Source organism: Phyllopteryx taeniolatus, chromosome 5, assembly GCF_024500385.1.
Source record: "Phyllopteryx taeniolatus isolate TA_2022b chromosome 5, UOR_Ptae_1.2, whole genome shotgun sequence".
Lineage (NCBI taxonomy): Eukaryota > Metazoa > Chordata > Actinopteri > Syngnathiformes > Syngnathidae > Phyllopteryx > Phyllopteryx taeniolatus.
The window spans coordinates 30,486,245-30,625,783 of NC_084506.1; the positions used below are offsets into that span (position 1 = coordinate 30,486,245).

General features: G+C 41.5%; 11 protein-coding genes and 2 long non-coding RNA genes across 30 annotated transcripts; 9 read left to right on the plus strand and 4 right to left on the minus strand.

The window, feature by feature from the left end:
• The first annotated feature begins 2,955 nt into the window (after positions 1-2,955).
• Positions 2,956-10,519, plus strand: parp6b (poly (ADP-ribose) polymerase family, member 6b). 2 transcript variants are annotated; one of them, XM_061774848.1, is made up of 23 exons: positions 2,956-3,148; positions 3,249-3,323; positions 3,790-3,858; positions 3,969-4,063; positions 4,152-4,212; positions 4,291-4,381; positions 4,481-4,544; positions 4,616-4,765; positions 4,829-4,970; positions 5,374-5,505; positions 6,484-6,579; positions 6,645-6,737; positions 6,821-6,946; positions 7,020-7,085; positions 7,172-7,239; positions 8,549-8,597; positions 8,733-8,845; positions 8,931-9,003; positions 9,333-9,402; positions 9,489-9,568; positions 9,649-9,706; positions 9,793-9,877; positions 9,953-10,519. In XM_061774848.1, the coding sequence occupies exons 2-23, from the start codon at positions 3,321-3,323 to the stop codon at positions 10,047-10,049; spliced, it is 1,881 nt and encodes a 626-aa protein (XP_061630832.1). In that variant the 5' UTR covers positions 2,956-3,148; positions 3,249-3,320; the 3' UTR covers positions 10,050-10,519. The 2 variants fall into 2 exon arrangements, with proteins under 2 accessions (XP_061630832.1, XP_061630833.1); XM_061774849.1 differs by lacking the exons at positions 8,549-8,597; positions 8,733-8,845.
• Positions 10,520-11,431: 912 nt separating this feature from the next.
• Positions 11,432-13,386, plus strand: rpp25a (ribonuclease P and MRP subunit p25, a). Its single transcript, XM_061773133.1, has one exon. The coding sequence runs from the start codon at positions 11,739-11,741 to the stop codon at positions 12,360-12,362; it is 624 nt and encodes a 207-aa protein (XP_061629117.1). The 5' UTR covers positions 11,432-11,738; the 3' UTR covers positions 12,363-13,386.
• A 138-nt stretch (positions 13,387-13,524) lies between these two features.
• Positions 13,525-22,834, minus strand: LOC133478585 (uncharacterized). 3 transcript variants are annotated; one of them, XR_009788714.1, is made up of 3 exons: positions 22,696-22,834; positions 15,061-15,396; positions 13,525-14,722 (listed from the first exon to the last, which is right to left on the minus strand). It is a non-coding gene; the product is annotated as an uncharacterized LOC133478585 (long non-coding RNA). The 3 variants fall into 3 exon arrangements; XR_009788712.1 differs by lacking the exon at positions 22,696-22,834 and adding an exon at positions 16,312-16,564 and having other exon boundaries at positions 13,526-14,722; XR_009788713.1 differs by lacking the exon at positions 22,696-22,834 and adding an exon at positions 16,312-16,564 and having other exon boundaries at positions 13,530-14,086.
• Positions 15,999-19,945, plus strand: LOC133478584 (cytochrome c oxidase subunit 5A, mitochondrial). Its single transcript, XM_061774798.1, has 5 exons — positions 15,999-16,156; positions 18,037-18,153; positions 19,234-19,355; positions 19,434-19,547; positions 19,621-19,945. The coding sequence occupies exons 1-4, from the start codon at positions 16,084-16,086 to the stop codon at positions 19,545-19,547; spliced, it is 426 nt and encodes a 141-aa protein (XP_061630782.1). The 5' UTR covers positions 15,999-16,083; the 3' UTR covers positions 19,621-19,945.
• Positions 22,786-36,691, plus strand: LOC133478583 (AT-rich interactive domain-containing protein 3B-like). The gene is made up of 9 exons (XM_061774796.1): positions 22,786-22,962; positions 24,324-24,926; positions 28,809-28,880; positions 28,960-29,032; positions 30,451-30,634; positions 32,208-32,458; positions 32,548-32,847; positions 32,928-33,017; positions 35,548-36,691. The coding sequence occupies exons 1-9, from the start codon at positions 22,936-22,938 to the stop codon at positions 35,682-35,684; spliced, it is 1,737 nt and encodes a 578-aa protein (XP_061630780.1). The 5' UTR covers positions 22,786-22,935; the 3' UTR covers positions 35,685-36,691.
• A 2,254-nt stretch (positions 36,692-38,945) lies between these two features.
• syt18b (synaptotagmin XVIIIb) lies at positions 38,946-44,203 on the plus strand. Of its 3 annotated transcripts, none has more exons than XM_061774888.1 (5): positions 38,946-39,650; positions 39,738-40,598; positions 42,066-42,206; positions 42,932-43,092; positions 43,194-44,203. In XM_061774888.1, exons 1-5 carry the CDS (start codon positions 39,506-39,508, stop codon positions 43,374-43,376), a joined length of 1,491 nt encoding a protein of 496 aa, XP_061630872.1. In that variant the 5' UTR covers positions 38,946-39,505; the 3' UTR covers positions 43,377-44,203. The 3 variants fall into 3 exon arrangements, with proteins under 3 accessions (XP_061630872.1, XP_061630873.1, XP_061630871.1); XM_061774889.1 differs by having other exon boundaries at positions 42,066-42,224; positions 43,163-43,380; XM_061774887.1 differs by having other exon boundaries at positions 38,947-39,650; positions 42,066-42,224.
• Positions 42,811-46,110, minus strand: LOC133478622 (uncharacterized). Of its 2 annotated transcripts, none has more exons than XR_009788724.1 (3): positions 45,996-46,110; positions 45,787-45,908; positions 42,811-43,332 (listed from the first exon to the last, which is right to left on the minus strand). It is a non-coding gene; the product is annotated as an uncharacterized LOC133478622 (long non-coding RNA). The 2 variants fall into 2 exon arrangements; XR_009788725.1 differs by having other exon boundaries at positions 45,775-45,908.
• A 559-nt stretch (positions 46,111-46,669) lies between these two features.
• Positions 46,670-58,636, plus strand: edc3 (enhancer of mRNA decapping 3 homolog (S. cerevisiae)). 4 transcript variants are annotated; one of them, XM_061774806.1, is made up of 7 exons: positions 46,670-46,725; positions 47,109-47,274; positions 50,065-50,282; positions 50,370-50,714; positions 50,802-50,955; positions 51,664-51,881; positions 52,500-54,032. In XM_061774806.1, the coding sequence occupies exons 2-7, from the start codon at positions 47,111-47,113 to the stop codon at positions 52,832-52,834; spliced, it is 1,434 nt and encodes a 477-aa protein (XP_061630790.1). In that variant the 5' UTR covers positions 46,670-46,725; positions 47,109-47,110; the 3' UTR covers positions 52,835-54,032. The 4 variants fall into 4 exon arrangements, with proteins under 4 accessions (XP_061630790.1, XP_061630792.1, XP_061630788.1 ...); XM_061774808.1 differs by lacking the exon at positions 52,500-54,032 and adding an exon at positions 54,057-58,636 and having other exon boundaries at positions 46,687-46,818; XM_061774804.1 differs by having other exon boundaries at positions 46,687-46,818.
• Positions 58,434-65,895, plus strand: LOC133478589 (tyrosine-protein kinase CSK-like). 4 transcript variants are annotated; one of them, XM_061774809.1, is made up of 14 exons: positions 58,434-58,725; positions 59,157-59,202; positions 59,538-59,615; positions 59,983-60,096; positions 60,193-60,308; positions 60,492-60,714; positions 61,689-61,782; positions 61,871-61,936; positions 62,070-62,169; positions 62,819-62,909; positions 62,982-63,055; positions 63,816-64,011; positions 64,134-64,220; positions 64,942-65,895. In XM_061774809.1, the coding sequence occupies exons 3-14, from the start codon at positions 59,607-59,609 to the stop codon at positions 65,125-65,127; spliced, it is 1,356 nt and encodes a 451-aa protein (XP_061630793.1). In that variant the 5' UTR covers positions 58,434-58,725; positions 59,157-59,202; positions 59,538-59,606; the 3' UTR covers positions 65,128-65,895. The 4 variants fall into 4 exon arrangements, with proteins under 4 accessions (XP_061630793.1, XP_061630794.1, XP_061630795.1 ...); XM_061774810.1 differs by lacking the exon at positions 59,157-59,202; XM_061774811.1 differs by lacking the exon at positions 59,983-60,096 and having other exon boundaries at positions 58,436-58,725.
• Positions 65,896-66,818: 923 nt separating this feature from the next.
• On the plus strand, positions 66,819-76,697 carry adal (adenosine deaminase-like). 2 transcript variants are annotated; one of them, XM_061774814.1, is made up of 12 exons: positions 66,819-67,096; positions 68,420-68,719; positions 70,446-70,507; positions 71,369-71,499; positions 71,568-71,628; positions 71,720-71,807; positions 71,887-71,968; positions 72,040-72,166; positions 72,989-73,069; positions 73,930-74,068; positions 75,430-75,530; positions 76,285-76,697. In XM_061774814.1, exons 3-12 carry the CDS (start codon positions 70,502-70,504, stop codon positions 76,474-76,476), a joined length of 1,008 nt encoding a protein of 335 aa, XP_061630798.1. In that variant the 5' UTR covers positions 66,819-67,096; positions 68,420-68,719; positions 70,446-70,501; the 3' UTR covers positions 76,477-76,697. The 2 variants fall into 2 exon arrangements, with proteins under 2 accessions (XP_061630798.1, XP_061630797.1); XM_061774813.1 differs by lacking the exons at positions 66,819-67,096; positions 68,420-68,719; positions 70,446-70,507 and adding an exon at positions 71,051-71,227 and having other exon boundaries at positions 76,285-76,694.
• nat10 (N-acetyltransferase 10) lies at positions 76,695-92,212 on the minus strand. 4 transcript variants are annotated; one of them, XM_061774800.1, is made up of 29 exons: positions 92,065-92,212; positions 91,455-91,592; positions 91,284-91,375; positions 91,033-91,204; positions 90,815-90,937; positions 90,265-90,326; positions 90,083-90,197; positions 89,895-90,002; positions 89,489-89,622; positions 89,266-89,359; positions 89,088-89,186; positions 88,875-89,011; positions 86,846-86,970; positions 86,611-86,761; positions 86,356-86,452; positions 86,163-86,279; positions 85,122-85,223; positions 84,951-85,025; positions 83,918-84,034; positions 83,367-83,500; positions 83,235-83,283; positions 82,445-82,535; positions 82,264-82,371; positions 82,024-82,196; positions 80,302-80,421; positions 79,957-80,055; positions 78,557-78,630; positions 78,400-78,480; positions 76,695-76,909 (listed from the first exon to the last, which is right to left on the minus strand). In XM_061774800.1, the coding sequence occupies exons 2-29, from the start codon at positions 91,566-91,568 to the stop codon at positions 76,765-76,767; spliced, it is 3,108 nt and encodes a 1,035-aa protein (XP_061630784.1). In that variant the 5' UTR covers positions 91,569-91,592; positions 92,065-92,212; the 3' UTR covers positions 76,695-76,764. The 4 variants fall into 4 exon arrangements, with proteins under 4 accessions (XP_061630784.1, XP_061630786.1, XP_061630785.1 ...); XM_061774802.1 differs by having other exon boundaries at positions 91,455-91,589; positions 92,109-92,186; XM_061774801.1 differs by having other exon boundaries at positions 91,455-91,589; positions 92,065-92,186.
• A 764-nt stretch (positions 92,213-92,976) lies between these two features.
• On the minus strand, positions 92,977-110,267 carry caprin1b (cell cycle associated protein 1b). 2 transcript variants are annotated; one of them, XM_061774815.1, is made up of 18 exons: positions 110,080-110,267; positions 109,224-109,409; positions 108,275-108,337; positions 108,113-108,199; positions 107,779-108,017; positions 106,259-106,341; positions 102,350-102,541; positions 102,201-102,268; positions 102,040-102,123; positions 100,791-100,967; positions 100,314-100,422; positions 100,172-100,233; positions 99,994-100,083; positions 99,353-99,499; positions 94,753-94,906; positions 94,490-94,666; positions 94,093-94,199; positions 92,977-93,994 (listed from the first exon to the last, which is right to left on the minus strand). In XM_061774815.1, the coding sequence occupies exons 2-18, from the start codon at positions 109,407-109,409 to the stop codon at positions 93,908-93,910; spliced, it is 2,112 nt and encodes a 703-aa protein (XP_061630799.1). In that variant the 5' UTR covers positions 110,080-110,267; the 3' UTR covers positions 92,977-93,907. The 2 variants fall into 2 exon arrangements, with proteins under 2 accessions (XP_061630799.1, XP_061630800.1); XM_061774816.1 differs by having other exon boundaries at positions 102,201-102,253; positions 110,080-110,266.
• A 4,443-nt stretch (positions 110,268-114,710) lies between these two features.
• Positions 114,711-120,631, plus strand: lmo2 (LIM domain only 2 (rhombotin-like 1)). Its single transcript, XM_061774817.1, has 3 exons — positions 114,711-115,756; positions 117,410-117,625; positions 119,818-120,631. Exons 1-3 carry the CDS (start codon positions 115,716-115,718, stop codon positions 120,041-120,043), a joined length of 483 nt encoding a protein of 160 aa, XP_061630801.1. The 5' UTR covers positions 114,711-115,715; the 3' UTR covers positions 120,044-120,631.
• The last annotated feature ends 18,908 nt before the right edge of the window (positions 120,632-139,539 follow it).

The window sequence follows — 139,539 nt, forward strand, 5'->3', positions numbered from 1 at the left end:
TTTATTATATTTTATCTTGAATATGTATAAATATGGATAATGTATCAAATTTCCGATAATGTGATTGCATTTCTTTTAAGATGACCAACATACTCTAGGGAAAAGGTGTGTTTGCAGTCAAGGAGCAAATGGCAGTCTAGAAATCAGAATCAGAAGCAGCTTTATCGGCCAAGTATGTTACAAGACACACAAGGAACTTCGTATGACAACAAACCGCCATCTCAAATCTCCCTTTCATAGCCAAGATTGTTGAGAAAGTAATTTTTTCATCAACTCAGCAATTTCTTCAACTTAAATGGACTTTTTGAGAAATTTCAATCCGGTTTTCGAATTTGTTCTTATCAAAGTGCTAAATGATATAAGGTTGAATACTGACTCGGGAACGGTGTCAATTCTGGTCTTGCTGGATCTCAGTGCGGCTTTTGATACGGTAGATCATAATATACTGCTGAACAGGTTGGAAACGTGACTCGACTAAATGGTTAAAGTCCTTAAATGGTTCTGGTCCTACCTGGAGCAAAGGAGTTATTTTCCAAAGCAAACATGGTGAAGCAGCATTTAGCTATTATGCTGCACGCAAATGGAATAAATTGCCAACAAAAGTGACGTCAGCCTCAAGTGTGAATGTTTTTAAATCCAGGTTAAAAACTCTTTTTTCTCATGCTTTTTGGAGCATTTCCGCTTTTAAATGATATTTCTTGCACTGCATACTGTTTTAATTGTACTTTTATGTTATTTCATTTTATTTTCTCATTGTTTTAAATGTTTATAAGCTGTTCTTTCTTTCTTTGTTTTTAAATGCTTTTAATGATGTAAAGCACATTGATTTATCTTGTGTATGAAATGTACATAAATAAAAATTTTTTTTGGCTTTGCTTTGCTTTAGAGCAGTTTAAAGTGACTAATAGTGCAATGATCTGGTCCAGTGACGATTGTGCAAATGGTGCAGAGAGTTCTCAAGCACCATACGTGGCCAGTAATAGTCAACAACAGCATGCAAAGTGAGTGACCGAATAATGTAGGAGTGTCTGAACAGCGATGTGCAAAATTGGCAGCATGTTACAATGCAATTGTAAGTCAACTGATGAAGAGGGTGATGTCAAGATGGAAGAAGCTGTTGAAATTAGTTTGCATTGTTCCATAGCGCCTACCTGCGGGAAGGAGCTGGAGATTAGGTTGTAGAGGGTCCAAGAGGATTTTGCTTGCTCTTGTCTTAGTTCTGGCAGCGTGCAAGTCCTCAAGAGTGGGTAGTTGGGTACCGATACTTTTTTCGTCAGTCTTGACTGTCCATTGCAGTCTGAATTTGTCCTTCTTTGCGGCAGCACCAAAGCAGACTGCGGTAGATGAACACAGAAGCGATTCAATGACTGCCGTGTAGAACTGCCTCAACAGCTACTGTGGCAGGGCGTGCTTCCTCAGAAGCCGCAGGAAGTACATCCTCTGCTGGACCTTTTTGAGGATGGAGTTGATGTGGGTCTCCCACTATAATTCCCAGGAACTTGAAGGTCTCGACGGTTGACACAGGGGCAGTTGGACAGCGTGAGGGGGAGCTGTGGCGACCGATGGTTCCTGAAGTCCACCATCATCTCTACTGTCTTGAGCGTGTTCAGCTCCAGGTTGCGTCGGCCGCACCACAGCTCCAGCCGCTCCGCGTCCTGTCGATACGCATACTTGTCACCATCTTTGAGGTGCAGTCGTTCGTGTAGAAAGAGAAGCGCAGCGGAGAGAGGACACAACCTTGGGGCGCCCCAGTGTTGGTGTCCCCCGGCCTCACCTGCTGTGTCGTGCCTGCCAGGAAACGTTAAATCCAATGGCAAATGGCAGGTGAGACGCTGAGTTGGAGAAACTTGGAGGAGAGGAGTTCAGGGATGTTAGTGTTGAACAGAGAGCTGAAGTCCACGAACAGGATCCTCGCGTAGGTCCCCGTGCCGTCGAGGCGTCCTAGGATGAAGTGCAGCCCCATGTTGACTGCGTCATCCGCAGACCTGTTTGCTCGGTAGGCAAACTCGTGTCATTGCTCCCCACGGGATGCTGCCTTGGGCCGATGCCCATATCACAAACCTCCCCCGTATGCAGTGTATGGTATACACAGTCATAGGCCGAATGAAGTGGGATTTTCACAATATTACTATACAATTAAGCAGAGCTGTAACATTATGACAACTTGTGTGTAATATAATAAAATAGAATAAAACAGCTGTAGCAAATGTCTTGTTATTACAATGAAAATAATGTTAGTTGGACAATATGTTTATTATTGCGGTTGCAGTTTGCAGTGGCGTACTATATCATGACGACTGCTCCTAATCGTTTTGATTCCCTCAAGTATCTAATTGTGGTAAATCAAACATTTGACGTAGGGATGAATAGAAATCATATTTTTTTTAGAATTTCATTCGTTTTTTGTTTCGTTTGCATACCAAACTGCAAAACGATCACGTTGAACAGGTTTTACAGTATGTGAAAGCTAAATCCAAGCCCTTCTCTCAACAACAGCGTCCTCTTGTGGCTGATCAGTGAAAGTGGACCAAATATTCTCCCGGCAACAAAGCACGCAACAAAGTTGAATTTTTTACTGTTGACTATTGCAATTCAATAAAACTTGTGAACTCCTCAATATGTCCTTTGTTTCTTGTACATGAATATTGTAGTTGCACAGGGGGTTGTAGTCATTCATTGAGCTTTTAACATGATTAGCTAACAAATTGTATCATGAGAACACAGTAATTGAAAGGAAATATAGAAAATGTATTTAACTTCCCACTTTATTTCACTAGATATTATTCTACAGCTATTTCGTTTATATCAATAAACTACTCAGAGGGATTAATGAGCAGAAAAAAGAGAGAGAGAAAAAAAAGCACACCACTACCAGACACTCTTTTAAGTGGATTACGGCACACTGAGAAAAGCACATATGTATGAAGGAAGGCCTTACAAGTGTGTAATCTGACCAGAATGTGGAGCAGCAGGCGGCTGCAGTCACGGGTTCACTGCTGATTAAGGTCAGACTGGAGACGCACACATTCAGACATTGGGGGGGGGGATGCTTCAAATCTGCCAATTTGTCGTAAAAGCCATCATGGTATACGATCAGTGGTTCTTCATGTCAAAGATGTGGACACTGCAGATTTCTCTGTGAAAGGAGGTAAGTGCTGACACCATGAAGAGGACATTGTAAACTATATTTGAGTCAATATTACATATGGACATCTGTGTGCAAAATGCATGTAACTGTGTCATTTCAGTGTTCTTCGCTTTAGCCGCAGAAGAGAAAAGACACAGTTCGCTGTTGGTGAAGAAGTGCATAGCTGCCGCACATGGTGAGTCCACATAACCTATTCGTACTACCACCATGGTACACGACACGATCTATACTCAGATACAATACAAGCGCTCGAGCCAAGTTCTGAGGTTGGTTGTGTTCAAACCCATGCTCTGAGCCTTGTCTGTGGACTTTGCATGTTCTCCCCGTGCTGGCTGGATTTTATTTTTGGTCACGATGGTGGTACTTGGAAAGCGCCGTATGTTTTTAGGTGGCACGTGGTGTCAAAATCTGACAACGACTGTGGTAATTAAAGGCTCTTGTCCTTAGGTGTGAATGTGAGTGTGAATGGTGGTTTGTTTATATGTGCCCTGCAATTGGCTGGTGACCAGTCCACTGTGTTATGTTGCGTCTCTCGCCCAAAGTCCACTGAGAAAGGCTGCAGCACGCCCGTGACCCAAGTCAGGAAAGGTGGTATAGAAAACGGGTGGCAGGATGAATTGTTTTCCTATTTAACTGTTCAGGAAGCTGAGTGGCAGCAGGGGAGTGGAAGTGAGGAAGACTTGGACTCAGAGGAAGAGGAGACAACAGATGTAAACATCACTTTTACTATCCTCACGACGCGAGTATACGTAGTAATAGGTAACGGGTCTCATGTTGATGGGTGGAAAAGATGTGAATGCTTGCACTTGCTTCCCAACAGGAAAGCTGTACCATCGAGCCGAGCTGCCATCCTCGACTGGATGGCGACATTGAGATAGTCAGGAGACTGTATTCACATAGTTCGGTCGCTATCGGGTAAACGTTTCAACAATTATCAGTCAAGGGGAAGAGCAGGAATCTTTCCCGTGTGTTTTTATTGCTGCCTACGTTCTACCTGTTTCAGGGAATATCAATCAATCGATAAAGTGGATGTCGATCTGAACATTGACGGCAACATTTTGGATGTAAGTTAAAAAGAAAATGTACACTTCATCCGGCTATGCCGTGAACCATATGCTGTATATTATGTTTGCCGTCTGCAGGAGGAAGTGGCCAAAGCCTGGAGGGTTAACCCATCAGAGCCCATCGTTTTCCGCCTGCACTTGTCTTTGTCTCAGTATCTCAATGGACCTGGTGAGACTGCACTTCTGCCAATACCGTCTATTGAACATCAGCATTCTACAGTATATGATGATGATGATGATGATGATGATCCATGATTTCTCACCCCAGAACCAACAGTTGAAGTCTTTCAGTCATCTAATAGACATTTCAGTCTTGGAAGACAACTGGAAAGGTAAGACGCTGAGCATCGTTTTATGTTGAAATTTCACTTGAAGGACTAACCTTTTAAATATTGTTCCGCAGTGTTTTAGCGGTCTTCATCTCACAGGAGTGGAACCATCTGACTAATGAGAACGTGATAGTGAGACAGAAGAGAAGGCACAGCTGGTTCAGGCCTGGTGGAACCATGAAGAAATTCCGCGCAAGACTCAGCATCTGGCTGCCACTGTCAAAGTATGTAGTACACAGTATGTGATGTTTCTGTTACCATCTTTTCTGATCACATCTGCCGCTTAGATCTAACACACTCCAAGACCGCAGCCTGAGGGGAAGGATTGTTTTGCCAGCCAGGAAACGGAATCATTTTGCCAATCACGCGACGTCCTACAAAATCAAGAATCCATCAGGGGAACTCTTCACTTACAGGCCTCGCGGAAAGGTCAGCTTTACCTCATGAAGATATTCAAGCGAGATCTGTTGCTAAAAAGATCATCAATGACATCATTTGTATGACGTTGGCCTGATACACCACCCAAATGGATTTGAAATCAAACAAGCAGATGGCTGAAGTGTAGACACCCCAAAAAATGTGACATTTACACACGGCATAAGCATGTGATGTTGTATACAGTCAGTAACCAGCTCTTTCACATACTGATGAAAAAGCGTCATAAGCGACTTCACTATCATGCGCAACAATATTTTGACAATACTGGAAGAGGAACCAGGAATTGAACATACAACCAGTCACTGAAAAAGACCAAGCTACTATCACCTGACTAAAGCCACCCCATGGTCCGATGACTTTATTCTCCAGATTATTTGTGTGTCTTCTTTCCCAGAGTGTCGTCGTGTCAGGAGTGAAGTCGTCCGCTCAGCTCAGCACCAAGCAGCTAATAGAGCTGCTGTTCTTCTCTCAGGCCATAGGGCACTGTAAGACCGCCCCGACTCTGCAACATGGCTTCTTGGTGCAGGTAAAGCAAATAAAACCACGTGGAGAAGGCGTTGGTTTTGTCGTATTTCACAAGAAATGTCATGTTTGAATCCAGTTAGTTAGACAATTTCCACCTTCTGATTGTCATAATGAATCAGAATCAGAATCATCTTTACTTGCCAAGTATGTACAATACAATAGTACAATATTCTTCTCTTGGCTTTTTTTGGTGCGCAAGTGAAGTAAAACGATCAAAAACAGCCTCCACTATGACGCAGTGCAGTTTTAACCAACTGCAAACTACAACCACAATTAAAGCACCTCACACCCTGCGATTGGCTGGCAACCAGTTCAGGGTGTACCCCGCCTCCTGCCCGATGATAGCTGGGATAGGGTCCAGCGCGCCCGCGACCCTCGTGAGGAGAAGCGGCTCAGAAAATGGATGGATGGATAAAACATATGGCAATACTAGCATTAACTAGAATGTAAAGAATAAAAGAGTTTGGGCATCATTCATTAATTGTGCTAGCCCTTCTTGTGCATGCCTTGGTGATAATTCAGACATATACATGGCGACTGTCCTCAGTCAGTCAGTCAGTCAGTAATGTTAGATTGTCTGTCTAGATGTGTAGCTCCAGCGTTTGTGTTCAAATTCAGAGTTGGATTCAACAGCTTGAAGAGTTTTTTTGAAAAATTGTCTGCCAAACTGCCGCTTATTGGGAAGCGAGTTGAGTTGAGCTCACTGCCACCAGACAGCGCTCGTAACCCAAATTTTTACCTGCAAGTCAAAGCAAAACACTTGGCTCGTATCTCGAAAAACAAGTAAATCGGGTCACTCTTATCGCAAGGCACCAGTGTATTGGAATTTAGGTCGTAAATGTAGGTCAGTGCTTCTAATAGTGTTCAGGCCAGCCGAGACAGCCTTAACCTGACCTTCCACAGCTGTTAAACGATCACCTCTCTGACAGTGTCAATCACGCATTGGATCAAATCAGATTGCGCTTTGATGTGTGCACAGGTTATGAGGTACGCAGAGCAGAGAATCCCCACCTTGAATGAATACTGCGTAGTTTGTGACGAGCGCCACGTTTTCCAGAATGGCCCCCTGTTGAAGGTAAACATTTGCGAACAAAAACACTAAAACTAAATAATAAGGAGTTCACTTTTGTGCATTGCTAGCCTGCCGTTTGCAGCAGGGAACTATGTGTCTTTTCTTTTCACACCATGGGGGCGATGTCAGGAGCCACAGAGGCGGTGGCCACCGGTGCAGAGGTCAGTAACACACCGCTTGATTGTTTTCGCATAAAGGTGGTGTCGATCCCGTTTAAACGATAAGTGGAATTTCTGGTCTGCAGGTGGTCGACTTGCTGGTGGCGATGTGCAGGGCGGCTGTGCAGTCGTCGCGCAAAAGCATCATATTTGAACCGTATCCGTCTGTTGTCGATCCAAAGAATCCCAAAATGCTGGCCTTTAGCCCCAAGGTATAATCAGAACTCCGCTGATATTATTCACGGCCTGTTATGAAGATTCAGTGAATTTTTTTTCTCACTACAGAGAAAGAGCTACGAGAGGCTGGAAAAAGCCCTGGACAGTGTCCTGCTGATTAGGAGGATGACGCAGGTGAATCCTGCACTCCTTTCATTCATTTCACAAGTGCTTTTGCTTTGCCTTGACTTTCTTAGCAAAGTTCTTCTATGTGAATGCAGGGTTCATATTCTGAAATCAAAAAGCAGATGGACTCAATAGACCCTCTTGCCATTCCTTTACTGCAATGGTAAGCCAAAAACCATATTAAACATCCTATTGTGTCTGTCTACCCACTGGTTCAGAGTTAAATGAACACTTTTGAAAGAGTTAACATTATTAACGCTATGAAAGTGTTAACGCTCAGCAGCACTGGTAGTGTAAAAATACTGATTGATATTATATATATATGTGTGTGTGTGTGTGTGTGTAGGTAAGTATATACAGTATGTATAATAGAAATAATAAATATTATTTTCATTAATGATTTTGAATGAAATCTTTTTTGAAAGAAGTAGCCGCAATTAATTAATCATGATGCACAAGCTTTTTAATTCTAGGCATTCTATTTAATTAGGTTATTACTGTTAACTTATTGATTAATAGCATTACAGTCATTTCCTTGACCGTTCGGAGTTGTGAGAGCGTGGTCACGGAACGAATGAACTCGTATCTCAAGGCACCGCTCTATATTCAAAGGGATAGATTTTATGACCCATTTCAAGCACAAACCCACGTTTTCCTGTTTTGCCTTCCTCTTTCTATTTCTTTGTGCCATGTCCAAAGATGCTTTCCAATTGGCGTATTTTTTTTTAACTGCATTTATTGAAAATGCACGCTGTGCACTGTTTAACTGTGTTCGAGAATAATCTAACATACTGTACAAGAAAAAATGCCTTTTCATTGCTAGTGGCATTTCATTATTCACCCTAAAAAAAAAAAGAAAAAGTCAAGCATTGAACTGACTTAAACACAAGTTTAAGTTAGTTTTTACACATCGCGTAAAAACTTTACATCGTTTGAGCGAGAATTGGTGTTGTTATTGGAGTTTCCCAAAACGTTACTGTATTAAGCCAAAGCACATATTTTACATTGGAAAAAAAATCCCACGCCGCACTATTAAACAGAAATGTCACAAAAAGATTATGTTCCTTCTGCCAGCAAATGGAAGTGCATTGAATACTTCTGTCCATCCCTATATGTCGCTGGCATAGATTTGTATTAAATCAAAATTTCCTGACCTATTCATTGAAATTGGACTATTTCGCTTGGCACAACCGATGACCTCTCGAGAAACACTAGGTAGTCTACGTATTGGACTAAGAAAGGGTTTTTTGGGAACACCTATTTTATTTTTGATTTAATACTACTATGATGCAACTTGGTGCTACACCGCAATAATGAACATATTTTTCAATAGTTTCAATCTAACCCAAGCATGATTGTCTTTACTAATGTAATCGTGCTGTGCGAGTGTACCTAATGCTGTGGCTGGGTCATGTATGAAACACGGCCAATCAGAGTGAGTCTCAGCTGTTTGTTCATATGTTTGACATCAGGATTTTAGCGAGCAACAGATCTCACATTGTCAAGCTTCCAGCCAACAGGGTAGGACTGCAGTCCTTGATTGACAGTAGCACTACGTAGTGTAGCGGTCACGTTAGCGAGTATACTAGCCGATACGTTGTTAAACTTTGTCGCGCTTACGGTATGTATCTCTTTTCTTTCCTCGCTGCACGATAGCAACTGTCCTTTATGCACACACCACACCAGTTCCTGCTCATCAGCAGCCCTCCGACCAAAGAGGCTCGTTTTCAAGCTGCACGCAAACTCTATGGCAGCACCTTTGCTTTCCAGTGAGAACATGGGTTTCATCCTTGCACGTATACGGAACATACTTGCTGATTCACCTACTCATAATACATTCTTCTTCTTTCCCAGTGGTTCCCACGTTGAAAACTGGCATTCCATTTTAAGAAACGGCCTCGTGAATGCATCCAATACAAAATTCCAAGTAAGGGGATGACAATTCTGAAGATGAAGAAATATCATGAACTTAGGGGTCACCACCAGCGAGCGCACCATAGATGGGACATTGTGATTTCCTAGCAAAGTTGTGGAAAATGTAAACACTTGCAGAGTTTTATAGAAATAAAGTGTTGCATATTGATACTTATCTGTTTCCTACCTTTTTAGATCATTGTGGATCATTATTGTGAAAACTGGTAGCTCTTAGCATTAATCAGTCCCCAAAAAGGAGTGCTCAGTTTCAAAAGGGTGGTGACCCCCAAGTCGAAGAACCTTTCACGGGTGTTGACACTCACACTCGTGTCTTTTTAAAAGATTCATGGAGCTGCATATGGCAAAGGGATCTATTTAAGCCCAATCTCAAGCATATCATTTGGATATTCTGGTATGAATCCACATTTATTTCATAAAAAATTGAAGTTATTCTTTAGAATTCCGCAAGGTATCCTTTTTTTTCTTTTCTTTTTGAAGACATGGGAAAGGGACAACACCAGATGCCCACCAAAGAAGAACTCCTGAAGAACTATAATCGCGTAAACATAATCCAACAGGTAAATCACTTTTTAGGCAAAATTTTAACTGCATACATGTCGATCCTGTTGTTTCACGTTTTATCTTCTCATTGTTGTAGGATCTCCCTGGCAGGTTTCTGCAAAGCAGGAACCTAAACTGTGTTGCACTTTGTGAGGGTATGTCTGACCAAAGCATGATTGTAACGTTAAATAGTATAATGGTTGCTCATTCAAATATGTTTGCTTTTTGGGTCTTTTCGCAGTCATAACGTCAAAGGAGCTCAAAAAACATGGCAACATCTGGGTGTGTCCCATATCTGACCACGTGTGCACACGTTTCCTCTTTGTGTAAGCTCAACCTGACACGAGTTCTCGTTCAGATTGCCTGTCAACGTAACAATACACTGCCTTTGTGTGTCTCAGGTATGAAAACGGTTGCGTGGGAGACGTCCACATCAACACTCAGGAAGAAGAGATCCTGAGCCAAATTTTAGAGGTCATTGCAACCAAGCCCAGCTGAAAAAAAAACAAAAAAGGGTAACAGATGAGAACATTTACTGGTAGTCTGAATTTCTCTCCAGATTGATTATGATGATTGAATGTGCTTCCTAAATCGGCTGATTTCATCTTGTGTTTGACATTAACATATAGTGGTACCTCGACTTAAGTGCGTCCCAATTTATGGGATATTCGAGTTACGAGCTGTTGCTTGGTGGTGCTTTGTGTTGTGAGCCAAGATTTGAGTTAAGAGTGAGCTTCAGATACACCGCCGCTTGAGTGAAGTGAAATAAAAATGGAGCAAGTAAGGTACTGTAATGCCATGTGGGCAAGGAAAGCCACGGTTTCTGATGGAAACAGTCAAACACGCAATACAAAATGAGAACACTCGCAAAGGGCTGCTAGAAGACCACTACTCACGCCCAGACACTCACGTCCAGACAACCGACTATAGGCCACGCCCCTTTTTTCTGGTGTAATCTAAGACCAATATCACATGTTGTGAAAATATACTTAAATATATCTTATATTAAATTAAAAAAAGAAAAAAGGTACAAAGGTGTGTTTTTCTGAGTAAGATGTATGCCGAAGTGTTGTTATTTGTTTATCCGTATGCAAAGAGACAATCGCAACTTCAAAGGAATGACAAAAATCTACATAAACTACTAGAGGACATAATAATAAGGTACAAAAAAAAAATATATATATATATATATATATATATATATATATTATCAATTATTCGAGATGATCCTTCCTTTTATTGGACCAAATGACAAGACTGTGCTCATTGTTCATATCGGCAAATAACAGGAGACGCATCCCATCCCGTGAGGCAGAAAGGCAACATTATAACACGATTGTGCTTCCATATGAGCCCCACAGCTGCTTCCCCAATGTTCCCCCGCCAGCATTGTTGGCATCTGCGGACAAACCTGTTTTGGTTGGTTTTACACACACACACACACACACAAAATTGTCACTGCTCCAAGGTTTAAATGTTCTCATTGATTTACAAGAGGCCCAAAGTGTTTTTCTGGGTCAGCCCAGCAGGCGACTGAGTGACTAAAAGGAGGACAAATGTCTGTGTTGGCCCAAAGGAAGACATTTCTTGAATACCATATGGCTCCCTGTAAATTGTGCAAGGCATAAGTAAAAGCATCGAGGATGTAACGCACTCTAATATAGTAAAACAGGAACCTTAAAATGTTTGCAAAGGGAAAGTCATTTGAGTTAAAACAATTTGCAAGTGTGTGTGTAATTGCATCTCATTCAATCATGTGTATCCAGCCGCTTAATTTGAGCAACCGCACTGAGGCTTCAGGGTCTCGCAAAAGTTTGCCTGTAAATCCAACAAAGGACATTAATGACTGAATTCAACCAGACAAAATGTTGCGTGTGCCTTTAAGAGCCCTCCGTGCCACTCGACTGTCGGAGCCTCGTGTGTGTTTTATGGGCATCAGCTGTCATCGGTGCTGAATAGAACGAGGACATCTTTTCCGTCACATCAGAGGGATTAGATGAAGAGACATTCTTTTTTTTCTTCTCCTTTGCGATCATCTCAGAACGAAGGAATGCGGAATGGGGAGAAGATGCAAGTTAGGATGACAAAACTGATCACTTGTGAGGAACTCTCCGGGAAAACACCAATTATTCAAAGCTGGAAGCTCAGAGACAGAATTTGTTACTATTCCGGACACTTTTTTAAACAATGACAGAACCCACTGCTCAGATGGTGCGTTCAAATACTTCACCCAACCCAGCCATTCAATCTTTATCGCCTACACTTGATCAGAACAACTTCAGAAGAGTTAGGCGCACGGAAGACAGCGCTCCCTATCCTATTCCTGGACTCGCCACAAAATTTCTCCACATGCGAGTGAGAGAAGGAAGCAAGATTCGCAATTTGCTGCGGTTCGCAACAGCTCGGATGCAAGGCGAGGGCCAAGACAGCTACCAAGGGTCTCCGAGACAGGTGGTCTTCACTGGCTCGGACAGAGGGGTCACCAAGACGATCACCTGTGTGGAGATCCTCAAACGGAAAGTGGAAGGGCTCCACCAGGTGTCCAAGCTCTACTACACGACCGTGGATGAGGTGTGGGAAGGATCACAACACGGAGGGCCAGCTATAACCATGCAGAGGACAGTCCCTGCCATCTGTATCCTGCTCTCCAAAGACCCTCTCAATCCCCAGGAGCCCGGATACCAGCCTCCCCAATCAGCCAGCGCTCCCACAGAGGGTACGGGGATATGCAAAGGCGCGCTCAGATCTCCTCATTGCCCCACGTCAGCCAAGAGACTCTGCCTGGAAGACCTGAGCAAATATGCGCCATGATCTCCAAAGCTGTGCCTCCAAACAGATTTCTGTCCAGTGCAGTTCCCACTATGGTGGCGTGAAGGGATTTTTTTTTGTGCTCAATATCAAGAAAGTAACTTGGGCAATGGGTATGTTGAGAGGTTAATTTGTGAAACTACTCTATGTGGAGATTCATTTGTTCAATTTACCAAATATAATCCTTCACCTTTTCGTATGTCCAATAATGCGTGTGCAATGACTGTGTACGAACAGACGTTTGGGGACCCAGGGCAAACCTTGCAATGACGCCCTCCACATCTGTGCACTGAAAATTTTGAATATTAATGTTTATCATAAACTAAAAAGTGTGAATTCAAGAACATTTTCCTATTTCCTGAGCTTGATAAAGCTATTATCTGACAAGTGAATCATCTCAACACGTTTGCTGCATTGGATAAGAACAATATTCAACATTGAGGAAATGTCCACATGGAAACGGCACCAATCTGTTTCTTTTTCATTTTGAAAAAGTATCGTGTAAACACAGAAGCATTTTAAGAAGTGTGCCCACACAAAAACACTGATACACTGTATAATTGTATAATAATGTATATGTAAGGCTTCTTTTTTCTCACATGCCAACAAGCTTGTTTTGCTACTCTCTTCCTGAATCAAGTCTGCATATGTGCAGTAAGAAGATGGAATAGTCCATTGCATGCGATGGGAGGGGAGCACACATTATGATCATGATTGGTTAAGCATTTTGATGTGCTTTTAAGTGTGAGAATTAAGACTAAAACAATAAAAGACGCTTTGAATCAAAGTTAACTTGATTGATAGGTTTTTATGAGCTGTTTGGGGGCCCCGAGATTTGCAATTGCCTAAAGGTTGAGTCGCCCCTGTGTGCTAACAAGAACTTTTTTCTACAACACGCACCGACATCATGACTCTGGTGTCAATGTTGTAACACTTGTGGCAGTATGGCATACGGTACGTTACGTCCTCCCCCCCAGTATCCCCTTCTTGGAATTTGTCCAAGTGATTTAAAGGAAAACGAGTTTACTGTCATCATAGGTAATTTCTTTTTTTTTCCTAATAAATCTTTCCATTCATTGCTTGTTCAGTTGTTTGTACAGATACAAGTGGAATGTTGAATTTTGGTGCTCACCACTCCTGCATTTAAGATGCAAATGTTGGCTCTCCGTTACTGCTCAAAGGGGTTTTCCCATTCAATGTTAACATCTAGACCTGGACTTTTATGCAGTAGATAAATTAATGCGATAGTAGGCAACACATCCATGGACATAGTAAACAGCTTTGCTCACATTCATTTTCAGTTTTATTCCATGTATCTGGGTTCTAATCTGGTGGAAGACTATTACAGTGAAATCCTCCCAGATCAAAAAAGATCAGTTCAGGGACTATTTAACAGATTGTTGAAAAAGTTATATTTTGAGGCCATTGTGTGTGGAATGCAAACAAGGACTCTAAAAGGAATTATGTAACTGAAAGACCCCCAAAACAGAGCAGAAAATAAACAAATCTTCTAAATTTGACACATAACAGCAAAGAGTCTTGTTAACAAGGCAGCCAATGAATGAATGGATGAAAATATCGCAAAGAATGTGAAATCAAGCTTCAAAATGGTCAAGGATTGAGACATTCTTTCAGCTTCCAGATGCTGCGGACGTGTCGTTGAGAGCTCCGACACTCCAACGTCCCCGCTGTCAGCAAAGACGTGCGTTGACGTCCGGCTCCGCTGCCTGTATACAAAGTGCATACAGAACATTTTCTGCCAGGGGGTAAGGAACAGCATTTAGAAATAAATTGATTTTTTTACAAAACACTGAGCGTTTTCAAAGCCTCTTTGTTAGGAGAGTCCTTCAGAAGTTTCATCATAAAGACTGTATCATTGTAAAAAATGGCTAAAGGAAGGTAATTGCTGACTATATTTACATTTGTGAAGATACATTTTTGATTAAAAGGTTGAAGATGAAGAATGCATCTTCATTTTCTCGTTTTCTGAAAAAGTAAAAAAAAAAAAAAGACATTTTCCCATTTTAGACTCAAGTTCTTGTGTAGATTTCAGATGACGAAGTTGCGGAAGTCCTTCCAGATGATGTCGCCACTGCCTCCCAACACAACGTGCCACACGCGAGACACGTCGCCAAACACAAAAACACGTTACATTCCAGGGAAGATGTTTTTTTTCGAGTTGTGGATATAGTTTCATGGCCAACTGCCCACTATACTGGTTGAACTGGGTTTATGAACGAGGAAGTTCCAATTCTGCCAAATGGCCTCTGCATGCGTGGAATAAGGGGGCTTGCCACATCTTCATCTGATCCTCGTGACACCACGAGGACACTTTTTAGCCTCACCCACAAAATTCTGGAAAACTTAGAAGGTGAAAAAGAGTTTTAAGCCATATCTCAACAGAGGTTTTCAGAACTTCAAATATATTGAATGTATTTAGAAACAAAACACGGATTTACGTTTTGGGTTTCTTTAAAGGTAGAGTATGCAGTTTTCAAACTGCTAGCAAGATTTGAATGTAGCCTCACTTCAATTCCCACTTTCAACCCCTCGTGTCTCTGCTACTGTATGTAAATCCCTAACTGCATTGACATAAATGACTGGCGAATCACAATTTAATCTTTATTCCTTGCACTATTTTGAAATAAAGACCGGAAAAAGTGGTTGCCAAAACATTTCCTTTTAGTTTAAAATGGCTTACTTTAACGAGGATCCCTCGCTGCATCGTGGCCGTGGTCTGTTTTAAGCCGGTGCTGTAAAATGTGTAAATTCGTACTGGCTGGCAACGTCTGCTTCTACTAAGCCAGCTAATTAGCTTAGTTGCTAGTTAGCGGTAGCTGGCTACCTCTCATCCATCATCTGCCACGATGTGTTGAATATCTTGCATTAACTTTGCCCAATTCATCTGCCGCGGTCGCAGTTTGCCACGAACATCCGTACAGCTCCACCTCATCAATCTCCTCGTTCCACGGAGATTGTCGTCTCAGGGGAGATGTTTCCGTCATCCATCGGATTGGCTCCAGTCGCTACTGTACAACTGCCCATGTGCAGTCAGTCAAAATGGCGACGGAGGAAAACAAAGGAAGTTATGCAGGACTAAAATACTGTACATACATTGTTTCGTTTTCACTCGAATGTGAAAATTAGGATTCAGGATTCGCTTTTTTTCTTCAAACGAACTCGTGAGTGTAAATATATATACATACACACACACACACACACACATTTTGGAAATAGTGTGTGTGTACTGTGTTCCATAGCATTGCATAGGGACGTTATGTCAGCTATGTACCAATATGGCACCCTCTGCTGTCCCTGTCCAGAGTTGCTTCTTCGGGTCACACCTTCTTTCTCTGATTGGTTGTTTTTCCTCGAATGCAGTGGATTCTTAAAAATAATTCCGGAAGTTCAAGATGTTTTTTTTTTTTTTTCACAGATCATTTCATAGATGTACTCTGGTCTGATTGCCAGTTTTAACAAATGTGACAAAAAGTGATTTTTGGGAAACTTGCAAGCTCCCCTTTGGAGTTATTTCAGAGATTTTACACACATATATCTGGACTTGTTTCTATTGGAGTAGAGTATCCGTGTGAGTACTTCGCGCTTGTATTTCTTTGCACATGCGCACCATGAGTGGGTGACGTCACAGCGTCGGGAAGCAGCGTTGACTGAGCTTCCTGCTATCACAAGTGACCGGTCGGTTGCAGCTCGGCTGTCCTGCATCATGTTCAGAGCCGCCGTCCGCCTGTCTTTCTCCGGTGTTCGGAGTTTGACCCGTACGAAACCGGCTTGCAAAGGTACTTATCAACATCAGTCGTCTGGCGCGGTTGCTTTAGGAGCTGAAGAAGTTGTTGTTACTGATAGCGGACACATCACGGTAGCCTCGCGGCTCCTGTGCTAACTAACATTAGCGACTGTTACAGTCGGTTACAGACACTCTAATTACACCTACCTGTGTTTCGCGTGAAGATGGCAGACTCAAAGTAATAAGAGCCATGTCAAATGTGACTTTGGGGCGTTTTGGCCTGTTAACGCCCCGCTGGTGAGCTTGGCTCAGTGTGTGTCCTTGCCGTGACCCAGTTGAAAGGCTCGTATATGTGTGTGTGGGGCCTAGTGGTAATGCCGCTAATGCTAATACCTCAAGTCACCTTCCCCCCCAACTTGAACAACACTTAAGTGTTTTTATGACGCTTACGTGTGCATTCCTCGCACATATTTAATTATTGCGCGATGAAGTAAAACTAAAAAAAATATAAAAAAAAAAAAAAAAAAAAAACTGGCTATTTTAAATGGTCTGCACCTTAACTATACATTTCCATTTATGTAATTGGCATGCTTTATAAGGAGCTCATCATTGATCCTGTTGTATTTTTTTAGACTAGACAGCATTTTTCCTATGTCCACTTTACTGGTTGTCTGTACCCTTGACTGTGGACAGTGTGCCCTTCAGTATAAACCCATTGCCACTGCAAGTTTAGTGCAGGGGTGTCAAACTAATTTCGGGGTACATTTTGGTACGGTTTCCCCGCAAAGGGCCGTTATGACTATACCATATAAATGTTTCATTGCCTGATCGTAGTATTATATATCCATCCATCCAGTTTCTGTACCACTTATCCTCACTAGGGTTGCGGGTGTGCTGGAGCCAATCCCAGCTATCTTTGCGTGAAAGGCGGGGTACACCCTGAACTGGTCGCCAGCCAATCGCAGGGCACATATAAACAAACAACACTTCACATTCACACCTATGGGCAATTTAGTCTTCTATCAACCTACCAGTACTAGAGGTAGTATTTTTTATATACTACACATATATATATATATATATATATTTATTTATTTTTATATTCAACAAAATGATGGCTAACTAGTTTTCAAATCAGAAATCAAGGATAATAGTTTACTCAAATACTGTTCAAGTTACTCTAAAAAAAATTTACTGTAAAAGGGGGTTTGGTAATAAAGAAAACAATGCTTGCAATATCTCTGTGTTATTTATGAAATGAAATTTTGGTACATATTTTAGCAAGAATCATGGACGTTGACGCAAATTATTTGCGTATATGATCGCCAGCACTTGCTGAGATTGTGAGATTTTTGCACTCACATTTGCGCCGTAACAACCACGCGGAACATTTTCATCTTTGTCAAAACTTTGAATGAACACTAACGTAAACGTAGATAACGTTAATTCAAACTCACCCGATAAGAATCTGTACCCTGAGACGTCATTGCCCTATATCAAATAAGAGGTCCGTCGGCGTTCTTTTCGTCGTTCGTCAGTCACTTTGAATTTTTGCAATCAGATTTGTGCTGACACAAACATGAATTTGCGTCTTCATTCAAACAACAACAACAAACAGAGCTTCCAAAATTAGCAGTAACAATTACTAGTACTTAAAATGCACAAGCGGATGCATAAGTAGCCATGTGACTCCTTTGAAATTGGTACCTGATTGGCCGACTGTCGCATCCCAAAACGCTGAGTATTGTATAGTTCATACAAACAAGAAGACGCTGCTCATGGATTACGTGCACGTTTGGCTGATGCTGTTGTGCGGGCCGATGTCATGTTGACTTCAAATTGGTTCCGCGGGCCAGATGAAATTGCTGCCCGGGCCGGAAGCTTGACATGTCTGCTTTAGTGTGTTAAATGGAGGTTTTGTGTCATTGTCAGGTCTGTTGGCCTCAAGGTGCTATTCACATGGGAAACAGGAGACAGATGAGGAGTTTGATGCGCGCTGGGTCACCTATTTCAACAAGCAAGACATCGATGCGTGGGAGCTGAGAAAAGGTAAACTAATCGGCAGATATGACATCATATCAGCCTAGGTACATTCACATTAAAGCAGCTTTGAGTATTGTTTTTGCCACAAGGTTTATGTGCACGGGTGGTTAGCACATCTGCCTCACAGTTCTGAGGTTGCGGGTTTGAATTCAGGCTCCGGCCTTCTTTTATGTACAGGTATGTGCTAAAAAAAATTGAATATCGAGGGAAAGTCCATTTATTTCAATAATTTGTTTCAAAAAGTGAAACTTGTATGTTATATTAGTTCACCACACACAGTGAACTATTTCAAGCTTTGTTTCAACTTTGATGACTATGGCAGAAAGACAAAAAAAAAATTAACATCCAGTATTTCACAAAATTAAAATATCATGACAAAGTTCAACATTGTAGGCTCCCTGTGTCCCAATCTTGTCAGCTAATTAACACAGTTTTTCCTCAGCCTTTAAATGGTATCAGTCCAGTCTGCCCAAGTAGGCTACAGAATCATGGGGAAGACTGCTGGCTTGACAGTTGTGCAGAAAACCATCATTGACACCCTCCATAAGGAAAAAAGGTCTCAAAAAGAAGACTGGATGCTCACAGAGCGCTGTATCAAAGTAGGTTAACAGATTGTTAAGAGGAAGGGGAAAATGTGGCCGGAAAAGGTGCACAAGTGACAGGGATGAACGTAGTCTTGAGGATTGTCAACCAACGGAGATTCAAAAATCTGGGGGAGCTTCATAAGGAGTGGACTGAGGCTGGTGTCAGTCCATCAAGAACCACCACATACAGATGTCTGCATGCCATGGGCTACAGCTGTCATGCAGTGGCAAGCCACTCCTGAACCAAAAACAACATCAGAAGCGTCTGTGCTGGGCTAAGGAGAAAAGGTACTGGACGGTTGTCCAGTGGTCCCAAGACCTCTTTTCAGAAGAAAGTTAATTTTGCATTTCATTTGGAAATAAAGGTCCCAGAGTGTGGAGGAAATGTTTAATGTACAAACACCATCCAGTCTACGAGTGGAAACGTCCTGCTAACCAACTAGTCCACCGTGCTGCCAGGAAATATGATATTTATTTAAGTGTGTGTCATTGTGTATTTAAGGGATGAACACATTGATCGGTTACGATCTGGTACCTGAGCCAAAGATTCTCGAGGCGGCACTGCGAGCTTGTCGGAGGTTAAACGACTTGGCCAGTGCAATCCGAATTCTGGAAGCTGTCAAGGTGACAGGATACACTGCAGTGACTTTCTTGTGTTTTGTTTATTGATTATTAAGTGGGTCCTGGCGGTTTCTTCCTCAGGATAAAGCTGGCCCACACAAAGAGATCTACCCATACCTTCTTCAAGAACTCAGGCCAACATTAGACGAGCTTGGAATCTCTACACCGGAAGAGCTCGGCATCGACAAAGTCTAAGTGAGTTATCCGCTCTTCCCTCACTCTTTCATTTGATGTCAGTCAACAGCAATGCGGTTTGTGTTTCTTCTAGATCAAGTGGTGGTGGATGTCCTCAGAACGCAGAATCTGTGTACCTCCATGTTTGCCTCATCTGTCTGATATTTAATTTTTCCTTTATTGAGTTCTTTTGCTTGTAAAATATTGACGAACCTAATAAAGGAAGATGTATCTGTAACGTGTGTTACAAGTACTTCAGAATACTGTTTTTAAAAGAAAAAGAAGTTCTTCTGGACACAATAGACTCATTACAAGTTGATTTATGAGAGGCTACACTTGTTTGGATGTGCTTTCGTGAGGTTCGTTTGTTGCCACCAGAGGCCAGCATTTTCACTTTATTAAAAAGCCATTCTATTGCATTTGTAAGTGTTTTCATTTCAGGGACATTGTTCAATGCTGATCAAATAAACATGTTCAAATGGCATATCGGTTTCACATTATAATTGGTCAAACACGTGAATGAAAGCATCTAAACACTAATGCCACCAATTGATGTGATGAATTGTTGGTAGTTAATGGTGAGTTATGTGAATATTTAATATTGTTAAAGAAATAAAATTGAATGAATATTCCCTGTCAACAGCCAGCGTTCATTTTGTTGTTGTAAGATTGAAGTCTAACCCGGTCATAACATCCACAACATAAGTTTTTAACACCAACCGCATCTGGTATACCTGCATTAATCTTACCCAACCAGGGGATATATCTGCAGTTTTGTGTTTAAGCCCACCTTGCTCCACGATCTCTTCTCATTGGCTGGCTTTGTAGATGCACCACTGACCACAGTAGCTGTTAATTATCAGAATTTTTGTATTTGTTTTTATTGATGGAATTGAGCTATTCGACAGTTGATTATAAAAAGTCTACAGTTGTTTCAAAATGCTTATTTTTTTTTTGTTATAAAAAAATTAGACCAAGGTAAATTATATCAAAACTTTTGTCTACTATTCATTTAAATGAGAAAAAGGACTTTTAGAGAGTGGTAGTAAAAATAAGGTTGCATATGTGTGCACACCCTCGTAACTGAATGTGGCTGTGTTCAGAATTGACCGATCACATTCAAACGTTAAATGGGTGTCAGCATGCACCTGCCACAATTTAAAGTGCCTCTAATTAACCCAAAATAAATTTCAGCTATTATAGTAGGCTTTTCATGACATTTTGTAAGTCCCAAAAACATACATGCTAGGTTAATTGACTTTTAATTGCCCGTAGGTGTGATGTGAGAGTGAATGGTTGTTTGTTTATGTGTGCCCTGCGATTGGCTGGCGACCGGTTCAGGGTGTACCCCGCCTCTCGCCCCGAGTCAGCTGGGATAGGCTCCAGCAAGCCCGCGACCCGCGTGAGGATAAGCGTACCGGAAGATGAATGAATGAATGAATGAATCTTACAGCACAAGGCATGGGCCGCAGAGAGCTTCCACAGCATCAGAGGGATCTCGTTGTTCAAAGGTGTCAGTCAGGAGAAGGGTCCAAAAGAATTTCCAAGGCATTAATGATATCATGGAACACAGTCATAATCAGTAAGTATTGTTACTTGAGAATAATATGACTCACGTAAAAGTAAAAAGCAGTCATTCAAATATTTACGTAAGAGTAAGAAAGTACTCATTGAAAAAAAAAAACTACTCAAGTAAAGAGTAACTTGTGAGTAAATTAAGATATATTATTATTATTATTTTTTTTAAATCAGAGCATGAACATCAAATAAAATAAAAATAATATATGGGAGTCGACACACACCTGCCACCATTTCGATTTTTAACGGCCCAAAAACCGACAACACATGCATTGGGCCCTACAGAAACATGATTTGCTTTATTCTCTTAAATGACTTCATGAAGAAGCTGCTTTGCTGACGAGACTTTAGCGATTGTATGTGCGTGTGCGACACCGTAGGATAGGGCTAATGTTGCCAAAACAACAATAGAAACATCCGCAACTTACCGCAAGGTGTTTTCTCTAGTTAGAAGTGGGCTGAAATATCCAAGTTTGGCCAGTCACCATTTAAGAGCTGCATGACAAAGCTGTTGTATTTTTGACGTCTGTAAAGTAAACGCACACGTTTCCCCCAAAATGAGTCGTTTTGATTGGCTCACGAAGGTGCGCGGTCATGTGACTGCTTTGTGTCGTTTGATTGGTGAATTGGAGTCAAATGACATTCGTGTTCACGTTTGATTGGTGCAACGGGCGACCGATGCGGAAGTCGAAGATGGAGTCTAAAAATAGAAGCACGCACGCAAGAATTGATAAATAAAAGTAGCGAACGGCATGTAGATCATTGTAAAGGACTAGTAAAAGTATTGATCCTTCTTCACATAAATACTCAAGTAATCTGATCTGATTGGTTAAACAAAATCCAATTGGGGGCCAGTACTACATGTGCTATATGCCTTGGGCAACGCACAGGGCCTGAAATTTGATTGGACAAAAAAAATGAAAATAAAATTAAATAACACAAAAAAACTGAAAATGTGGCTAGTTAACACCTATAGCTGCCAACACTAAAAGACAAGTATGTTATGTTGTCTTTTTGTTATGATCAAAAAAATTATGGTTTTATTCTCTCTTAATAGTATAGTTTGATTATGTATCCTGTATTATATTGTCTTGTAGATGTATTTTACTTCTTTTTTACATCATGGCCAGGGGACTACAGATGAAAACTAGCCTTCTGGCTAATTCTGGCTTTTTTAACCATGTGTACTTCATGTGTTTTATGAAATTGCATTGTCCCCTTTCAAAAATAAACTGAACTGAACATGCACAGCCAGGAGGAAAACTACGATATGAAAAGAATATACCATTGTGAATAAATTAATACAATTTCATGGAACATATATTAAAATTTAGGTCGTGAATAGGTTAGAGTAGAGAAAGCCTTTTTTGGCCCTGATGCTTCAGTCATAGTTGCAGACAATATTCTTGTAAAAGTACAAAATACCCCATGGCAGATTTTGTTTTAAGCCTTAACACCTTTATTTGCTGTCGGCCAGTCTGCAAGGAAATCTACTTTTAGGAGCAGTGGGCGGACCTCACTCATTCAGTCATTCATTCATTCATTCATTTACGCAAGTTGTAAAACAAAAACAACAAAAAAAAAAACCCACCTCACGGTCCACGGTGTTTGTAGTTCCCATGCGCAGTGACCACGCAGCTTGTTCGTGACCCCACCTCTTGCTCCACCTCCTGCTCCACCTCCACCTCTTCTGCAGCACACTGCTTGTTCTCTCCTAAAAGAAGAAGATCCCCAGCAGCAAGCGGGTCACTTTGGTCCCGAGCCACCGTTCTCGTGCGATGCGATTCGTTCGCGCGGGGTCCAGTCAGAAGAAGGAACAAGTCTATCGGAGATGATGGATTACTCCAAGGGGCAAATGGTGAGTGTCGACGACCGCTCGGTTCGAGGCTCCCCCACCAGTGTTTGCCTACCCCGACGAAGCGCCGCAGGCCACATATCTGCTCGCTTACCTCACTTCGAGTTAGTCGCATGTAATCACGTCACCGGCAGCGTCACACGGCGCTTGGTTGAACGTTGAATCTTTTACACGCTGCCTTTGATTCGATGGCTTTATTTAACCGAACATTGGGAAAGACATTGCCTACCACTTGAGCGCCAAAAAAAAAAAAAAAAAATGTCGTTTCGAAAGTTTCCTGTCTCATCTATCTGATATTGTTTGAGCCTCTAATAAACCCCTGGTGAAAACGACGTTAAAAATAATGTCTAATTCCATTGCTGGATAAATCTGTGTGTGTTGGAGCTTTATTATTATTATTATTTTATTTTTTTTGACCGAACTATACAAACATTTACTATCTCACAATCCTCTTTCTGGAAACGGTTCACCTTAAAATGAGTGAAACCGTATTAAATGAATGAGCATAAAAATGAGCCACTAGAGCTTGTGTTAGAACACCCTACATGATTTGTACTTAAACAAAAAAAAAAATAATAACAAAAAAATCTTTGATCGTCGGGGGAAAAAAATCACTGTTAAATGGCATTTTGGCTAGCTCATTTCAGAAAATGGTGCAAAACAAGATTCCTCACTTTCAAATATGTTATTTCTTTCCAATCTGTTGTTGCTTCACCATTTTTCAAAATGTTGGTTAAAGTGACAAAATATTAAACAAAGCAATATTTCTTTTGTTTCAACAAGAGTGTGAAAAGTAGGACTGCAACTAATGCTCATTTTAAAACTGTCTCTAGTTTTGTCAATGATCAATTGGATAAAAATACTTTGTTTAACACCCCTTTTATTAAAAAAAAAAAAAAAAAAAAGTATTATTTCAAAATGAACAAACATAAATTGATTTTGGTCCGTAACATGTCAGAAAATAGGCAAAAATGTTGATCGTTGTTTTCCAAAGTAAAAGCAGCTGTTTGCAAATCAGTCTGTTGGACTACACAGATCTTGGAATTTGACTGTTGAGAGCATTTGAACGATTTTATGTTCAACAATGTATGTAAACAATTTGTTGATTTATAAAAATAGTTGTCGATTCATTTAATAATCGATTAGTTGTTGATTAATTGTTGCAGCTCTAGTGAAAAGTAAATGAGAAATTAATATTGGTAATAGGTCTGATAACTGCTAATTTACACATTTTTACATATCAGCTACAGTATCTATCTATTAGACAAGAGTTCCCTTTTAATTTGCTCTATAATGAGGGAAAACCTATTTATATTTAATGGCAATCATGTCAAATTGAAGCTGTGCTGTTGTGTATGTCTCAGTCTAGTTTATCTGAGGAGGGCAGCTCCACAAGGAGCCCCCAGTCCAGCCCTGCCGGCCTGAAGCTGGAAGCGTTGATGGAGCACCTCCAGCGACAGCAAGAAGCCAAACAGGACATGAACCTCCAGGAGAAACACCTTCTACAAGCTCAGCTCCTCTTTTCTCAACATGCTGCTGCTGCTGCTGCTGCGGCTGCAGCGGCGGCTGCGAGGGCCCAGCCGGGTTCCAGGCCCGACCTGTTCGCCAAAGCGGATGGATTCAGTCAGCACCTTTTGAACAGAGTTAATGCCGGGGAAGAGGAGGAGGAGGAGGAGGATGGTGAGGATGATGATGATGATGATGATGATGACTCTGAGGAGGAGGAGGAGGAGGAGGACGCGGAGGAGAGCGGGCCTCATCAGCAGGCCAAAAAGCCTCAACTGCAGCTGGTTCCGGGCCTCCCATCCAACCCTTACCCCGGGCTACAATCGGCAGCCAGCAAGTCGTCTCCTCCTCCTCCTGTAGCCATAAAACAGGAGAAGGAGGTGCCGTCTCCCGTCGGCCCGCCTTCCTTCACGTCGGCCAACGGCTTTGCCGACTGGGCCTACGATGAGCCTCTAAAACAAGTAAGCGTCCTCCGCGTTTAGGTGAACATCTGTAAGCCCCATTCCGCGAGCCCTTTGCTTTTCGTCGCTGAAAGAAGGAACGCGACTTTGGCAAAATGCCCAGATTGTAATAGTTCTCAATTGCAATTCACAGCAGAGAGCTTCTACTTCACTTATATCATGCATGCTTGATAAAACGCCACCAGCCTGGCTAATTCCTCTTGGCTGTGGTCCAAGCCAGCCGGCTCAGTGGAGCCTGACTAACATGTAACTCCGAAGCGATGTGTCTATTCACTGATAAGGGCTCAACACTGCTTTGGTAACCGGTTGATGCCGTTTTGTAATTGTTCCTTCCCATTTCTCCCTTGCTTTGACTTTTGAGTGTAGACTTTATGAGCACTGTATGGCGGCAGGTGACTCACTTTCCAACAACCAGCAATTCGGCAGAGACAATTATTCCAAAAAGAGGCTAAAAGTCAGCAATTGTCGTTTTTTGAGGGAAGCCTGGAACAGATTTATGGCGTTTCCATTCATTTCGATGGGGAAAATATGATTTGCGATATGAGTGTTTTGCGTTACAATGTTGGTCAAGGTACCTCTGTATAATGAAATAATGATGAACTTATCTCAGTTTATTCATAAATGTACTTACTCCGTGTGCAATGTGGGCCTGTTTAGTTAAACGCAAGGATGTTGTGTGAATGGCAACGGGTGGATACACACGAGGTTAATTTGACCTCCTGCCATCCCGTGGAAGAACATTGAATCGTTCTCCCTGTCACGCTACATCACTCGCATAGATAAATGGGGAAAAAAAGATACATTATTTGTTGTAAATAAATATTAGCCTACTTAACTGCGCAACCGCTAGTGTGCCACGGCGTAGTAGTTGGGAATCACTGCCGTAGATTCCTGTTCTGTATGTCTTCCAATGTGTGTCGTTTTCTTGTTAACAGAAGCCAATCTAACGAGTCCTCTTCTCCCTTGCACAGGCCCCCACGTCAATACAATATATTGTGATGAATGGAGCCTGCAGCCTGAGGTGCTGCAGGGCTGATGCCTCACAGCATGCAAGTGTCAAGTTTACTTACAGCAGTTTCACTGGAGCAGAAGTGTTCACTCGGGGATTTGGTGCACTCTTCATTTCTCAAGCATATTTCTGTTTAATTTGATTTCCACTGGCAACCCTGCCTTTTATTGTTTTGAGTTAAAAAAAAAAAAAAAAATCTTTATTCAGGGCCACATCCTTAAACAACTCGTTGCTAAGATAGCTGCAGCTCAGGGGCTAGCCCTGCATAATTTAGTTGTCTCCTAGCAACACTAAATGGCACTGTAATTCACATGCAAGTAATCAATACATAATGGCCGCTGCAATGAGAACATAAGTCCTTTCTTCAGCACGGCACTCGGGCTGTGTTGAAACCACCACTCTCTGTTTAAAGTAAGGCATAATGGCGTGCTTTTTTTTCTTCTTCCCAAAATGCATTGTGAGATTGTGCAATGTTTTTGGGGACGTTGAATTCTCCCCTTTGCTCGAAGAGCCAGGACCCATTCGAAGTCATGTCAAACTGTGATTTTTTCACAAGCTCTTTCTCTATATGTGAGGTGTGGGCTGTCGCCTGCAAGTGAAAATGCTCCGATGTCGATTTCGCTTTTGGATCTGGTCCCTTGGTCATCGCACCTTGTTACACCGGATTTCCATGAAGCTTTGATTCTTTCTAGAAATGCTGCGTCCATTGGTTAAAACGAGTCCCCGGAAGCAAACGTGACATACAGTAATAATGGTTGCCCATTTTCCCTTCATTTTAGTCTTATTAGCCCTTTCAGTCATTATTTAAAGAAGCATCTTTGGCCATACAGTAGAAGATGACCCACGCGAGACGGCCAATGTGCACCCTTTGTGTGTGGTCTCACTTCAGTGGCGCTTTGCGAGGGGGGCTAAAGAGCCCCCATTTGCTCAGCAAGGGGCTAGATAAATGATCTTGACTTGTATGGGGGATTAAAGGCAGAATAATTTGATTTGGATTACAATCTTAGCCCCCGCTGTTCCACTGAAGAGCTATATTTTCACTTTTGGGCTGTTGAGTGATTTTAGAATGAAGCCCTTTGAAATCAGTTAAAAACATGGGCGGTGGTGGTAGGTGAAGCCGTAAATACTACAATATCAAGAATGCATTTTAAGGAGCGAATCGAGTCCCCCCAAAAATGTTTTAATGGAACAAAAGAAACCTTTTGCTGACCTACATACGGAGTACTATCAGCATTCCCAGGGTTGGATGTGTGAAAGCTCTGTGAGCAATTAACTGCCAGCTCTTTTGTTAATAGAGCCGCAGTAGGTCTCACTTGCTCATCAATAAGGGGGGGAAGGGTTTTATTTCCATTTGATGGTGAAAGGACTGGGATGTTTATCTACCTTCGCGTCAATAGGGTTTCTGCGTGGGGGAGTAGAAGGCCCTTTATTAGAAATTCTAAGCCAAGCTATTACATGTGTCAAAAGCTACCCCAGGGTGAGGTTGTGTGAGAGCAGGCTGCAGACAATCATTTAGTTGAAGCTACCTAGGAAGGCATTTAGTAAATAATGCCTCATAGACTTTTTTTTTTTGGGGGGGGGGGGGGGGGCGTTTGCTTGGGGGCGCTTTGAAGTCCCGGTAATAAAACACGAAACTGTTGTTCGCTTCATTACTCGACCGTTTAAGACAAAAATGCCGACTTTTGAAAAACGATTGTCAGTGTGGCGGTCCATCTCAATTGCAAGTCTTCATTCACAAGACTGCTACTCCCAGGAGACAAACCGTTGTTGGAAACTAGTGGCCTAGCACGCGTACTACGGCGGTTTTAGTGGGTCCGTGTAAGCGAGGATTGTCTGAACAATATGCTTATCCAAAGATGTCAGTTTTTTTTCTCGGGCCGTTGTCGTGTAAATGTACCCTTAGTTGAAGCAACTGTGGAAGAATTTACTAAATAATTCCCCGTAGAGTCTAAAAAGGCTAATGTGTGAGCGGTGTTTCTACTGTAAACAAAAGGAGAGTTGTAGTTGATGTTGTTTTGGTTCGCATGTATTTTATAGCTGAGAGGGCGAAATGTTGTTATGGGACCACTCCTTCAACCATGGTTTTGGTTGTGAAGCAAAAACAACGGAGATGTTACTATCACAATCAGAGCAGTAACCAAAACATTCCATTATTTTGATTAAGCACAAGTGTGATAAATGGACAAGGCGATCCTGTCCGGTACAAGCACACGTCGTGTTGTCTAAAACACACCCTTGTTTTAGTACAAAACACCAAATTGAACTGAATCGTGAGCCGCATATGATGACAAGCCGACCAGTAACAGTTGTGGTGTCAACAATGACGTCAAACGGTGACTTTTCGACATAAGAGTGCACTATTATACACACGGCACACATTGTCTTCGCTTATCGCTCTCATATTCCTATCATCTTGAGGCTGTGCGCGTGTGTCTGCGGTACAATAACATCTCAGCAGGCTTCTCCACGCAGTTGTACACGCACACATTTTAACCTTTAACTGTCACATTTAGGAGGAGCCCATGGAGCAATAACATGTCACATTGAACTACCGCATGACAATGGAGCCTTCCCCCTCATCGCCCTCTCACTGGCCACAGCTCTGAGCAAACTCTCCCCCTTTAAGTGATGTATTATGTATAAACAGTAGAGCAATACAGGCGCCCTTTCTGTTGGGGCAGTAAGGGGGGTAAGTAAGGGTGGGTGATAATCGGTGAAATGTATAAGCGGAACCATGCTGTTTTGACACATTTCTGCAAATGATACTGTATGCTGGGGAGGAAGCATCAGCACCCCACACTCGTATACATACCTAACCTCGCTCTTTTCATAGACGTGGTCCAAACTGTCCCCCTCTCTTCTCGTACACGTAGAGAGCGCCCATCTGGGCCGAGGAGAATGAAGGAGGAAGAGGAAGAGCAGAACCATCCAGGGACTTTGCAAAGGTTAAGTCGATTCAACGGTGGCCTTCGTTCTCATTTTGGCAAGAAATGATGCTCATGACCCTTTTCTTCTGCGTTGTAGCTTTACGAACTAGACGGCGACCCCCAGCGCAAGGAATTTCTCGACGATCTTTTCGTCTTCATGCAAAAGCGAGGTTGGATTCTCAGTTCTTGTTTTGTTTGTTTGTTTGTTTTTATTTTATAGCGCACATTTTTGACTACACAGTGGTTTTCGTGTTTGGTGCCCTGGTAACTTTTAAACTGCTTAGAATTCTGCTAGAAATGAAACTATAACTTTTATAGCAAAATGTCCTCTTTTAGTAGTTGGCAACACTGAGGGCTATTATTTGTTGACTTGAATTAATGTGTAACTAAATCCTTAACTCCACTTCGCAGTGAAAATGTAACAATATAGGGCAAAAGGTGTAGTTTAATATTAAGTCATAAGAAATGTCTCAATGCTAACTAAAATGTCAACATCCAGTCTAGCTTTATGTGTATATTTTATGTGACTGTACACCAGCTTGAAGTTGTTTTCAAGGCTTCAATTAGTTGTTTAAAACAAGTAAAGGCATATTTTCCAACATAAATCACATCATCTTGGATTATTGTATTGTGGAATGCATTTATTTCACGGGTTATCCTAATACTAAAAATAAAAGCTTAATATTAAAGATGTTCGATACCACTTTTTTCCACTCTTGGGTACTTTCTGATACCAAGTACCGATACCACTAGTACGTTTTATACTTACAATTTCAATTAACACAATGACAGATAATAGGGAAGAAATACCTTCTTTCTTTCTTTTCTTTTTTTCCCCTGACGTACACGATGATTCACCAATGTGTTAAACCACCACAGCATAGTGCCAACTAGTGACATGGAGGACTTAATGTCAGATTTTTGAATATTTTTTTTGTAGCCTTCACGAGTACACGATACCTCGAACGTCGGCTGGCATCGGCCCGATTTCTACTCCTGTATCGGTACTCACTCATCCCTACGTAATATACTGTATTACTGTACAGTATATTTGTCCTGCAGTTCAAGCCTATCGTGTTTCACTGATTTCGTAGAACCAAGTCATAGTCGGCCCGCTGAAGAGGTCACACTCAGGCCGACCGTGCATGCGTTCATGCTTAGCCCAAACTAATCTTATTTCTACCACTTGTATTTAGCCCTCTTCATTAAATGGCTTTACTACAGAGGCTCAGGCTCTGCGGAGTTAGCTGTCAACCTTGTGATTGGCAGCCACTGCTGCTCTCCCACCCCCACCCCCACCCCCATGCTGTAATCAAATCAATTCTGAAACAAAGCTGTTGCTGTGGAAATACCCCCTCCCCCACCCATCTGAAATAAGCCTCATTAGAAGAGCGCGTCCACGTAGATTGCACAAGCTGAGCCTTTTTTTACCTGACATTAATCTCAGACCTTAAGGTGAGCAAGTCGGAGGGCATCCATGTTGACCTTCTTCTCTTTTAATAGCCGGTCTCTCCTATTTGTGCAAATCACTCATGGCTGCAATTAGAAGAAATTGGTGTCAATGGATTTGTTGTTTTGATTCCTGCAGGGACGCCTGTGAATCGTATCCCCATTATGGCCAAACAGGTGCTCGACCTGTACAAACTGTATAAGCTTGTGACAGACAAGGGAGGCCTGGTGGAAGTCATCAACAAGAAGATTTGGAGGGAGATCACCAGAGGTCTCAACCTCCCCACGTCCATAACCAGTGCAGCTTTCACTCTCCGCACGCAGTACGTGTCTAAACTATCACAGCGGACAATATCTAGGTTTATTATTACCCTAAGAGTCTCAGAACCATTCCGATGGTACACTTGCTTGCGATAAGGCACACAGTGTCCCTTCCATGTCTTATCGGCCCCAGTTTATCTAATGACAACGCAAATCATTTATTATTCTCAGAATGGGGACATTTATATGTTACAGCAGCAAAGAGCACTAGAAACTCAATACAAGCGCTCAGGTCTGTTGAACAAACAAAACAAATGCAATTTTTTGCACTAACAACACAAGCTAACATTTATTAACTAGCATGAAACAAAAATTCTGAAGGAAAGAATGTAATTCTCGTGGTTCGCCTTGTATGTTGGCAAAATCACATCACGAATTGCCATCATTTTAAAGTTATTTAAAACGTCTCCGAAGTGCAATATGTGCTCACTAAAACTGCCCAAGTAAATTCAGTAGTTTTCTGCAGTGCATTACATATGCAGTTGCAGGTCTTAGTGGGGCACTGGTCCAGATTTCTTACTGCTTTTACTCAGCGGTGGGGACTAAAGCGCTACATTTACTCCACTATATTTACTAACGTAACTATTCAATTATGGGATAAATTGCACTTATTTTTTTTAAGAGGCGGTACCTTTCCTTCATTCCGCTTGCTACTTTTATTTTTGGTATTAATCTACTGTATTATTGCTTGTGCGATCTATATGATTGGGTTTGCCAGAGAGACTTCTGCCTTGGGCGCTGTCACATGACTCTACTTCATCACTCCAGTGGAACTGCTAGTCACGTTTTATTCCATTTGACTAATCAAACAGAGCCAGGCGGCCGCATGACCACACACAAAGTTTCTGTGGCTTTACTTAGAACGCAAGTCTTCAAAGTGACTAGTTTTCATAAAACCTGATTTTATAAAAAAAAAAAAAAAAAAAAAAAAAAAAAAAGAGAGAGAGAGAGAAAAGAACTGCTAGTGCTGTTTCATGGGTGTAAACAAAGTTAATTTATGACCATTTCTTGTGGAAGTGTTTGTCTTAATTTATGTACTTTTATGAAGATTACATTTATTAGTGTTTCAGTTAAAGGGAGATATTTGGGCAATATCAGAATTTTGGTATTTGATTGAAAAAGAAGCAGATGTTCCTCACCATTTACTGAATACTTATTATTTGGAGGACTACTTTTTACTTTTAGCTGAGACATTCTAAAGTAACAATAGTCTTACTTGAGTACAATTTGTGGCTACTCTACTAACCTCTGTTTTTACTGCTATTGATTTGAATCGCCACATGCAGCCATCCGTTTTCTGTGTCGCGTCCTCATTCGGGTCTTGGGTGAAGTGCAGCCTATCCCCTCTGATTTTGGGCAAGAGGTGGGGTACACCCTGGACTGGTCGCCAGTCAATCACAGGTTACAAAAAGAAAAACACAATCATGCAATTTTGTCTTCGACCCGGTATATGCGGTATAAGCCCTACAGCAAGAAATAAAAATCAAAAAGGCTGCTTAGCGTTTTGTTTAAAAAAAAAAAAAAAAAAAGAAGAAGAAAAAAGGAACCTGCTGACTTTAAATGTGAATTCTTTAGGTATATGAAGTACCTGTACCCTTTTGAGTGCGAAAAGAAGGGTCTGAGTTCTCCAGGGGAGCTGCAGGCAGCCATAGACAGTAACCGCAGAGAAGGTCGGCGTCCCAGCTACACCAACAGCCTGTACCGCTACTCGCCCTCTCCAAACTCCGCTCCACACAATCTCCTCTCCTCACCAACGATGCAGACCCCCACCTCTGGATACAACACTTCCAGTCAGTCAATCAGCCCAAATGTAAAGAAAAATCCAGGTATGATATGTCATCTTTTTTTTTGGTTTTTGTTTTGCTCAATTCATTATCACGGTTGTTTTGAATGGGCATTCTTCACAATGCTTTAGAGGAGGCCTCAAGTCTGGTGATACCCAGCCGGCTGCCCATGGCACTGGCACTGGGGCAGCAGCAGCAACAACAACAACAGCATTATCAGCAGCAGCAATTGGCCCAAGCTGCCACTCTGGAGCATCTCCGAGAGAGGCTGGAGCGCGGAGCAGGGGGCGCTGTTGCCGACGGCCCGGAGAAAAAAATGATGCGTCTGGCGGAGGAGCAGCAGCGCCTCGTGCAACAGGCGCTCCAACAAAACCTCCTGGCAATGGCATCGCACTTCAACCCTCTGAACCTCAAGCTCAACAATGGTCACGGTGAGTGCTCCTCGTCATTATCATAAATGGAGCACGTAGGAGGCGGCGATTTAATGGAAATGTTTGTTGTTTTCCCACAGAGAGCAAACAGGATTTGTCCCTGAGTATCTCGACTAATGGCGCTGCCAGTATTAGTGTGTCTGTGGAGGTCAATGGCACCATGTACTCGGGTAAGTTGTTACAGCCATGCCTTGGCACTGATGGAGTTGAACTCTTGGTCATTCTGTACAGCAAGGGTCATTGCCATCACTTTACTGCTAATTTCAACCAATCTTTTACAGTGGTGCCTTGACCTATGAGTTTAAATGGTTTTGTGACCCCTCTCGTAAATCAAAAGATCTCAAATCATATTTCTCCCAGTGAAATTAATGGAAATGCCAATAATCCATTCCAGCACCACAGAAATGGCTAATATTTATTAAGAAAAGTAGCACTCTATAGTATTGTACTACTAAAAAAAACACACAGTAATATCTTGATTAAATAGAATGTAAAGAATTAAACAGTTTGTGCATAATGATTAATAATGTCTTCAATGCCCATTGACATTGTGCTCCTTCTGATATGGCTTTTCCACCAGGCGCTAGTACACTGCAGACATACATAATACACGAAGAAGAGTTTCACAACTCCGTAAGCTCCAACAACAGTAGTAGTTTTTTCGCACAGGATAAAAATAATACCGTTGGTGTCGGAAGGAATCCTCGGGTTTCCAAAACCATCACTTTTGAGGAAAACCCAAAAATAAAATGTTTGAAGAGAGCAAGCCATTTTCAACACTGAAGATGGGGTGATAATTTGTAAAAGAAAAAAAAAAACTACTAGGGCACTGACCAATAGTCTCTATTTGCAAGAAAGAAAAAAAAAAAAAAAAGAGTAAATTTCTACACAGGAGGTTTCTACTTGACATTGGCGATATGCTTGTATCTGATCGGTATATTATCTGTGTGTTGTTGCTTAAAGGCTTATACTGCAACATCGAAGCTGGTTTTGTTAGACCATCTGCTCTGTTTCTGTACGATGGCTGGGAAGTGCAAAACAATATAACAAATTGTGAGATACTTTTACATTTCAGAAAACAAATGAACATAACACAAAACAAATGTACATTACAGAAAACACGGCTCCATTCATTTCACCGTACATTCTGGTCACAAACTTTGCTTTTTCATCCACAGGCACTTTACACATTACGAATATAGTTTAGTATTGATGTGAAACAACATTTGATGCTAATACATACTATTTATACAGTATGGCTTGAGCTGAGGCGACGCGGAGGCACGGCTCAGAATCAGAATCATCTTTATTTGCCAAGTATGTCCAAAAAACACACAAGGAATTTGTCTCCGGTAGTTGGAGCCGCTCTAGTACGACAACAGACAGTCAATTGACAGAGAACACTTTTGAGTCATAAAGACATTGACAAAAACAGTCACTGAGCAATAAAGGGTTGCTAGTTATCTGGTAATGCCGGTACAAATTATTATTATTATTTTTTTTTACAATTGTGCAAAAAGATGCAGAGTCCTCTAGCACTTGGAGTAGTTCGAATGACTAGTATAGCAATAGTCCGGTGCAACAACAGCATTATCAAAGGGCGCCGAGGCTTCAAGCGAGTAGTGCGATAATCTGGGACAGTGTCGATTGTGCAAATGTTGCAGATACTCCTCAGTCAGTGTGCAAATGGAGCAGATGCTACACTTGTAATTTGCGTCGGCTTTTGTTAATCTCTTTGTTTCATCTCCTGTTAATTTGTTTTCTTAAATGTAATTTTGTTAGTGCATTTGTTTTCTGAGATGTAAATTAATTTCAACTTTTGTTCATTTGTTTTCTGAACTGTAAATTTATTTTGACTGAATTTGTTTTCTGAAATCCAAATTAATTTCAACTTTTGTTCATTTGTTTTCTGAACTGTAAATTTATTTTGACTGAATTTGTTTTCTGAAATGCAAAAGTGTTTCACAATTTGTTCTATTGTTTTGCACTTCCCCACCACGGTCGTTTTGCCGCGTGTTAGCATTACGCTAGCAGGCTTTAATTAGATATGTGGTTTAGTTAAATAGACATGTAATTCTTTTTGTTTTCTGTTTAAACTTCAACTGGTAGTGTCAATTAACAGCTTGAAACAAGCACTTGGCCTCTTTTTTTAAATTTTTTTATTTTTTAAAAGAATTGTTTGATATATGCTGCTCATTGTGAAGTTTGCTGGCACCATTTATTTATCGCTCGCAACTCAAGACAAAAAAAACCATACTGTAAGTAAGGTCACTCTTAAGTCGAGGTACCGCTGAATAAAGCTTTTAGAAAGAGGTACAACATTTAGTTTTAAACATCGACATCATGAAACAAACATGTCTGAAGAGGGAGAGATACAGTGGGCGTAATGATCGTTATTTGATCCCCTGCTGAATTTGTAACTTAGCTCAAGGACAAAGAAATTAATACATTTTGTAGTTTATACTCTGATTTGTTCCAAACGCGTGAGGTCAAGTTTTGATGCCAAGTAGCTGGACAAGTTCCAGGACACAAACGCAATGACATAGCCATAATGTCATCCCATTGCTGGATGATCGCAGCACTTGCCTCCTGTGCTGCTCGCAGCCACTAGGAGGCATGTCGGCATGGATATCTCAGGATTGCCATAATATTCTGGACTCTTACCAACCAGTATTAATTTGCAGTTGTCTTTGTCAACAGGAACACTGTTTGCTCAGAAGTCCGGCGCTCCAGTGGTATCGCAGGCTGTAACTCCAGCAGGAACGAGCGGTTTCAGTGCCTTCTCCTCTCACAGCCCCTCATCTTCATCCTCCAACTCATCAAAGGGACCAAATTAAAGCTCACATTTTTTTTTTTTTTTTTTTGTTTTTTTTAAGCTCCATTCTTACCAACACCATACATTATAGTAGCTCTCTTGTCAGGGAAGAACTGTTTGAAATATTAGGTCTAATTTCTTGTTTGTTCAGTCCGTCAGCACTGGATGCTTTTCATGTAACGTTTGCTGTTAGTTTGCGTTAATATTGTCAAACGTGGTGGCCTCAGACAGCTTCTAATTGTAACTTGTTAATCTTAGTTCCTGGTGTAAGCTTGTTTTGAATCGTAGTGATGTTGACATGTTTAAGTGTCTTTAGTGCTGAGAGAGAGAGCGAATCATTGCTGTTTTTGCGACATCTTACAGTAGAGCTAGTTTATAATCCTGTTCTGTTGCCAAAGTGAATGAAGACCAAAAAAAGCCTTAGCTCAGTGTCCTAGTTCTGTTTTGTGAGCCTTCGATATGATTTAACCCTACCGACGGCTGGTTACTGCGAGTAGAGTTTTCATGGCAGTCTTCAGGGAGATTTGTACACACACTTTCAAGGTACCGCGGGACCTTTTTATTTAGAGGGATTTTTTTAGGCACATTTACTGGTTGGAGTTTTTATTTGTATTTTCTTTTCTTTATTTAATTACTGTAGTTCTGCCTTGAACATATCTGCTGGGAGTGGTTCGTGTAGAACAGATGCCATACTTACCTCATTTGAAAATTTCTGAAACTCGGGAATGTCCACTGGACCCATAACTGTGCTGTGATGTATTTTTTGTATGGGCGACGAATGTATCATTACTGACCTCGCGTTGGACTGAACCATTGCTACCTCAATGCTTGAGAGAAATATGCAATTGTTAAAGCAGCAAGAGCTGATGTAGCCATCTGCTGACATGTACTGTAAGTGGACAATCAAGTAAAATTGCAAACAAAATGTTACTGAGAACTTGAAGTGTAAACACCAAGGCCTTGTTTTGCTCTTTGACAACATATTTGTTGGACGTACGGTCATGTGGAATAAAATAATCGTGTGCTGTCCGGTGGTTCCCTTTACCCTGCCTAACAAGACAAATTGAGAGGTAGACATTTTACTTTGAGCATTTTTCCCTCTCTTCCACTCAAAGTCCCAAAAGGCCCAATTATCAGATGTCTCTAAAGTATTCTACCATTAGCAGTTATCCTGTGGCAATTAAATCTATACATTTTAAAGGCTGCCTAACCCAGCAGTGAGAAGGTAGCTGGGGTCAAAGTACAAATTATGTAAACCCTTTCAGTGCTCAGACAATTTGTAACCAATCACTCACAAACTTCAGTGTAATATCGTCCCATTTCACAATAACAGTCCAACGGGATGCATTTTAAAGGATAACCCGGCCGAGGTAACTGAGTTCAAGGTTTAAATCAATACACATTTTATTTCTCTTTTCCAAAACAAGATCCTTCCTCACGATAACCAATCTAGTAAGGTAGTGCGGGAAGTTGGCTTCAAAGGTTGTACTGGTGCATGTTTAAAACGGTTAATAATAATTTTTAAAAAATACTTCTAGTCCTTACAGCTAATACAACAGCAGTAATTTCGAGATACACTATTTCTTGTTGAAACTATTATTTCTAATACTTTTTAAATCATTTCTGTGTTTATTCTCCAAGCAGGTACATTTGAAACAGTTTTTTAAATTGGTGACAGGAGCTGGCCTGCTGTGTATTTTTTTTTTTTCTTCAATCCGTGTCATCCAATAAAAAATTAAATACAGTGGCGCTTTTGAGATAAGAGTGAATGGACTTTCAAGTTTTTTTGAGATACGAGCCATTGGCAGGCTGATATTTATTTTAGGTTTTTTTTTTTTTTTTCCGCTTTGACTTGCGAGCAAAAACTTTAGATACAAGCACTGTATGGTATCTCAACACAGTTCTCAACAAGTAGCAGTTTTTTCAGATCGTGAACGAGTCTTCACCAAAGAAGCTTCAAACTGTTTATTGTCCTTCCAGTTGAAGTTTACTGTCAAGCTAAACATCAAACAAAGAGAATTACGTGTATTTAAAACCGCTATGTAATTTTGCCTGATAGAAAGTCCGCTTAGCTTAATGCTTAACACCGCAGACTGGCTACCAAATAGAGCTTGACATTGACTTTTTTTTGCTCACCAGCCACCGTGGCTAATCGAGTTACTAGCCAATCAGCATTTTCACGAGCCAAAATGTTGTTGTTGGATTAATACGAGTTATGCGCAACCAATTTCCGCATTCAGTAAAACAGGCCGTAGCACTTCCTTACAGATCAGGTGAACTATAAATTAAACGTATACCCTATCCACTCTCTTGTCTTACACAAGATATCTGAAAGAGCTACCAAACGTGACCATATCCAATGTTTAGGCTTTGTTCGTGTTTACACATATCATACAAACCCCAATTCCAATGAAGTTGAAATTAATGCATTTTAATCCCATTTTGGCTGGCCAGGAATACCAAGTGCTGGGGTTTGACAGTAGGCCAATCACCTGCTCCTGTAAAAAAAAATACAGATTACAGAAACTGCAATTGCGGCCTAATGTGACTCATGGCATTGAGAGCTCTAATCCCATTTTGTGTTCCAAACAATGCGGAACCAAGAGTATGTCAGTGCATGTTTTCCTGGTACACCGATTACACTGACGCACACATCAGAGCACGACTACCAAAATGGAGGAATTGGATGACACAGCAATGCCAGGACTGATGGGAGGCAAATTTCATTTAAAAACAAACAATCAAAAAAAAAAAAAAAAAAGATTTAAGTCTTGATAGGCGTGGTATTGTGCAAAATCGGGTTTTGTCATGTCCTGCAGTCCCCTTTTTGGACCTTGGGGGGCGCTTTGCGCCACCAAGCCCTCCCCCCCACTCTCTCTCTCGCTATATATAAAATCAGATTGCACATGAAATAAATAAGTACACCTTTTCAACTCTTTCTGTACTTACACTTTAATAATGTAATTGTTCATTATAAACATCTTAGCTTTCAATTATAAATTACATTTTCAATGCAAAATAATGACACATCAGACCACAGCATAATATTTCCTTGTTCATTTTTTAAACAATTATTATTATTATTCATTTGGGGAGGCTGGACCGGATTAATGGAATTTCCATTAATTTCATTTTTTGGGGAAAGCTAAAGATTGATAGTGTATTTTGAATTATGAGCGTGGTCATAAAATGAATTCAACTCATATCTAAAGGCACTGTTGTAATAAAAGGCAGATAACAGAGAAACCATGAAGTGCAGCTAAAACGTTATGGACGGCAGGGACGAGGTCGCGGGGATGGATTGCGGGATTTATTGTCGGGATAGGTTATTACGCGGTGATGCTGCTGGATCGACAGCTGGTACAGTCTTGACGAGGGAGGAAGCATACAGAGACCATGAGAGGCATTATGAGATGGAGATCGCCGCCCATAGACCCCACCCTCTGGATAGCAATAATACTGGCATACCCACTCTAGCCGAGGGACTCACTGTTCTACTTTTGTCGGAAGCAACTACAAAAATCTTGGTTTTAAATATGCTTTTATTCCCAAGGAAGAACCTGCAATCTCCATGAGAAAATCCTATATACAGTATTTAGTATTGGGATAGCCTACTTTGTTTTGCTTCGATTATCTACATTTTTGCAGAAAGCTGTCATGTTGGCTCAAGCAATCAAGATACTTTGACAGGAGGTGTTGGAAGCTGAAACTGAGGACGTTTCGGTGCCTTCCCCAAACTATGACTTTCTGGTCAAGTCAAGAAAACACAAGGAATCAATTTATGAATGCAAATTATTTGCTTCGGTGGGACTGCAAGTTCGGCGCTGCGCGCCCTCTGGCAGGATGGCTTATCCCGACGAGGAGTATGCAGGCCAGCCTATGTGGCAGTCCGTGGTGCTCTTTTGCTGCAAGGGTATGATCGAGGTCATCGTGGTCATCCTCTTTTTCTGGCTGCTTGTGCAGGTGCTCTTCGCCAAACAACTGGAAGGTAAAGCCAAGAACTTTTCATCAGAATCTGCAGGCATTTGTCCTAAAACATTTTTCGTAATTCCAAGTATTTTCTCTTTGTCTGCAGTTCACCTTCAAGTTCTCCTTCTGGTTGGACTGATCACTTTCTGTCTGTGCTTGCTGCTGGGATGTGTTCTGTGCTGGTGGCGGAGTCGTATTTGTTGTGATGAAGAGATAGAAAATGTGACCTCAACTGAGCCTGTGACCGTAGAGCATTGCCTGGGCTCCTCGGGAGCGCCCTCGTCGTCATCCAGGCTTCAATACGACGAGCTGGACGGAGATACGCTAGACTACCCGTCCACGTTCACCAGCCCGGCCCCTTTTGAGAGGGATTTTACCTCCTGGTCCTTCTCTAATGAAGCCCGCTCTGCATCTGAGCGGAAGGAGCAGCCGAAGACTTTTTTTTCACTGCGCCGCCTCAGCAATCCACCTCTTTATAAACCCATAGATACCAGCCATGCTTCGCTGCCTACTTTTCCCAAACTGCTATCCAAGGCTCTGCAGAGACGCTGCACTGTGACTGGCAATAGTAAATCATACCAGGAGCACAGTAGGCTCAGCAGACACTCTCCGAGCACGGCCGAGGAACCGATCCCGTTGGTTTCAATGGCTTACGGCTCCAGTGCCAGCTGCAAATCATCAATAGCAGCGACGCCCCACCTCAATTTTACATTGCTCTTTTCCCCAGAGAGACGAACCCTGACAATCACAGTCCTCAGGCTCACAGGGTCATCTCACAGGCTGGATGATGTGTCGACGCAGGCCTGCCTTCCGCCTCTCCACCCCTGTTTAGTACAAGCGACCATCCAGGGCGGCCTCGGCCGGGTCGTGGTTTTAAATGTGAGCTCTGCAGAGGCGCTGCAAAGGTGCACCCTAAGAATAGCTGTGTACACACAGGATGAACACGGACTGACAGGCACCGCGCTGGGTGAGCTGCAGGCTGAATGTGGCGGAAGAGACTGGAATACAAGCCGTGAGATTTATTTTACAAAAGAGCTCCATTCAAACAAATGGATGCCCAAAAAGGTTGTGGTCCAAAGAAGAATCGTTTTGGTTCTCATTCGGCAAAAACCCTGCTGTGCAAAAGTCTTATATTCACATTATTGTTTGTTGTTTTTAGCAGTTTTAGCATGTATTACTAGAATGTCACACACATTTGTCAAGCATCAACTTCTCGGTTGGTTCGAGGGTGTGGGGAGCTGGAGCCTATGTGGTTCCAGGACTGGTGGTACTAAAGATGTATTTCAAATCCAAACTACAAACTCAGAGTTTTTACCTTTAATGTGGGTCAGACGATCAACCAGTACATTGACAAAGAGAACCTGCGTCATTTTCTTTGTTCATTGCGCGAGAAGAGTTGTGACATGACCTGAGCATCTCACAGTTCTTAGCCAGGAGGAACATCTCGTAGAACGACGAGGGCACACTATAGTGGAACAACTACAGCGGTGTCTTAAGATATGAGTATGAATCCCTTGACTTCCAAGTTTCTGTTATTTATTTTTTTTTTTTTGCTACGAGACGTCGCTTAGTGGATTTTTTTGTCTTGAGACGAGAACATTTTGAAGTACGAGTGTGCTTCACACCCATACCACTAGCTAGCGCCAGCCAATGTGACAACATCCGGCCACCATCAATTGACATTGGTTTCCTTGCAGTGGCAGGACAATATCAGTTGGTGGCGGTAATGCACCATTGAGCTGCTTTGCCAAAGGCCAATCGACCCCGCAGAAGAACAACAAAAGACAATACGTTAGGTACAGTCGTGTTCTGTGTTCGCCTTTTCCATGTTAGCAGGTTATGCGGAGGGAAAATGTTATTGCTGTGTGTTTTATACAGTACAATAGTGTTGAGTGCAATTTTTACGATGAAAAGAAAAACCATTCAGAAAAAAAAATAATTTCGGGGAGGGAGTTTGAAGCATTCATTGTGTTCCATTTATTTCAATGGGGAAATATCATTGGAGATACAGGTGTTTAGATATGCGTACCAGCCTGGTCACCAAACAAATTAAAATCCTATCTCAAGGCACCACTGGACATGTTACTATAGTGAGGCAAAAATGTGCACTAGTTCAGTGGTTCTTAAAGTGTGATACGAGTACCACGAGTGATATGCGGGCTCCCTATAAGTAGTATGCGAAAGAATCAATTGAAATAACTGTTCAAACAATGCAGAATGTTACAGCGTCATACAGTCGTGGAAAGAAAAATCACTAGGTAGACATTGTCAGTGGTTGTTCTACTATTGCGCTGAACGTCTCACTAGTAAGGACAAAGCACCTACTAGTACGTGGACTATTCCGTGGCCTAGCTGGGTATCAAATGAACACAAACACATGAAACAAGAGCAAGTACATTTTCTTCTCTTTCTGAACTTGTGCCCTTTACTGCAGAATGTGTGAGCCACCAGGATGTACAGATGTCTAAGGGGCTTAGCTGTCCTCCAAAGATCTTCATTCTGCTGCGCTATAACCCTCCCACACATCGGATCAAGGTGGCCGTCCTGAGGGCCGACAACCTGGAGATGCTCGTCCGTACGTCGACTGCACCAGGTCGAACCAGAGTTAAATCGGGCCACTTGAATTTGCAACCTCGTGTCCCCCTGACACCATGCGTTCAGATATTATGTAAACTGCAGGGACAGATAACCTTGCAGGGGGGGAGGTCAAATATTTCCCCTGTTATTTTCCCCTGTTGCTTTTAATGTTAAGGGGATTATGGGATGTTTTACAGGACCGGAATGAAGCGGGAGATCATCCCTTTTTAAATGACATTGGGGTCTAATCCTTTACTAGTCACAATCCTCATAGGAAAGTGTTTCCATCTTCAGTGTACCTCTAATCTTTATTTGCATGAGCATGTCTGGGCTTTATGCTCATGGCAGTGGGCAGCCATTATAATCTCAATTTCATGAGCAGGATACCACGTAATTCTGACCAGAGGAGGTCAGTCTGGTAGCTATACGTAGGCCTAATGGATATTTACACAACAAAACAGAACGCATTGTGTGACTCTACTTTGTATGACGTGTTACAGTGTATTAACTGGGATGATAAACATGGGGCGAACGTTCATGAGCATCCAAAATCATTTGGAAGCTCGTCGCGTCACATGCAAAAACAATGAGTGAGCAGCTGATATCCGCAACTGCATATACTGGATACAGTATATCAAAGTCTGTTGCATGACCACCAACAGTGAGAGCATCTGTTATTGTGTTATTATTCCCACATCATTGACTATCAGTGTTTGTGTACAGACTGCCAAGTGGTGATCAAGCTGCATCACGACGGGCTTGTGATCAGCAGCAGAGGAACAAAAGGAGCCTCGTTTGCTGTGTGGAACTCCTACTTCCTGTTTGACCTCCCTCCAGGAAACATCAGTCATTTACCACTCACGGTGGAGTTTATAATCATGCAGGTACGATTGCTTTTTAACAGTTTAAATAGAGTTAGTCTTATTAGTCTTTTATCATCCTTTGCATTTGAAGGAGCTCAACCTCCTCCTTTCCCACATGGCAGAGTCACGCGCGATCACAATGCAAAGTCCTCGGTCGAGTCCTCATCGGTGCTGAGGCCGCAGATGTGGGACGTGCTCACTGGAGGGACACGTGCAGTCTGCAAGGGGAGCGGTCGCGCTGGCACACAGTTCAACCAGAACCTTCGGAGAAACATACCCGACTGAGCAATATGTACTGTATATGATCACCATCCAATATATCAAATTCTGATATGTCACTTTTGCCGTGAAGTGACGGCAACTTTAAAATGACTAGCCTTATTTTGATGTGCCAAAATGTGTGTTTGTGCATTTCAAAACACAGCAAATGCAATAAGAACAAACTGCCTTTGCTAATGTTATGGCAAAATTGAGAAATTGCATGTCCAAAGTAATCAGGCAACTATCGAAACTTAATTAAATCAAACAATAACTTCAAACAGAAACTGACTTTTTTTGTGTCACGTATTGAAAAGCGCCAACTATAACAGTTATGGCATGATCCAGGTACTCCGGTTTCCTCCCGCATCCCAAAAACATTCGTGGTAGCTTGACTGAAGACTCTAAATTGCCCATAGGTGTGTGAATGTGAATGGTTCCGTTCCGCTTATTCTCACTAAGGTCGCGGGCGTGCTGGAGCCCATCCCAGCTATCTTCGTGCGAGAGATGGGGTACACCCTGAACTGGTCGCCAGCCAGTCACAGTTTTTATATCCACTGTATACTTAACACGATGCTGACAATTTTATCGAAAGTCTACTGTAGTGTATTTTACCTTTTGGTAGTTCAATCTTTTGTCATGATTATTTTTAAAGACAGGCCCCTCATATTGGTTGTGTGAGATTAGCACAACAAGCACATTAGCATTAGGTGCTCTGCATACATAGAATCATAAATAGTCAACCACAATGAAATTGAATCTTGCTCGTCTCCCAGCTCCATTTGCATTTAACTGTACATCTACAGTACCAACAGCATGAGAAAGTGTGTCAAAGTGTTCACCTGCTACTGTACATGTCAGGATGTGAAGTATAAACCGGAATAAATGAAGTTCCTGAAAATCCCCAAATGTTCACCGCCCTGCTCCAGGCACGTATACGTTCACTTGTCACTTGCTGAGTTGGGCTGCAAACGTGTGGGACATTTCTGGAATCTTTACAAGGGGAATATTTTTAATGACATTTTATTTAATGTTGGCCAGTAAGGTGGACTATTGGTTAGCACTAGTGAACAATACACTGTTGGGAATTCATCCAGCCATCCATTTTCCTTACCGCTTATCCTCACGAGGGTCGCGGGCTGCTGGAGCCTATCCCAGCTAGAGTTTGTAAATTTGAACTGACATCATGCAGCTTTCCATCTGCTATATACTGTAGGGAAAAGGTGTGTTTGCAGTCAAGGAGCAAATGGCAGTCTAGAAATCAGAATCAGAAGCAGCTTTATCGGCCAAGTATGTTACAAGACACACAAGGAATTTCGTATGACAACAAACCGCCACTAAGTCAAAATCTACATTTAGGACATCCATCCATCCATTTTCCATTTGCTTCGGGCGGGAGGCGGGGTACACCCTGAACTGGTCGCCAGCCAATCGCAGGGCACATATAAACAAACAACCATTCGCACTCACATTCAAACCGACGGACAATTTAGAGTCTTCAATCAACCTACCGCACATTTTTTTTTGGGAGTGCCCGGAGAGGCACGGGGAGAACATGCAAACTCCACACAGGCGGGGCCGGGATTTGAACCCCGATCCCCAGAACTGTGAGGCAGATGTGCTAACCGGTCGCCCACCGTGGCAGCTGTTGGAAATTAATCTATATAATTCCATGGAACAAATAGAACCTTCAATCTAGGTTGTAAATCATTGTCAGTGCTTCTGATATTGTTTAGGCCAGCAGAGAAGGCCTTGCTGGCTCTGCCTGACGACTGCTACTACGGCCACATCAGATGTGTTCCTGCAGTTTTCCTCATCAGCTTCCAATCGGATTAGTTATACAGCAGAGAGGTTCATTTTTGAGATTATAGAACGTGTGTTAATGCAGACGCCCTTGCAAATGTACTGTGAGCCTTGTTAATTAATGCAGGAGCTGGGATTACTGCAAATACAGTATGTATAGAGCATAATGGATGATCGGTGGCTGTTCCTCATGGTATCATCTGTGTGCTGCGATTATACCATTAATGATATTAATTTGAATCTGTTACAGATGCTCATACAGAATTGATGAAATATCCTCACTTGCAGTCAGTTAAGGTGAATAATCAAGCGTAATTTGAGGCCAGGGATTTACAATATGTTAATATTTTAGTCATTCAGTCGGGATTGTGGACTGTAATGTGGGCAACTAGAGTGTGTTCATGGTAAAAGGTTATAAGCGGACATTACATTCATACACTGAAAAGGGAGGATTGTTAATCGGGCCTAAACCTTACATTGTAAACCTTGTTATAGAGGTTTGTCTCAATAGGTGCATCCTGTACAACTCCATTAATTGATTTTTTTTTAATCCATTCAAGAGGGGAAGTAAAAATAAACAAAATAAATAGTGTGGTGGCGTAACTGTGCACACCCTCTTATAATTGGGATGAATATATTCACCGTAGATCTTACTGTATCTGTAGTGGCACCTGGATCAAGCGCTCTTTGTGAGAAAGTACTTCAGATAGCAAGACTTCAAGCTCTTTCACGGTGTCCTCCCACTTCGGCACTTGAGTGGATAACGAAGCTTTATCCTGAACAAAAATGAAGGATATAGTTTGTCTTAAATGACAGTCCATTTGTTATAAATTTGTTACATAACAAGGGAAGACGGTACCGACCAGATATGCTTGGCTGATCTGCATCCACGACACATCCACGACTTGGCACCTACAAGAGGCGTCTGGCCATGATCTTAAAATCGTCCAGGATGTCATTGTCTTAGTTGACTTTTCTAACTTTATAATATATACAAAAAAAAAAAAAAAAAAAAGAAAAAGAAAGAAAGAAAATATTTCAGTAAACAAACTTTTATATTAGAAAATGTCAGAGTTCACCCCAAATATCAAATGTTACACCTACATCTCAACTCTAAATTCAGTGGGTACGGAAAATATTCAGACCCCTTTAATTTTTCACTCTTTGTTATATTGCAGCCATTTGCTATAAATAAGTATATAATATATTATAATATATATATAATTAATTAATAGAAATTGTTAAATGCAGATGTCATTTCTTGTTATAGTAATATGTTTTCATTTTCTTATTAAATTAGAGAAATAAATAAAAATATACAAGAAATGAAAACACATTTTAATTAACCAAGAAACAAACGATAAAATAGTTTGAATGTCCATCGCAAAACAAAACAATAACAGTATCTTAATATCAAAATCACAATAAGCCTAATCATGATTTAAAAAATGAACTTGTTATATTTTGATCTGTTATTATAGAGGGGAATTTGTACACTTTATTTTGATATTGTATATTATCATCACACCGGAAGCCGGAAGTACTCACCCAGATGCTATAGCAGCAGGTTTATCGGACCATTCAGCAAGCACAGTAAGCTAACAGTTGAAAACTTATCACTAGAAACACTGCATTTTGTTATTCGTGTTTTCTTGACAAGGGACCCGTTTTTGTACATTTAAAAAGGTACGGTACTTAAGTCTATGATACGGATAAGCGGTTGGTGTGGTGTGGTCACGGTAGACACTGCGCCGCCTAATGAGAAAGACAGTAGCTGGAGCTAATGTTAGCTGCTAGCAGCTTCGCAATTCTGATTTCTCATGTCGATGTGTAAGACATGAAACATTTGTTTCATTTCAGTTGAATCCCTCGTTTCAAATTACAATGTTTTGCAGCACTGGTCAACCTTATTAGTCTTCCTTATGCCATTTAAAAAAAAAAAAAAAAAAAAAAAGGTTACACGTGATTTTTGACAGACATGGCTGCGGATTGGCTGGGTAGTTTGGTGTCAATCAACTGTGGACCAACACTGGGAGTCTATCAAGGAGAGGTATCATCAGTGGACCAGTCCTGTCAAACCATTTCGCTCAGACAACCTTTCCACAACGGAGTCAAGTGCCCAGTTTCAGAAGTTACATTCAGGTAACGCTTGTGACGACTATTATTGTGTCAGTGGTTTGATTCAAAGGACCAGTAATGTCAGTGGTTCTCAACTGTTACAACCCTGGGACCCGTATTTACCCTGCGACAAAATCATGACCCACTTTTATATAAGTTAAGAATACTAAAGGCATTTTGTTTAAAAGAAAAAAAAGTCTCTGAAAACATGATTAGTGCAGTGGTCCCCTGCATAGTTGTGGTTCTGCTTCTGCTGTTTCATTATTCAGATTATTTTTTTTCCTTTCCATGTGTCACATTTTTTTCACATTTTTTTGGTGTGTGTGGTGGAAACCTCGTTCTTGTGGAAAATGGTAATTGGGGGTATATCGCTGCCTGTTCAACAATTTTTCCAGAATCAATACAATTATAATGGCCATCAGATATAGACAATTTTGGTGACATTTTGGTGCATTTAAAAATATTTATTTTTTTCAAATTCAGTTATAATGGGTGTCAATTATCAGCGGAGTTTCGCTAATTACAGTCTGACCCAGTCCCTATCCCCATGAATCGTGGGGGTCTGCTGTACATGTACTTTTTTTAAAAGCTTATCACGACCCACCCAAAATGGATCCACTTTTGGATCCTGACCCACCAGTTGAGAATCACTGGTCTTGATGGACTATATTTCACTAAGAAGTTCTCTTTATGTATGTTTTGCTCAAGAAAATGAAACAAGCAGTTATTTTCAATAATATCAATCCATTTTGGAGCAATCAGTAAATCTTTTCATCGCCAAAAATGATACACCGCCATGTCTTGGTGTGACATCAACAGCGGTGTGGACAAAGGAATGTACTACACTATAAAGCGGCAGTAGTTGCTCATAATTTATTGGTCGTTGCTGTCGGGAGGAATCCCCCCACCTCCAAAATTACAACTTTTCAGATAATAAGAAAAATAAAAAAAACATCTTGTTTGAGTTTCTAAACACCGTTTAGTTCAAGTTGGTACTATACAAAGGTATAATAATATTAATAGGCTTTACACGATCAGGATTTTTGGGGCCGATCAGCGAATTAAAAAATCGATAACCGATCCGATCACAAGATGGAGGAATTTGTCTATTTAAATGACCTGTTCATTTACTGTATATACTTGTGTACTTAATTGCCCCAAAAATTATATTTACAATAAATAATGTATCTTTGTTCCTCTATTTATGCCAGTGAGGCATAGTGACAGACAGAACAAATGCATGGTCTTCTATTAGATGGCAGGAAGTAAATACAGTAATTAATGTATCCACTTTTTGTGACATTTTTGTTTGTTGGTGTGCCGTGAGATTTTTCAATTGTAAAATATGCTCCTTGGCTCCATAAAGGTTGGAAATCACTGCTCTAATGAGATCGTCCAGTTTGATCAGTCAGGTCAAACCAACATTAAAAACATGACAGAAATAACTTACTGTAATTAATTTACTTTATTTTTAATTAAATTACTTCATCCACACCGAAACATTAGAGCATGATTCGACAGAATGAAGGCATACAACCGTTCGTGCTAGCACTAGCTTGCTAGGCTACATAACGTTTTTGTTGAGTGCTTGTGAGCAGTATCTTATTCAAAGTACGGTAACATACCTCAAGCAAGCCTTAAACGAACGTCCTCTCCTGTCCTGAGCACCAACACATGTTTTCCCCCATTTTGTCCTCATAATATAGTCGGCGCCATCCACTCTTGTTTTCGTCGCCACGGTAACGCGGGTATCCGGTCGCATTTAAGTTGGTAAAGCCCAATGATCGGAAAAAACGGGATGCATTGTTATCGGAATACAAGATTTTATTGCAGTAGCCTGACATAGTGCAATCGTGAAAGAGCAAATTTGTCTTGTAGTTTGATCCAGGCATTACGTGTTATCTGTCTCAGACGTGTTGTCTGTTCCACACCGCCGACATGTTTTTGTCATTTGTATTTTATTTTTTTTACATAACTATCGTCCGTCAGATATTTCCAATACTACGTCAAAAGACAAGGCTAAAAATAAACTAGCTTTTAGATCCAAATATACTGTGCACGCGGCAACGCAGAGAAAATGTCTTGCGGAGCCAATCAATGACGTCACTGATCGGATCGGCGAATAATGACATTAAAGCAGATCAGCATAAAATGCTAATTATCGGCCGATACCGATAACACCGATCAGATCGACGTAAAGTCTAAATATTAAAATATAATGCAGTATAATATATCGATATTGCTATCATGTACCATTTGCACACTCACATCAACACAACAGCACCCCGAAATTATGTTCAGTCACATATTTCATATGCTACAAAATCGGTAATTTAGAAGCAATCAATACAACATTGAGTCGACAAATGTTTATAGCCAGAAATAAATGTGCACGCACTTTCCTTATGCGCTGCCTTCCTTCGGCAATAATGCATTACAGCTATCTATTTTAACAAAACAAGCCTACTCAAATTTGTCTGACCTCAGTATTTTCACCTCTTATTGTCTTTTTAAAAAAAAAAAAAATAAATCACAAATTTCAATATCGGTGAAAATTACACTGCAGAACAAATAGTAGTTTAATGAGGTGCTGCCGCTGCTGACATAACAGGCTGACATTTAATTTCAAACCAAAATGTGGGTGGCTCAAAATCTGGCTGAAACTCTTATGTCATCAGAAAACAAGCCTAAAATTACTACTAAGTCTATTTTTGGGGTGGTATTTCGTTCTTAAGTCCAGTACTATGGAAAAAGTGCCAATGCTTACAGTGTTGGAGAAGTGTAATCTACAAATCTGTTGACTTTCTGTTGCAGTGCCATTGACATAAAGGACCTCAAGATCTTAGAAATCAGAGTTGGAAATGCTCAGAACAACTCTTCAGTGTCGACTAATACAAGCAGTACCCCGGTTGCAGTACCAAAAGGTGATCTCCGGACAGTAGAGATAGTCAACTCTCTGCAACACTGCTCCAAAAGCTATGGAGACCGCCATCTGGATGTCCCTAAGGGCTTCAGGCGAAGACACAACTCCTGTAATTGTGGACTGTCCAACATTCTAATACTTTAGTGTTTGTTGACATTGTGAATGCAAGATCTACTATATATGCTCACTGTTGCAGGGTCATCAAGCAGTCGAGGTGCAAATCAAGCCACCCCCAAAAAGAATGGGTTGAAAAACGGGAGTAGCCAGATGAAGCAAAGGGACGATGAGTGCTTCGGGGACGGCATGGACGACGGCTTGGACACGGATTTTGATTTTGAAGGAAACTTGGCCCTTTTCGACAAAGCAGCTGTTTTTTCAGAGATTGACACGTCAGAGCGTCGTAATGGGGCAAAGTCACGAGGTACCCCTCACGAGCAGACTGCCTCGCGGTACCGCCACGACGAGAACATTATTGAGGGCAAACCTATAGTGTACAGACAAATAACAGTACCACAGCCTGGACCCAAAGAATACTGCACTGGTACATTTTTCAGGATACCACAGCATGAAAGAAGGCATAATGTGGAAAACAGTTGATTCAATCCTTGCTTTTTTCCCCCCCATATAGACTCTGGACTGGTTGTACCTAGTATAGCTTATGAACTGCACAAGCGTCTGCTATCAGTCGCAGAGCGATATGGCCTCACGTTCGAGCGGCGACTTGAGATGACTGGCGTGTGTGCGAGTCAGATGGCGCTCACACTGCTTGGTGGGCCTAACAGGTAAGCAAAAGCAAATCGATGCAGCAGTAATGGAAAGCAAAATTATAGGAAGGCTGCTCACTTATGTGTTGTGTTACATTTATATTGGAACTTCTAAAGACGTTGACCAACAACTGTTAAAGACCCTGTAAATTGAATTCACAAATTTGTTTCCAAGTACATTATGCATGTTTGAAGATAATAGACTAAGAACTATGTAGTACTGAACTGTGGAGATGGAGCGTTGAACTGTTTTTCACCTATTTCAGTTTCCCTAACTTTTTTGGCTGGGGCATGTTCAAAAGGTCACCCAGTGACACACTTGGGCGTCCGGCATGAGTCACCCTCCCCAACTACTGTATGAGTACTTACAGTAATTATTGGTGTATATTATTTATTTATTTATTACAAAAAAAATCAATTAAAAAGTCGAGGGAGCATATGTTATATATAGGGAGAAGGAAAATAACTGCAATTAGTTGGCCTTAAGCAATGCAACACAACAAACTTCCCTGACATTGGCCTCTTCATAGCACGTAGTTGTTGGTGGTGAGTGCCTGCACATAACGGTGAGAAAGGAGGAAGCATGAGGAGGAGAAAAGAATGGGAGATTAAAAGAAAAATACAGACTTGATAGCCTGCATGTGGACCTGAGCTTGGTGCTGGTGTAACTCAACACATAATCGGGTAGTACCGGTATAATCTTGGTTTTAATTACTGCTCTTTCAGATTCACGCCAAAGAATCTTCACCAGCGTCCCACAGTAGCACTGCTGTGCGGGCCGCATGTGCAAGGGGCTCAGGGCATCAGCTGTGGTCGTCACCTGGCCAATCACGAAGTTGAGGTCATCCTGTTCCTTCCGAACTTTGTCAAGATGCTCGACTCTGTCACCAGCGAGCTCACTCTGTTTAATAAGACTGGCGGCAAGCTAGTATCAAACATCAAAGGTGAGCATATTTTATACTTTGGAAGTATGACCTTACTGTGTATACCTACAATGTTGATTGGTGGAATTGGTTCGCATGCTGCATCGGGGTTCGTCGTTCACGGCCCCGCTACGTTGTGACAATTTATGGGCTTTTACAGTTTGCTTACTATAATGCCCTTGTATGTGGGAAAGGAGAGCCACATTTGCCAAAGCACTTTTAAGCCGTTTATTGAAAGCTGGGAGAACAGTAAAACACACATGCAATGACAACATCCATGCAGGAGCTGCTGTTGGCCACAGCTCACACCCAGACACTCAAATGCTGATTTGCTGATGTCACATTCCACCCCACTAGGTCTTGCCTCTTAAAGGCACATGCATGTACACAGATACTACTATACTGTATGTACAGTATTTTCTATACATTTTATACTTGGATTTTTGTGATTAAAATGTGTTTTAAGTTTAGGTGTGTTTTAATAAGAGTGTGGAATGGGTAAACCTATTAATAAAATGTTTTTATATGGCCTCTCAATATCACCTTTTTGCGGGAGGGTATCCCCCCAGGATAAACTGGGGTTCACTGTTGCCAAACGTTGTTTCAGATGCCATGATATCTTGTTGTCTGATTGCACAGACCTGCCAGACACCCCTGTGGATCTAATCATCAACTGCCTTGACTGCCATGAGAACACATTCCTGATGGATCAGCCTTGGTACCGAGCAGCTGCAGACTGGGCTAACCAGAACCGGGCGCCGGTGCTCAGTTTAGATCCTCCTGTTACTGGACAGGGACTGGCAGTGGAGGCCAAGTGGTCCCTCTCCCTTTGCCTCCCCCTTCCCCTCGCAGAGGGGGCTGGCAGGGTTTACCTATGTGACATAGGTATTCCCCGCCAGGTGTTTCAGGAAGTGGGCATCAAGTATCTTTCTCCTTTTGGGTGCAAATTTGTCATCCCGCTGCACTCAGCATAATGGGATGGATCACTCATAGAAGCTTTAACCATCCTGGACATTATGAGAGCTTTATATTCCTGAGCCTCAAATGTTGTGCAGTTTATCCATACAGCTACTGACTTTTCAATATGAATGAATGTGACCTCACTCTCATTCTGGAGGACCATTGTTTAGTTGCATTAATTGTTCAAGACTACATGCTTGTTTAGATTGGAGCGCAAACAGCTTTCAATTGGAGGTTATTATGAGAGGCTGCACTAATTATGTAGATACTATTGTATCTATGTAATATGTGGATGAAGAGCTTATTTGAAAATCTTGGGTCTTGTTCATATATTGTCATGTTAAGTTTTGTTGGACAATCTTTGACTTGAACATAGTTATATAAATGCCATCGAGTGATTTAACAATATTTCTTACATTTTAGTCCACAGAAATAACTTGAAAGAAACTGGTAGCTACTGATTTACAAGGGTAATAATTTCTTGATGAATAACTAAAAGTAATACATGTAAAATGTTCTTGATAAATAACTAAAACGTACAAAACGTATGTTCAAAAGTTGAACAACAAAAAATCTGTGTTGCATTTATGGATGGATGACACAAAAATGAAAGATACAACCCATTTTGAAGATGTTTGATGGGTATTTGGGGTATTGCTTCCTGTGTTACTAAGAGTGAATTTGAAGTCAGAGTTGAGCATATGCTGTGAAACAGAATTCAGGTTTGAAGAGGACACCTCACTGGTTTGTGTTTGCGCTGGAGCCTTGTCAGAGGACAGGGAACAAGGCTCATTCTATAATGGGACCATATTTGTTTGTGCACGACTCAATTTGTTGAAACGCATTGGGGCATATTCTCCCGTGTGCCTACGGTCATTCCGCTGTCCACTTCGGTAATTTCCCCACCTTGCCATTTACGCACACTTGGTGGAGTAACCCTGAAGTGTGGGCATTCCCTCTCATATCGAGCAAAGTGTGTGTTCTCCCAATGACTGAAGAGGGTTTCCTTCCTCAATTGCACTCCAGAGGCAGTAGAAAGTCTAACGCTGATTGCACTTTCAGTTAACTGCTACGGTGCTCTGATGGCCCACCTGGCGCGGTGGATGACTCGTGCTGATGTTTGCTCACAGACTGCCCCACCATCATAATGTGTCCCTGCCACATTACAACAATGGCTGAGGTCTCTCTCTCTCTCTCTCTCTCTCTCTCTCTCTCTCTCTCTCTCTCTCTCTCCAGAAAGTATTCAGACCCCCTTAAATTTTTCACTCTTATTATATTGCAGCCATTTCCTAAAATCATTTAAGTTCATTTTTGTCCTCGATGTACACACAACACCCCATATTGACAGAAAAAAACTGAATTGTTGACATTTTTGCAGATTTATTAAAAAAAAAGAACTGATATATCACACAGTCATAAGTATTCAGACCCTTTGCTCAGTATTTAGTAGAAACACCTTTTTGAGCTACTACAGCTTTGAGTCTTTTTGGGAATGATGCAACAAGTTTTTCACACCTGGATTTGGGGATCCTCTGCCAGTCCTCCTTGCAGATCCTCTCTAGTTCTGTCAGGCTGGATGGTGTACGTTGGTGGACAGCCTTTTTCAGGTCTCTCCAGGGATGCTCAATTGGGTTTAAGTCAGGGCTCTCGCTGGCCAATTCAAGAACAGTGACAGAGTTTTTCTCATTGTATATATTTTCCTCCTTCGTTATTTTAGCTGTGTGCTCGGGTCATTGCCTTGTTGGAAGGTGAAACTTTGGCCCAGTCTGAGGTCCTGAGCACTCTGGAGAAGGTTTTCATCCAGGGTATCCCTGTACTTGGCCACATTCATCTTTCCTTCAATTGCAAAGGGTCTGAATACTTATGGCTGTGTGATATTTCAGTTTTTCTTTTTTTAATAAATCTACAAAAATTTCAAAAATTCAGTTTTTTTCTGTCAATATGGGGTGATGCGTGTACATTAATGAGGACAAAAATAACTTATGATGATTTTAGCAAATGGCTGCAATATAACAAAGAGTGACAATTTTAAGGGGGTCTGAATACTTTAATAACGGACTTTATTTTTTTTTCTACCTGTGAGGAGCATTTCCGTATTGCGGCTGTGGCTTGTAGTTCTTCCTGAAAGCGCCCCTCACAAAAACTGCAGTCATCTTAATGGCGAGATGGTGAGTTACATTTTGAATCATTTGTTTTTATTTTATCTATATCATTGTCAGTTGTGAATTGCATTTAAGTGACTCCCTCGTGTGTGGCGCTAGCCTAGTTGCTGGGCAAAGCTGATCAACAACAGCTGGCTCACTGTTTTTTTTCTATTGCTTGGCCAGCTCCAAACGTGTTCAATCATGAGCACAGTATTGGGATTAAATTACTTTTATTGGCTTTAGACAGAATACAATAGTAGTACAGAATACAAAAACATGCTCCTTCAAAGTAGCCTGCAACCTGAGCGGTGCATGTCTCACTGGAGACGATTGACTTCATATCCGCTACAGGAGTTATTTTCACATTTGAAGTGTGACTTTTTCCAAATATTTATGGCATTCATGCGTCTCAGGAAAATTCTACGATGCAGGAATTCCTTCGAGTCAGAGACTTCACTGAGTCACTCCTTTTGTGTCGGTGTGCACATATTTGCACGGTACCACAGTGGGTGTGTCAGAAGTCATTATGACAGAATTGGCGCACCTTGACAGTGCCCAAGACAGGTGTGTATAAAAAAAAAAAAAAAAAGACTTACCTTGATATGATTTTGAGTTCTTTTTAATTTAGAGAATACCCAAGTGTATTACAGGAGGATTAGGAAGCACTTGCTTCATACTGTATTTGTGTCAGCATTCTTATCTCATTTTTGCAGCATTCCAGAGCCCCGGAATATTGTTACAAATATGATGTATTGACCAGCATCAAGGATTGTGAACCATTGTGAATGACTCTTCTTTGATTTGCCAGTGTAGCTGTGAATCTCACACATCCAGTATTCTGCTGTAATTGTGGCTTTCTCATTTTCTTTGGCCGAGATGTGCTGAAGCTGTTCAGAAATGTTTGTACTGTATGCGTTTGTTTTTCACTTTGACTATCACCTTTTAATATTTTTTTTTTGGTCTAGAAGAGATTGTTTGCATTTCAACTAAGTCTTATCCGTGTACTTTTTGCCCATGTTTTCTAACGTGTGTAACACCTGCAGACTGAAAGAATTAAACATGTTTGCCTTTTTTTAAAAACTTTTTTTGTACAACTTTCTTTACCAAAGTACAGAATTGTAATCAAGCACTTATATAACATTTGGCCTGTTGCACGGCTGTAAACAGTCATGGAACACATTCAGGTGCCAATTCTCCTTATGTGAGCATGCATTTAAAAACCCTATATCATAATTTTTTGCTGTAATTTTACTGCTGGTGTGAAATGAATACCAAATGATCTGGTTAGTCACCTCGCTTACACCCTAGGTGTGTGCACATTTAGTAGTTTAATGATTTTAATGTAGGCCAATATGGGAACAAAGTGATTAGCATGCCTGCCTCACAGTTTGAGCTTTGAATCTGGTCTCCGGGTACTCCGGCCTCCTCCTTTTTTTTGTCTAAATGTGCCCTGCGACTGGCTGGCAACGAGTCCAGGGTAAACCCTGCCTCTCCTAAAGTCAGCTGGAGTCCAGGCTTCAGCTCCCCTCTGAGTCTAATGAGGAAAGGCATTATAGAAAATGAATGGATGAGTTCAATATTAAAAAAAAAAAAAAAACGTCTTCACTTGGTATCAACAATGTTATTTTACAGTTATGGGCTGTGCATTTAATACCTGGGCCTTGAGTCCAAATCCACCATCCATACTAAACAAAATATACAATATAACAGCGTGCCACGTATGTCCTCAGGAGGTGTTCAGAATCAATATTGTATTTATCTGATAACGTGACGCCAAAAAAAAAAATAATCATGCCAGTGATGTTGATTATTAAATGTATTACAGTAAAGTGTACAGATTACTACAGACTAGTTTTACCAGCCAAACAAGTTTCGCTCATACCAACCAGTCCGAGAAGGGGGGGGGAATGATGTTGATGTGGCCAGCTAAATTTGAAATTTGATGGGTTGAATAAGCAGTCCCAATGCTAATACAGTTTAAATTTGGGCAGCACTACTGATTCTGAAGACCCTGAAGATTAGTTTGCCATGGCAGCACATAGAGGTTAAACAAATTGATTGATTGAACAAAGCAATTAAACACACAAACTGAAAGCAGGGCAGCCAAGAGAAACGCTACAAAGACAATGACGGTCATGGAACAAATATTAGAATGTACAGTGCCGTGAAAAAGTATTGGCCCCATTCTCAAATTCGTATATTTTTGAATAATTTCCCCACTGTAATGTTTTAAGATCACCAACCAAATGTATATGTCAGACAAATATAACCCAAGTGAACTAGAAATGCTGTTTTTGAATGGTGAATTCATTAAGAGAGAAAAAAAAACTTCAAAGTTACCTGGCCAAGTGTGAAAAAGTAATTTCCCCCTTGAATTAATTAATTGTGGCTCATCACCTATATCACTATAATGGTATCCTATATGCATTTTCATATTGTGAAATTGTGACACATTTTAAATTCATTTCCATTTTCCCATCTATATCACCTATAAAAAATCCCGGCACGGTGGGCGACTGGTTAGCACATCTCCCTCACAGTACTGAGGAACTGGGTTCCCTGTATGGAGTTGGCATGTGCCTGCGTGGGTTTTCTTTGGGTACTCCGGTTTCCTCCCACATTCCAAAAACATACATGGTATGTTAAAACTGAATTGTCCATAGGTGTGAATGTGAGTGCAAATGGTTGTTTTTCTATATGTGCCCTCCGATTGGCTGCCAACCAGTTCAGGCTGAAATAGGCACCCACACACCCGTGACCCTCGTGAGGATAAGCAGTTCAGAAAATGGATGAATAAAAATCACTCCACAATATTTTTTTTATAGGTAATGTATCTGTTTAACATGAGACTTAATACTTTCCTATAACTGATGTTCATTATAAGACAAAGTTAAACATGTTCACTATACGGGTGTAACTATATAACTGCAGGAGTGTTCATTGTATTTCAGCATTGCAATTCTAAAAGTGAAACTCATAAATTGTGCAGATTCACTCAAAACCTCATTTCCATATTCAAATCTTTCTGACTGTTGCTTATGCAACGTTGTAATTTAGATGTTTGTGTTATTAGATGGTAAACTGGGTTTTTTTGTTAACTGTAAGCTAAAATCAATAAAATAATTTACTCTGCCTACTTAATCTATTTAATATTATATTTTTTAAATTGAACTAGTGAAATAGGTGAAGTTTCCTAATTCTAATTTATTGAGATGCACCTGTACACTATACCATAAAGTACTGTACTGCTCACGTGTTTTTTGCGGGCATTGCCCAATCCAATATGGCGGCCACTTACCGGTGCTGCAACCACACCTCATGCTAGTGCGCATGCGTAATGCGAAATTAAGGCGTGGCAAGAATTTGAAGGGCTTGGTTGAATGGGCGTGTGAGATGTCAACAGAGTATCCTATCTAACCAGTATTTTATTAGCGACAGTGTTGTTGCTTTTTTTGTGCTCCATCTCTTCTCTCATATTCGAGTCATTCTAGTTTCACTTTACTGTTAGTCTGTACGAGTTTTCGGCTGCGCACCCACTGACGAGTGGATGTTCGGGGACACCTGTGACATTTTGTCCCTGTCTGGATTTGGATACTGTACATTTTGGGCTTCGACTTTTACTGATGCTAGTTTTGTTTTGTTTTGTTTTTTCCCTTCCCCTTTGGGTGGGAATGTCTGTCGCCACCCAGATGAAAACGAATTGTGGGTAGTAGATACATCATCCGATACTACCCGAAGTCAATTAATCGACCCTCAGTCAGGTACAATTAAAATTTATTTTAGAGCCTCGGTACCAAGAGGTTTTGTATCTGTCCGTTTGTAGGCTACTTTTGTTGTTGTCCACTTCATCATCTTCATAAAGGCCCTGCACTACAAGGACAAGGCAAAAGAGGAAGTAGCATGACTTAATTCTCATTACCTCACTAACGCTTCTTTTGTATGTGTCATGGAAATATCGTCACAACTGTACATTCCAGAGTTGCTGTCTTGATTCCTCTCTGCACTGTCAACCGGCCCAGCTAGAGGAGCAGGAATTGTGCTTTTTGGTGCAAAACGATCTGGGATTGTTTTGTGTGAATTGGACCAAATTACATTTTTCATTTTTAGTAACGGCCTGATAATTTATGCATGCTTTACAGTATACAGTATAACTATAGGCATCCATCCGTTTTCTACCACTTGTGCTCTTTAGAGTCACGGGTGCGCGAGAGTCTAGCCCAGCTGACTTTGGGCAAGAGGTGAGGTAAACCCTGGCCTGCTTGCCAGTCACTCACAAGACACAGATAGACAGACAACCATTCACAGCGATTTAGATGCTTCAGCTCACCTAAGAAGCAGATCATTTTATAAAATTAAAAATGTTATTGAAAATTAGACAAACATCCATTGAGTCTAGTCTACAACACAACAAATTGAAACAGTTCATAAATTGTGCTTTTGTAATAATCACTGCGTCCTGCAGTCAAATCAGTGTTGACATTATTACCAAATTGGAATGTTGGGAATGTTGTCCCTGTTTTAGTGAGCATGTCAAAGATTGTTCTGTGGACTATTAGATTGACTGTTTCTTCAGGTGTGCGCACCGGTTAGAATGTTTGCAGGCGGAAGACGTCATCTGTGAGCGGATTTCGACTGTCTCAGCATGGCAAAGGTGAAAAACACAAGAGCAGGGTGTACGCATTAAGTATATCGTTAGCCTAATAGCATACTTGCCCAAGTCATTCATAAGGTAGTGTCACAGCATCAATAAAAAAAAAAAAAATACCAATTTTCTTGCTAGAAATAATTTTTTCTTTGCCTGTGTAGACTGTAAGTCATCCAGGCCATTGCAATCCGCAAAGGTTGACTCGAGGCAACTTGACAGTTCTTGTTTGTTGAATGTGTGGTTGTTTTTTTCGTCTGGTTCACCAAAAACATTCAAATATGACTTGGGCAACTATGCCATCAGGTTAACGATATGCCGAATGAAGATATACACAAAAATCAAACTATATTGTGATGTATACGATTCCCCATAGACTCCATGGCCCAAAGGCACAGAGTGTGTGGCCACATTCAGCTTTAAAGGCTCATCAGAGCACCACCTCCCCTTTAACCAAGGAGATGTGTTGACTATCATTACGGCCACAGAGGTGAAAAGCCTTGTGTGTGTTGTTTATGCTTGGAAGACAAACTGCTAATTGGCTATCATTTTTGTTGCTTTTCATTGCTGACACATTATCTTGCAGGGTCCACAGTGGTACATAGCTAAAAATGCAGAAGGTCGTAAAGGGACAGTTCCCAGCAGCCACATTCAGAAGTACGTAGCATCTGTGGAAAATTGCAGCGAGCTGAATCTTATGCCGTGAGTCCCCAAATATGTTGCTTCATTTGCTCCTGATGCACAGTAAACAAGTTTGTTGTTTCTGTACCAGAAAGCACCGATGGCAAAAATAATATTTTGCTTTCTTCCTATACAAATGTATACTGTATATAATACATAAACGATAGATGTAAAACAATGGTACCTTTGTGTTTGCCATTGCAGATGGTTTCATGGGAAAATAACACGGCTCCAGGCCGAGAGATTGCTCTCCCCACCAAAGATGGGCTTTTTCTTGGTGAGAGAAAGCACCAACCATCCAGGAGACTACACGCTGTGTTTGAGCACCGACGACAATGTGGAACACTACCACATTAGACACCTAACCAACAGCAAGCTCACCATTGATGACGAAACATACTTTGACAACCTCATCCAGCTGGTTGAGGTAAAACCTTACAGGACCCTTTATTTACAGGTTGTATACAGGAGAATATGCCAAATCAGGATTGCACAATAGTATTTTAGTTAGGCTTTCGTCAAATACAAATGTAAACCAATGTCCAAAAATTCTGATGACATCAAAATGTAACCCTAATTAAATATTTTAAACCAAATAGACAGGTTTGTCACTACAACACATACTGGCTAGAACACTGCAAAAAGAAATGTTTTCTGTCTTGCCAACGTTTACTTGTTTTTGTCATATCGTACGTGTTTGCTCAATGGCACAGCGAGGGTTTTCCGAATGTGTTTTTATTTTATTTCTTCAACATGTCTGCAAATTGAATCTTTCCCCACTGAAAATTACAATCATAGTAATAAACATACAAATACAAACTGTATTGGTAATGTCTCTCTGACACTGTCAATTAAAACACTGCATTGTTACTTCCCAGACAAGAAGTTTTTGGTTTTTTAATCACCCGCTTATTGGTTGGTTGGTTTGAGAGTTAGCGGGATACAAAAACTATTTAAAAAAAAAAAAAATGAAAATGCAGACCCAGGAATTTTAAGTATTTGCCTTTCGACATGAACCAGAAAGTACATGGATGGACATCCACCCATCCATTCTCAACACCGCTTATCCCGTTTAGGGTCGCGGGGCGCTGGAGCCTATCCCAGCTGACTTCGGGCAAAAGGCGGACTACACCCTGAACTGGTCGCCAGTCAGTCGCAGGGCACATATAGACATGCACAACCATTCGCACTCACATACACACCGTCGCTAAGTGCAAACTGAACCCACGTTGCCAGCACCAAAGTCAGGCGAATGTACCACTCCACCATCAGTGACTCGTGGATGAACAAACAAACCCAAATCTGGAACCTCACTAAATTTCTCACTCTTTAGAGGAATTCCATTTTATTCATTCCTCTTAACCCAGAATCATTGTGTATTGTCTCTTTTATTTCCCAAAGCACTATAAAATCATTGCTGATGGTCTGTGCACTTGTCTAAGCACGCCAAAGTTGGAGCAGAAGACTGTAGCGGTCCAAGATGAGTTTTTGAGAGGTAAGGCTAACGAGTGCTTTGATATTCACGCACATAGTCCCAGTAGTATGTGGTTGTGGCATATCTCTTTTCTTACACACACCAACAGGTGGCTGGGTGAAGAACAGAAAGGACTTCGTGTTACAGAAGGTTATTGGACAGGGAGAGTTTGGAGGCAAGTAGCTATCTGGATTTGTTCTTCTTATTTTGTTCCCGTAAGTGACAGGAACACCTGCAGCACTTTTCTTCATAATTCACATGATGTTTGATTTGCTGGCCCAGTTCATTGAGTGTTGTGACGTTTGCAGAAGTCATGTTGGCTGAGTACAAAGGGAACAAAGTGGCTGTGAAGTGCCTTAAAAATAATGCTACTGCGCAAGCCTTTATTGCTGAGACCTCTGTCCAGATGTAAGTAATACAAAAAAATGGATCTATTCGAATGCTGAGAAACATTCACATGCATTTCGTATGTCTTAAGTATTTGAATCAAGTCCAGTTTCCATCATTCTTCCTCTTGTTTTAAGTAATATCAACCAATTCAAATAAAAAAAAACATGCTGCCTGACTCTTTTAAGATGATCTAACACTTCTAGATATCCAGCCATACATCTATTTTGGATAGTGCTGACCCTCACTAGGGTCACGGCTGACTACAGGCAAGAGACGGGGTACAACCTGGACAGGTCACCAGTCAATTGCAGATCGTGCTGGAGCCTATCCCAGCTATCTTAGGGCGAGAGGCAGGGTACACCCCGAACTGGTTGCCGGCCAATCGCAGGGCACATACATACATACAAACAAACAACCATTCGCACTCACATTCACACCTACGGGCAATTTAGAGTCTCCAATTCATGCATGTTTTTGGGATGTGGGAGGAAAAACCCACGCAGGCACGGGGAGAACATGCAAACTCCACACAGGCGGGGCCGGGGATTGAACCCGGGTCCTCGGAACTGTGAGGCTGACGCTCTAACCAGTCGTCCACCGTGCCGCATCTGTGAATATAAATCAAGGGAATCCAAAGTCACCACTGCTTTCTTCTCTATTCTCTAAGGAAATTGAGTCACACTAACTTGGTGAAGCTGCTTGGAGTGATTGCAGAAGAGGATGGCACTTTGTACATTGTTACTGAATACATGAGAAAGGTGCATGTCTGTCTCATCCATCGTCAGCGACCTTAATACCTGACTTATTGTTGCGTTTTTTTTTTTTTTCAGGGTACCTTGGTGGACTACTTACGTTCCAGAGGGCGGACAGTACTCACTAGTCTTGATCTCAGTAATTTTGCACTGTATGTACATCGTATCACTGCAGTTGTCAAACACTAAGTCGTATTAGAGCTCAAATGTATTTAGGTCGAATTATGAGAAAATCCAATATAACATTCTGCTTTGACAAATATAATAATGCTAAGTTTTGAGAGGTAGCGGCGGTTCACATCCAAATAGTAGCACTTGGATGCTAGTCTGACATCCTCCAAAGAAAATTCAAGCAGAAACTCTCAAAATACTCACAAGCTCAAAGGATGTCAGAATTGCGCAGCTGGCATCAAATAAGTGTTCTCATGTTAAAATGTAATTTGACCTCTTAAGATGTTTTTGTTTGAAGTAGCGTACGATTTTAGTAAGTATGGCCTCCTAATGCTTCAAATTCAACTGTCTTTTTTCAGATCTTGAAAACATATAAAAAGTATTGAAACTGTTGTGCGTGATCATTTGAAAGTTTTTCATTTTTCGAAAAAAAATTACTGTTCACATTGGGAGGTTTGTTTAAAAGCATTCCAATTATGCTCTTAACAGTTGATAACTTTAGGCATGCTGACCGTCATTTGCGTCTACTCATTAGCAAAAACAAAGAAAAACATCCTTTCTATAATAATTTGGGATGCAGTGTACAACATGTACAATGTACTATGCAATGTAAAGTGCAAATTGCATTGTTGAAGGCGAAATATTAGTCTACAAAACCAAAATATTCAATCAAATGTAGTTGGATTCTTTATAATATATATAATATATAATGTCATTGTGTGTTGTTCTCTTCTTGTGCAGAGATGTGTGTGAGGCCATGGTGTATTTGGAGTCCCATAACTTTGTCCACCGAGACCTTGCAGCCCGGAATATTCTGTTATCAGAGAAGCTCATCGCTAAAGTCAGTGACTTCGGCTTGACCAAGAAAGTGTCTTCCCTTGAGGATACTAAGAAGCTCCCTGTTAAATGGACATCACCAGAGGCCCTCAAAGAAAAGGTGGGCTCTTACTCTGTGATAAAGAAGTGGGGGTTTTTTTTTCTCAGAAAATGCAGCAAATAAGCTGTAGCAGTATTTTTATTTCTTTCTTTCTTTCTTTATTTTTGTCTCTCCCTCAAAAGAAATTCTCCACCAAATCAGATGTTTGGAGTTATGGTGTTTTGCTTTGGGAGATTTACTCATTTGGTCGAATGCCATACCCGAAAGTTGTAAGTATACAGAATATGACAAGAGAAAGCATTCACTTAGAATCATATCTGTTGAAGTAGAACTGGAATATGTGGAAACTGAATTATGTGGAAACTAGGGCTGTCAATTGATTATTATTTTATTTTTAATTCAGATTAATCACATTTGAATTTTGATGAACCACAGGCGCCAAATATACCACACATGATACCAGATTTTGCTTTGAGATGGTGTTTTAAACTTGTGCTTTGATGAAAAGTGAAGTCAGTGCTGCACTGTATGCAGATTACCAATGTTTTATCGAAAGTCCCATCGGGGTGACTTTTGAAGCATTTGCCGCCGAGCGCATCAGTCTGAGTCTCCTCACTCATCTTTGCACTGGCTTAAGCATTAACCTGATCACTGACCTTATAGCAACCCGCACCTCATTTCAGATATCCATCCGCGGTTAGGGTAAAGGAGCGTGTGCGGTCAAAATACATTTCGTGATTGATGCAATATTTTTTTGTGATTTATCATATGCCTTAATGCTTTAATTTTGACAGCCCTAGTGGAAACGTAAACCGTGCAGCCCCTTATACTCATAAAAAGCTTAAGAATGGCTTCCGTGCATCCTCCCAAAAAAAGAAACAAATAATTCAGATCAAAAGCCTACATAATAATAAAAATAACCTTTAATACAATTGTATTTGTATATGTTGAAAACCATGTGTCAGTCTCAACTTTGTTTGCACTGTGCAGCAATTAAAAGATGTGGGGCCTCTTTTGGAGAGGGGATACCGGATGCCTATTCCAGATGGGTGTCCTGAAGCTCTCTATGACATCATGAGTCACTGCTGGCACTTGGACCCTGATTCTCGACCGACTTTTAAATTGTTGAAAGATTCGCTATTATATTGCGAAGACGTGCTCCGCACACTGCTCTGACACCACACACGTCCTGCACCTTCTACTTTCATCTTGGATTGTAGGAGGGAAAAGAAAAACCTCCATTGAATATCCTTTGACATTTTTTTTTTTTTTGTTGACAATGTTTCGAATCTTGCTTAAGCCCGATGACCTGTGATTTGTGAAGTATCATTTGTTCAACACTTCTTCCTGTGTTCTGTCTGAAAGTGTGAGTCTTTCTGCGCAACGCAATGTAAGTTCATACTCAAGACTGCTTTATTAAATGCTCATGCACGAGCCGAAGATAATGTGATGAATAAGTAACGTGATGTCCATGCGTAATGTAATGACTGTGACATGCAGTACAAAAATAAGAATTGGATGCACAAGGTAGAATTTATTTTAGATATCATTGCTGTAATACACATATGGTAGAAACTGTACATAATGGCTTAACTATACAGTACATAGACCCCCACAAATATTTAGTTAAGTCCTTTATGAAGTGTTTTTGTAACTTTGTAGCACCACGCTTCTGGTGTCATTCTAGCTGGATTATTTTTTTTTACCACTGTTCTTTGCAAGAAAACCAGGTTTTTAAGCATAGACCACAAATGTTCGATTGGGTTGAAGTTGGGGATTTTAGATTGTTGTCCTGTTAGAATACCTCATCAGTTAATTGGAATAATGGTTGAGGTATTATTGAGTAATAAATCAAGTAAGTGTGTTCTCCTTGGTAGATATTTCCTCAGTTTCTTGGTTTATAGGGTTTGTCCTTGTAAAGCACTATTAAAAGATTTACAATAAGTGCATGTACGTATTTATTTGGGAGGAAAGACACAGTAGACGCTGTGGAGACTATTCTGGCTGACCTGGAAAGATCTGGAAGAGCAGGGTGAAGTTGCTGGGCAGAGGGAAGTTCTCTGCCAAGGCTGCCCCAACCCTGGAACATGGAAGAAGATGGATGGATATTTTTGAACTTGGTTGTCTATGTGTGCGGACAAGAGAAAATCCTAAGTAGCATTCTTGTGCACCCAATTGTTATTTTTTAAAAGATGTATAACAAGTCGAAAGTCTCAACGTGTGTAATTTTCCACCCTGGGAAAAGAGTAGTTGAAGCTCTTCCAAATCTGAGACCGTGGTCCTCAGTCCGAAAAGGGTGGAGTGCCCTCCCCAGGTCGTGGATGAGATCCTGCCCCAGGTGGAGGAGTTCAAATATCTTGGGGTCTTGTTCACGAGTGAGGGAAGAATGGAACGGGAGATCGACAGGTGAATCGGTGCAGCGTCTGCAATGATGCGGACTTTGTATCGGTCCGTTGTGGTGAAGAGGGAAACTTGGCCAAAAGCTGAAGCTCTCAATTTACGGTCCATTTATGTTGGGATTGAACCCCGGTCCTCAGAATTGTGAGGCAGACGCTCTAACCAGTCGACCAACGTGCCACCCCTGAAATATTCCATGATGTTTTAATATATATGCATAATTTGATGATTATAGTTTACAGCAAACAAAAACCCACAATTCACCATCTCTAGAATATTATGTAACAGTTAAGAAACAATGGAAATGATTCTTAAAGTAGAATTTAAGGGGGAATTTGTCCTCTGAAAAGTATTTTTCCAAGTGTTGAATTATTCTATGTATGAGCCTTACTGCGCATGCTTGAACGTCTCGGCTGAAGGGGGTGTGTAGACTTGTTTTTTTCTTCCCCCCCCCCCCCCCCCCCTAACTAAATGAGACCAAAGTATGTTATCACCCACGGTGTAGCGTGCCAGCTTTTTGTCTCCAAGATTTTCCTCATACCGAAGTCATTTTCGTTTCACATCATAGCTGCAGTTCATGTGTATGTGTTTAGGCTCCGCACCCTTTGACAGGTTTTGTGGATTTTTGGGGACACCTGTGACATTTCCCTGTCAGGACTTGATGAGATTTGGGGCTTTGACTGATAAGGACTGCAGACAGTTGCTATTTGACAAGATACTGCTTGGTGTCACTTTGAACTAGATCCAGGTATGGTAAATGTTTACTTTGGAGCATTTTGAAACATTAAGATGTGTTTTGTGTGTGTGTGGGGTCATCTTGTATATATATTTTTTATTTGGTTGGTCTTCCTTCTTGCTTCCTGTACTTTTCAGCATCTTTGTTGGGTCACCAGCAGGTTGCTTGCTGATATGATCTTGACACCACAAGTGCACATCAGACAACCAACGACAGCCTTGTGCAATGTGACAGGGCCGAGGGAACTTTTGAAAAAAGGATGTTAGTGACTTGATGGTGTGGCTATACGATGAGATAGATATTTGCAGACTTTGTATATTACCCAGTAAAGTAGATTTGAAAGTAAACAGTTCAATGATTACAAATAACCATATATTGGATAAGAAGTCTAAATACCGCTAAAGTGTGTCATTAGGTAGGAATTGAAATGTTTGCAGGTAGATTTAGATATGTCCATATTTGATTATGTGGCTGATGCTTTCCAGGCCCCTCCTCTACTCTCTTTAACCCTGGAGAACCCAAAAACCCTTTTCTTCTTTGGAAAATTATGAACTATCAATTAAGTGACTGCTATAAGTTCACGGAACCCCAAAATATCCACTTTTTCAATTTTAACCGTTTATTCCCTAATTTAGGATTAGGGCCAAATTTGACCCATTGGGTTTTATGGCGGATCATTTCAAAGAATCACAATAACAAACACTGTCAATGCAAACTATTTTACATTTAGGAAAATAATCAGTCAACCACACAGATACATTGAACAATGTTGTTGGTTTTTTGTTTTGCTTTATTTGTTACATGTTAAGAACTGGATTTCAAATGTACAAACACCCTTTGGCCAATGGAAACAAGAACACAAGGCCAAAGTCCCGACTGAAAAAAACACAATGGGTCTTTGCTTATCCAAAAATCTGTTCTGCATCTTGTCGATGCAGAGAGGAACTGCACATTTTTCACAGTGCATTTCAGTTTTGAGGTCCTTGCACACAGCACATCGACGGCGATTTTCCTCCTTGACAGGCCAATGGGCGATTTGGTCTGTACTACCGAGGTAACTTAATAAAATATAATATACAAATTAATTTATTTCAAGGCTTTAGCCAAATACAGGACTGTCACCATTCTCCATCTACAAAGTCACTCAAAAGAAACAAAGGGTCATTTTTGACCCGACATTTTTTAACCCATACACCCACAGGGTCATTTTTGGCCCATCGGTTTTTGAACTAGCTCAGTTTATTAAACGGTGAGGCTCACGAGTGCTTTACATCTCACACAAACTCCTAGTAGCATGTGGTTGTGTCACACCTCTTGTCTTTGACTCACCAACAGGTGGCTGGGTGAAGAACAGCAAGGACCTCAAGTTACAGAAGTGCATTGGAAGGGAAAAGTCCGGAGGCGAGTAAGCTACAGTGTCGGGATTGACAGAGAAAAGCAAAAGCGGGGAACAAACCTCTGGAACACTTTGCTCTCTCATGAGTACACGTTCACACAGTTCACTGAGAACGTTGTGATGTTTGCAAAAGTCATGTTTTCTGAGTACAAAGGGACTAAAGTAGCACTGAAGTGCCGGAAAATGCAGCTGCTGCTGCTGCTGGGCAGGCCTTTAATTGCAGAGGCCAAAGTCATAATGTAAGTAATCTAAAATATTCATCTGTGAAGGCTGAGAAACAAGCATTCACGCCAACACTCTTGTACATCTTATACATATCTGTTTTTTGTTTTTTTTTAAATGCAACTCCTTCAGTATTGGTTTGCTCTTTCTAAAATCAGATACTATAGTAATGGAGCCCAATGCACAAAGTAGCAGAAGCTACAGTAGCTACTCTCTACAGAAAAGCTATTATGCCATAATGATGTTATATCATGTCTGGTAGACCATACTTCTAAATATACACATTGGCGAAATTGTTGCTACCTTCCCATTAAAGAAAGAAAACACCACAATGGACACTGACATAACTTGATGACTGATGAGACTGGATTTTGCCATAATGCACAAGTCACAAAGTCGCTGGGAGAGTGTCCGCTGGACAGATGAGACAAAACTGGAGCTTTTTGGAGGTGGTTCGGCAATCTTCTGGCGCTACTTGAGTTGTTATTGTATCCTGCATCCGTCACAGGGTGTGCCATATGCACCTGTCGGGATACAATGACGCCTCAAGACCATCAAGGTATTGCGCAACTAAACGCGCTGCCCAGTGGACAAAACTGAAGCCTATTACAACCCCAATTCCAATGAAGTTGGGACGTTGTGTTAAACATAAATAAAAACAGAATACAATGATTTGCAAATCATGTTCAACCTATATTTAATTGAATACACTACAAAGATACAAGATATTTAATGTTCAAACTGATAAACGTTATTGTTTTTAGCAAACAATCATTCACTTAGAATTTTATGGCTGAAACACGTTCCAAAAAAGCTGGGACAGGGTCATGTTTACCACTGTGTTACATCAGCTTTTCTTTTAACAACATTCAAAAAATGTTTGGGGACTGAGGACACGAATTGTTGAAGCTTTGGAGGTGGAATTCTCTCCCATTCTTGCTTGATGTACAGCTCCGTTGTTGTATTTTAAGCTTCATAATGCGCCACACATTTTCAATGGGAGACAGGTCTGAAGTGCAGGCAGGCCAGTCTAGTACCCGCACTCTTTTACTACGAAGCCACACTGTTGTAACGCGTGCAGAATGTGGTTTGGCATTGTCTTGCTGAAATAAGCAGGTGGCTCCATGAAAAAGACGTTGCTTGGATGGCAGCATATATTTCTCCAAAACCTGTATGTACCTTTCAGCATTAATGGTGCCTTCACAGATGTGTAAGTTACCCATGCCATTGGCACTAACACAGCCCCATACCATCACAGATGCTGGCTTTTGAACTTTGCGTCCATAACAGTCTGGATGTTTCTTTTCCTCTTTGGCCCAGAGGATACGACGTCCACAATTTCCAAAAACAATTTGAAATGTGGACTCGTCGGACCACAGAACACTTTTCCACTTTGTGTCAGTCCATCTTAGATGAGCTCGGGCCCAGAGAAGCCGGCGGCGTTTCTGGGTGTTGTTGATAAATGGCTTTTGCTTTGCAAAGTAGAGTTTCAAGTCGCACTTACGGATGTAGCGCCGAAGTGTATTTACTGACATTGGTTTTCTGAAGGGTTCCTGAGCCCATGTGCTGATATCCTTTATCCAACTGTGGCGATATCCTTTTATCCAACTTCATTGGAACTGGGGTTTTATATAAGCATGCGACATTCTGAGGAAATTCCATTTACAGTTCATTACGGAATATATTTGTGAATAAGAATCAAGAAACTCCAGCTCACTTTTGCTTTCCACTCTATTCTTCAAGGAAAGCTGCTTAGTGTGATTGGAGAGGATGGCAGCTTGTTCAGCATAACTGAATGCATGAGGGTGGGTTTCCAATTCTCTCATCCTTCAATACTGTATATGCATTCATGCTTGTTTTAATATGGGTGGAGAAAAACAATCAATCAATCAATCAATTAATCAAAATCAGCTGGGATAGGCTTTAACTCTCCCATGACTTTAATGAAGACAAGCGCTTTTGAAAATAGATGTTTTACTGTCGGTGCATAATTTTCAATTAAATGTTAGATTTTTTTTAAAGTTAAAAAATACTGATTAATTATTGTTTAATATAATTACAGTATTCAAAATGTTTTCATTTCAGTATTCAAAATGTTTTAAAATTTGAGTCACCTGATTATGAACTACTGTTGCAATCATCAATGTAACATTATTCATGCACTGTTATGGATACATAGTTTCCATGTTAGACTTACTGCCGTGTGAAAAGAACAATTCGTAAAAAAATAGAAATCCAGAAGACCGTATCATCATTTTTTAACATGGCTGTGTCACGGGCAAACTTTTTTTATTTTTGTATTTTACTGTAATTCCTCTTCCGGAACATTTCTTTTGCTCCCCGGGAACTCATTTGTCTGCTGCACTGCAATCTGTGTCACGGCCAAATGCGTCCTGAAAACACAGCCAGGCCCGTCGTCTTCCGGACACTAAACTCTATAAAGAGCTCACAAACTTGCCGCTATTTATGTTCTTTTGACGATGGATAAGGACGAAGATGTCTTTTATCGCGAGCTCCCAAAAGTGGTGAGTCAAATGTATCGCCAATTATTATTATTATTAATTTTTTTTTATTTTTTATTTTTTTTTACGGGAAGCATTTGAAAGCCGTTGTAAAGTATGGAAGTTGAGCTGGATTTCCTACTGCACTGTGTTTGCTCCCACCAGGAGCTGCACGCTCACCTCAACGGCTCGGTGAGCTTCCAGACCATGGAGAAGCTCATGAAGCGAAAGCCACATCTCAACATACAACACCACATGACGGCCATCGACAAAGGCCAGCGGAGAACTTTGGAAGAGTACGTAGACCTGTACGCTATAATCCAGACTTGATCGCTGTTAATGACTCAAACGTGGTGTGCGACAGGTGCTTTCAGGTCTTCAAGGTCATTCATCAGTTGGTGGACACGGAGGAAGACATCCTGATGGTGAGGACGGGACTCATGTCCCAAAATAAAATTGTTTTAATGCTTTATACATGCACTATGTCAAATGTTCGATCAATGCCTTTCACTCTAGGTGGCCGCAGATGTAATCAAGGAGTTTGCAGCTGACGGTGTCAAATATTTAGAGCTCAGGAGTACACCGAGAGAGGAGAAGAAAACAGGTTTGCGATGTTAAATGGACAGTTTCGCACCCCCCATCTCCGAGAATGAAGATGTTACTAATGTGTCGTCATTTTTGAGGGTTGACAAAAAACAGCTATGTGGACACTGTCATAAAAGCCATCCAGCAGTGTAAAGAGGAGGAGGTGAACATTGATGTCAGGTAGGCACAAGATGAACTAATGAATAGCCTCCTGGGGAAAAAGACGCTTCAGTGGCCACTTTCTGCTGCAGGTTCCTAGTGGCCATCGATCGCAGGAATGGGACTGAGGTTGCCATGGAAACGGTGAAGCTGGCTGAGGACTTCATGCTTTCCACTGACGGGCTGGTGGTCGGACTCGACCTCAGTGGGGATCCGACGGTACGCCAGTCATTTAAATTAGGAGTGCTTACCGTTCGTATGGATTAGCTGTTAAAAAAAAAATCATAAAAAATGTATTTATAGTGAGTGGTATTGGCTGTATGATCCAACTTTTTGTTTGGGTTTGCGTCGCAGGTCCTGTGCACCTGCGCAATGTGAAGGGGGACGCTACACTAGGGCTGGGTGATCATGGGAACAAATAATAATCACAATGATTTTGATTGATATTGAAATCACGATTTAATGAACATGATTATTCATTTATTTTCAAACTTTCTAGTTATTTAATAGCCCAAACTAAACTTTAAATATAAATTAAAAGGACAACCAGAAAATTAATTACTAACAAGTAAAATAACTATATTAAAATAATGGAAATTAAAAAAAAACAAAGAAAAATAAATACTCATGGCTAAAAATGTGCCAATGTTTTTAGCCATGATTCTATTGTCTTATTATATTTGTCAAAAAACAGGCAAACATCCTGTCATTATTATGGCATTCAACAAATATTTTTGGTAATCCTACTTGACCCAAAACAGGAAAGGTTTCCCCTGATTTCATGTCACAGTCGGGATAAAGCGAAAGCGTGTCTTTTTTAAAAGGCCCCCCGCATCAAAGCGCAACCACAACGGCAACAGGGGTGCGGCCAACCCACCTTTGGTAGTGGTGACGCAACAGCCTAGAAAGGAACTCTGGAAGCTTTCAACTCTTGAGTGGACGGCAACTCGACAATATGTGTTTGTCAATATTTTAAGGAGGCACAGCAGCAGATAAAGGGAAAAGGAATATCCCATACTAATTTCACTTGTCATTTTTCAGGTGGGCCATGGTAAAGACCTGCTTCCTGCCTTACAGAGAGCCAGGAACAGCGGACTTAAGTTATCGCTGCACCTCTCCGAAGTAAGACAATTAAACACGCGCTCACGGGCCGCAGCATTGGGAACATTATGTGCCTATTGACAACCAAAATATTACAAACTGCAATATACAACCACAATAATAAACCTTGTTCAATGAATACCGCTGTTGACGGTGTCAATCAAAACTGAGCATTATTATCTTGATTACTGTGTTTTTGCTCGAGGAACTTTTCAACTTAAATTTTGACTTAAACTAATTCAATAAATACATAATGCATTACACTTACTGTGTATCACACTTTCTTTTAGACACTCAAAAGACTCTTTACAATTGCACACATTATTCATTTACTCCTCAGTCACACCTGGTGGTAGTAAGCTACGTGTGTAGCCACAGCCGCCCTGGGGCATTCTGACAGGTTGTGTGGTTGCCATTTGGATTTTATTTTTTTTTTCCAATTCATTTGTTCAGTTTATCAGTCTCAATGGTAGAAAAAACATTTTTAAATGATTTATCTTTGTCTCAGTTTTATATCACAAAAAAAAAAAGCTTTTAAGCAGGAGTGCCTAGACTGTATAACAATTTATTTCACAATAAATCTGTCCATAAAAATCTATAATCATTCTGCTCTTAAATCAGATTTGTATTTCTTTTTTTTAATTAGCTCAATCATAATTATGGATTTTGAGTAAGTATGTGTACTGTATCTGTCCGTAAAAGCTGAAAACATGCTTGTGCATGTGCCATGTGAGTGACCAGTCCAGGGTGTACCGCAGTCCGCCTTTCACCCAAAGTCTCCGCTGGGATGGACTCCAGCTCAGGATAAGTGTTGTAATGAATAGATGGATGGCTAGATGATCCAGGTGCACCTAATTAAGCGTGCTGACCAACTGTCGCAGGTTCCGTCTCAGCTGGAGGAGTCCGAGCTGCTGCTCAATCTGCCTCCGGACCGGATCGGTCACGGCACCTTTCTGCATCCGGACGTCGGCGGATCACAGAGCCTTGTTGACAAAGTGGTGAAGAATAACATCCCTTTGGGTAAGGCATTGGTGACCAATGAATATTTGCAGTTGAAACCAGAAGTTTACATACAGTATGCTTACTGTGCCTTTAAACAATTTGGGAAAACCCAGATGATGATGTCATAACTTTGGAAGTGTCTTGATAGGTTTATTGACAACATTTCAGTTAATTAGACACATACCTGCGGGTATGAACGGGGCACACCTGAAACATTTTTGTAACATCATGGTAAAGACAAAAGAAATCAGCTAGATTAAGATATCAGGAATTGTGGACTTGCACAAGTCCGTTTCATCCTTGGGTGCAATTTCCAGATGCCTGAAGGTGCCACGTTTCGTCTGTTCAAACAATTCTACGCAAGTATGAACACCATGGCAATATCCAGCAATGAAATGTATGTAAACTTCTGAGTTTGAAGAAAATAATGAAGAAAAAAAAATCATTATTTTGGCAAATTGACCTAAAACAGGAAACGTTTAGTCTGATTTAATTTCAGATAGTATTTTATTTCATGTATGTAAACTTCTGGTTTCTACTGAAGCTTTTTATGAAAGTTGTACGAGTAGCGCAGAGTTGTCTTGACAAAGTACAGGTAGATTTCAATGAATGAGAATCTATGTATCCTCATTTATTATACCTCAATTAATTGTGCAACAGAAGCAGCTGACTATAGACGTGATGTATTATTCTCAAATTTATGAGGCTTCAGGCTAAGTTCCTATTTCCTTTTCCAGCTAATAAATCATGTCCAGTGTCATCTGCAGGCTATTGTTGCCCAATTTATTTAAGTATGTCATCTTCATAAATGAGAATAAATATATAAAAAATTTATTGAAATGTACCTGTACGTAAACCCTTAAAATGTGGTCTGTTCTTCATTTACATCACAAGAATAAACTAATATTTTTTCTTAATCTAATACCACACAAACAATTATGTTTTTAATATTTTTGGAGAAAATAACGTAAACATTTACAGGCCAGGTAGGAAAAAGCTAATTGAACCGTTGGGTTTAATAACTGAACTGGCTGACCCTCCTTTGACAGCAATAATCTCAACCAAACGTTTCCCGTGGTTGCAGATCGGAAGTGCACAACAATCAGGATTAATTTTGGACCATTCTTCTTTACAAAACTGTTGCAGTTCTGCGAGGTTCCTGATTTAGATGATTAGAGCACATTTGTGAACAATTTCTACTGAAATGTAAACCTTCCGGTGGGTTCACGTACTTATTCCTCCCACTGTAAGTCATGGCTTCCTGCAAGTACACCGGCTTTGTGTTCCATTAAACAGGCCCAGATTTTACATTAAGTCACTTAGTGACTAAATTGAGACAATGTCACCATTTCACTTCATTTCCTCTTTTCCCCCACCAGAGCTTTGCTTGACATCAAACGTCAAAGGACAAACTGTACCATGTTACTCCCAGCATCACTTTAAGTACTGGTACCAGATGGGCCACCCAAGCGTCATCTGTGTAAGTTTCGACATCTTTGAAACAAGCTGCAATGATCTGTGCAGCGCCCTGGCCTTCAACCTGCCTTTTTTGACCTTTTGCGATACAGTTCAACTAAGTCTGGGAATGGAGCAAGACATTTCATTTCATGTTGTTTGTGGCATCACATATCACTGTCCATTTACATACAACACTTAATGCATATGTATTATTTCATCACTAGCTATACTGTATAGCCATTTTTTGTTTAAATCCATAAAAAGAATGACGTCATATGTGGCCTGACAAAGGAATTAAATGCTAAACACTGTACCAAGAATAAAAAAAAATTGTTTGTGGAAATGTAATATGACCTAGATACTGGTTACATCTGTGTGGGAAAATTCACATTTACAATTTTTTTATTTAGTTTTCATTTTCATTGCTACCTTTTTGTCAGACGTTTTCCCTAAATCTAAAAATACAACTCTTTAAAACTATTTTTTTTCCCCCTTGTAGACCTAATACTGCTTTGTACATTTGCATTGGAATTTTTTTTTTTTTTACATTCAAATAAGTCCGCTTTGCCACAGAGCGCCTCATTGTTGGCTGTGAGTGTATGCACGCCCCTCAGAGAAAGGAGTGGGGAGGGGATGCTAACACACTAGTGGCAAGTGTAATCTTCAAATCAGATTTGAGCTGGATTTCCTAGGAGCACAGGGCATAAACATTTTCTTAAAACAAATATCCAAAATATTTTGCTACATATGTTTTTTCATCGTTTGTCCTCCTGCAGACTGACGATAAAGGCGTGTTCAGTACAGACTTGTCTCAGGAATACCAGCTGGCGGCGTCCACGTTCGGTCTGGGTCGCGAGGCCTTGTGGACGCTCTCCCGGCAGGCCATCGACTTCATCTTTGCAGCTGACGCCGTGAAGCAGCAGCTCAAGCAAAAGTGGACTCAGTTAGAGCCTCATGTGCTCAAATGACAGGTTTAGCCTAGCGTCGTCCAACCGCTTACCTCACTTCATAGAAAAGGGAAAACGACTACATTTTTACTTTTACATCTTTAAATCTTTGTAGCAATCATAACATTACAAAAAGTGAAAACACTCGACACTCTTGCACTGAGGTGCACAATTTTAAACAAGTGATGACACTGTAGACATGCTTACACACTTCTATATTTGGCACAATTATTGTGATTAAAAAAAAAAAAAAAAAAAAAAAGCCAAGCGCTTTTCTGTCCATTACAAAAAAGTAACTACATCACATATTCACTTAAGCACTTTCTTTCCAAATTTGCCACGTTTGTCCTTCTTGAACTTTCCGTGCTGCATGTCCTTCTTCTTCTGCTTTCCGTGCTGAAGACCTCCGTTGCTCGCCACAGCGTTTCCCGCGTCAAGTTTCCTCTTATTGTCACTGGTGGGAATGGATTGAAAAGCACCAACATGCATTAGGCTGGATGCAGGTCCAAGTGCCTGTTTCTGATTTAATTCCTAGATCAGACTGCTTTTCTTTTTTTTTTTTTATTATTACTGGAACCGCGTACATTTCAAATGACGGATATCCGATATGACTGCCTTCCTACTGAAACAACCTTTAGGAGCAGACATAATTGCATGTAAACAACTCCACAAGAGTCAAAATATCAGGCAGCGACAACACAAATTAACATTAATAAATGTTACATAGCCTTGATTTGGTCTTGGCTGACTCTTCCTCCCCCACTGACTTAAATGACGGTAACTTCCACTGGCCATCGTCTGCAATTATTTTCCCTGATCGACAAGCATATAATTTTGCATATTTACCTATTTAATGGTTTATGCTTTGGCTTTATAGTGATACCCCACATATTTGCAGTTGGCCATTCACACTTTTTGTTTTGTAACCTATCCTGCTTTAGTCATTGAAAAATTCATGGAGGATTTGCTGTTTTTGTGCCAAGGCCAAACAATAAAAGTATAAAATTGGCGCCATCTTGTGGCACCTTGGTGCTAAGGTACAATGTCGACGTGAATTGTGGAGCTTAATTTATAAGTAGTGCTTTGCCGCCATCTTGTGGAGTCTTGGTACCAAAGAACTATTTTAGTGAGTTGAGTTTCATTTAAACAGATGTAGTGCTTTCCCACCATCTTGTGGCATCTTGGTACCAAGCAGCGATGTTAGTGAGTTGAGGAGTTTCATTTAGACAGAGGTAGTGCTTTGTCACCCTCTTGTGGCATGTTGATGCTCAGGCGTGATGTTGAGGTAAATTGTGGAGCTTCATTTAAACTGAAGTACCGGTAATGCTTTGCCACCATCTAGTGGAGTCTTGGTGCCAAGGAACTATGTTAGTGAGGTGAAGAGCTTCATTGAGACAGAAGTGGTGATTTGTCACCCTCTTGTGGCATGTTGGTGCTAAGGAACAACAGTGACATGAATTGAGGAGCTTCATTTAGACAAAAGTAGGGCTTTGCTGCCATCTTGTAGGCTCTTGGTGCCAAGAACTATATACTGTATGTTGAAGTCAGTTGAGTTCCATTTAGACAGAAGTGGTGCTTTGGAGCTGTTAATTATTCACAGATTTTTACGTCAAATTAGTTTAGATTTACAGCGGGTGTTTTTGTGTTAAAGCAGACATGGGAAGAGCGAGTGTGTGGGAGGAGTATGTAAAGACAAACTATTTTTTATGGTCTCTCTACATCATAGATGCAGGTCTGGGACGTAAAACCTGCAATTAACGGGGATCACTACTTCAATAACGTCACATTGGCGAGGCATCCAATATGCGTGTTTACACTGCACTCGCATTGGCAGAAATCCGACTGCATGCATTTGCTGTTGCTACGACGCATATCTGAATCGTGTCACTTGAGCCGTGCGGTGTAAAGGACAGTGTGGCCGAACAGTGTTGGTCCTTACGGCACCTTCTAATGCTGACCAGCGCCGTGTTCCCGGCTTTCTTCAGCACCTCGTTCCATTCCTCATCATGTCCGCGGATTTTGTACCTGGAAACGCAAGGATTAGATGATCACGTCGACGTCTATCTTATTTCTTACACGGGCTGAGATGTGCCACACTTACTCTTCTAAGTCAAGGTCCATCACTTTCTCTTTATCCCGCTTGTGTTTCTCCTCAAACTCCCTTGCTGCCTCGTTCTGACAAAAGAGATTTTCACTTTTGGAAATCAGTAATGTACGCGGTTGTCAACGGGTTGACATCTGCACGGCACTAGTACTACTAGTGAAGCACTAGATGTTAACAAGTAGATTTTTATGTCACTACTAGTACTAGTAGCCCGCCATGCAGTTGTCAACAAGTACATAATTTTGCCCTAGTTCTACTAGTGCAGTAATTTCCACCTCATCAGGGGTTTTATTTAAATTATGAAATGTCCCCTAATTTGTCTGAAAAAGTAATTTTTACAAATATATCTTTACAGATATATATTTTTTTAAATAATTGGTTAAATGAATGTGCAGAATTAATTATTTTATCACTAAAATACTTTTGAACTTTTTTTTTTTGGGTCTGTTTTTAAAATCTACTTTGAGCACAAATGTTTGCCAACCCCTGCTCTCAATTGTCCTCAGGTGTGAAGGGTTTGTTTGTCAAGGGTCAGCTAAAGGCCTCTTTATACTCCCACGGTCGCGCGGCCCGACAACGCCCAAATTGCCCCGCGCAGCACCTCCGCGTAGCTTGCGGCGCACTCGACAAAAATAGTTGCTGCGCGTCGAACGCCACGGAGATCATCTCTCGCGATTGGTCCGTTTTAGTCACATGCTGTGATGACGTACCAGCGTGCCCCGCCGTTCTACATACCATCTACGTCGCCGCCTTCTCGATCGATTTTGCAGCACAATTAAACGTGTCATCTAGGTCCATTTGTTCTGTCGCGGTCGCCATTGTTGGTGCTTTGTTCCTTGTTACTGAAAGGAAAGTTCAAAACGGCTACCGGAAATGGCCCCAAAAAAATGCAGCGGAAACTCCACCCTGCGGAGTCCTAGCCAATACCAGCCGTAGCGACACGCCCGACTTGGAGGAGAACTGCAGCACACTTTCAAAAATGCGCGCGTGGGTTGCGCTCGAGTATAAAGGCAAACTACACGTGGGACAGCCGCAGTGACGTCAGCGCGGGTCTCAAGAAGCCTTAAGATAGGCTCCAGCTCGCCCACCACCCTGATGAGGACAAACGCTATTAAAAACGGGTGGATCAAAGTGTTTTTCATGAAATTATGTACTGTAATTCTTAATGTTTCAAAAGTGTTCTCTGTCAATTGACTGTCTGTTGTCGTACCAGAGAGGCTCCAACTACCGGAGACAAATTCCTTGTGTGTTTTTTGGACATACTTGGCAAATAAAGATGATTCTGATTCTGATTTGACTATCGCATGAGAGTAGGTTAGTGACAGACCACGGCGCGTTCTGACTTGCTCCGTCGTAAATATTATAATATTTGTGAGGCTTTGTAAGAGTGACCTTACCAGATCATCATGAAGGCTTCGGACAGTGGGCTCCATGGTGACCTCTTTTGTTGTTGCCATCTCTGCTTCGATGGCCTTTTCTTGGAGATTGGTAAAAACCTACAACAAACGGGTGGGTCTCAATAAATGAAAAATAAAGTGAACCCTCGCGATGATATGCTATGATAAAAACAATGAAAAATATTTCACTCTTCAAAGTTATCACAAAATACTGATTGAATTGAACGAGCAAAATAAATTCTGTTTTCCATGATATTAAAATTAAAGCTTGAAGCACTTGGCTAGTGAGTTTTATGTTTTCTTTTAAGATCATACTGTAGCGACTGGTGACTGTGGTGAACGTACTTGCACAAATTTGCGCGCGAGGCGGTTGAAGAGGCCCATGAGTTGCGAGCTCGGAAGGTCCAACTCCTTTTCCAACCGCTCCACCGATTTGTGTTGCAGTCCGATGCCCAACAGCGTTGCCTGGAAAACAGGAACCGTACGTGACACTCCGTCCAAAAGTCAAAGCGATTACAGTCGACCCCCCGCATATTTGCGGTTCCTTGACCTGGCAAAACGTCTGCAAATTCTATATTTTTTTAATTTTGTGGCAAAATACCTTTTACACTACAGTACGTCTATACTTTGGGAGAATTTACAGTGGTTTTAATGTCCATTTTGTAAGGTAGAGAGTCGTGTTTACCTATTATGAGTTCATGTCGTGAGGGCTCTGGTGGGATGTGAACAGCCAGCTTGAATGCAGCATTGAACTAATTTGTTAGATTAAGAAAAGAAAAAAAAGTCCGCACTGCATTTCAACATCCACCCAACAGTATTTATCCATCATCTGAATATGATATCCGCCCACCAGCTGTTGTTAACGCACACCTTGTTGAGGTCCTGTAACCGACAACTGGCTCAATAGCAAGTTAGTGGCTAGCTGCTGCAGAGGCCGAGGGGGAAGTTAGTTTCTCAATGTTGTTATTTTTGTAACACGCCACTCAAGTACAGAAGTAGAGCGTTGGAGGTGGCTACTTGACTACACGTAACAACCAGACTCGCAAGAGATGTGTGATTTGCCGTCAGCTGGTTCCTGTACTGTACAGTACTGCATTTTAAAGATGTTTTTAAGTGTATGAATTGCGACTTCAGTGTTAAGGATCATGGTTTGTGGTATATTTGTTGTGTAAACTACGGTAGGGTTGGATAATTTAACGTCATCCCAGCAAAGCCTGAGGCCTCAGGTTGTAAATTGTTTCCCACTGTGGGTCTGTGAAGCCCTTTCAGACTCGTTTGTGATTAAGGGCTATACAAATAAACTTGACTTTCCCTTTATGAGGTGTTACATAAATTACAGTTGTTTGTTGTGTGGCTTTTTTTTTAGGAATAGTGTGTGTTTCATCCACTGTTCATTTTGTTGTATGTACCATGACTGTATACTTGTCATGTTAAGTGACCTGCTCACAGATGCACTCAAGTGGCCAATGCCTGCCATTGTCTACACTGAAGCAACGCTAAAACGCCTCTCTCTCGTCTTTGTGCGGCACATAATTATTACAGGGGATTAGAACATTATCATTTAATCATAAACTATTTCACTAGTTACACTATTCACTGTCGGTCCCCTATCTCCCCACGGATAGCTTAAACAGTAGATACGCCATCACGAAGACATACACACACCGTGCCATTTGGCACATGGTTTCAATATCGCGATGAAATTTCGATTAATCAGCCAGCCCTATTGTGAACCGATTGTTAGTGAACTGACCTTCCACCTTGATACTCAATCTCCATTTCTTTTCACTTCTCTGGAGCTGTGAAGAGCCTGAAGCTCATAACTCAAGCCATTGCTCGCAAAAATATTAGCCGAGCGACGGCTTGTATCCCCAAAACTTCCTAAGTCAGGGCACTGTTAAGTCGAGGTACCACTGTACTCCCTTAACATTTTCCTATTTAGAAAGCTTTGGTGGCATTTTATGGTGTTTCAGAAAGAGCACAAAAAGCGAGAAGAACAAGGGCAAATGAATTTGTCAATAGTGAAGCGCACATTTGTGGTCTTTACAAAGCGAGGCGGTGACTTACACACTGCGCCGCTGACAGCGACACGTCACCCAGCTGCTTGAGGAAGAACAAGCGCGCCACGGTCGGGACGAGGTCCATGATGAGGTGGTAGTCCACCATGCTGCGTGAGTACAACTCCAGACGCTTGAGGTCGTACGGGCTGAAGTGGACCGCCAGCTCGGAGGCGCTCAGAGCTGTGGAAAGCAGAGGCGACGAGTGAGCTCCAAGAGGACGCCGCGAAGAGCTCATGTGTCGACCTACCGCTCACGGCCTCCTTGGCGCTCTTGTTCTGCAGGATGCTGAGCGCCAGGCTCGGGGAGAAGCTGCTGAACTGGTAGGAGAGTAGGGACATGAAGCGCCTGCGGAAATCTGAACCACGCAAGAAGGCTCAGGGGGGATTATGAAATAAAATGATGACGAGAAAAAGGGCATGAATGTTCACCTTTCCAAAATGCAGACAACCACTGGCTCTGCTCCTCGTCACTGATCAGCTCCTTCACCATCACACACGAGTGCTCTCCAGTCAGGTCATTCTTCCGACGCACAAATGCACATGAATACACAGCAGACCAGATGCACACTGCCTAGCCTAAAAAAAAACGAATTATGCAACTAGCCTTCCGATGGATTATGTCAGTGAGCGTAGAATACAGCTGGGTCCAAAACTATTTGGACAATGACAGAGTTGAATTCTGCCTTCGTACACCAGCACAATGCATTTGAAGGAAAACTGATTGAAATGTAGACTTTCAACTTTAAGAGGGTGCACAATAAAGTGTAGCCTCAGTTTTTGTATGCCCTAGTTTTCGTAAAGTTTCGGTTTTCGACAATTTTTTTCATTTAAATTTTCTCTGTTTTCATACATCGCTTGGTTGTCGCAAAAAAAGTGTCTTGGCCATTCAATGCGGGTTGTATAAACACATACACACATTTATATACACAGTAACGACTTTGTTCTTGTATTATCAAGCCATTTTTTTGTAACATTAGGACTTTATTTTTGTAATGTTAAAATTGTTCTATTTCACTGCGGTCCTAATACTGCTCAGTATGAATGAGCTGGTTTTACCATCAATTTGGTTCAATTCGGAATGTCATCTCTCTTACTGTAATCAATAAACCATAAAACTGGAGAGTTGGAGACTGCTAATTTCTTTGTGAGCAAATTTAGCAGCGTGGGATCAAATTTATTTCGCCCGACTGTAAACAAGAGACTAGTTTTCCATACTTACAGGTGTCTGTCTCAAGTAGACTGGAGTAAAACCTGCTTTCTTCCAGAATCTGTCAGATTAAAAAAATGACATTTCACAGAAGAACATCGCTATCAACATTGCTGTGCTTCTTCCAAACTGAAGGGTTCTCACTTAAGCAGCTGAGCCGTGAGTCCGTAGGAGACCCCTAAATAGTCCAGTCGCTCCGCTCGCCTCTCGCTCAGCTTCAGCAGCAGCGGCGGGAGCTCCTTGCGAGGCGTCACCACCTCCTCCAGGAGCGTGACGGCCTGAGACCACATCCATGTCATTTGTGGGTCATCACGTTTTTTGTTTGGTTTTTTTCATGTTGCAAAATTCTGTGAATGTTCAAACACGGAAACCTTCCACGGGAATTTACAAAACGAAAGGTACTGTAATGCCCTCGCATGTGGGCAAGGAGAACTACCCATTTTGCATGGATCTCTGCTTATGACAAAACTAAAGGTTTCCATTTAGGATTGAAAATGATAACTTTTCCATTACATGACCCTCAATTCCAGTTACTTCCCCTTAACTCCCATATATTTACAGCACATGAACTCCCATGGAAAGTTTCCAATTTGACATATTCCCAAGATTAACTTCCCATGGAAATTTACCGGAAACATTCCACCCCTTCGCAACCCTAAATTAGTACTTTATGTGAATCCATTTGACTGAAATACCTCACTGCTGACTGTAGTGATTTCATTGTGCTGGGGGTCTGTGCTCTCATCCATGGTGGGGAACTTGCCCTCATAGTACATCTGGAGCAGCTGGAGCACTCGCGAACCATAGCCCATCTATTGAACAGACAGCCTCTGTGGTTACATCCACTGTATGGATTTAAGTGTTAGAACACTGGAAGAACAGCTTCCACTCTTCTGGGAAGACTTTCTCTTTTCATTGTTTAGGTCACTAATGTTGTAGCTCATTTATTCCAAAGGTGTTCGACGGGGTCCTTCTGCACCAGGCTGTTTTTGTTTGAACATAAAGATCATTGAGAGATGAACATTTCAAGTCATGTTGCTGAACGTGGGTGCTCCCCGCACTTGTTAGAATTTTAAAACAAAGATGTTGCCCAAGATTATATATATATATAAAAAAAAATTAAAATAAAAACCTTTAACATGCTGCAAATCGGAAAAGTTGTTTTTTTAAACATATGATTAAAGGCATTTAAATGAAGTGTGAGACTTTGTACTTTTCAATATTATGACGGCGATATTGTCCTTTTTACTACAATTGAATACGGGTTCCAAAATATGTGTTCCTGGCCCCTTGACTACTTATAAATCGGTATCGGCCCTGAAAGAACCATATCGGTCCAGCTCTAATTTAGTTCCAATACTTTTGGAGGGGACTGTATGTGCCATGTGATTGGCACCCCCCCCCCCCCCCCCCCCCAGAGTCAGATGGGATAGGCTCCAGCATGACCGCGAACCTTGTCGGGATAAGCGGTACGGAAAATGGATGGATGGATGAATAATCAAATGAGAATGGGTAATATTTTTTTTTTTTTTTTTTTTTAAATGAACAATTTGAAATTTTTTTCCATGGATACATTTGAACTTTTCTATTTTACCTCATCTATGGATGATTTGGAACATCTATCACTTTTCTAAATCAAATGTGACCCTAGGTCACTTAAGTTTGCCCACTCTTACGATATAAAGTAAATCACATGACGGAAAACTGACACTGTATCTATCGTCTTACCCCTTGATAGTCTGGATTTACAGCGATCCGCACCACTCTGCCTCCAGACAGGCCACCAAACTCTGGATCTTGGAACTGTAGGCAAAAGGATCAATGATCGCTCCTTGTGCTCTTTTGTGTGCAGGAATTCCAAACAAAAAACAACTTTATGATCCCGCCGTCTTTGAGCACCTGTTCTGACACGGTCCATGGAATGAGGTCACCTGAGGCTTTCTTCCCTCTAGAAAGGCTGTTGAGGATGGACTGTCGGGATATTTCGCCCTCCAGAGACACCTGCAAATTCCCGGGGAATAAATCAGATGAATGCTAAAGATGTTTAGTGGAGTGTGTGTGGGAATATTTTTTATATTAGTGGATACGTAAGGAGTTCCATTTCTACTGCGGCGATGTAACGTCAGAATTACAGTAAATATTTATATAAAAAACACTTGTAGGCCACAAATATATGACGGCAGTAACTGAGCGTGCCTTGCTGTACCGTATAACCATGTATTCCTACACTGTTGGAAAAAACTGTTCTTTGTAAGGCCCGACAAATTAATCGTCGGATCAATTAACGGGACGGATGATTTTATCAGTCGATATTAGCCCCTTTCAAATCGGCAAAAAGCTGGCCAATTTTTGCCGATTTGTGCGATTACCATTATTAGTGTTATTTTCTTTCTTTAGTTTGACCCTTTTGTGCGCTTGCCTATAGATCCCTTGTAGATGTCATTAAATATCCTATACAATTCCACTCTTGGTTGTGTTTTGAGTTTAAGTAAGCATCTGTCATCTAAAACTTCGATTTCATAAAACGTAGCAACCTTTAGATTATGAGACTGATAAAAGGTTTGTTGTCGCTTTCTACTAAATTTGTATACATATAAAAAGTGAGGTGGGACCCCTTTACGAGACAAATTAGTTTGATTTTAACGCTAAAGCGTAAATCGGACTAACCCGGAAAGTGAACGCAGGCGTTTTATCTTCCTTTGTATCTTTTTCCACATTAATTACATTTTTTATTTAAACCCAATGTACGCTACACATTCAACAAACTAGTGGTAACAAACACACACAAACGACAAGGATTAACATCCACGGTCTTGAGTATTGTACTAGTAATACTAAACATGAGCCACATCATTATGATAAACATAAGATTGTTTCCTTGGAACACTGCACACATGACATGCTGCTCTGGTCTATTTGCATGTTTTCTGAAAGTACTACCTGCACCACAGCAAGGACCTCAGGCAGCGAGTTCTGTGTGGGGGGAACGGGCGGGAGAAGACAGAAAAGGTGATGGGCCGGTGCGTCGGACAACATCTGCAAGTCGTTGGGCGAATTCTGGAGGGGAACATGTTGAGTCGCATCAGGTGAACAAAAGAAGAAATTAAGGACTGGAAGCAGCTTAAGGTCTCACCTTGTAGTGGGATGCCACATAGAGGGCCATCAGCCTCTGCAGGAAGGCCTCAGATGCCTTGTGGTAGCAAAACAGCGTGTCTCTGTTCACATAATATCTAAACTCAGGTTGTTAAGTTTAGAACACTCATTCCATCTCTATTAATGAAGTATCTAAGTCCTGGAAAGCAACAGGTTTTTGACAACTGGGGTGTGGAACAGCTGATGAATCCGTAATACATGACAGCCATCAATGAGCACTTTTCAATAAGGATACAGGTCACAATTTTGTGGGAGAGGACAACCAGAGATGAGTCTAGGAATGTTCAAGCAGTCCAGGCAGAGCAGCTCATTGAGCCACTTCTCCACCGCGTCACCCGGTGCGTACCTAATGGACTCGTGCAGGCTTACTTCATGGAGTGTGCGAGCTGCACGGAGAGCCGAGAGAAGTCAGACAGACACTCGGATGGGAACATTAAAATGGCTGCCGTAGCGTATGGCACAGTACATACCCGCTGCTAGCCTGGCTGTGCTGATGCTCCTGTTCTCGGCTGACATCTTCTGTTGGCTGACTGCACTCTGCTGCCTCAACTGCTGAATCAGTTTGAGGGAGAGGGAGCGACCGGTGCCTTCATAGCTGGACAACACGGTCAAGAAGAATCAACTCAGAAAGACACATTTGGACAATCCAAACCTAATAAGGGTTGTACTTGAAACATAATTATAATAAAATAAATGAAAAAAACAGTGGGGTAGGGAAAGTATTCAGACCCCCTTAAATTTTTCACTCTTTGTTATATAGCAGCCATTTGCTAAAATAATTTGTTATTTTTTTCCCCTCAAAGTACAAACAGCACCTCATATTGACAGAAAAGAAAAGTTGAAATTTTTGCAGATGTATTAAAAAAGAAAAACTGAAATATCACACAGCAATAAGATGAGATCCTGCCCCAAGTGGAGTAGTTCAAGTATCTTGGGGTCTTGTTCACGAGTGAGGGAAGAATGGAACGGGAGATCGACAGGCCGATCGGTGCAGCGTCTGCAGTGATGCGGACTTTGTATCGGTCCGTTGTGGTAAAGAAGGAGCTAAGCCGAAAGGCGAAGCTCTCAATTTACCGGTCGATCCATGTTCCTACCCTCACCTATGGTCACGACCTGTGGGTCACGACCGAAAGAACAAGATCCCGGATACAAGCGGCCGAAATGAGCTTCCTCCACAGGGTGCCCGGGCTCTCCCTTAGAGATAGGGTGAGACGTTCGGTCATCCGGGAGGATCTCAGAGTAGAGCCGCTGCTCCTCCACATCGAGAGGAGCCAGATGAGGTGGCTGGTGCATCTGATTCAGATGCCTCCCAGACGCCTCCCCGGTGAGGTGTTTCGGGCACGTCCCACCGGGAGGAGACCCCGGAGACGACCCAGGACACGCTGGAAAGACTACGTCTTTCAGCTGGCCCGGGAAGGCCTCGGGATACCCACGGAAGAGCTGGATGAAGTGGCTGGGGAGAGGGCAGTCTGGGCATCCCTGCTAAAGCTACTGCCGCCGCGACCCGACCTCTGATAAGTGGTAGAAAATGGATGGATGGATGAGGGGAAATATAATCAAACAACAACCTGGTTGTACAAGTGTTCACACCCTCTTGTAACTGGGATGTGGCTATGTTCAGAATTAAACAATCACATTCAAACTCCTATTAAGTGACCACCACACTCTCACACCATTTTAAGTGCTCCTGATTAACCCCAAATAAACTTCAAATGCTCTCGCAGGCTTTTCCTCACATTTTGTTTACTTTATAGGAGACGAAGGAGGAGGAGGTTGTTCATAACTCCCTCCATCTTGATTGTAGGTGTGGTATTCTTTGAGTGATGTGCAGTGCTGTGTTTGCACCAAACATACCTTTTCAAATTATGGCCAAAAAGTTCACAAGAACACATGTATTTGGCAGATTTTGTTATGGACTGTTGAAACTAAGGTCGAGCCTTTTGGCCATAACTCCAAACGTTATGTTTGGCACAAACACAACACTCTTCACCAAAAGAACACCATACCTAAAGTGACGCATGGTGGTGGCATCATGCTTCAACTGGAACTAGGGTCTAAGTAAAGGTGGAGGGAATTATGAACAGTTCCAAATAGCAGTCAGTGTTAGCACAAAACATCGTTGCTTCTGCAAGAAAGCAAATCAATGTCAGGAAAAGCCAACTAGAATAGCTGAAGTGGATTTGCGGTTAATAAGAGGCACTTTAAATCGTGGTGTGTACCGACTTCAATTGAACATGAGTTTGAATGTGATTGGTTAATTCTGAACACCGCTACATCCCAGTTATTAGAGGGTCTGCTACCACTTAATATCAGTTGTTTATTTTTACTTCTCAAAAAGCTTAATAAATATCAATTGAGTTGTACATGTTAAAGGTCACATTTATGGAGGGAAAAGTGAGGAATTTGAACAGGGGTATGTAGACTTAGTACATCAACTGTACACCGTACAAGTAGCTAATATATTGTGTAAATGATCAACATATTCAGAAATGTACTGACCCATTGATGGTGGAGGCCATGAAAACCAGATAAGGTCCGAGCAGGTTCTTGACTAGAGGTAATGGGATGGCTGCAGCCTCATCCATCACCAGAAGTTCAGCCTGGCCCAGTTTGACAGCATCACCCGGATGGATATACTGGAGACCAAGAGGTTTGTGTACGCGTATATGAGCAATGCACACATTCCGAACCGATATGGAAAACTGCATTTACCTGAATGGTCTGCCTGTGCTCTTTAAAGATGTTCACCCTCACGACCGCTTTGTTGAACTCTGGATTCAGGGACTGTATAATCTCGTAGTCCAAATGCTCCTGCATGAGACAAAGAGGACGTGACGCACGGGGTGATAAAGAAGTGATGAACGAGTGACATGATGCTCATGTACATTACCTGATACTGAAGCGCATCGAATCCTTTAAAGATGAACTCGAACATGGTGTGCAGATTGTCTGGGCTTGGGGATGTTACAAAGATGTTGGAGTAGCTGGAAACAACATCAGTTCTAAGTTAAGTTTGCCCTATTGTGTTGTTGGAGCAGCATTTTGATGCGATGTATTTCTTGTTAACCATCCAAGTATTGCCCGCTTTCCGTGCTCTATTGGTTTATTCCTACCCAAAGGCCACAGCTCCTGCGACGGCCAGCCCCAATGCGGCCGATTTGCCTCGGCCACGAGCAGCCGTCAGAGTCACGGTGCTTCTCAGGGTCTTCTCAGAGATGGCTTCGATGAACTTTAGCACGGCTTTGGCCTAGAAAAGACCACGTCATTAGATATTGGGAGGCTTCAAATTCAAACTATTCTGACACTCTCTTGGCGCTGTTCCGAATTGAACCACAATCGTCAAGAATCATATGCCCCCAGTATCTCTCGAGTGCTCAAAGGATTATCTCTGCATGCTTTTTGTGGCTTTTCTTTCTTTCTTTTTTCTTGTCTTGCAATACTCTCGTACGTTTTGGCTGAATTCATGTGTTCAACTTTAGGACATCTGATTAAATGGATTTCGCATCGAGAGCCTGTCACCTGGTCCATGGTCCTGCAGTTATCCACCAACACGCCTACTGGCTGAGTGTCCTGGAGAGTCTCCTTGAGGTCCTTCAGCTCCTGTTCTTTTGGAGACAACCCATCATCCTGAAGCAGAATAAAGAAAAAGGTTTAGTTCAAGAGTGCTCAGCCACCAAACAAGCGAGCGGCGTCCTTAGTGCGGGAACCTGCGTCTTTGGCGGCACTGGCTTGATGTTGGCCATGTGGCTGGAGATGGGCAGGATGTTGAGTTGGTCGTCGATGACAACACAGTTCTTGCAAGAGGCAAGGGACAGGATGAACCTACAGATCGAAAAGAGGAACACTATTACAGTTGCTGTAAAATGCCCAAAACGTGAGCAGCATTTACCTCTCATTGAACCTTCCAACCACGTCCTGATGAGCCTCCGTTCTGTAGCGAGCGTGCACGTCCTGCAAGAAAGGTTTACAAAAATGATACACGGCTTGGTTCAAATGAAACGACAGCTATCGGAGACAAAGTCCTTGTGTGTTTTAACTAGGCCTGAACGATGAATACAAATCAAACAGACATCGAGATGTAGTAGAATGCAATTTTCAAATTGCCAGGGATGCAATTTGGAAAACAAAAACAAACGGACTGTAACCACACCAAAAGAACAAGCTTCTTCCCTTACATCTCTCGCATACACCGTATACTCGTGACGTATACACAATCAATCGCATCTGCTCAACCTCCACATTAACAGCTGCATCATATAATATGATGGAAATATGGTATATTAGAGGCGCAAATACTAATAACTGCCAGTGGATTTATTTACTTATAATCTACATGGAAAAAGTCAAGAAATTTGATATACAGTTCACATTAAAAAGGAATTGTGCACTCGGACTGAACTTTAAATCCTGCCCATGTGTGGAGAAGCAGAAACACTTGCCATGGTCATTGTGTACAGCTGCTTGAGGGAGTTCACTGTCCGTAACAGTATGACCACAATACCTCCGCCTTCAACTGTCTCAACAGTTCTGGCTAAGAGGTTGGGAGTGAGGGCTTCAAAGTCCTGTGCAAGAACATAAACAAAAAGCTCTCATCTCCATTTACATTATTTGGGTGATACTGTATATGGAAAATGTCTGTTAGCACAGATTGACTCGCCTGTAAAACACACATGCCAAAAGTGTTTCCCAGTATCTTGTGAGTCTCATTGTAGTAACAGTAGCGAATGTTAGTGGCAGCGACGAAGAGCTCAAAGGGGTCATCCTGATTCAGATTCAATGTCCCCGTTTTTATTTTCTTCTGCAGCTGCTTCATACGTTTCTTGCGATTGCTGCTTGGACACACGCATAGTCAATTGTTTAAAAACGACAAACAAGTCGGAAATAACAGAAGAGGATGTGAAAAGCCACCTGCTGAAGCCAAGGTCTTTCTTATAGCACCACAGAACAGACGGTCGCGCTCGGACGCTTGCTTTGGACAGCATGTGATGCAGAATGACCACCTGGACCATAAATCCAAATAAATTGCTATTCTGCTGTGTGCCAATAACCCCAAATACAGTTAAAGAATCAGAACATTACCTGATCTTTTCCGCGATCTCCCACCACCACAAACATGGTGCGATGCTGCAGGGCAACTCCATTCTCAATCTGGACACGAATGCGGTTGTCAACCTTCTTGCGGACAGTTGCCATATTTTATTTTTGTTTGTTTTCCTACTGGGAAACAACACAGAGGGACCACACTCACTTTGGTACCTTACCTTAGGGACATCGGATTAAACTGACACACTTCAACAAAAAACAACAACAAATAGCCTAATATATTAACATTACTCTCAAAAATGAAGAGAAAGACGTAAACTATTCATAAATGTTTGCACTAAGAGGAGCAAATCTGGAACAAGACAGTGTTTTCAAGTTTAAAAAAAAAAAAAGTAGTAGTGTATTTCTATAACATTTTAAAAATGACGTCGTGCTACGTAAACTTAAGTAAAAGCAGGAATTAAGGAAGTGGTCAAATGTGATTTAAGAGAATCTTAAGGCAGCATTGGGCTGCAAATTTCTGCATCACATTGCAAGCGTTAACGAGTTTTCATTCAGTAAATTGTAACATGTCTGAATAAATGAATATGTGAAACCATACAACACAAGCAATGTTTAGATATAAACACAATATATCCCGTGTTACCTTGTATTGTTCGATACGCTTCCTAAAATTGCCCAAAAACGAACCTTTGCATTAAACGTGGGCTGCCATCACGTTGTTGATAAACTCACATGGAACGAGACGGGTTTCATGAAGGACCCCATATATGACGTAATATTCCCGCGACGTTAGTCCTACTCAGTCTCAGCCGCATACGACTTTTTTTTTTTTTTTTGTAATGCACGTGGAGTTTTTTTTTACTTTTTAATTGTCGTGTCTAACAATAATTTTGTTATTCCACGCTGGGACGTTTTGTATGGTGTTCAAGAAAGAAAGGTTTTTGAGATCAATAAAACGTCTGGATTTAAAACTGTTTCAACAGCGGAGTGACAAAACCTAAGGAACTAAAATACTTTTGGAGTCAAATATTTGTACAACTAGAATTAAATTGTCCTTGTTTTAAAAAAATATGTATTTACGTAACGGTTTACATTTGTAGCAATCAGCCACGAGGGGCGCCAATTTAGTCTCAACTGGGAAGTTTTCAAGCATTACCAAAGTCAGTTCTAGAAGTGGATTCATACAAATATAAAGTTATGCAATACAAAATGCATGTAGGGCAGCACAGTTGTAGTGGTTCAAGTCTGCCTCACAGTTCTGGATTGGAATCTTGACTGACTCGGGCCTTTGGACATTGGATGGGTTTTCTCCAGCTTCCGCTCACATTCTACACGTTAAATTAATTGGTTGTCGATATGATTAACTGGCGACCAGTCCAGGGTGAACATCACCTCTCACCCAAAGCTTCGGCCCACCCTGGTTGTGACCCTTGGCTGACACTATGCTACGAAAGTAAATAAAGATGGAATGTGATAGTGAATCTAATAATATACCATACAATATAATAAAATACAGTGTTGACAATTTAGCTAAGAATAAATACAATGCTGAATCTTGGGTATGCAACACAGCTTTATTGAAACCCTTTAGGCCTACCGCACACTGCAAAATGCTGTCGAACCCAACTGGACCAGACCATCGCATTAAAAATAAGTTGTCGACTGACCCCAGCATATTGAGCGATTGGATATAAGGAAGCCCTGAACCGCGAGCCTCTATTGGGGTTTGACGCTGTACATACAGTATATTGTACTTTATCTTATTTATCCAACCATAAAAAGATAGATTAACATTTAAGGAAGAAGCAGGTTGCTGAAGAGAGTGGATGGAATTACTCAGAGTTGCATGTACTGCGTTGCATACATTCTGGATACCAGCTTCACTTTTTCCATTATCAGGCACCTTACAAATTATAAATATTAAGTATTGATGTAAAACTGAAAGATCTGATGCTTCATATACTGTATGTGGATCAGCCTCTCATGAAAACAGTTGCCAAACCACGCTCACTGCGCAACAGTTCAGTCGGGTTCAGCCGCGTCGCTTTGTGTGCGGCAGCCTTTAAGCAACATCAATTTATAAACAAGAAAGGGGAGCTTGTTGAACATAAAATCGTTTTTTTTTTGTTTTTTTTTTCCCAAAACCAAAATGACAACTGAGAAAGGGCTACTCCCATGGATTGGACCAGCAGTGGCAGGTGCATTTTAATACAAAAAAATAACTTATGAAATCTTTCAAGTTTCCAGGAATATTGTTAACAAATGGCCTCTGTAAATCGCTGATTGCATTTACAGCTTTGCTTATGTCCAGACTAAAGTATTTTATATTTCCAATATCAAAGCAGCCGCTACCTTTGATTGGAGGAGACAGGAACAATACCACTGATGAGCATACTGAATAGAGCAAGAGTGAGCTTGGGAAAATGAAGTCTTGATTTTGGAATTTTCAGTGTGGTGCACTTTATTCAGTCATTATGAGAGGCCTTTCAGGATCTCATTGCTTGAGTGCTGCCTCTCGAAGCGCCTCGGGGTCCCTGGCCAGGTCCACGCTTGTAGTTCTGTTGGTAACCATCCTTGAGCATTTAGTGACAAGACAAAGGACATTTTAGGGGGGAGAAAAATCCCTCAAGACCAAAATAAAAAAAAGCTATTACGAAGAGGTCTTTCATACCCTCTGATAATTCCCATTTGAGTAATCCCGTGGTGTGTTGAACTGAGTCTGTCCATAACCAGAGTTGGGAGTGTTGGCAAAAGGAGGACGATAACCTTCATAGCCACCTAGAAATTAAAATGTTTAACTTGGTACACTTCTTTGCACTGACAAAAAAATTATATTTTTTCAGAAATGTAAATGTAAATAAATGCGCATGTTTTGTCCAAATAAATTTCTCAACAAAAACAGAACCACCTCCACAATGTGTGTTTGTGACTGTACATATACCATGTACCATCATTATTAAACTTAGTTCACAAACATTCCAAATAAAACAGACTTTTGTTCTGGAGTGTTATACAGGCAATAAAGAATACAAAGTCAACGAGAGCGAAACAAAACTTTCTCAGCTAACCTCTGAACCCATTGGATGAGCCTCTGTAGCCGTTGATCATGCCTCTGGCATTGCGGGGTCCACCGCGTGACATCCCTCTGCTGTTGTAGAAGGACTGAGGCTGCCTGTTGAAGCCTGGGCCTTGCTGCGAAGGCTGCTGATGGCCTCCAGACTGCTCTTGGGAATGGAAGGGACCAACTATTTTAAGACAAAATATAAGGGTGAAAAATCAAACTTAAAGCACCAAGTAAGTAAGGACAGGGTGGGGGGGGAAGGGTGCCCACCAGGTTGCAGTTGTTCTGGCTGCATCTCAGCTGGTTCGACAGGATGTTGAGGCTGGTTGCTGAAGGCCTGGTTGAAGCTGTTCTGGTACTGGCCGGGCTGGCCCAAAGCCTCTGTCTCACTCGCAGGCGGGACGGGGGCATTGAGGTTGAACACCTAACGGGACAAAAACAAAACATTTTGGTGAAGACAAAACCAGAGAATATGTCATTGGAGGAAAAGTTCTGCATATTTTCAAAGCATCCAGCTACAATGCGATGAGACGGCACATGAGGACTCCAAAAGCCGTTACCAATAATATGGTAGTACAGTGGTACCATGATTTACAAGTTTTAAGTTGTTCAGTGACCAAGCACTTACTCACTTTACTTGTATATCAACTGCAGCAAATTTTCCAATTGAAATACAAATCATCTATCCCTGCCCTTCGAAAAAATGTTTTTGTTTTTTAAATTAAAATAAATAAATAAATAAATCACTATTGCATAAAAATATAAAAAAAGAGAATGTACAGAAATGCACTTGTTTTATAAATTGTTATGACTGTGCATACTGTAGTAATCCTTCGTTTGATTTATAGTGAGTGACGTCAGGACCTGGAGTTGTGTTAGCTGGTTAGTGCGTGTGCGAGCATCTGGGCGTGAGTTGTGGCTTACAGCACCTCTTTCCGAGTGTTCTCAATTTGCATTTGTGTTTGATTGTTTGTCTTGTCCCCCCCCCAAAAAAAACGGCTGAAAATGCATCGGCGAATGTGGCTCTCCTTGTCTGCATGCGAAGGCATTAGAGGCCTCTGCACCTCTTTACCTTTGTATTTGTGCTAGTGTTGTCACGATACAATAATTCTGACTTCGGTTCTGCTATACCTACATAAAGTAATTCGATACCGCTACTGAAATTATACCACAGCAAAAATCATCAGCAAAAGCAGTGGCAGAAAAACTGACAAAACCACTTCAAATATTTTTATATTTGTTTTTATTCATTCAAAACATTAAGATAAACTTTTAAAAACTATGTAATAATGGTGTTAGCCTTTTATTAACAGTCATTTAAAAAAAATAATTATATCAATACCTGCATTATCATATATATGACAAGAATTGTGTGTTTGTATGTATATAAAATTGTATATCTATATACAGTACATGCATAGGGTTGGGCATCATTTGAATTTGAGTGAATCCGGTTCCTTATTTCGATTACAAACGATTTTCGATTCATATTCTTTTAGGGGGCTGGGTCAAAATGTTTGTAAGGTTTAAATAAAGGGTGCCCAAATTACGAACATCCATTTTCTTAGCAGCCCACAGCAGCGACTAAAATGAACATTTGACTCGGGGTTCTTTATAACCAGTATCAATATCAAACCGATCAACTAAAAGGCAATGTGTGTGGAACTAACCCAATTGACTTAATATTCATTAATTTTTCAGCTAAAAGTTAAATATAGCATTGTTAAAAAAGTTATTTGGGACAGTTTCATCACATCAAATGGTTTTATATGTGCAAGTTTTAACTTGACTTCCTGTTTTAAGCTTGTAGCCTTTTATTTTGAAGGGTACGCATCGGAAGTCCACTTTTTGGCACAAAAAGTAACTCCACACGGGATCAGTGATTTTATTTTATTTTTTCAATGGATAGAATCAAATGCTGGGATAGGCTCCAGCACGCCCGCGACGCTAGTGAGGAGAAGCGCAATGGATGGATGGATGGATGGAACCAAATGCTATAAAACGCTGATTTCTTTCCCTACCCACCGATGAGGTTAGTGTTTGTGATACTGTGAGACAACCTCTTTTGACTTTGTGACTTTTGTCCCAATTTATTGTGATGTAAAGTTGCTACGGTGAAGTTTTAGCTCAATGTTAAGCTTACGTTGGTTTGAAGACTAAAATAAACGCTAAAAACCATTAGTGCAAAAGTGCAACCAACCGTTTACCTTGTTAGCTGTCTCAATGTTGGCACAGATGTATTTTATTGTTTCATTCAGCACGGTGTTGGCTGAGGCTCGGAGCTCGTCAGACGCTACACATCGTGAAGGCCTCCTTTGCACAATATAATCTTATTCCAAGTCTTGCACTGAGGTGACTGGTCATTCATTTTCACAAAGTAAAGACGCACTTTTGTTCACCGCCACCGTTGTGCACAAGCACGTCTTTGTGCGTGCTCTTCTTCGTTGGTTTTTGCCACTTCTTCGGGGTGGGCGGACTGTAGAAATCGAAACGGGGAACCAAGATTTTTAAATGTGAACGATTCCGGGAGAACCGGAACGTTAGTCCCAGTTCCAATTGGTTCTCGATTATTGATGCCCAACCCTATAGATGCATGCTACATACAGTTAGACTTTACACCGATCTGATCGGTGTCGGCCGATAATTAGCATTTTATGCTGATCGGGTGATCAGCTTTAATGTCATAATTTGCCGATCCGATCAATGACGCCATTGATCAGCTCCCCAAAAGACATTTACTCCACGTCGCCATCCTCGACAGTATATTTGAATTCAAAAGCTAGTTTATTTTTAGCCTTGCCGCATGTCTTTTGACGTAGTACTGTAAATATCTGACAACCAATAAAGTTATTTTTTTTAAAACATGTCGGTGGTACGGGACAGACAACACGTAATGCCGGGATCAGACTACAAGACAAATTTGGTCTTTCACGATTGCACTATGTCAGACTACTGCAATAAAATCGTGTATTCCAATACCACCAAATCTATTCTTTTACGATCATATCTTGTCAACTCTAACGCGACCGGATACGCTCGTTACCAGGCCAACGACGCGTGTATTATAAAAATTCCCCAAAATGGGGAAAAACGTGTGCTGGTGGTCACCGGTGCTCGGGAGATTACGTTCATTTAAGGCTTGCTTGAGGTATGTTCACGTACTGTTAATACGATACGGCTCGCAAGCAGGCAACAAAATGTTATGTAGCCTAGGAAGCTACTGCTAGCACTAACAGTTGTGCGTAAACATGCTGGCATTCTGTTGAATCATGCTCTAAAGTTTTGGTGTATGAAGTAATTTCATTATAATAAAGTCATTCAACTATAGTAAGTTAGCTCCTATTATTTCTGTCATGTTGTAATGTTGGTTTGAACTGACTGATTAGAATACATGACGTGACTAGAGAAGTGATTTCCAACGTTTATGGAGCCAAGGCACATATTTTACAATTGGAAAATCTCATGGCACACCAACAAAGAAAAATGTCACAAAAAGTAGATGCACAGTAATTACTGTATATACTTCCTGCCATCAAATAGAAGAGCATTTATTTTTTCTGTCACTATGCCTCACTGGCATAAATAGAGGAACAAAGATACATTATTTCTTGTAAATGAATAATTTTTTGAGCAGTTAAGTAAAATTTGATAATTTCCCATGGCACACCTGTAGCTTGCTCATGGCAGACTAATGTGGCACGGCACACTGGTTGGGCATCCCTGGATGAGAGAATACTTTTGAAGGTACTCAGTATACAGTACACAAGTATATACAGTAAAGGAAAAGTCATTTTAATAGACACATTGCTCCATCTTGTGATCGGTTATCATTTTTTTAAACTCGCTGATTGGCCCGAAAAATCCTGATTGTGTTAAGCCTATACACAGTCATGAAAAACACAATCATTCATGTTTCTTCTCTTTCTTGTTCATTATAATACCTGGTGCCACTTAAGGCGGTTTAGGTGTACAAAAGCTTAACTGTATCATTAAATATAATTTAAGAAAACTATGGAAAATGGTTAGAGATCAGCTCTTATATTCAACTCTTATGAGCTATTTTTGTTATCATTATATTGTTCCAAAGAAAGGTACATTTAGTTGCACCTGTCATTAAAAATGAATAAGAAACAAGGTCTATTTTATCCATGACTATATTATTTCTATTTCTATATTTATATGAACTTTACTTGTACTTAACACTGTTTTGCAAGCTTTTACTGTACAGTATTCTTGTATTTGACTGCATTTAATTTCTCTCATTGTAAGCACAATACATGTGCACCCACTCAATGCAGTGCTGTTTTTCTATTGCATATGAGGCCATGACACTCAAAAAGTGGATCTTTTTGCTCCACTTGGATAATAAGTCGTTTTCCTTTTGCCTTCAGGGGGATTTTAATTCTTCTTGCCGTGGTCTCTGACGAGGAGTATAGGCTGTATCTGGGTAGGAGTGCTCCAAGCTGGGCCTCCGTGCGGTGCGCACGTGTTCTAAGTCGTCTCTTGCTATTGATCTCCTGCTGGTAACACGGACTGTTGTGTGTATCGAATGCTGAGTTTCCCTAACAGCACAGGAGAATCCACTGCATATAACTGACTTTGCTCACATAACCTTGTGAGCTACAGACTCTTGAGGTTACGTCCCGGGGGCTAACGCAAATGCGTGCTAACTTGTCCGCAGGAGGCAGAAGCTAGTCGGCAGTTTGAAGCCATTTCATTCTTCCGGCTCCCACATAGTAGCACGCACACACAACTTGCCGGAAGACATCGGTACTTGGTGCTACACTAATTTGTGCTCCAATAAATCCCACAAAACTAAACAAAGATTCTTTGACTGTCGTGATGAAGCATGGGGACAAAATGGTCTTACTGTTTGCATTGACTGGAATGGTGCTGCGTTGACATTGATCCCGCTGCTGTGAGGAGCTTTGGGGACGGGCTGGTAGACTGGGGCCTGTGAGGCAGGGGGGAGAGACGTGGAGGGGGGAGGCTGCTCTGACGGCAAGGACATGGACGTCTGTCAGGAACAAAGAGAAATTATCAAATGTTTTTGTCTCACTCATGAGCAAACTAATAAGGGTCAAATGATTTGATGAAACACTGCTGCATTTGAAGTGCATGTCTACGTCACCCTTTGTAGCTCTTTGAAGAGACAATGGAGCTTTGCAAGAAAAAAACGTATGCATGTATCCATCCATCCATCCATTTTCTGAGCCGCTTCTCCTCACTAGGGTCGCGGGAGTGCTGGAGCCTATCCCAGCTGTCATCGGGCAGGAGGCGGGGTACACCCTGAACTGGTTGCCAGCCAATCGCAGGGCACATACAAACAAACAACCATTCGCACTCACATTCACACCTACGGGCAATTTAGAGTCTCCAATTAATGCATGTTTTTGGGATGTGGGAGGAAACCGGAGTGCCAGGAGAAAACCCACTCAGGCACGGGGAGAACATGCAAACTTTAATTTGTGTCATACGAACCGAATCATGGTACAGTTTTTCCTTGGTTACCTGGATGGGGTCGATGGTTTCTGTTGGTCGGGAATCTGGCGTATGCGAGGTCTGATACATGGGTGGTGGTGTTGCGGAGACAATGGGTCCCTGCAAACAGAATCAAAGTCAAACATGCCTTCTTGTTCAGACTGGATTGACACAAAACAAAAAAAACATGGATTGTCGAGTCACTTACGTGTGCGGCCTCAGCTTGGACAGGAACAGTGTTGGGTTGTGATAGCCGTGGGTCGGGATGAACTAAAAGACATTCAATTAAAGGCTTTGTCAAAAATCGCTCAGAGTGCCATCCCGATGACATTCCTCTTCTTCTGGCTTACCTGGAGGACACATCATCTGTGGCAGCTCCAAGGTCTGACCGGGCTTCATGGGCTGGGCCGATACAATGGCGGGGTCGATGGGTTGCCCGTCAAACTCCAGCATGGAGTCCTAATACCAGAGCTCAAATTAGCATTGTGCCAAAAATACCAGCCATCAATCCATTTTCTAAAGTGCGTGTCCTCATTAGAGTCACAGGTGAGATGGAGCCTATCCGGGCTGACTTTAGGCAAGACATTCAAGAGGCGGGGTACACTCTGGTCTGGTCACCAGCCAATCACAAGGGACATTTCTCCACAGACAACCGTTAACCCTCACATTTTACATTTTGAGTCTCCAATTAACCTAACATGCATCCATTTGGAATGTGGAAGGAAGCTAGAGTACCTCGAGAAAACCCTCACAAGACCTTGAAGAACAGAACTGAACCGACTTGTGCACAGTGTTGTCTTGCTAAACATATCATCTAGCCATACTACCTGCATGAAGTTGTACGTTCCCTGCATCTGTGCCATTAGGTCCTGCACCACCTGCTTCCTGACCATGGGGTCAGTTAGCGGGGCAGGAGCCACCAGGCTCAACGGGAGGGTCTCCATAGCAATAGGGGGAGGGGCCGGCTGCACGGGCTGCTGCTGCTGCTGCATGGCAGCGATCACCTGCGAGGCACACAGAGAGCAGATAAAAGGAATTAGTAGTCAAGACCCAACCTGGGCAAAGTACGGCCCATGGGTCATATAAGGCCCGTACAGTCTCTGAACCAACTCTCTCAGTTTTTATTAAGTCAAAATAAAACGTAACATGCTTTAATATACGGTAAACCAGCCTCCATCACAGAGGTTACATTGCAGATCGCCCTGTGAGAAGTGAAAATCTGCAAAATAGAAATACCCTATTTTAATAAATAAGGCATGTTTTTATAACATATGAAGTACAGTGGTACCTCGATAAAACGGACCCCAATGCAACAATTATTCGATAAAACAGACCGTCGGGACCAAACTTCTCCAAAAATAGTTGACAAATTATAATTATAACAGCATATACGAAGTAGCATCTTATTGAAACAATACAATTTAATGATTGCTATAAATACATTAAATGAATATGGATAACAACATGTCAGATCTCTGTCGGAACAATTATACATTATTCGTGCACTCACTGAAGCAGTTTTGCCATTCTGCACTCACTACCTGCATATCTGTTGTTGACCAATACTGGCTACTCATGCGCTTGAGATGTGTCTGCACTATTTGCACAACTGACACTGTTCAAGATTATCGCACTACTAGTCACTTTAAACTGCTTTAATTTCTTGAAGTCTGCGCCATTTGCACATTACCGGTAATCTTTCATTGCTCTTGACTTGAGTCTTTCATTGACTCTCCGTACTGTGTTTTTAAGTCTCAAAAGTACTTCCTGTCAATTGGCTGTCTGTTGTCGTACTAGAGCGGCTCCAACTACCAGAGACAAATTCCTTGTGTGTTCCTCAGAACTGTGAGGCAGATGCTCTAACCAGTCGACCACCGTGCCGCCATTTTGTACTAGGGTTATAAAATTCAGAATTTAACCTAAATGAAAAATGTTAAATCAGAAAAATTCTAAAATCGAACAAATCAGATTTCAACCATGCGCCCGGAAAAGATTGTGTTTAACCGAAGATGTTCCACTGTCATAAAACAAATAGTAAGAAATGAAATTACTAAGTCAAAAAATTTTGCAGTGCACCTCAGTTTCTGTGGTCCACTCATCCCCTTGCTCCAGTTCACTGCTGCTGTATGTGCCATCTGGAATGAACTGTCTGTTTACAAACTAGAAGCAAAAAGAAGAAGCAAACATCAGTACTAGAGTCAGTTGCTTTACTGGCAGGAGAAACATTAACTGATAACCTCTTTTGTTTCCACTGCGATGGGTTCTATGTACTCTTCGATAACTTCGGCTTCTGTTAAGAGAGAAACTACTTAGTAAATGCAGAGCTGTCACTTGATGACTCTATATTATACACATTCAGCTGTGTGAACTCGGAAAAGTGGATTACCTGCAGCAACAGGCTGCGACGATTCAGCCGCTGTTTCTGTTGTCGAGGTTGCTGCTGGCACTTCAACTTCCACTTCTGCCTCCCCCCCGTTCCCCTCTTCCCCCTCCTTACACACTCCATTTTGCTGGGTTGGAACCTGGTCAAAGTAACCGCTCAGCAAAACCTTGTCCAACTTCTCCTTCAGTGCCTTGTCTAAACAGACAAATTGCAAAAGTAGAAATATTATAAAAACCACTGATGAAAAGTGAATTGTTTTGCAACAACTGTCAGTATTGTAAATTCATAAATTTATCATCTGGGCTTGCATCAGGACTGTAATATAACTATACGGATGACCACCGGGCACCCATCGACATCAAAATTGAAGAAATACAATTTTGGCCAATAAAGAAATCTGAAGTGGTGTTACAAACCAGTATTTTTAGTACCAGTATAACATAAGTGACTGAAAGTGACACGCAGACACTGTGTGTTTGAGTGTGTGCGTCTGTGTGTGCCACTCAAACAAAAAACACATAAGGACAGGTCATAATAGTCACAGGGATATATTCTTTTTAATCTGTGAAAAACGAGTTAATGTTTCATCAAGACGTTATTCTTCTCTCTCTCTTTTTTTTTTTTTACTGAAAATGTGTAGCTCCATGCATGCATTGCACCACACTGCCCCTTCGTCGAAGTCGTAGTCTCGCGCACAAGATAGTTGGTAAATAAGCAATAATTGATGAATATAAGTAGCGCACGACATTTAGATCATTGTAACGGAGTAAAAGTAGTGTTACTTCTTAATCCAAAGCAGGTCCCGAGCCCAAAGGTGGAACCTCAGGCCGCATATTAGTTTGCCGCGGAGTAATATTCACAATTACATCCCTGTGTTTATGGTGGATGTGTGGAATGGATATAGCTGCCAGTGTTCAAGGAGTACAAAACAGCCTATGACCACAGCGACCTCCCCCCCCCCCCCAAAAAAAAAAAAAACTCATCGGATCTATACGATTCACATAAGTGGCCTATTTTGAGTTCAAAAAAGCAAATTTTGCCAAAAGGAAACTGATTTGCATGTATCTTCTTCTTTTCCTTTCGGCTTGTCCCGTTAGGGGTCGCCACAGCGCGTCATCCTTTTCCATGAGAGCCTATCTCCTGCATCCTCCTCTCGAACACCAACTGCCAACATGTCTTCCCTCACGACATAAGACATTTTTTTTTCGGTGGAAAAAGCAGAAACAGGTTGGAAGGTGAGCCAACGACTGCGTTCTGCACACTCTGCAATGGCACCTGACGAATGACTATGAATCAAATGTATTTTCCAGATAGCAAATAGATTATCATGCATAGACTATTCGAATATCCAATTATAAGCAGCAGCTTTCCCGAGCAGATTTTCACTTGACTGCAGTTGTACACTGCAAGCCAGGAACACCACATAATCTGGAATCTGGAATACAATGGTGAATTGTTAGGGACTTCATAACAAGCAATGGCATTATTCTAGCTGGAGAACTTCCAATCTTTTCCACTATATTCACTATAAGAAGTTTATCAGTAAGAGCATCATCCCAGGTCACCAAATGGACTCCACACACTGAGGTGAATTGTTTGATATGAATGCCACCACAGTACTGGTTTGACCAGTGTCCCAGCAGTGTAGGGCCACTGATCTAACCAGTGAAACCACAGGGGACAAGGCTGCTGGCTAAGTGCCCCGCTGCTGAGTCAGGATAAGCTCATAGTGCCCAGTCCCCCAGAAGTAGAATGGGAAAGCAAAGGGAGACCTGAGAATGCAGTGCACAAATATCCCTAAACCCTCGTTATTCATATCACACACACACACACACATGCAGTAGTGAACAGTTCTTCCGGATTAGAACACACCAATTTTATGACCACAAGTAGGCAAATATAGTTATCATATTTGACATTTTGGTGTAAACAACTTCCCGAGTTTTTCTAAGAATAGTGGAGCCTTTGAAGGTGAACACATTCCATTCCAAACAACTTTTCACAATAGAAAATAATAAAATGTTACTTAACTGTGCAGGCAATGTTTAGGTAACATTTTCAATTTCTTAACAGACATAAAACTGCAAAAATAAGTGGAGAAATGGAAGGGGGGCGTTTCCGCGACACGCTGCCCCGGCGTACCACGTGACCGATTCAAGAAGCGCTTCGGATTTTGCCGCGAGGTTTGACAGCAATGCAATCCCCTCATGCGGGCTCCATTCAAAATGTGATTTGTGGTCCGCTCAGAATTTGGATAAAGATTTTATACTACTGGATACTAGAGTTTGTAGAGTGTTAATAGAAAGTATTGGCGATAGTTGGAAATCTACTCGGGCAGAGAGTATAATGGACATTTTATAAGAAAAAAAAATGAAAAAGGTGGGCTGCCGGCCACCATTTTGACATTCCTGGCTTTTAGCCCAGCGGTTACTGCACTAGACTCTCATCCCAGTGGACGGCTGTCACGTGGGTTCGAGCCTCACGCAAGACCACCTTCAGACGCATTAAGTTTATCAAAAGCTGCATTTTTTTTCATGGTTTCTCACTTTATCTAAAGGTGAGGTGTTTATTGTTCCAGGGAAATAGGGTAACATTAACTCAAGTTATATTATCTTGCTCTTGCATTTTTTGTAGACAGCAGCATCTTTATCTTTTATCTATCATCTTTCTATTTTCAAAGGCTGATTAAAATATAATTCACTTAAAACAAAAAACTCTTGAAAAACTTTTTTCTGAATAAAAATTCTCCCGTACGCCGACTTCTCCTGAGTCATGACGCTGAGAATGGTGACGTGGAAAAGAATGAAGCCAGTCAAAGCAGCACCCAAGACTGACGAACATGGAAAAGACCGCAAATGAAAACAAAATTGTCTTACCCGATGTTGTTTTATGTAGAAAAGTGGGTTCCCTAGACAGCAAGAAGTATTTCCAAAGCAAGTTCTTTGAAAACAACCTCATTTTACAAGGCTCTCAGCTGTGGCAAACTTCAGGAACAGCCGGGTAACCTCAGCGCGTATCCGGAAGTGTTTCTACTTTTCTTCGGTTTTGTGAGATTACGTGTGATCACCGAGACAGGCGGTGCAACAGAATCTTCAGTGTGTTTTCTGATGTGTTGAGATTATCCGAGCAGACTACTCACGACGATCAAAACTGTTGAATGCCCAATATTTCATCTTTAGGTGAGGGGTCTGTTGCTGATAAAAAAATATGTTCAGAGTGGAAAGATCTTGTGTGTACCAGGCCTAAGATGTAACGCCAAGACAGTGCAGTTCAATTCTAGAGTCTACCAGAACTGAGCAATGAAGCAGTTTTTTTTTTTTTTTATTGTTTTTTTTGGAGTTCATTGCTAAATCTAGCATGCAGGATTGTGTATTCGTTTTCAGGAACAAAGGTTAATTTTGTATGGAAGCAGAACCTTTTATTTTCAGTGACAGTTTTTCTTGTTGCATACTAATTTTAAAGGGAATACTTTAGTTGATTTATTGATGTTAAATGGTTGAATATTTAAAATGTTATATTAAAATGTATAAACGGTTGTGTTTAAAGGGCTACTGTCTCCAAGTTTTGAAAAATGTCATCATTTGCTTTTGCTTTTTATTGAAGGGAAAATACATTCTTAAAATCAGTTATCGGATAAAAAAAAAAGATTGGGAGATTTTATTTTAAGGCCATATCACCCAGGCGTATTGTCTCTTATTTTCTTCTTTTAATAACCTACGACCAGCATCCCATTTGTGGTTCCAAGACGTGAAAAACGACGTACCGCCTGTCAACATCAGGTTCCTGACTGCTGTGCTGCACATCATCTGCTAATTTGTGCTGACAACAGGTTAAACCACTTGTTGGTCATTTAAAGTTTTGCCTAATTGCTTGACGATTTGTCCCAGCTTTCCCTTTCGAGTGAGGACTTACATGTTGTGCCAACCACAGCCTTGTCCTTGCCTTCCAGCAGGTCCCAAAGGTGCGCAGTCACCTCCTCATACTGGTCAACCAACCTGAGAGGATGAGAATAACAGAGCTGCCAATCTATCGAAATTCCTTTGCGGAACAATTTGTCTGAATTTCCATATTTTCAAAATTTTGTCAAGAACATTACCACAGGACAGTTATTACAGTATATTGTTGAATAGGATCAAAATAATTTAGCATACTGTACAATTGCACAACATAACCATGAATCAGAATCATCTTTATTTGCCAAGTATGTCCAAAAAACACAAGGAATTTGTCTCCAGTAGTTGGAGCCGCTCTAGTACGACAACAGACAGTCAATTGACAGAGAACACTTTTGAGACATAAAGACATTGACAAACAAAAAACCAGTCACTGAGCAGTAAAGGGTTGCTAGTTATCTGGTAATCTGGTAATGACGGTACACTCTGACTCTATAATCGGAATCGTTGCTAAATTATGGCTTCAATAGTTGTTATTTTAATGTTTGTATTGCATCAACCTTGTTTTCCCAGACGCAGTTCCAGCCTGAATCAAAGTATATGAGATTTCGACTTGGCAGTCAAAATTCACTAATTTATTTTTTAACTTTGGTTTAAAAATAAAAATAAAAAAGTATATTAAATCAGATTAATCAGATCTCAAATGTCAAAATCCAAACTCTGCACTCTTATTTATTCAAGCAAACAAATAACATGGCCATATATTTCTATTTTCTATATCTACTATTGCTACTGAAATGATTACCTTCCCTATTGTAGGACTAATAGAGGTTATATTACAAATATTTATTTTTAACAATAATATACGTTTAACCTGATCCCGTTCTCAGATGACACCTCCAGTGACGTATTTATTCATTTCCGGTTCAGGGGCCATCTTGTGAGGCCGCAAATTATTTCACATTTCAATCTCCAGATGCGTATTATTGACTTGTTATTTTGTTGTTCAAACTTGGTTACTCGCTGCTGTAACGCAGTTCTAGCCAGACCTATGTGACAAATGAACTGTATTTCCCAATCACTTATTTTGTTGTTTTGCGACTTAGCTTAGCTTTGCCGACCCACTCCTCGCCCTTCGTGATAACGTAAACGACAAAAAGAAGCATGGTAAGAAGTGTAGCTTATTCACCACCATGGAGGCGATGATTAGTGTATTACAATGCGGTGACAGCGGACGCAAAGAGAACTTTCGCCTCCGCGCCTTGGAAGCCAGGGCGGCGCGGTGGGGGCGAGGTCGCGTAATAAAATAGCGTACCACCAAGCAGGCCCCCCCCCTCTCTTTTTGTCACGGTGGCCACACACAGCACTGTACTGGCCAGTAATGTCGGACGCTGGATGTTTTCAGCGTTCAGTGATTTCCGTAACAAATACAGACGTTCCGTAACATTTGGCAGCTCTGGTATAAGTTACTTTAAAGAAAGAGTTGTTTACAATAACAAGCAAGAGGACTCGCACATATGTCAAAACAGTTCCACCAACCTGATTTTTTGGTCACGGTCTGGCCCCACCAACTTGTAGAACTCATCGAAGCCCGCCAGTTCCACATCTGTGAACAGCATTGAGCCCCCGAGTCCCTGCATCAGGTCCTGCCGCACAGTCTCGTCTCCCAGCCGATCCAGGAGGAACTGCAGCTCCAGAACAGTCTTCAGCCTCCTCTGCTCTGCCTCCTCACGCTGCAGCTGCTCTCGTCGGGCGGACTTCTTCACTGCCTTCTGGATCTGATGACAAATTCACAAGAAGCACTACGATTTGCACTACTATTCGTACACCCTGAATGAAGAATAGCCCCTAAAATCCACAACCCTATCCTTACATCTTGACCAAGAGCAATGAATGTCTTCTGCAACTCTCGGGCAAATTCCAAGTTATTAATGACATCGTGGTATTTGCTTAGGGCCTCCTGATGTGAGAAAGGAGTGAAAAATAAGTAATTCTTGCCATTATGATGTACAAATGTATGAACATTTGTTCTCACCAGCTGGTCCTGGTTAAGACACTCGCCTTTATCCTTTCGGATTTGATAATCGTCCAGTTTGCTCTGTAACAGACAAAGTTACATTTTGTTTTACAGGTGAAATGTGAACAAAGGCAAATAATTTCAGTCAAGAACAAAGAAAATAAACGTACTGAAGGAAGAAAGCCAGAAAAGTAGTTTTAAATAACGGAAGTGTGCAAAATAAAGTGGACCTGAGGGAAAGAAGGGGGAATGAAGGAAGGCAGAAGGTAAAGGGGGAGGAAAGGACAAGAAGAAAAAACAGGTCTGAAATGGAAGGATGTGAGGAAGGAAGGAAGAAAATCTAGTTAAAATGACAGAAGGAAGCATGAATAAAAAACTGGTGTTACAGAAGGAAGTAAAGAAGACAAAAGTACTGTATGTTGAACTGAAGGAAGGAATTAGTTCAGGAAAGAAAAGAAGGCTAGGGGAAAAAACAGGCTTGAGAAGAAGAAAGACTAGAACGCACTCAAAAGGTGCAAAGCAGCATTCAGTGAATGAAAAGCTGCAAGGATGCAAGAAGAAGAAAAAAACAACAACGTTGAAGGAAGGAGGTGATGAAGGAAAATACGCCAAGATAAAATGAAGAGATTTTCTCCGGGGACTCCGGTTTCCTCCCACATCCCAAAAACATGCATGGTAGGTTAATTGACAACTCTAAATTGCCCGTAGGTGTGAATGTGAGTTTGGTTGCATGTGCCCTGCGATTGGCTGGCAACCAGTTCGGGGTGTACCCCGCCTCCCGCCCGATGATGGCTGGGATAGGCTCCAGCACGCCCGCGACCCTAGTGAGGAGAAGCGGCTCAGAAAATGGATGGATGGATGGGTGGAAAATGAAGAGATTTCAAAGGTTATACAGACTTGTGGCCGACCCTGAATAACACTATTACTAGTATCAGAATGGGTGTCTGCCTCGTCACACGCCGTTTACCTTTTTCTTCTCTATGTTGCGTGCCTTCTTCTCCATGTTACGTGCTTTCTTATCAATGACTTCGAGCACTTGCTTCAGGATTTCAGATGGCCTGCCGAGCGCACTGCTGCCCACTACAACTGGAGCGGATCCCACATCTGGGCTGGCAGACTGCGCTGTCCCATTGGCTTTCATCGCAGAGGGCATCTGACAATAAGTTTACAATTTTAAAACCCAAGATTGGTTGGCTCAGTGATTTTACACTTCAAGAAACGAGCTAAATTGAATGAATCACAAAAGTCAAGCAAATTGTCAACTGAGAAAAAAAAAAAAAAAAGACATTGTTAAACGAACATTACAAACAAGCAATGATGTTTTTAATAATGAAGGGACAAAGACACTTCATGATGATGGAGTAGACGGATGTCTCGAAAATCGTAACAGTGGACTCATGATGTCTTCGCCAAACACTTTGGGAGCAAAATAGTCCCAATGGCACAGTTTTACACGACAGAGCTGTGTTCTAACCTTAATGTGATCAACTTCACCAAGCAACCTATTAACTTAAGCCACCGTTACCTTAACCGCTAAAATAAGTCAAGTATTGAGGAATAAACGTTGAGCCTTCTAGATTGGCTTTATTCTCGCTATTTAAACGACACAATAATGAAAGTGGTTTAATGGGATCTTTGGTCCACTGTGGCGAATTGCCCGGTGATGTGTGAGCTTTGCTAAAATGTCCGCACTGCCGTTAGCTTAGCCCGTTAGCCTTTAGCCGTATCACGCACTGCCCGCTCGCCTCGCGGTGCGTGTTTAGCTTAGCAGCCGGTCGGGAGCCTCGCTGCCTCCTCGGAGCACGGTCCGGCATTTTACCCACCTTGTTTTTTTTATATATATATATAGATATATATATCCACCGGGGAGCTTTACGGCGAAATATACGAGACGGTCAAGTTGTTACAGTTGTTCTTTGTAGCTATAGTTTTTTTGTTTTTTGTTTTTTTGACTCCTTGTGGGATCCGCCCCGCCGGCCTCACCGACAACTGAGAAGAAGGAGGGAGACGAGAAACTCTTTATCAAGGCGAATGTCCGTTTTGTGCTGTCGAAGATATGCCTGTCGTCATGAAATTAAAAATACACATTTAAAAACGGCACGGTAATTAATTTTACAAGAAAGCACCGAGCCTATATTTTGAACGTAATTATACGAATTAGAGATTATTTCAATAATACTACACAAGTTCTTGTTGTTGATTTGAATCAGGCATATAAATGTAAGCCTCTTGGAAGAAAATCTGCACAATCATTAGCTTTGATGGGGTTTTGTGGCGGAAACATAAGAAATACCTTAACGTTACACATTTCTGCAGCAGACCATGCTTGTATGATGATATATTTTTGAGAAATAGCACCGTACATTTAATTGTCAAAATTTGATATATTCCTCCCAACCAACAGTAAATACCATAAAGCAATCACATAGTAAAGCATTGTTATTCATTTTATGGCTTGTCTTTTAATGTCATTAAACCAGGAGGTTTAAGGTCTTTCTGTTTTGCTAACATGAATATGGAAAATATCTCCAAAGGGAGAGTACAAGAATTGTGATATATAATACTTATGGACATGAGCGTTTCTAACCCATATTTTTGGGGTGCTTGAAATTCAATATCAGGTCCCCTAAAATTTGAGAGATTTTTAATTTTTTTTTTAAACTATGTCCCTTTTAAACAAGCTAGAAAAAGTGCATAGTGTTTGTCTTTTGTTGTCTTGTTTTCTCACTCCCCTCTAGAAACCTGGTTCTGTTCGACTGATCGAGTCTGATTCTCAATAAATATCCATTACAATACTAAGAAACCACAGCGGCAGCTTAAAAACTCCACTGTTCCAGCATAAAATGGATACGGATCATCCATTTTGCTTGACCTAACAGCCGAACAGGCTTTTGGGGTGGGGGGCGTGGCGGGAGTGCACAACAATACAGTGCTAGGGTGAAACATAATAATTTAGCAACATAAATACAGTAACGCTGTGCCTCCAAAATGGTTTGTTCCACCCAATTCCACTCACGTCTCACTAACTGGGGTCTACCTGCACAGAGCAATATGCTGCCTTCAAGTGATATGGCGTAAGTCTACCTTAAACCAGGTTATGTGTTTACTACTACTCTCCATTTCTCCTTTGCTGTGACTAGGCATTTAGATAACCTTAATCAGATTTGATGGTTTAGTCACAGGCTCTCCCAAAACGTTTATGTTTCTCATTCATAGAAATTGCATTAAATCAATAGAGAAAATCAATAGACAAATCCATGGAATGTTACTACTCTACAAAATGAGGAATAGATAGTTACGTTTTTTTTGTTTACAGTATTTGTTTAGTTGTTTTTTAAAAAAAATGCTCCTCCTTTTATCCAACACTCTATATCTCCATAAATGTCTTGTGTCATGCACGAATTGACGGACATGACCACCGTGGATGTCTTTTATAATAAATGTTAAATTGCAAAGAGACTGTTGTTCCTTGATCCGAAACAGCTTGTACTGTTATGGGTCCATAATGGGTCCCGAGTTATACCAATAGGTGGCAGTCAAGGTCAGCAGTGTTATTGGCAACAACCTACTACACCGATACAGTGCATTTAACAGTGAGGGAAAATACACTACATGTTCATTCACTTGAATGATTTTCATTTACTCACCAGCGTTGACACTGAAATGTTCTCTTGCAAGAATATGCTTTCGCAATAAACCAGAATCTAGGAGGTGTCTAAAGAATGTTGCAAGCAGCCTTCCTTTTCTTTTGCCCAAATAGAGGAAGCAGTTAAAATGGCTGCACAGGCTTTTGACTGCAACGTTCCACTGACAGTGTTTTCTTTGCGGGGATAATTCTGATTATGGGAGGATTGTGAGTACAAGTGAAGATTCCGTTCCAAACAATGACTCATTTCCGCAGCCTGTGGTATTTCAATCAGACAATGACACACCTCACTGAGCACTTTTAAAGGGGTCTCAGGGTAGCTCCTTGGACCTTTTTGATCTTAAGGGTTTCAATTCAACCAGTTTACACTTTCAGAACACACATTGCAGACCCATTGTGACTGCGCTTGATTAGGCAGGAAGTATTTTGATTATTCAAATTAACACAGCCGGAGAAAACCCACGCAGGGGCGGGGAGAACATGCAAACTCCACACAGGGGGTGGGATTTGAACCCAGGTCCTCAGAACTGTGAGGCAGATGTGCTAACCAGTTGTTCACCGTGCCGCCCCTCTTACAAGATGTTTGTTGCAATAGCGGCAACAGATCCTTCAGCAACAGGGAATTATGATAGCTTCTGGTTTCATGTCAGGTCGAATGGTTGGGGGGGGGGGGGGGGGGGGGGGGAAGTGTTTGGCGTGATTTTCTCCTTCTCTGGCGGCTTGGTAAACATGGGATCAACTGGGATATGATCCAGCACACTAGTGAGGACATATTTGTAAAAATGGCCTCAATGTGGAAATAGCAAGCAACATTTCTTTGGTCACATAACGGTTTTATTACTATGCTCTGGGCCTCATCTTGCCTCTATCCTACCCTCTGGCCTTTCTGGCCCGGGTTGACAGGAAGTACTGGATGATTTGGTTGTCATTTTTTGTTGTTGTTTCTTAATAATACACATTTGCTTGGATTGGACAGAGTAACCCGAGATAGTTAAAGATTCCTATGTTTGACATTTGAGTTTAGGCCATCCATCCATGTTCTATTATTTTTCTCATTACGGTCGCAGGTGTGTTGGAGACTATCCCAGCTGACTTTGGACGAGCGGGGGGTACACCCAGGACTGGTTGCCAGTTAATGGCAAGACACACAGGCAAACAACTATTCACACTCACATTCACACCTATGGACAATTTAGAGCAGGGGTGTCCAAAGTACGGCCATCTGTGGCTCGCCGTCCAAATTTTATTCTTTTTTTTTTTTTTTTTAACAATTGACACAGCCCGTGTCGTTTGCCTGCATTGTACTACTTACTTTCCGCACTGGATGGCAAGGCAGGAGAAAAGAAGAAATGCGTTCAAATTCCTCACATGCTTGTTTTTCACAAGTTACAGATCATTCAATAAGTTGTGTTTCGGAATTGAAATAATTTGCTCCACTTTTTTCTATGCGTCAAGGTCAGCTTAATACAGATTGCTCTCGTTTTGGTCCTAGCTTGAATGCGCCCTGTGCGAGACCCCCTTTAGGTGCCCCTGCTGGAAATGCCACCCTGTGCAGCTGCACATATCACACATACCAGAACTGGCACTGCTGGTGGGATACAGTACTGCTGTCCACCTGAAATTTTCAGAATTTGATATTATTTTGGGCATAATCACCTAGTTGTTGTTGTTTTTTTTAATTACAAAATATTATCAAATTGCTTTGCATATCTTTATTTACAATGATGGATTATTGGTTTTAGCATGGTAAATAAATTGAAGGTCAAGAATTTCAAATTGGCCAATGCATCCTTCAATTTTTCTATATGTGGCCCTTGGAAGAAAAAGTTTGGAGACCCAAGATTCAAGAGTCTTATAACCTACTAACATGCATGTTTTTGGAGTATGGGAGGATGTCGGAGGAAGCCCAGATCTGCCATCCGCACCTCAGAACTGTGAGGTTGTCATGCTAACCACTCCTCCATCAAGTAACGGAGTTAAGGCCAAGCTTGTTTTTCATCCCAAGAGTGCAGATTTATCTCTGTCAAGAAGCTCTCCTGGTGCCACCATGCTGCTAACCTTTTTTTCTTCTTGCTCTATATAGCCACAGTGCCTACAGTATGTTGTCCAACAACTGTCAAGCCCAAGGATACTTCAGCCATTGCAGCTCACTGTAGCTGGCTGCCGGTCCGAGGTGCTTTATCTAGTGGTCCAGTCCATCTGCTGTGTGCGTCCCTCCCTCCTGCAGGCAGCCCCCGGCGTGCTGGCAGCAGATAATAGAAGCCAGCAGCTCAGACAACAACTGTGAAGATACGCATGTCACTGTTGTTTTAACAGCGACAACCGCCACAAGGTCGCACATATGGACTGTCACTTCGAGGTTTGACAAGAAATGTTTGGTCTTTTAAAATCAAAAGTAATGGAGTACCAAAAAAAAAACAACAACAACAACTAGTATTTATATATGCATTGATATAGAATATACAGACAGAGGTAGGCAAAGTATGGTACGTCAACCACATACGGCCTGCTCAATTTTTCCCACTAAGCATTTACAATATCAAGTCCTATATTATTTGCTGCAATAATTTAGCAGTGTTTTTCCTAAAATTGGTTAGTTAAAATATATATATATTTTGTAATGAATATTTTTTATTTATTTACCTCTATAGGTTATTGGTTGTGTTGATTGATTTAAATTATAAAATCAATAATATATTAATAAATTACACATTTATACATATACAGTAATTTTTGAGTAAATAATTGTTTGATTGAATAAAGTTGTAAATGATTTGGTACTTTAAATATTTACAAAATACATTCAGTCATACATTCAGGTGCATTTTGTCTTGGGGCAACGATTTGCACAGGTGTATGTTTATGTATTTCATGCATGGAATGACATCATTATTTTTTTTTTATTTCAATGGCGGTGCATGGGACAGAAAGTGCATGTTTCTGTATTTTGAGCATGAATTCATAGAAGTTTTGTGGGGCGGGAGATTCTCAATTCTACATGGAATGACCCAATTATTCATAAGAAAAACACCCTGAGGCCATAAACACATGAAAAACATCAACTCGGGCCGTAACTGAGCGTGCCGGTAGTGCCTCGTTTCGACGCACACCGTTCGTAACCTCGAAATGTCGTATGTCTTGCCGTCGTAAACCGAGGACACATTGTTGTACTGCGTTCGCCGCAGTGTATGTTTCATGCAAACCCATTTCCATGTCTCATTATGAAAAGTTATGGGCAAAATCTAATTAAGCACGCAGCCACGTCTCGCGCGCGCACGCACGCACGCGCACACACACACACACACACACACATACACAGGCTGGCACCGAGTGGGACTCATTAGTGTCAGTCACGACGCAGCTTCTCGCCTGACAGGACAGGACAGGACACGGCTCAAACCGCCGCTTTAAGGCTCATTTCCTGCCATTGTCACACAGTCGTGAGCAGGAAGAGGCAGATCTGCTGTTGGGCTTTGGGAGGGGAGGGGGGGGGGATGCTTATGTGCGTTGTATGCCGCCCACCTCGTATTTAAACACGATGCTTCTTTCTGGACGAGGGACGTTCGCGGAGATCCATCCGAGGAGCTGGACCTTGTGGCTCGTGGAGCCGCGCGGCGACATGCTTGATGATGCCCCTGCAGGAAATGATGACAGCGTTCGACACCATCGCTTCTCTGCTGCCGTCTAACAGCATCTAATACACACGCACGCGCACGCGCGTCCAGGAGGCTATAGTCGAGGTTTTCGGACGTTGGGGAGCAGGTGCGGCAACCCCCCCCGGATCCGGATCCAGATCCAGTCATTTGTGGAGGAATGTCGTCCACCATCGAGAGGAAAACGCTGGAAGCCAACGAGTGAGTGTGACACATTTCCACGTCAGCCCTTCAAATAATGCTACATATTCCTACATATTCCGACACAGCACAATAATACACGTGGGGTTGGTTTTGTAGTGCTGAGGAACAAGTTTAATGTGGCGCTGAAGTTAAAGAGCAAAAGTAGGACATATTAAAATGTGTTTGGCTTACTTTACTTCGTTCATCCACTCGAATATATTTTTTTTCTGAACAGTGCAGTTGTGGAGTTGTCCTCGGTTTACGACATACGACGGTTTGAGGTGAAGAACGTCGCGTTAAAAACCTGACTGCGCAAGAATACGTCGTCATGCGGCACAAGAAGACAAGCTCAGTTAGTTAATCTTTAAAAAAAAATTTTTTTTTTTTACTTTTACATTTGATCGTTTTTTATCAAGGGCCTCGAAGTGTTTTTTCCCCCCATCCAAATATTTACTATACACTCGTTGTGCCAAATGTCAAGTGAGAAATAGCTCCCTCGTGTGGACAGCGTCAACACAGCATTGAGTAAATTAGTGATTTAAAAATATTTTTGTATACTGATTACACTGGGTTACAATAATTTTTTGGGGGAAGTTATCAAAGTTTTTTTTCAACTGATTTAGGGCAATTATGCACCGCTGAAATTTCCTTATACAGTGAAAATGAATTGAAAACCAGACACCTAAATTAATTACAAACTCAAAGCGGCACGAGAAGTAATATGACTTAATCATACATTTGTGATTTTCCAATATTTTATGGACCACCATATAAAACAATCATTAATTCTCACAAATATTATCATTCTGTACCAAATAAATGCGCAACTACGGTAAGTATTAAACCATCTACTGTACATCGCCGTGGTTCTCAAACCTTTTGCATCATGTGCCACCTAAAAACAAGTAGTCGGCACTCCAAGTGTCACCATAATGAACAACATTAAAATACCATAACGTAGTAAGCCTTAGTGCTCATTAAAAGAAAGAGAGAGTTTTTATTTCAAAATGTATATTTAGAATCAGAATCATCCTTATTGCCCTTGTATTGTAAAACACACAAGGAATTTGTCTCTGGTAGTTGGAGCCGCTCTCGTACGACAGTACTAACACGCGGCTTAGGCTCCGGTACCAGGGTTCTCGAGAGGGGTTGGACTCTCTTTCACTCTGGAGTTGGCCACAGTCAGAGGCACCGAGCAAGCGTGGGCATACAGATTGCCCCCGCCACCTCCCGGCTCGGTGCCTGTACATTGGGGTTCAGTCCAGTAGATGAGAGGGTAAACCCCAACATACAGGCATCGAACCGGGTGGCAAGCTGTGTGTGGTTGGTGGTGAGCCCGACTAGATCTAGTCAGAACTTCTCAACATCGCACACAAGGTCGGGCTCCTTCCCAGATCCTATTACATTTATACTGTAGCGATAGGATGATTTTACTCAAATGTGACTGAGACCTTAATCTACCTAAACTATATAGGGTAAAAGACTTTTTGTTTTTCTTTCTCTAATTAGTTTGTTTTGCAAGTGTAAGTCATTGCATTTTAATAAGGCGTCGCACCCCCGTTTGCAATGTTAAAGTCATGGGGTCCTCAGGGTCAATCCAAAATTTGGGAGGGGTCCCGGACCTTCTAAAGGTTGGGAGCAACCGGTGTACGCTATGTTTGCCTCGCGCAGGGAGCCAGTGGATGAGGTCCTGCAGATGCCTCCTTCTCTGCTGACATGTGGCGGCTGCCATCAGAGCATTGGCGACCGCTTTTTCCTGAAGGCCATCGAGCAGTACTGGCACGAGGACTGCCTCAGCTGCGACCTGTGTGGCTGTCGCCTCGGGGAGGTTGGCCGCCGCCTCTACTATAAGCTGGGAAGGAAATTGTGTCGCAGAGACTACTTAAGGTCAGTCTGTTTTATTAAAAAGAGACATTTTCAGATTTTTGTTTTTGTTTTTCACAATTTAAAAAAAGTTTTCAGGTGTGTTAATAAAATGACATGCTGTTGTCAAAATACTCCAATAATAAAGAATTGTAGTGCACTTTACACGCTATTTTAGCGTTGCCTCGCCTTACTGCAGCGTATGGTGTAGTAACAATGACAACGGGGGCGGAGCTTGATGGTAATGCAGGACAAACACCTTCTTCCTCCGGAAGCAGGTCCCAGAGTCTGGGGGGGAAAAAAAAGCAGCCATGCATAAAGACAATAAATCACTTGTGGAGGTAGCATTCACACACTACACTAATTATTACACACCACAATTATTGTGCAGATCAGTGCATGTGGCACATGCAATGGATAGGTGACAAAACAACATACCCTCTGCCCTCACCCCCCACCGCATTGACAAATTCACCGAGCAATCCAGTAGCCATGTGCCGATTACCAGAAGCTAAGGCTTTTAGCTAATGCTAATCTGTACTTTCAACAAAACTCAGTGGCGCTTCGCTTACCTTTGGCTTTGACATTGTGTCCGAGACAGTGCCGTATGTTTTGAAAGTGGCGTATTGTGCGTGGAGAAACACACGGTGCAGCTGGTTATTATGCTTATTGGCTGAGTTGTGATTTGGCACAATTCTGAACTGCACAACACAGCTGAACACAGACACAGTTCAGGGAAAAAGGTAGCTGACAAAAAAAGTACTTTGTTGTTTAATTTCCCGCTTGCAGACACTCCAGGCGCCCAATTATATTTTATAAATGCATTCAATTTTCCATCATATTCAATTTTTTACATTTTTCGGTGATCATTAAGGCACAGCCATTGTGCCATTGTAGACTTGCTAAAATCTCAGCTATACAGACGGTCCGCAACATTATTCATTTACAATAAAGCACTGTATTATAAATTCTTTCTTTATAAAGACAATAGTGTCACGATACGATAGTACAACTTTTCTCTGGACCCAGAAGCAAGCGGAGGATTGCGAGGACTGGCGCAGCTTACGTGCAGTTTTGAGAGCCGGTGTACCACGGGAGAACGTTAATACTCTGGCAGTGGAGTCTTGGATCAGGCATGCTTAAAGGCGGGCAGAGTAGAGTGCTGGTTGGCAACAGGTGCGCGCGGCCGAGGTGGTGCTGATTACCGGGAAAAGAAAGAGGGGGAGAGGGGCACAACGGAACTCCAGGGACAGACCATGACGTATAGTGCTCATTGCGATCCAGTCATTTAAGAAGGCGATCTTAAAGTGCGTCACAATTTATACCTCTAAAGCCGCTCTGCCTCATACTGGGATAGTTTTCTCATCTTTTGGCGATATAATCAATGACATTAAGGGTACAAAATACACAATGCGCTTCTACACGCTTGTAAAATGCAATAATGAACATATTTTAAAATGATTAGAACAAAATCTCTGAGGGAAACCATAACTACGGTGCGGGCAGCGACAAAAATGATTACATTTGACATCTGTGGTTTAGGTGTACTTGATGTTTGGCAAATAAGTCTACAGTAGGTGGTCTGTTGGGACTGAAATAATAATATGACTCATACAAGAGGCCGTGGAACAGTGGACCAGCTGTACACCCGCGGCAGGGTCCTCGAGGGTGCATGGGAGTCCTGTAGGGGGTGCTTCGGGAGTATGGGGTACCGACCCCCCTGATACGACCGGTGTCAGAGTTTGGTCCGCATTGCCGCCAGTAAGTCGGACTCGTTCCCGGTGAGGGTTGGACTCCGCCCAGGCTGCCCTTTGTCACCGATTCTGTTCATTACTTTTTGGGACAGAATTTCGAGGTGCAGCCGAGGGGGTCCGGTTTGGTGGCCTCAGTATTTGCATCTCTGCTTTTTTGCAGATGATGTAGTTGTGTTGGCTTCAGAGGAAAAACTGCAGGATACTTTTGATACTTTTTGCATGTATGTCTGTATTATACTGGCCAAGGTGCGCACACCAAAAGGAGCCCACAGTCACAATGAATGATGATGCACAAACCGTTAATTCTAGTCTTGTTTCATTCTATGTGATTTTGTTTGATAAAGTACAGAAGATAAAATAAGGATTACAACGGAGCCGTTATGCCCTAATTATGCGTGCACAGTAGCTCGTCTCCCTTTTTTTAAGTGAACTTTCTCATTTTACACGTCTTCCTCCTCAAAGGCTTTTCGGTCAGGACGGCCTCTGTGCATCCTGCGAGAAGAGGATCCGAGCGTTCGAGATGACCATGCGTGTGCGGGACAAAGTCTATCACCTGGAATGCTTCAAGTGCGCCGCTTGCCAGAAGCACTTCTGCGTCGGCGACCGCTACCTGCTCATCAACTCAGACATTGTTTGCGAGCAAGACATCTTCGAGTGGACCAAACTCAACAATAACAGCATGGTATAGAACCACGTGCCGCATCTTGTGTCTCCTGGACCTTTTTTGGTCTGGTTTCACAGCGGAACAATCAGTAATACACAGTCAAAAGCTTGGAACTGCCTCGTCGCTTCATGTGCAAACGGTTTTAGCTGAAAATCTCGTTTGCTGGAAGCTCATAATATCTGGACTGTGGCAGGCAGCTCTTTATCTCAGGCCTCAGAAATGCAAAACAATCAGAATGAACATACAATAACAGGTATCGGTTAACCTTACTGGACTTGTCAACTAGCGCAAGATTACAGCAACTTTCTAATAGTGGAATCAACTAACCAGCTAAACATAGTTTTATTTCTGTCTTTACCATGTTTGCACAAAATGACATTCAAGTTTCGATTTGTAGATTTTTATTTTTTTCTACATCATGACAAAAATAAAGTTCCTATATATTTCCATCCAACACAAGTATTATATTAAAGGATATGACGAGAATTGTTGTATTTTTTTTCATTACTTGCTCTTTTGGAACGTCAACTCTCAAAAGATGGGTTCCCAATGTTTTTTTTAATATATTGGTGTGGAATTATTCAATACATAAAAATGTTGATTCTAAAGCTTTGCCACTTGTGTGTTGTCGCATGCATCCCCACACTGCAGCAGCATTCTAGGAACTCAGACATGGCCTTTAGGTGTGCGGGGTATCCTCACGCTGCGCTTCAAACAGGCAATGACAGCAGCATTATATTTGCCAGCGTTTAGACACAAGAGGTCACTAGAAGACTTCTAAATGTTGCCTTGCAGTTCCCCGAAGCATCAGGCTTTACTACCAGATATTGTGTATGAATAAGGAGTTCATTGTTTGCAATTGCATTGCACGGGTTACTATCAAATTCTAGAGCAACAAAGAAACCAAAATGGTGATGAGGTCATGATGTTCTCCTCTCGAACTATCACAGTCGTCAAAGCCGTTTTCTGTGCTTGTCACAGTGTGCCAGTTATCAGGTAACTTAAATGTCAGCTATCTTTGCAGGCACAAATGTAATAACATCATTTATGAATATCTCTTGCGCGTGAATTTGGGAATAATGGTGCCCAGCCGCACTGTACTTGCAGTCTAGACTTCAAATGTATTTGTAAAAAGTGATTTAGGGATGAATCTGCCACAAAGACAAAAAGCTGTGTCCCAATTTATAGGCTGATGACATCATGTCTCAACCTGAAGGCTCCTCTAAATGCAACCTAGAACTGCATTGTTGATATCTTTTGTGGCCTCGCATATCACAAGATTCTTGTTCTGAAAGATATACAGATATGTCGTGTTCGAGTTTGTAGATCGATGACATCATGAGACTCGTAGTCTTTGTCAAAGGAGCGACTTTTGAATTAATCACACCTGGCAACAATTACCGTTACATACATGGAAACACTTCTACCGTACGCATTAACACAGTGTAATTAGTAGGTGGCGTGCTCTTGTGGTAAAATGGATGCATAGAGAAGCTTTGTTTAACAAAAGCAACATTTATGGGTTTTTGTTCAAATGACAATTCTCTGTAGTTTCTCTCCAGCTTCATCCTTTAGGTACTGTACAACTGCTTTTGGAACCTCAGCTAGAGACTGGCAAAAACTGCTAGGGATCGGTTACACTACTCACAAAAAAGTTAGTGATATTGGGTTTTCGGTTGAAATTTCAGGATGAACCTTAAGGATCCCATATATTTGGGCTATTTAGACCCTAGATAGTGTGACCCTCTAACATAGACTTAGTATTAAAGTCTCAATTTAATTAAAAAAACAACACACATTGGTTTTGTCATACGGGTGCCCAGGAAAGACCCCTCTGACATCTACTTGTGTTTGACCCAGTTTTGTATGCGCTTTGTCCATATTTGGCTCAGGCCACTCCCTTTCCTCTGATTGGTTGCCTCCATGTAGAAGACCCGCTCGACAACTAGCAAACTATTAACAGGATGCTCTCAGTGGGAAGTGGCCACAGAGCATCATCAGCAGATTGAAACAAAGATACAGAGAGACTGGAAGAGACACAGAAAGGCAAAAAAAAGTGGATGTCCTTGGAAATAATACAAACACTGTTGTTATAGTTAGGATATAGGGCCCTTTAGGTTCATCGACCTTTTGTGAGTAGTGTATTACGGGAAACTGAAGAAACTGTACTGCTGCAAATGAGGCATAAGTGGAGTCCCAGCTGTCACCTGACAGCATTCATGCACAGACAAAGTAGCCAGTTTGGGAGTCTGCAGGTGGACCTTTGGCTTAGCAGAGAGCTCAGCAGGACTCAATAGAGGCCTCTTGTGTCATCCCTAGCAGCTGCGTACAAGGCTGGGAGTGCCGTGATGTCGTTGTGCATGTAGAGAAGTCTGTTTGCTCTCCAGTGATCATGTCATGGCACCCTTGCGCAGGTAAACACTCATATCCAGCTGTATGAAAAACAAGTAGCAGACAACAGGGAGGCAAACTGCAGTGTTCAAGCGAGGACAGCAGATGGCAGTTCTGGTCCCAGGACATCGTGTCCTAGTGCAGTGTTTCCCAACCTTTGGTGAGCTAAGGAACATTATTTACATTTGAGAAAATCTCACAAAACACCACTAAGACAAAATGTCACAAACAAATGGATACATGGGTACTGGATTTAAAGTCCCAGTAAAGTGAAAATTTCTCAGTGTTGGCACAAGTCCTTGTAAAGTGAAATGAATTGTCTTCTAAGTTCAACAGACCACAGGGAATTTTTTTTGAATGATTAAAGAAGTAATGTTTGTAAAATGAGCCTTCAAAATCATGAAAAATCAAATCATTGTCTCCGCTGTCAAACGCTGTGGGTGTGTCTCCTGAATGCGTGAAGAACCATTTGGACTGTCTCCCACAGAAAAAAGAGACAGTGCATAGATGCATAGACCCGTTTTACATCTAAAGCGAGGGGAACACTGCATGTTTCTATTCATTTTTTATTTTTTTTACCTGTTTGTATAAAAAAAAACTAGTGTGTGGCATTTATAGAATCAATGAACCACATCAGAGAACAAAAACATTATTTCTGAATGTAACAAAAACATTTTGAACTCTGAAAACAGGCGATTGATTGAAACTTACTTTCAGATAAAATAGAATTACAATCAGAATCATCTTTATTTTGCCAAATATGTCCCAAAAACACACAAGGAATTTGTCTCCGGTAGTTGGAGCCGCTCTAGTACGACAACAGACATAAAGACATTGACAAAAACTGTCGCTGAGTAATAAAAGGTTGCTAGTAATCTGGTAATGCCGGTAAAAAAAAATCTTTGACAATTGTGCAAAAAGATGCCGAGTCCTCCAGCAATTAGAGCAGTTTGAATGACTAATATAGGAATAGTCCGGTGCAATGACTATTGTGCAAAAGGGCGCCGAGACTTCAAGGAATGTATGCAAGTTTAAAGTGACTGGTAGTGCGATGATCTGGGACAATGTCGATTGTGCAAATGTTGCAGATACTCCTCAGTCAGTGTGCAAATGGGACAAATGCTACTCTGGCATGAGTGTCCAGTATTGGTCAACAACAGATATGTAAATAGTGCAGCGTCGCGAGACTACTACAGGGAGTGCACGAGTGATGTATAATTGGCCCGACAGAAATGTGACAACAAACTCATGACAAAAAATTGGCAGCATGTTGCAATGGAATTGTAGGTTAGCTGTTGAAGAAGTTGATGGCAAGAGGGAAGAAGCTGTTGGAATGTCTGCTAGTTTTAGTTTGCATTGTTCGGTAGCGCTGACCTGAGGGAAGGAGCTGGAAGAGCTGGTGACCGCGATGTGCAGTGTCTGCTTGAGTCCTCCTCAGATTCATGCAATTAAAGTCAAATTTAAATGATTCTCCTGCGCAGCAGACCAAAAATGGCATCTGCTCCTATGTCATCATCATCATCACCTGTCAACTTGAATTAATAAGGACTATTTTACATAACACTGTAAAATATTTATTTCCAAAATAATAGACCATTAAGACGTTTATTTGATCTGTTTAATGTGTTTTTTTGCTCCTGAAGCTCAGCACACAGCGTCGGTACTCAGGGTTGTAGACGTCGCCTTCATTTTCACGCACGATTGTAAGCTGTCATCTGAGGGGCGAGCGATGTTTGTTTTTTCATATACAGTATTTCCCGTAGCACATAGCATTAACACTTTATCCGTGGTTCCTCTTCCAGGGGTCGAATAACTCAATGAATCTTGACGATAGGTGTCACACATTGGCGGTTGTGACGCATATTATAAGTGACAATCCCCCTCAAAACATTTGATTTTAATGTCACAAGAGCACCATAAGCTTCACATTTACAATTGCATTTGAAAAACAAATGAACCAATGAAAATACTCATCATTTATTTTCCCAAGTCACAGAGAGCCAAAGGAGAAAGATGAAAGAGCCACATGCAGATTTGGAGCCACAGGTTGTAGACCCTTGATCTAGCATCTTTCTTATCCGTACATGTTTACGAGGCGGAAATATAGTCGCTTAAAGCTTCCGGTGCCTGGAATATATCCCACCGGGTCGTCACGGGGGCTTTGTACGCCGTGACGAGAGGTGCAATCTCTAGACCTAGACCTAACAGGCTCGGGCCCAGAAGTAACTCACAAGTTGCACCGAATAACCACTGATGTCAAGATAAGCGCTCAGGGTGGGACTCATGCCGGGCACGCAATTTAACGCCGTATCGCCGTAACTCAGTAACTCAGTACTACATACTGTAGTTCACAGTCTTTCTTTTCCATGTTTGAATTCACGATATAGGGTCTTTAATTGTGCCTGTCACTATACGTCGCTGATGTAGATAGTCGAAGGAAGATATATTGGTTGCAAATGAATCATTTGCTGACCAATAAAGTGAAATTCTCACCTAACTCTCACAGCACTCTAATGTGCCAGAGCACACTGGTTCAGAATGCCTGTGCTAGTGTGGGTGAAATATGATAGATTTAAAGCAGATAAGGTCCTCATACGGCTGTCAGCTGAAGAAAGGATTGATTAAAAGGGAACTGGAGGTGATGAGCCACGCCGGCCCCGCTTCGGATGAGACAGGAGAGTCCAGCAACACCTACAAAGGAAGATGCGGTCAGACAATTATCTATAGCACCGCGGCGATTCATCACACGGCGGCCTGTCAATGTCAAACCCGTATGACAAACTGAGTCCAGAGCTATTGATCACGCCCGCCTTGGGTTTCACTTGCACTCACACTTTATCAGATGCGGCTAATTGGGAACATATTCAGACCGTGGTCCTGAGAGATGTGTCTGTCAAGAGTCACATTCCTGCTCTGATTTTCCGATAGCACGTAGCGCCTGCTGTCTGGATGGGAGGGGGGCAGCTGTGGGAGTTCAGTTTGGGCGTTTGGGGGGTGCGGAGGGGGTTTCAGGGCCTCAGCAGCACATCCTGAAGTGGATAGGTGAGTAATAAGTGTACATCCTTTAACTCTCAGTGGGCTTGTCCTCTGACTGGATTAAATATGTGCTGAGGATTTATGAGCAAGCAGACGCCCGGGGCCCCCGGAGAAGTCCAGCGCGAAGCCGCCTGCACCTCAGCTTTTTCCAAAATGTTCTCTCTTGCCACACCACACGTTCTTTCTTTCTCTCTTACCTTCTTTCTTCTATATGCCTTCCCATCCATTTTTTTTTTTAACCTGCCAAAGTTTTTTTTGTGGTTCCTTCCCTCCGTTGTCCTCTCAAAGGACCGTGTCCAGATGTGCGATGTGTTGCTTACTATGAATTGCATTTCATTTATTGAAGATAAATCCCTCACTAAATAAATGCTGAAATAAAATTCCGAGTGTAACTATGGGTGAGTGGGTGTCATCAGGATCAAAAGTGGAGTTTTGTTTTCGTTCAAAAAATTATGAAGAAAAATAGAGATTTGTTATCTTTTACTCATAATTACTACGGCAAAAAGGATTTAGTGATTTACTTCCGAGGTTACTTTTCATTCAGCCAACTTTTTTCTTCTTTTAAGCGCAGCACCATTGTGGATGTAGTATTTTTTTCGTGGACATATTGTTCCTGTGGGAGGTGATGTCATACGTGCCTCATGTCTTGCACACCACATCACTGAGAACTCATAAGTTTAGACCTACTCAGTTTTTTAAAAAAAAAGCCCTGCTCGTAGCTATATGTAAACATGACTCTCACCTCCTTCTCATCCGATATCAGGGAAAACCAAGGCCATTACCAGGAAGTAGACCATGGTGGAGAATCAGCGAAAGGAAATTGACACTGAGGTGGTGAAAAAGGTGGCTACTTTGTGGGGAGAAGAAAAAAAAAACCCATGGAGATGTGCAGGTAAGTGACCATGCGGCAAACCTTGGCTCCACAGCGCCAGCCTCAGTGCAATTTCCGTCTCTAATTAGACTTCCCATGTGAAGTCTGCTTCTAATCAATCCAGAGAAGCGGCACATGCAAACTGGCAACCACAGTTGGATCATGGAGAACTTCAACACATGTTTGCTGAGGCAAATTGACCAGGCATGGGTGAGGAACTAGTCTGTCCTCTTTCCAGTTTCTGTCAAGCAACAGCTCGTCTGTTTAAGAAAAGACGGTGTCGCCAACAGCCGAAGGAACCCATAAAATGACCCACCCGTATCTAGAAAACTTGAGCCATGTTGAGCTTTTCAACCTGCTGAAAGGAATCTCCCTTTAATGCCAAAATCCTAGCGATGCCATTTCTTGTTATGAATTTGTCTCTTCCCTCCTTCCGAGTTGCCTCACCTGGAACCAATCTGTAACACAATCACAGTGTCCTTACATAAAAGCTCGGTTCCTGTCTTTGATTGTCTGTTTCGCTCCACACTTGTTCCTCTCCCCGTTCTCTGATCATTCAGTGTGGAAAAGTCCTGTTTTGAATAGAGTCTTAGCCGCTAACCATCATGCAGATTTCCTTTAAGTAATTAATGGTTCCTCTGTTTTTTGCTCCGTAGACATCAGGGGGAGGCCCTCTGAGAAACTAGAGATAATTCTACTATAATTCACCAGACCTGGTAAAAAGTCTATACACCCTGCATCAAATCATGTGTTCCATGCTCGGGCTGATTGTGAAAGCTTTTGGGGGGCGGGGGGGGGGTTGTTTTTTTTATTGCTAGTGTAACACAGTGGCAAGCCATGCATTTGGTACATGGGCCTTCAATGGGGATTTACCCACCTCAATCCACATCTTAATACACCACTATCATTTCACATTTAAAGAAACCATCGATATTATACAAAAATGCAATACAGTGAACCCCCGCATAGTCGCGGTTTAGGATTCGCCGTGTATTTTGCGTCGGCCAAAGCAATCAAAGCATAGTTCGGAATAGACGCGCTCCACTATATAACAGCATGTACCTGTGCCATGCACATCATCGGGAGACGATCAGAATCAGTATTTATCTGAGAACATGACAAAAAAAAAAATAAAAAATTTAAATAAAATATTCCTTATTCACCAGAGTGCCAGCAGCTGTTTGTGAGGATGAATTTGAAATAGGATCAGTTTAAGAAGCAGTCCCATTGCTGATATCCTTTAAGTGACATTGGTCTTCACTTCTGATTCAGAAGATTAGATTGATTGAATTGTGATTGGACAAAAAAATAAATAAAAAATAAATCGAACATACACATACTGGAAGCTGTGCATCCAAGATGCTACGAAATCAAGAGACTAGACACTTAAATAAACTGAATAAATTGGTACCACTTCGTTGTACAGATTTTAGAACTTTGGGTGTAAATGTATTTCAGTGCCTTTGACAGCGTTTAATCCAGCAGGGAAGGCATTTTTCCTCCTTAAAGGTCCTATGTAAATCCATCCACTTTCAAAACCACTTATTCTGTTCAGGGTTGCGGGTGGCTGGAGCCGATCCCAGCTGACTTGAGCAAAAGGCAGACTAAACCCTGGGCTGGTCGCCAGCCAGTTACTGGGTTTACCATTTACCCGCGCATTCAGAGTGCCACTGAGTGGGAGTCTCTCTTCAAATACAACATGGGGGTTCTGAAATGTAAAAAAAAAAAAAGCATTTCAAGTCTAATTTATACAATCCAATGATTCCATGAAGAAAACGTTCACAATGGTGTGAAAAGGAGGAATGACTGCGGGAAAATCTTATTCAGGTTTCTGATTGTGCTTATCCACCAAGAGTTGATTGCAGCTTCTGCAGGAGTTAATGCTTCAAGTTTGTGTGCTTCATGTTCCTCAGTCATCCCTCACAGAGAGTGTCCAGTATTGTGGGGTGATTCAAATCTAATAGCGGCCTTTTTTGGAAGTCCAGGGGGATTTACTCCTGAGTCAACATGCCAGACCCCATTTCCTCCGCACTTGTGGCTGCCTCTCAACACCCGACTGGCTCCAGTCACTGCAGATCTCCACATGGAACTTGTATAGATTAAGGAAACCTTGGAAGTGACCCTGCAAAGAGCCTTAGACACACACGCACAAAGCTAGGCCAAGAAATGTTAATTTTCTGCTCTTAAGTAATTTGTCTACACACATGATTAATGAGGTTGACCCTCATATTAGGAGGACAGCCCTACCTACACAGCGGCGGCTTGGGGGCAACAGGTGTCAGGGCCCCTGTAAGACCGAGTATGGACCCCCTGTGCCCCCCCCCCCCACCTCGTACGAGGAGTATACGCTACTGTAATTATTAAATTAGTGATAGACATATTCCACAATGCAAGTTTTCATTGACCACTCAAGGCAACAACAGCAACACTGAGGCAACAGCGGTGTTATCGATCCTGTACTAGCTGGAAAAGCATCTCAGTAAAATAAGACGGTTACAAGCAAAACAAGTAAAGCTGCAAAATTAGCCTATTCATTAATGTTAGTGTTTATAAGGTGGTTTGCTGAAATGTTGTGTATCCTCGCTATAGCTTTTTTTGTCTGTAGTTCAAAAGTCACACATGCAAAAGCGCTATTGTCTAAATTGCTTCACTGCATGTATTTATACAAAATGTTTATTCATTGTATTAAGTAATATGTATAATAAGATTTTTATTGAATTCAGTACATTCTTTTCTTTTCAAGCCTTACCAGGGAAGAATGCAAATTAGCTGAAGCTAGACGTCTTAGATGCATCACATTTTCACATTTCTTAAAGACAATGTTGTATGAATGATCCCCGTTAAATAAACATTTATTGTTCATTTTAACGTGATTAAAAAAAATAACACACACACACACATGCGCGCACACGCATACACACACAGTGTAGAAATGGGACCTAATGTGTTTTTTTTCCATCTTCATTTTGAACTACAGACAAGAAGCGAATACCCAACATTTCAGCAACCCACTCTATAAATAGCATTCATTATTATGCGCTACAGTTTTTGGTTTTGTGCTGTGGTAAGGTTAACTAATGTTAGAAGCAGGCTGAACGTGCAACCCCTGACGAAATCCAAGGCCCCAGCCAGTAAAATTAGCGTAGAACCACCACTACACCGATCACTGGTCAAACATTAGGTGCACCTGTATAAGAATAACAGCCTTTACAAAGAAAACAATGTTAAATTTTGATGGACATTGCTAAAGGTATTCATTTGACTGATTTGATCGAGCACTGTAAAACAACAACAACACTTCATACCGAGACTGTGTCTCATATTTCAGTTACCTTATTTAGTCACAATAAATGAGCGTGCAGTTTATTGTAAACCAAAACTACAATAAGAAACAGGAGTACAATTTAATTACAAAATGAAAGTGTCAGTCAAACCTGACAATTGCAATCAATGTATATAGACAGAACTTTGTATAGTCAAACTTACAACTATCCTCCATAGAGCTTATCCTCATTAGGGTCGCGAGTAACTAGAGTCCATCCAAACTGACTTTCAGCAAGAGTCAAGTGGCGCTCTCCAGTCAATAGCTGGGCACGTAGAGACAAACAATTGAGCCCATTTACACCTACGGACAATTTATTTAGTCTTCAATTAACCTAACGTGCATGTTTTGGGAGGCAGGAAGCTTGACTACGTGGAGAAAAGCCAAGCAAGCGCGTGGCGAACATGTAAACTCCACACAGGCAGGCTTGATTCAGAACCGGAACCTTTCGAATGCGACCCATTGCGACCCTGTACGATATACGTTCATTTCCACATTATTAGCGTGAAGTATAATTGACAGTATGCCGGCCCACCAACATTAGCAGCTGATCTAGACGATCTAGGGCTGCTATGGCAACAGAAACTGCTGCAAGACAGTGTACAGTACTACCAAAATATTTCAAGTTGAAATATTCTACTCATTTACTCATTTTGATATTTTAGACTAGCATGATTTAGCATAGGTTCGTGTGATAATATCAGAGATGTATTTGTACACCTGTCATTGAATGTTTATGGTCATTGACCTGTGGACTTGGATATGAATATGGGCATATGGATAAATATACAGTATATCAAAAACAATTGTAGTGCTGGTGTTGTGACTATTAAAGTTTTCATTTTTCTTTCCATTTCTCAGTATGATATGGTTTATATATATATATATATAAAAAAAAATCTTTCATACAATTGGGAATGTACAATGACAGAAAAGTTGTTAATCTAAGCTTAATAAGAGGAATTTTCCAACTATCATGAAACAAAACCGAGTCCCGCATATCAGGCATCTTGTTTTGATGCTTCCCACGAGCGACAACACTGCAGCCGTTATCCGGTGGTCCAGTAGCAGGGTTGAGACAACGGATGATGCTCCTCCATGTGACTTTAATTGAGTGATTAGGCGTAATTCAATCAGCAATCGAGGGCCAATGCTCGTGAGTTTGAGGCGTAAAGCAAAAGAGGACTGGTGAGTGGATCCTTTGTCCATGATCCTCCATCATTGCTGCTACCTTTCACCACCAATCACGCGCTCTGATAGGCCTCAGGCCAGCACCCCGAGTGGACTGCTCTGTCCTAATTGTCGAGGCCCACCAGCTAGTGGATCTATGCACATTTCTATAGGTTTAATGCTGGGTCTTGCCGTGTCTTGTTTGCCATTTGAGTCACTGTACTATTTTGAGCGGCATCAAGCACACAGATACACAGACAGAACCCAACCTTTGGAAACTGCGGGTTGGGAAATGACTCGCTAATGCACATATGACTTTTGTCTTTGCTGAGGAAAGTTTCAGCTTTTTCATCACCGGTGGCAAAGTTGTGTCAAAACGTCTTCATCAAGACACTTACAAGCAATGTATCACGTGGGCCATTTGGTTCGGAATAAAGTCGATAGCAGTCCGACTGCTCACACTAATTTGATTTTGGCTGAAATAATTGGAAGAAACTGAAAGTAGCCATAGCTTCTGAATGATACATTGAATCACTCCATGAGCTATTTCAAGCAGGTTAAATTGTCCGCAAAGTCAATCAAACCTCAGTGCAGTTGAAGTCGAAGAATGCATCTCATTGCAAACCAAAGGGACACAAGACCTTAGTGGGATTAGCGTGTCATTCAAAATCAATCCTTCGAAAAATGTCAGGGGATTCTCGCCACCATTGAGAAGGAGCTCCCTTGTTGAAGCTATCTTGGGCCATTATTATCCAACATGTGTCTTCAATGTTCAGGCGGCCCACTTGCCAACTGTCATATTGTTCGACATTATCCTTTTGGGATGTGCCAAAAAGATACATAGATTTAAAGTAATACTCTGCAGCACAATACTGGGAGCAGAAGCTTGCCGGGCAGCCACAGGCCTTTTTCCTCATGTTGTATGTTGTTAAATGTTATACTGCCGTAATTGCTTCAGACTCCTGGAAATAATGATGACGAGTACAAGCGACTTTACATCTCGGAGGAGTGAAGATCAGCATGAGCAAAATGGGACTGCAATTAATGCTCGGTTCCTAACTACGCCTTTGAACAAGAGAATATAAAAATATGTACTGATGTCGGTCTGTAACAAGTCACCCACAATAACCTTTCCCTCATAGTTATCATATGTGACTGTTATGTGCCCTCTTTAGAATCCCCAAAATGTTCTATTGCCTCACTGATTCGGGAAATTTTGTAACTATGCTTTGGATTTTGAGAATAGATCAAATTAAGCAGTGAAAACAATGGAAAGCAAGTGTCATGGAGAAACTGACAAGGCTGTGAACCAACATCCTACTGTGGAGGTCTGGCAGCAGAAAGAGGGACACAGAGTCTCTGCAGCCATTTGAAGGAGGACAAGGCAGTTGTTCAGTAAGTGTCCTACCGAATTTAAGTGCAAGCTGCATGGCACTGATTAGGGAACGATGTGAAAAGACTTCTTTCTTGTCTCAATGAGGACATTCCTAACAATTAGGAGGATGAGTACGGCACTGTTTGTCTCTCCGAGGAAACGTCTCCGTGGTCAGTGACTACCTGGAAGCCCGAGATGCGCTAGAGCCATGTGATCTATCGAAACACAGCTCTGCCATGCTCCAAGTTGAACAATCCACAGGAGAATCGATTCATTGTACAAAAGGGGTCAGCGACCATGCAACGGTTCACAACAAGTACCATGACAGACATTGTTATCATCTGAAGCACACCTCGGATCAAGGACCAAACAGGACCACATTTTTTTTTTAAACGTTGGATGGTTTGTTTCATAGCAACTCAAATGGCAAAATGAAAAGTTCTGCTATCCACAATTTTAGTCGAAATTGCCCCCCCCCCCCCCCCCCCCCCCCCAAAAAATGTTTTTTTGTACTTCACAAATGCCATCCTTCCACAAAGTTTCACCAAAATCAGTTATGATTTGTGGCGGAATCCTTCAATCTAACAATGCGACAAACAGTGATTAAAAGTGATGAATGTAGATACTGTAAAAAAATAAAAAATAAAAAATAAATCTAATTTGATCAATCATATCATTGAAAATCATCACTGTCGGGCAGAAACCCTGTATGTCAAAATATGGTCACTTCCATAATTGTTCTTGAATCGATATATGGCTCTGTTCCCACGTCATCTGTTAGTTTTACACATTATGAACCAATTGAAAGTGTTGCAAATAGCTTGAGAACAAATCTATCACCTCTCTTGGACACTTGAACTGTCTGAGTAGTGTTGTAAAATTCCTCCTTTACCTCACTTTGCGGGAGACGTTCGACATTATGTCACCTTAAGATTAAAAGTCTGGATGTTTTTTTTTTTTTTTTATACAATAATTAGGGAAGATAGGTTAGATACATTTGAGTGAGCCTGTTTTTGTTGAAAATGGATTGCTGTAATGCTTCGATGGAGAAGGAACTTGTCAGCCACAAAGGTAAGTGCGTACAAATTCATTTCTGCCTATTACACTGCTTAGTCAGCTCATCGTTTTATTTACAGCATCACTCATGACTCTGATTGACTGGCAAGCAGTCCAGGGTGTAGTCTGCCTATCGCTGAATGTCAGCTGGGATAGACAATAAAGTAAAATATACTTTTTAATAAAAAAATACTTTTGTCTTGTTTTTGAAAAACCGTCCCGAGTCAGCTGGGATAGGCTCCAGCATGCCCGCGACCCTAGTGAGGATACGCGGTATGGAAAATGGATGAATGAATGACTGGCTAACTACGCTAGCATTTTAATGTTGGTCCTGATTGGTGGAACAGTGGACCCCTGTCTCCCGGTTCGGTGTTCGCAAATTCACCAATTTGTGAATCTTTCTATGGAACCTATCACCCGTTATTCTCAGAAAAACTTGCCTATTTGTGTGTTTTCTTTTTTTTTTTTTTTTTTTAATGAGGCTAAATTTTCTTTTTTTAATTTTTGTGGCAAAATCTTGTCTAAAGTATGTTTGCAAGTGCTTATTTGTGGTTTAAACTTGGCAATCATAATGACTTATAGGGGAGCGCCAATTATTTGCGTATTTTCGGGTTCAATCCCTATCAAATGCACTTGGAGAACTAGATATTTTTTAGGTGGTACTTCATGTCAAAGTTTAAGATGCACTGCTCTATCCAATTTCTCCAATTTCTCTCTCTGCCTACTGTCCATGACTCTATCTCAATAAAACCATGATGATGATGATGATGACGATGATGTTCTTGGGGTTTTGGGTTAGTTAGCAGTCACCCCCAGCGTCTTCCTGTTAAACTCCCTTTAAAAGAAGACTCTATTGGATTAACTCTGGCCTGAGGGGGCGAGTAGGTAGGGGTAACCTGAACAGAGGGGAAAGCGGGGTCAGCCAACTGTTTCAAGTGAAAGTGGAATTCAGGGGCATCTGTGTTTGTTTGTAATCGGCTGTATTTGGGGCTGATGCTGACATCCTGTGAAGCCTAAGGGGTAGGGCAGAGGTTAGCACTAAAGTGCATTATAAAAAAAAAAAAATGCACTCACGTGCATTTCGGTCAAATCAAAAAACTTGACCAATTCAAGCTGAGGAATGTACAATCGTTGTCACCCAATTGGGAATTTGCAAATCAGTCCCGAAGAGCCTGTTTGATGTCATGATGTCAACAGGCCTGAGATAAAAGCGGCAAACAGGTTTCCGATGACAGCTTCTCTCCTCACGGAGATATGATTATCTGGTGCCTTCAGTTCATTGAGACACGCAAGTGGAGGCCAACATATGGACGTTTGCCAGAGATCCCCATGATTTGCCTCCAATATTAAAATCTCAAACAGTGTTTTTGATGAGAAAACACCTCTAATGGATTACAAAGTGTGACATGGGATAGCTCAGCATTCAGAAAACCCCCGATGGGCCACCCCTGAATCTCCTGAGGCGAGAGTAACTGCTGTGACAGTGCTGGCTCATCTGAGGGTCTCTCTTTACGCCAAAAGCAAAACACCGGAGGGCACAACGGTAGGCTTGCCTAGCCACCCAGCCCGACTCGGGTTCCTGGCAGGGAGGCACAGAGCTCAGGATCATGACACCCCCCCTGCACAAATACAGACGGGGTCGCGGGTCATCTGGGGAGCTCACACAAGGCTTTCATCCCAGAGAAGCTCATTTCAAGGGAATGTGGCTCTTTCCCCATCTAGATAGGAGTCCTCCTTGAGCCCTGTGTGGCTGAGCTGAACCCTGGATCGACAGTCATGTTCCCTCGGACGCGTTTGTTTTGCTTTGTTACCGCATCTCTGTGCACATCGCCTGGCCTGGTCCAGACACTGTGGTGGGAAGATCACATTGGGTCAACACGCACATGGTGCTCTGTTACAATCCAAACTGTATCAAACGGACAGATAGAGGAAACTTGCCCCCCCCCCCCCCCCCCCCAAAAAATAAAAAATTGTGCAGTATTTTTGACCTTTACCTTGAAAGGTCTTGAGACGAATGGAGCGACTGGGTGAATTTCATGTAGTTGCTTATTTTTATTTTTGAGGCAATATCACAATTCATCAAAAAACGTTCAAGGTTTATTGTATTGTTCTTCAATTGAATTGTTTAAATAAAATCTCCAGTGGAACTGCAGATTATGGTCACGTTCGCTGGCTGTGAAGAAAATAATAATGACTGGACAGGCACAATGTTTTAAAAGACCCTGTAAAATGAATTCAGAGATTTGTCTCTAATCCACATTATACTTGTTTGAAGATAATTGCTAAATAAACGTGCAATGACAGAGAACTCTGTAGTACTCAACGATGAAGATGAAGCATTAAACTGTCTTCAGTATTTTAGTTTTCCTGTGTTTTTAGGCGTGGCTAAAATGGTGCCCTGTGAGGTGCTTGGGTGTCCGGCATGAGTTCCCCCGCCCCCCTCCCCCCCTACAGTATAGGAATTGCGAGTCACTTAGTTATTTTTACTAGGCCCATTTCTACCACTACATCAGGCTAGCTATTCCTAAACCCCATGTTAGAAAAAAACCAAAATGCATCTACCTCGATGCCACAAGCTACAGAACAGCTTGGTGTTGTTATTTAAATTCTCCAGTGAGGAGGTGACACTGCGTATAAGCCCCTGTCTCTCCGCTGGCCAAGAGGAGCCCCGGAAGCCTGTTCGGCAACGAGTTAGCGAGAAACGTAACCTGTGTTCCAATTGGGAAAAAACACAAAAGGATAATGTGAATATTGCAAAATTAGTCCCACAATAACACATTCACTGCCATTGACGGCTTTAGAAGTCAAAATATCCACGTTAACTGGGAAGGCTGGCAGTGTTAAAGAACGACCATAAGAATGTGCTATTTTCAGACTAAGACCATTTGACTTGCATTAGCTAGTTCTTAAATGGGAGTCTTCCTACAAAGTTGTGAGGGACGTCCCAAGATGAAGAAAATTGGAAAATGAAAATGGAAGCAAAACGAGTAATAAAATTGCGCTCTGGTAGCTGCTTTTCGTGATGATCTGGAAAAACAAGCACATCTGGCTTTCGTGCCATCATAGTAAGGCTAATGTCAAAATTGCAGGACATCAGCGTGTTCTTTTTAGAATGTTTGGCACAAGGCGTCATTTTTGTCTGCAATCACTTTACACTACATTGGAAAAAAAGATTCATTATTGTAATTATCCTGTGCTCGTTTTGCAGGCACTGTGCTGTGATCAGCTAGTTCTCAATATCACAACCTTTAACACCATCAGCGATGTTTCTACTTGTGGGTTGCATTACTAGTGTATGTGTGTGTGTGTGTGTGTGCGTGCGTGCGTGTGTGTGTGTGTGTGTGTGTGCATGCATGTGGCGTTATATTTGTAGCATGTGTCCGCAAACTGCTCGTCCTCTGAAGTCTTCCATATGTCCCGCGTTACAACAATTGTGAGTGCTGTTTCAGTTTTGACATTATTAGTGCGGGACGCCTCCATGAATACGTTAACACAGCAGAGTGATAAAATATATTCCACATTTCAGCCACCGAATGTCAAACGTTTTATCCATTGTTAGTGGCCCGTTTAATAAAATGGGTCTCTGTGGGAAAATATTAGTTTCTTATGATTTCTTTTGTTTGAAATGTCCTTCCTAATCATGTGTTATCGTTGCATGCTGTAATATTTCGGAATTTATCCCAATGCAGCTATCTCAGTAGAGTGGACAAGCCTTTTTATTCTACTACATCATTACAGTGAAAAAAAGTCAGATTCATCTTATATTTTTTACGATTAAACAAAGAACTACTTTATAGAAATAAGAGTGACAGATGATGACATTCAACTATGCGGAAAAACATTACCGCTTCTCCTCACTAGGGTCGCGGGTGTGCTGGAGCCTATCCTAGCTATCTTCGGGCGAGAGGCGGGGTACACCCTGAACTGGTCGCCAGCCGATGCCAGGGCACATATAAACAAACAACCATCCCCACTCACATTCACACGTACAGGCAATTAAGAGTCTTCAATTAACCTACCATGCATGTTTTTGGGATGTGGGAGGATACCGGAGTACCCGGAGAAAACCCACGCAGGCACGGGGGAGAACATGCAAACTCCACACACTCCGGTTTCCTCCCATGTCCCAAAAACATGCATGTAGGTTGATTGGTTCGCAAAAGGAGATGCCAATGAAAAATGTATATCAATAAAGTCAAAAGGTTTAAACACTAATTACACCACAAAGCCTCATTAAAGCAATATTTGTTGTTTGTTTGTTCTGGCTTGTTGAAAAATGTGAATATTCCTGAATCTTGTCAGTGTGTTACTTATTAGTGATCATTTCCCAGCATGGGGACCCCGGAAGGCCCACAAGGAGCCTTAGATGAACTGACTAATTGTTTTGGCCCCGTACAGGATACAAATAACTATCACTGTTTTATATTGTGACGATGGATGGATGGTGACCTAACAAAGCGTAGTTAAATGGAGAGTCTTGAGATGAAGGCAGCACAGCATCTCCTCTGTCTGTCCGTTTGGTCCTTTTTATTGAATTATACATCAGTACAACCGCTGCCTCTTTTTTTTCCCCTCTCTCCTCTCATCTGTTTAATTTGATCAGAGAATCTGCTGATGCAGTGTGCGTCCGACTCATGTGAAACCAATTTGAAGCTACACATATAACTCGAGTCTATCTGTCCCCGGCACACACATTAAGGGTGTGGTGTCGCGGAGACCTCAGGTTGTTAATTAGCTCACAAATCCCAACAGGGAACACCCGTTAATGGCATGTTCACAGGTGAGAGTGGCGATGACTACTGTTTATATGTGTGGAAGATCATCTCGATGACATGATACTGGATTGACAGTGTTAGTTAATGTCTAACTTTAGACTGGAACTTCTGAAGTCGAACTCCGCTGACGTTGAAAAATTCATCCAAATGTGCCTCTAAGTGTGCACGAAAACTTAAAAATTGCCATTGTGGATGACGTCAGCGCAGATGTGAGCATTTCCTGCGAGACTTGACTTCAGCAATAGTATTGCATTCAATGAATTGATTTCTACAATGATCCAGAAGGGTTGATTCGTGAATGGAATACGTCTGACATCCACCACTCGTCCGTGGAGCTCGTTAACAATGTCTGCCTGCACCCCGATCCAATTCACCAAATTCTCGTTAGACCAGTGGTCTGTTAGTGAGCAATAAACTGTTATCATATTTATTTAGTGTTATATAACTTTTAAATAGTGTTTTTTTTTTTTTTTTTTTTTTTTTACTGATTTCTTTATTGCACTATATTTATTTGTAACTACACAGTTATCAAAAAAAGTTAAGTATAATTACATTATGGGGCTGCAACAGATTTATTGCATTTCCATTGGAAACATTATCTCGGGTTGAGAATATTTTGGGTTGCAAACGGGGTCACGGAGTTCGGAACCCGAGGTTCCTCTCTACATGTATTTAACTGTTTTTAGCTGTGTTTAGCTTATTTTTAACACATATTTAAGGGTCAGAATATGTAAAAATTGCTTGTGTAGTTAATACAAGTTTTATAATGGCAACATTTAGCCTTGGAATGGATGATTTCAACTCCCACTAATTTCTATGGGGAAAGAAATTCCCAAAAGGTTCCACTGCACTGATTTTTGGAGACGGATGGAGACCATTAGCATTGCGTTGTCATGCTAAAGTGACTCACACAGTCATCTAGTTAAGTATAAATACACACACAGGAACAATAACAATCCACACAACAAGTGCAAATCAATCCCATAATCAAAACAACATACCCTCTTTCAATTCTGGAAAGTCGAAGTTGAGAATTACATTTGTCAGTGACTAATTAAAGAACAGCAATGTTTGTACCAAAGTTGTATTGTAAAGAAAAAAAAGTTGCATTGCAAAGTCAGTTTTTGCAGCATGTTAGTCTTACTCAGTGATTTCCAACCTTTACGGAGCCAAGGCACATATTTTACAATGGAAAAATATCATGGCACACCAACAAACAAAAATGGCACAAAAAGTGGATACATTAATTACTGTGTGTACTTCCTGCCATCAAATAGAAGAGCATTTATTTGTTCTGTCTGTCACTGTCTCACTGGCATAAATACATGAACAAAGATACATTATTTCTTGTGAATACATTTTTTTTTGGGAACAATTATGTAAATGTTTTACATTTCCCACGGCACACCTGACGAGCACTCACGGCACACTTTTGTGTTAATACAACGCAGGGGAGAAAAAAAAATACAAAATTCAAAACAGGACTCAAACGACGTGTGCCAGAAAGAGAAGGAGATGCAGCTT

Excerpts from the sequence above, each read along its gene's own strand:
- parp6b (XM_061774848.1), top strand. Across the intron at positions 4,971-5,373 it reads CTTACAGGCCTCGCGGAAAG|AGTGTCGTCGTGTCAGGAGT; the intron begins GTCAGCTTTACC and ends CTTCTTTCCCAG. Across the intron at positions 7,086-7,171 it reads TGATTAGGAGGATGACGCAG|GGTTCATATTCTGAAATCAA; the intron begins GTGAATCCTGCA and ends ATGTGAATGCAG.
- rpp25a (XM_061773133.1), top strand. The coding sequence starts at position 11,739 with ATGACAGAACCCACTGCTCAGATGGTGCGTTCAAATACTTCACCCAAC.
- LOC133478584 (XM_061774798.1), top strand. The coding sequence starts at position 16,084 with ATGTTCAGAGCCGCCGTCCGCCTGTCTTTCTCCGGTGTTCGGAGTTTG. Across the intron at positions 16,157-18,036 it reads TACGAAACCGGCTTGCAAAG|GTCTGTTGGCCTCAAGGTGC; the intron begins GTACTTATCAAC and ends TGTCATTGTCAG. Across the intron at positions 19,356-19,433 it reads GAATTCTGGAAGCTGTCAAG|GATAAAGCTGGCCCACACAA; the intron begins GTGACAGGATAC and ends TTTCTTCCTCAG.
- LOC133478583 (XM_061774796.1), top strand. The coding sequence starts at position 22,936 with ATGATGGATTACTCCAAGGGGCAAATG. Across the intron at positions 22,963-24,323 it reads ATTACTCCAAGGGGCAAATG|TCTAGTTTATCTGAGGAGGG; the intron begins GTGAGTGTCGAC and ends TGTATGTCTCAG. Across the intron at positions 30,635-32,207 it reads GCTTTCACTCTCCGCACGCA|GTATATGAAGTACCTGTACC; the intron begins GTACGTGTCTAA and ends TGAATTCTTTAG.
- syt18b (XM_061774887.1), top strand. The coding sequence starts at position 39,506 with ATGGCTTATCCCGACGAGGAGTATGCAGGCCAGCCTATGTGGCAGTCC. Across the intron at positions 39,651-39,737 it reads CTTCGCCAAACAACTGGAAG|TTCACCTTCAAGTTCTCCTT; the intron begins GTAAAGCCAAGA and ends CTTTGTCTGCAG. Across the intron at positions 40,599-42,065 it reads ACTGACAGGCACCGCGCTGG|AATGTGTGAGCCACCAGGAT; the intron begins GTGAGCTGCAGG and ends CCTTTACTGCAG.
- edc3 (XM_061774806.1), top strand. The coding sequence starts at position 47,111 with ATGGCTGCGGATTGGCTGGGTAGTTTGGTGTCAATCAACTGTGGACCA. Across the intron at positions 50,715-50,801 it reads ACCCAAAGAATACTGCACTG|ACTCTGGACTGGTTGTACCT; the intron begins GTACATTTTTCA and ends CCCCCCATATAG. Across the intron at positions 51,882-52,499 it reads GCTAGTATCAAACATCAAAG|ACCTGCCAGACACCCCTGTG; the intron begins GTGAGCATATTT and ends CTGATTGCACAG.
- LOC133478589 (XM_061774809.1), top strand. Across the intron at positions 61,783-61,870 it reads CCAAGATGAGTTTTTGAGAG|GTGGCTGGGTGAAGAACAGA; the intron begins GTAAGGCTAACG and ends ACACACCAACAG. Across the intron at positions 61,937-62,069 it reads TGGACAGGGAGAGTTTGGAG|AAGTCATGTTGGCTGAGTAC; the intron begins GCAAGTAGCTAT and ends TGACGTTTGCAG.
- adal (XM_061774813.1), top strand. The coding sequence starts at position 71,183 with ATGGATAAGGACGAAGATGTCTTTTATCGCGAGCTCCCAAAAGTG. Across the intron at positions 71,808-71,886 it reads GAGAGAGGAGAAGAAAACAG|GGTTGACAAAAAACAGCTAT; the intron begins GTTTGCGATGTT and ends GTCATTTTTGAG. Across the intron at positions 71,969-72,039 it reads GAGGTGAACATTGATGTCAG|GTTCCTAGTGGCCATCGATC; the intron begins GTAGGCACAAGA and ends TTTCTGCTGCAG.
- nat10 (XM_061774800.1), bottom strand. The coding sequence starts at position 91,568 with ATGGCAACTGTCCGCAAGAAGGTTGACAACCGCATTCGTGTCCAGATT. Across the intron at positions 83,501-83,917 it reads TCACTACAGTCAGCAGTGAG|GCCGTCACGCTCCTGGAGGA; the intron begins GTATTTCAGTCA and ends ATGTGGTCTCAG. Across the intron at positions 80,422-82,023 it reads CGCTGTCAGCGGCGCAGTGT|GCAACGCTGTTGGGCATCGG; the intron begins GTAAGTCACCGC and ends CCTGTTTTCCAG.
- caprin1b (XM_061774815.1), bottom strand. The coding sequence starts at position 109,409 with ATGCCCTCTGCGATGAAAGCCAATGGGACAGCGCAGTCTGCCAGCCCA. Across the intron at positions 108,200-108,274 it reads GTCTTAACCAGGACCAGCTG|GAGGCCCTAAGCAAATACCA; the intron begins GTGAGAACAAAT and ends TTCTCACATCAG. Across the intron at positions 100,084-100,171 it reads TCCAAGCTGAGGCCGCACAC|GGACCCATTGTCTCCGCAAC; the intron begins GTAAGTGACTCG and ends TTCTGTTTGCAG.
- lmo2 (XM_061774817.1), top strand. The coding sequence starts at position 115,716 with ATGTCGTCCACCATCGAGAGGAAAACGCTGGAAGCCAACGA. Across the intron at positions 115,757-117,409 it reads AAAACGCTGGAAGCCAACGA|GGAGCCAGTGGATGAGGTCC; the intron begins GTGAGTGTGACA and ends TGCCTCGCGCAG. Across the intron at positions 117,626-119,817 it reads TGTCGCAGAGACTACTTAAG|GCTTTTCGGTCAGGACGGCC; the intron begins GTCAGTCTGTTT and ends TCCTCCTCAAAG.